Genomic DNA, 144,179 nt, shown 5'->3' on the forward strand with positions numbered 1-144,179 from the left:
AGTTTAAAAAGACAGAGTGATTACCTGGGCGAAGATGGAGATTCAGAAGAGAATGAAAAGTTCGAGTCAGAAAGATCCTCGGCTAGGCGACTGACTGGTTTCGAAGCTCTGTATTCTGAAGGCAAGGTTCTTGAAGTTCTTGACAAAGATGGTAAGAAAAAAATTTATAAAGAAGAAAAAGAAGGTATTTATGGGGACCGAAGTATGGTCAAAAAGTAGCAATCATTACTTTTAATTCTCGAAACGTGGGGAAGTGTATAAGCCGTCAAATTGCCTTTTTGAAAACTGGAAAAGCTTGATTAGACATAATTATGTCATGGCTTTCAAAAACGCACGGGGATCCTGACAGACATCGTGGGGATATGAACGGTTGTTTCCTTAAAGTTTCTTTATTGCTGGTCGCACTAAACAAACTTGGGGGACAAATGTTATCCAAAAAACAGGCATGAATGACATGGCAAACATTTAATACACATGGCTGACATCTGGCAGAATTCGTGCTCGACTATCGACCAGGAAGACATCTATTGTCGCAACGTTCGATCTCTTCATACGACCAGCCTGGTCGTACGCATGCTATAAGCAGAAAAGATCTTATGCAGTTATGATAGTATCCGAAATTATCTCCCATGTTTTCCTGAGTATCCTATTATTTAGGAAACAATATCTGTAATAAATTAATGTAAATCCTCATTGAGCCTATAAATAGAGAAAGAGAGCTCAAGGGAAAAGGATCTTCTTCTTCTTTTTCGCTTTCTGATCATTTGATATATTGTCTTGTTCTTCAGAGGTTGGTGAAACTCATTGAACCCTAGTTCTTTGATCACTCCTTTGAATTCTATATCAATAGCAATTCGAGTGGACGTAGGTTATTACCAGATTCTAGAGCCGAACCACTATAAAATCTTGTGTTCTTTATTATTTCGTCATCACATTCTTTCCAATGTGTTTGTCCGCATCAAGCAAATTTGACTCCGTGTCAGTTGGCTAAATTCTGGGTCAACATATATATATATATATGGTTAGTTATAAGTTGCATTACAGAAATTTTTTGTAAAATAAAAAATAAATATGTACATTACAAATATTGATAATCTCGTGATAGTTCAATTATTTATATTAAAAATTTATAAGTTATAATTTTTTTTTAATGAAAATCTCATTTAATTTATAAAACTATTAAATATGTTTAAAATATCATGAAAAATATATATATTTTTTTCAATCTCATATTTGGTATATTTATAAATTAAGTGGTCCAATAAGATTGATTCACAATTTTTTTATATTTTATTTATGTATTTTGAAAGAAAAAAGAAATAAAAATATCATTTAGGGACCTAAATGATATGATTTGAAAAGATTGAGGACCTAGTTGATACAAAATCAATTTTCGAGACTTAAGTGTTACCAAGTTTAAAGAATGAGTATAGTAGCTGAAAAAAAAACCTTTCCATAAATATATCATTTACCACACTCAACATTGTCTTTTTCATTTTCAAGTGTTAATAGATCCTATGAAGTTTGAAAAGCTACTTAGGCTCCATTTGCGACAACTTTTAAAAAAAATGTTAAAAACAACTTTATAAAAAAAGGTAAATACTATTTTGGATTTTGTGTATTGCAAAAATTATCAATCGGACATTCTGTTTTATTAAATGACAATTTAGATCCTATGTTTTGCAAAATAGAACAAAATGATATCCTGAACTTGATTTTGATCAAATAATTTTTCAATATGACTAAAATACCCCGAGTTTTATTTAATATTGAATTAATTAATAATTTAAAATATATTTTTAAATTAAATTGATTTGAATAGAAAATATATATTACTTAATTAAAAAAACATTAATATTTTTAATTTTTAAAATCACATTACGTAAAAAATTAAAACAACTAAAAACTAAAATTGATTTATAGTTTAGTATTAAAACTAAATGGATGAATCTGACCTGAATCAAATCAGTATTCATCTATTCTTGTTTTTTTTTATTTTTTTTTATTTCATTTTTCATCAATTCAATGCTGAAAATCAAAAACCAAAATCCAAATTATCAAACAACAAAATGTAAAAATTATCTCAACAATCAGTAGAGAACAAAGAACAAAAATCCCAAAGAAGAAAACTTAGATTCATAAATTATTCATATTCAAACTCTCAGATTAAAACACAAAGAACAATATGAACGAAATGAATGAACCAAACACCATAAAATAAGAACAATGAACAAAAACAAGATAATAGCAGATCTTAAAGCAATTAGTCTTTCAACAATATTGATTCTAACCCCGACCCCGACCCCGACCCCGACCCCAGCCCCAACCCCAACCTCTTCTCCATAGTCGGCATCCCTTAGGAGCAGTCGCATATCTAAATCTAAGATTTAAATGTCTAGGGTGTCGTCGTTGCCTTGAAGCCACACCTCCGATTGAACATTGTCAACGAGAAACAAGAGCTCAAAGACCTGGGCATCTGACCCTTAAGGTTGTTGTGAGCAATAGAATCTTATCTCAATGAACCACATTGTTGAAAAAAATCATACGGGATTGATCTGTCGATGACGACCCAACCAAAATCTTCGCAGCAAAAAAGAAAAAAAAACTCAGATCTGATTGGGAAAGAGGGTGTTCTATTCCCTTATCACCCTTCGAACGAAGATCTTCATTTGTGGTCGCCTCCATCCAGCAACGATGAGACGAAGATCTTCGTTGTGGTCGCCTCTGTCCATGAACGATGAGATATTCCCAACCCTTGGCCATTCATCGTTGTCTGCAATCCTGCCCCCGTCGATGAGATTTGCCCAACACCACCCTCGTGTGTCAATCTGCGATCGCCATTGCAAACTCCGACGACTACTTACGAACTTCAACAACCACCTGCAGATAGAGCTTGTGTTGAAGAAGAAGAAGACGAAGAAGAAGAGAGAAAAAATCAGATGAGAAATTGATTTATTTAGTTTTGTTTTTAGTAAAATATTTATGTTACTTTTTATTATTTAAAATAGTTTATAATATTTAAATTAATAAAATTTATTTTAAATATTTAATTAACTCTTAACTTAATGAAACTATAGGTATTTTAGTCATATTGAAAAATTATTTTACCAAAATCAGGCTTGGGGTATTATTTTGTTCAATTTTGTAAAACATATGATCCAAATTGTCATTTTATAAAATAGAGAGTCCGATCGGTAACTTTTGCAAAACATAGGATCCAAAATAGTATTTACTCGAAAAAAACTATACAACAATGTTGTTTGTTAAAGAGTCAAAAAAAAACAACTTGTTAAATAATTTATATGATAACTACAACTTGCAAAACCCAACTTTTAATTTTTTTTCTTTCTAAAAATAATTTTTTGAAAAAACTTTGCAATAAACTTATTCATTATATATTACTCAAAAAAATTATTTAAAATAAATTAATATTATAATAAAATAAGCAATATTTAATTCTTACTTATTTTTTTTGTTCAAAAAATATTTTTATAATTTATATTTATTAGATATTATTTTATTTTAGTAATTTTAAACTAACAATCCACTTTAATATATAATTTATTATACACTATAACATTATTTTGTATCTCATAATGTTGACCACAATTTTGGCCAACGACGAATAGACGTCAAAACTACTGTAAGTCTTGAATAGAAAATACGACACCAATAATTTTATAGTGGTTCAACCCCAATTTATTAGTAACAGCCTAATCCACTTGGAGTTGTGATATATAAAGCCTACACTTAAGATCAGATGGACCTAAGCCAACTGAGTTTCTCAAGTGTAAGTAGACAAATATAGAGTTTCTCTCTCTAGAGAATACAAGCTTTCTCTCTCTAAGCTCCGTCAGAAAATGCCCCAAGAACGCCCCAAGTAACAGTCCCAAAATCTCCAAAATTAGAGAGTCTTCAAGTCTCCCCAAAGATCACTCCCCCCAAATGATGCCATGAGCCATTTATTTATAGGCTTATGGATCGTACATGAGAAATATCCCGTTTTGACGGGGTCCTTGGTTGTTTCAACCGACTTTAATTAATAAATAATAAACAAATTTAAATTACAACAATATAGCTATTACTTCGGGATATCTGAGAAATTCTCGCGGTAGTTACGGATGACTCTAACTGAGTCTTTACCGAAACTTTGTTGAAGAGTCACTCGGTTGAGTTTCTGATCTGTTTGGTCGGCCAACTCCATTCTCTGAAGTGAGACTGGTCGGCTATATCACCCTTTTGGTTAGGCAAAACATCTTCATAAACTGACTGGCCGGATAAACCTAATTCCTAAAGTGACTGGTAGGCCACAACACTTAACTGGTCGGCCAAAACACATTATTGGTCGGCCAAAACACATGACTGGTCGGCCAAAACACTTTACTAGTCGGATAACACATTACTGAAGTGACTGGTCAGCCAAAACACATTACTAGTTGGCCAAAACATATTATTGGTCGGCCAAAACACATGACTGGTTAGCCAAAACACTTTACTGGTCAGATAACACATTACTGAAGTGACTGGTCGGCCAAAACACATTACTAGTCGGTCAAAAACCTTACTGGTCGGACAGAAACCTTACCTGATCGGTCAAATTACGTCATGACCAGATAAATCAATTTCGTGACCAGTAATATCACAACTCCGAAGATTAATTTCAAACCTTTGCCCTTCTTTAGTAAACACATTTATTGACTATTAATGTGTTATTTACTGACCATGCATTGCCACTTGTCCCATCCTATTGCCACGTCATCGAACGAAATTTTGGGATAACATTTGCTCCCCAAGTTTATTATATGATTTTCTCATATGATAAACTTTTTCTCTAAATGATAGTTATTCACGTCGTCCAAAAGCTTCCACCCGGTCAGTAACTTTCACTTTTGAGGTAAACCCATGATGAACATTTCTGTCCATAAAAATGGTAGTTATCAGTTTCCCATTTCCATTGCTCTTTCGGGTTAATGTGTATAGAATGATCATTGATGTTATCTTGAAACTTGTTGAACCCTTGAATTTTCCTTCTTGATCTTATTTGCACAGTCCAAGATTAAGAAAATATGCTTATACCTCACGCTATGGTCCATACCCTTTAGCCTATAAAACTTATTTCTTTTACCATTCCTAACTGATTAGATTTCTTTTGGCCCTCAGAACTCTTATGCCTCGGAACCCAAATAGCTCCTCGGTAATGCTACTCCTTGGACATGCCAGCCTCTCGGACATCACTCCTCAGGCATGCTACTCCTCGGACATGCCAACCTCTCGGACCACTCCTCGGATACCACTCCTCAGACACCACTCTGCATATACCCTCTCGAACATGCAGCCTCAGATGTACCATGCTCCTCGGGAATGCCCCATCCGCTCGGCATGCCTGGCCCCTCAGCACGCGGCTCCTTGGCTGCTTGGACACGGAGCTCCTCGGATGGTCAGCCGTTCGGATAGCCTCATCCAGCCGCTCGGACACGGAGCTCATTGGATGGCCAGCCTCGGACACGCATCCTCTCGGATGCACACCCCCCTCGCCGTGCCTGGCTCCTTCGGATGCGCATCCGCTCTCGGCGTGCCCCTCGGACATACGGACTGCTGCTCAGACATATGCATCCGCTCAAACACGCACCCTGCTCCTCGGACACGCACCTGACTGCTCGGGCTTGTACAAAAACTTTATGGTTCATGCATTTAGGCACCAAAATTTTCTGATTATTATTGTTGCTTTCATACATTTTTATCTGGGCAGTAAAATATTTTTACTGCTCAGAGAAAATATTTTATTGGGTAGAAAATATTTTTACTGCTCAGAGAAAATATTTTACTAGGTAGTAAATATTTTTTCTTTGCATTCATTTGTTCGTGTTTGTTTGGTTCACTCCAGGGACTCATCACTGTTAGTCATGCTCAACAACAAATTTTCCTACTCGACCAGTGATATATGCTCAGCCGACCAGGGAAGTTGTATCTGCTCTCCCAACCAGGAAAACTTTGCACCTGATTAGCTGAACTATGTACCTGGCTAGTAGTTTACTATTTTTTCTTATACTTTTGTGAAGACAATTGTTGCTTAGCAGCTTTGATATTTTTCTCGTACACCCGAGCTGTTGGCATTTATACTTTACTTTTCTTTGCTAACTTGAAATATTCTAAGTCTTTTTAGACTTAAAACATTATAAGTTTTTTGTGAATAGTAAAGTCACTCTGATGTATGCCTTATATTTTCGCATGAGTACTTAGTTTTCTAACTTAGAAATTCTAGACATTTCATAAGTCCCTACTAAGTATACTTTCTCACACTCTTATTGCTCTAACATTTTATGAGCATAATGTTTATTGTCACATGAATATCTGCTTCTAACTTGAAATTTTAAAAAATTCCAAGTTACTTAAGCTTTGTCAAACAAGTTAGCTTAATGGCCTTTTTTTGACTTCGAAAATTTACAAGTCAGCCTAAAAATAGATATCTTAACTCGTGCTCTTATTGCCTATGTTAAATTATAAACCAGTATAACCTATTTCCCCCCCAAGTGATCGAGGATTGAAAGATCCTTGGTCACTTGCTACTTGACCGAATCTGTTCGAGCAGTTAATTACTCGTGAAACACATAAAATATATGTAAAATATCCGAGCAGTTGAACACTGTTTGAACGTACCGACCAGTTGAACATTATTCGGATAATTAACACACATGTACATTTGTAGCAAGAATCGACCATGCTGCGCGTAGTCTCTTTTATTCCTCGTAAAAAAAAGGACAAAACGTGTCTAATAACGAGTCTTAAACAACAAAAATTGTTCAAAAATAGATGACTGGTCAGCAAATAACCAGCTCATAAAACAAATTTAAATAACTTGAAATTAAACTACCACTCTGAAAGCGGTATTTAGTGATAATATATCCTCAGATGCTCGCCATTCCAGTGGTTTCTGATCACGCTTCATTCACCAAATCTGATCCTAGCACTCCCGCTCACATCGAAGTGTCTGGGCATACCTCTCCCTTGCTTTGTTACTATCCTCATCCAACTAGTGTGGACCTACACATATAGTGTCTAAGGTAAAGTCCATAGGCCCGGGTTGCAAGGGTGGAGATCTCTGTCGTTGGAACCCAGAATTGTTGTTGCCTCCTTCTCCTTGGGGTGTCTCTGCCCGGTACTTTTTCAACTTGCTCGACCGGAGAAGAAATTCTATCTCGTCCTTGAGGTGATTGCATTCATTTGTGTTGTGACCATAATCTCCATGGAAATGAAAAAACTTATTAGTGTCTCTCTTACTCATCTCTTTCCTGATGGGTGGAGGTTTCTTGTAGGGAACCTCTTCATGACTAGCAAGATATATTTCCACTCGGCTAGTCGAGAGAGTGGTGTAATTAGTGAACTGAGGCTCATACTTGGTGGGATTTTCGTTTGAACTCGACTTAGCCTTCTTTTCTTCATGGTGATCAGACCCGTTATTCCCACGTTTATTTCCACCATTCTGACTGTTTCCACCATTCTTAGGAGGGTCAGCCAATCTGCCAGGATTGTTTATGCCATTCTCCTCTATCTCAATTGCATCATCCAACTTCATATACTTGTCCGCTCAGTCAAGAAATTGTTGAAGTGTTGAAATCAGATTTCTATGTATACTATCCCACAAAGGGCTTCGTTAAGTTATTCCAGAGGATATGGCAACCATCTTCCCCTCATCTCTTACAACATTTGATCGGTTGGCCTCTCTCATGAACCTCTGTATATAGTTCTTTAGAGACTCATCCTTTCCTTATTTGATATTTGCCAAGTGGTTGGCATAAACTGGTGGAGTTCGAGCAGCGCTGAACTGTCTATAAAACTCCTTCCTGAATGTTTCCCAAGAGGTAATGGAATTCGGCTTAAACTTCCAATACCATTCCTGGGCAGTATCTGACAATGTAGTTGGGAAAATTCTACACCGATAATCGTCACTTACCCCGAGAAATTCCATCTGGTCCTCAAATTTCCCAACATGTCTGATGGGATCCTCTTTTTCTGTATATACCGACAGTATTGGTGCTTTATATTTTGCCGGCGGCTGGGCTGCTCTGATCCGGGCACAAAATGGACTGCTAACCTTGTGGTCTACCGCACCCATATCGGAAGGTCGTTTTGACAAACCTTGCACTGCAGCCGTTAGCGCGTCAAGCTGGGCTTGGATGGCTGGTGCAACCGACGAGGCTCCAAGGTTTTGACCTCCTGGACAGGCATTTCCATCTGCAGCACCGTCGTCAAGTATTTCTATTTGACTGGTAGGGCAGGTCAGATCTTTCTGGGAAGCATGTTCTCCTAGTCGATCGAATACCGTACTCTTCGATTTTTCAGAGGGCTTACTACGCGGGACCTGCTTTCTCCCACTACGTTGCTGGGCGGGATGTAGTGGAGGCTTTTCAGTATGTCTCGAGCAGTTCTTTCCTCCTTGCTGTTCAGTGCATTCCTTTTCTTTTTCTTTTGACCGGTCAGTCTGATGACTGTCCCCCTCGTCTCGACCATGTCCATCTTTGTAGCTAGGAGTTTTTCTGATCATGCTTGGGTGGAGTCTTCTTATTGCTTGACCGGTGACTCCCTGATCTAGAAGTCTCTGATCGGTGGCTACTAGAGGGGGTTCTAGAGTTCTCCCTCTGTGTCGAGCCAGTTCTAGATCGGACTCCATCATCTTCCCGACCAGGGGGGTTACTCCTGTTTCTGTCTGGTCCCCGAGAATTGGCTCTGTCAGTGGTCCTCCGACCAGCATTATTATTTCTTGCTCCCTGGGTGGCTGCTTGTGCCGCGACTTGAGCATTGGCTTGGGCCAATTGGGTAGCCGCTTCTAGAGCAAGTGCTGCTTCACGATGTCTCCGGTAAACTTCCTCTTGTCGTTGTCTGATCTCTTCGCTTCTGGCCTCCATATCGCGCCTTCGTTGTTCTAATCCAGCTCTCTGCCTGGCCATCTCTTCAGCGAAAGACTCCTGCTGAGCATTGAATTGCATCATATCCTCTTGGAAAGCGCCTATTACTTCCTGGAGTTGTTCAACTTCTGGAGTGGTCTCCTCGAGAAAGACCCCGGGCTCAGTCTCAGGGTTCTGAGGTCCAGGACCTTCTTCTCTAGCAGGCTCTTTTGACGTTATTGGATTTTTGGAGGCCATATGGGTATTCTTGGGAGCCATATTGGTAGGGCAGTGTATTTCTTCTATTCAGGCTCTCAATGAAAGCACCAAAAATGTTGACCACAATTTTGGCCAACGACGAATAGACGTCAAAACTACAGTAAGCCTTGAATAGAAAATACGACACCAATAATTTTATAGTAGTTCAGCCCCAATTTATTGGTAATAGCCTAATCCACTTGGAGTTGTGATATATAAAGCCTACACTTAAGATTAGATGGACCTAAGCCAACTGAGTTTCTCAAGTGTAAGAAGAAAAATATAGAGTTTCTCTATCTAGAGAATACAAGCTTTCTCTCTCTAAGATCCCTCAGAAAATGCCCCAAGAACGCCCCAAGTAACAGTCCCAAAATCTCCAAAATTAGAGAGTCTTCAAGTCTCCCCAAAGATCACTCCCCCCAAATGATGCCATGAGCCATTTATTTATAGGCTCATGGATCATGCATGAGAAATATCCCGTTTTGACGGGGTCCTTGGTTGTTTCAACTGACTTTAATTAATAAATAATAAACAAATTTAAATTACAAAAATATAGCTATTACTTCGGGATATCTGAGAAATTCTCATGGTAGTTACGGATGACTCTAACTAAGTCGTTACCAAAACTTTGTTGAAGAGTCACTGGGTTGAGTTCTAGATCTCTCCGGTTGGCCAACTCCATTCCCTGAAGTGAGACTGGTCGGCTATATCACCCTTCTGGTTAGGCAAAACATCTTCATAAGCTGACTAGCTGGATAAACCTGATTCCTAAAGTGACTGGTCAGCCACAACACTTTACTGGTCGGCCAAAACACATTGCTGAAGTGACTGGTTGGCCAAAACACTTTACTGGTTGGATAACACATTATTGAAGTGACTGGTCGACCAAAACACATTATTGGTCGGCCAAAACACATTACTGGTCGGTCAAAAACCTTACTGGTCGGACAGAAACCTTACCTGATCGGTCAAATTACTTCCTGACCAGATAAATCAATTTCATGACCAGTAATATCACGACTCAGAAGATTAATTTCAAACCTTTGCCCTTCTTTAGTCAACACATTTATTGACTATTAATGTGTCATTTACTGACCATGCATTGCCACTTGTCCCATCATATTGCCACGTTATCAAACAAAATTTTGGGATAACACATAGTATTTTAAAATTATAATTTATCAAAAACATATCAATTTCATGTTTTAAGAAGAAAAAAAAATTAAAGACATAAAATTTAGAGTTTTAAGTTTTACATATTTGTGATTATATCATTAACTAGATTATAATGCCATGATCATTATAATTCGAATCTTAGCTACATTGACTAGTTACAATATATATACACAATAATATGTGTATATTATATAATGTAACACTTTTGTTTATGATCACTGTATTAGTGGGTTATCAAAAACATATTTAATTTAAACATGTGCATTTGTATTAATAAGATAAAATAAATATGATACAGTGGTACAACTTTTCCAACTCACAACACTTTAAAAGTTGTAATTTACCAAACACTTTGCAACTTTTCCTCATAACACAGCTACATCTGTTTTTTCCCACAGCTACACCTGCTTTTTCACACAACATAGCTGTACCAAACTGGCCCTTAGTGACATGGAGATGCAAATTTATCTAGGTTGTGCTAAATTTACACAATTATAAATTACTTAGTATATTTTGAAGTGGTACATTATGTTTCTTGATCTATTAATTACATTTAGAAGTTCGTAAGGAGATTGGTCTTATAATGATAAAGTTAATAATAATAAGTTTTTTCTCTCAAAAGGCAAGAAGTATCTTCCTCCTTTTTTATTTTCGTTTTCTTACTCTTGACTTTTGATTTGTTCTTAAATCTGCTAGTTTAGTGTTGTTGTTGCCATGTTTAGTTTTATTTTTTGATGTTTTCATTTGGTTTTGTTTGTTTGTTGCAGTTTTGAATTTTCTCTTGATTGGGATTTAGGGGTAAGTCTCCTTGGTTTATCTCTTTACCTATTATCTACAATAGTATGGTACTTACTAACAATTGTGACTATGAATGGCGTGTGCGCCTCGATATGTGGATCCCTTGGTCTACTGATTGCTCACCTTTTTGGGGAATGATTGACCATTTTGACTTATCCATGAGCTATTGTATTGTACTTGCACTACAATAAAAATGGGCTACATCTTCAGTTTTTAAGGTGGAATTACTTCAGTTTTCACATAAATTCACAACCGAAGTAGTTCGGGGCGAAGTAAAAGGGGGTGAAAAATTGAAGTGGAAAAAAGACTTTCTACTTCAGTTTTTATGTATAAACCGAAGTAGAAAGTCCCTTATTTTTCGACCAAATTTAATGAAATTGGACATTAATTCAGGTTTTTTTAAATGGCCTAATTATGAATTTATATATATATATATATTGCAATCGGAAATAATTGTGATTTTTTTAATGAAAATAGGCTAACTTTTATTAATTAAAATGTCATTCATAAGGATGGACATAAGTTTAGAAGAGGCATGAAAGCAGGAAACTCTAACATTTATACAATGTTATAAGTATTTAGGTACAATAAACATTTATACATTGATATAAGTATTTAAGTAAGATAGCATAAACATTAATACATTTACATAAAACTAAACTTAGAACTAAACGACCTTATAAAAAAATTTGACTTACTACTAACTTTGGCAAGATATCATCCCGACCCTTAGCGACAATTTGGATTTTACTAACTTTGTCTTTTAGTTCATTCTGTGAACAAACCAATGATCGATTAAATTAGTAACTTATAACAACACTTACAATTCTTTCTTACTTTGCTTTAAAACACTTCCAATTCTTTCTTCAATTTGTCTGTCCAAATCTGTGACAAGAGTCTTCTTCGTTTCTCACGCTCTTATCCAAATTTCATATCCCTCTACATCTTCCACTCCTAGTTCTTTTTTCTAAGACATATTACATAATAGAAGTTTTATTATTATATTCTCCTAAGTCTAACAAAATTTTGGCAACATAACAACTGCATTTTAACACTGTTACACCCAAATTTAAAAAATAAATAAACAACCTCAAAATGTAGGTTCATAAAGTGTAAGCTCGGGATTCACAAGTGTTAGCATTATACTTGTACAAATTGTCATGAAATTCCATATCTAAGTCATCAGCGCTTGAGCATGAGTTACAAGCTTTGAAGCATCAGTCTTCTCCAAGAGATGAGTTTGACAGACTGATCAAGCAAGGATGTGGCGATAACTAGAATGGTGAGCTCGAGGCTTTGAGTAATCTCGAAAACACATTGAAGCAGTAATAAAGCTCAAAGACGCATTACATACATACACGAAGAAGCTGTTTGGAAATCCCTATTTCTTTGGGATTGGTTAAAACCGTGTATTAAATCCCTATTTTTATGAGATCTTTATTTAAATAATTCCTTTTAGTTGTATTATTATTGTTATTATTATCATCATCATCATCATCATCATTATTTGTGATGTCCCTAAGGTTTTGTACATCCGCCACATAGTCGTAATACCAAGGTTTACGAGTATGTACACTTGACCAAACGAATTGAGTATAATGATATTATGAAATACAGAAAAATTTAAATTTTTATGTACTCTTATTAATAGAAACTATTACACATATGGATACTTTAAATTTAAATATAGTAATAGGAAAAACCCTAAACCACTATTGCATTGCTACTGAGTCCATACTCCACAAGTTGTCCAACATCTAAGGTCACACCTATAAAAATGTTGGAAAATAACATAATGAGCTAACACTCAGTAAGCAAATCTCATGCATACAATCCTTGTAGGGTTTGTTACACATATAATATAAATCCCATGGGTTCTTCTCCGGCTAGCCATCATTGCAGATGGACTCATCATATTACTCATTTCATTGTTGCCACAACTGCCATACTTATTACACATATAAATGGAGGAGAAAGACAGGAACATGACAAACATCTCTGAATGGTCAACTCTGATCTAGCCCACATTAGTGGGCTGCCACTATAAGCCTTATAGACCTCCGTCTTCTTTACTGAACTTACTTAATTGCTTCATCGAAATAGTGACACCATTTTTAACATCTTATTATCACATTGTTTAAGCCTTGTTGTCATTAGAATGTTTAACTTTTCAAGGCATTTCATAACTTTTCTCATATTCTTATGCATGGTCTTATATCACATTATAATGTATCACATAACTGTACATGTCATGCATACATGCTGATGCTGAAATGCCAATGTTCATGTTCATGTTCATGATTCATATTTGATGGTATTCAATCAAGGCAATGTATCACATCTCATATAACTAAAAACAACTTTAGCCATAATATATGAAGCTTTGGGTTGGTGGCGTTGTTATACCTTCACGTAGAGTTACGCCTCAAGTCTAAGGTTTCCAGCCAAAAAACTTAAAGGCTTCATATATCATAACAGGTAACAAAGTCATGAACATAGAAGGTAATCCACATATTCATCAACATGAGAACACATACTTGCACAAAAATCTGATCAAACTTAACCAAATAAGACAACTTTCACATATCACGAAATTCATCTATTATATGTCATACAATACATTATGATATTCATACCACACATAACTCATATAACCATTCATCACATACTCATCATATACATCATCATCCCATACTTAACATATCAGACATGCACAATCAATGTAGTCATGCATCTCACACTTAAGCACAAAATGTGAAATTTACTTACCTTAGGTCTTTAGCTTATTTTAAAACTGCTCACCAAAAGTCAATCAATCCAATCCACACAAATCCTATTAATGGTACATCATTTATTAAATTCTATCACAATCATAAATATACACTATTGATAATGTATATTAGCAATACCAGAAACAACATAAATGATAATAATAATTATTATCATTATAATGGTAATAACATTTCTACATCACTTCTATTATAACATTAATAACAAAATACCTCAATAACAATGTGTTTGTGAATGTAGATATTTTTAACATAAAATAATTTATTCAAATACTCATTTTATTAAAAGAACTACTATTTTTAACATAAAATTGTAATGATCAATATAATGATAATTGTTGACGCGATTTTTCACCAACAGTAGATTCAGAAATCAAATAACGAGATTAGTGCTAAATCGTATACCGTAATGAAATAATAAAAATTCTCTCGAACACACACAACTTTTACGTGGTTCAGTGGTTAAAATCCACCTAGTCCACGAGATAATGTTATTTCTTTTCTCTCTCAATTTTTGCAGAGTTTTAGTAATACAAAAATGACTGTCACCTTTCTAGTTAGGCTTTGTACTTCCTTACATGACCTGGGCGAAGACATTTCTAACACCGACCTGATTTTTTCCGGATTTTCCTCTATCCCCAGATCAGGTATTTTGCTTCCATGATAAACCCGCATTTAAGTAGGCGAGCTACTTCTTCTTCTAACGCTTCAGATCGTACTGCCCCCAAGAGCCTTCGTTTTTGGGACTTTGCAGGCACATTCTTGTCCAAGTTTAAAGTGTGAATTATTATACCCAGACTGATTCCCACCATATCCTCGTGCGACTAGGCAAAAACATCCAGGTTCTTTCTTAGAAACTCGACCAACCCCTTCTTCCTTTCGACTTCAAGATTTTTTCCAATTTTGACAACTCTTGAAGGTTCTTATGGGTTAATGTTTATTTCCTCGAGTTCTTCTATTGCTTTAAGCTTAGACCTGTCTTCGCCTACCCACGGATCAATGTCGTCCTATTGGGTGACTGTAATGACCCAACTACTCTAGACTTTGGACCATTAATGAAAACTATACATAGACCCTAATCCTTAATAGAACTTACAAGTGAAAAGATCATAACTTTATTAAAAACTTGAAAAAAAGTAAATGTTAAACTTACATAAAATTTAAAGTAGGATATGGGATCCCATTGTTTTAAAAGGAAAACATAACATATTTGTAATTAAAAGAGATTACATAAATAAGTGCGGAAAAATACACATAAAACCATAAGTAAAGACTTCATCCTCGAATCGAAACTCTCGGCTCTTTGAATCCATTCTGCCTCAATACACATTCCCCAAGCTTCCAAGAACCTTTCCCGCCACTAAAGCTATTTTCCTGCATATATAAACAAAAAGGAGTGAGCCTAGTGCCCAGCAAGGAAAATCTAACACATAAACCATGTACATAAATTTCATTAAGAAACATAAAACATATCATAACACTTATGTCACATACATACTATAATGGCCATTATTACTTGGGGTCCCATAAACTAAACAAGTCATATGCCCATTAGATTAGTGGGGCTTGCTAGCTAAGCAAGTCATATGCCCATAATTTATTGGGGCTTGTTAGTTGTATAGGTCATATGCCCAAGTCTACAAACATATTTAACATAGCATATTACATAACACAAAATCATAAGATAACATTTATCATAACATATAAATCATATAACACATAAATCCTATCCTATTTTCCTTACCAAAATTACCGGGATATGAGAACAGAGTTGAGACTTTGGAACACTCCTAAAAACCATAAATGGAAGGGTGAGTATACTAAAGAGAATGAGATGAAAAGAATGGAAGAACTATACCATTGAGAATATACTTACCAAAAACCTTATGTTCAAGAACTTAGATTTCCTAACCAAGAATAAGGAATAAGGTTAGAATACTGAGTAGAAGACTATAAGAACTTAAAGAAAATAATACGAAATGAAATAGAGTCTGGAATACCTTGAATGCTTCTATAGTCAATCTAAACCTTGAATTGAAATGCTATAAAACCTTACTTCCCAAGTGTTTGGTAAACTTATAGTGATCAAGCTTTATAATTCCCAACCCAAGTGTTTACACTCTCACAATAACCTAGCAACTAGCAGCCTCTGAACTTAGTTTGATGAATGAATAAATGGCTGGGTACTAGGTCCTATTTATAGAGTTTAGGAATGAAAAGATCTTCATTTAACTTGAATAAAAATAATGGCTTTTTAAGTGAAAAACATTTGAATTATCGTTCAGCAGAGGCTGAAGACTCGTTTAGAAAGATGCTGGACTTATCAAGAGGTTGAAGATTTGAATGGAGAACATTTTCAAAATGTTTCAAAATGCCCTGAAGGAGGCGATATATCGCCCCCTGTAGGCAATATATCGCCTGGGCCAGTATGCCCGAGGCAATTGTGCGATGTTTCGTGTTTTTCGTATCCCCGTACTGCGATATATCGCCCCTATAGCTGCGATATATCGGCATACGCTGAATAATTAAACACGAAATTACACAATTTTAGCTTAATTTGAATTGCGTAAACAGCCTTGACTAAGCCCTCTAACATTTTCAAAGCTGCTGACTGACCCTAGGATATTCAAATTTTAACCTTAATAAATTTATTCCTCAAAATACTTAATCATTATTAAACATACACATGACATGTACTATTATCTTATTGGGTCTTATCTAAACCTTATAATATAATAAATATTACCCTCAATATCAGTCATATTAATCAAACCTTAGGTTAAAATTAATATTCTTAAACTATAGATTAAACTTAGAAAATCTACAAGTGTTATTATGAGTGTCCAAATAAATCCCGGTCTGAACCAAAAATCCACAGTCATAACAATAATACCACTATTACTATTATACTACTATCTAACTAGCCAAGTAAAGTTCTTTGGACTCTACAGTGACCTCATTGCTTCCTTCTTGAGGTTCTTACGCCCTACGGGTAACTTTCATTTCATGAGACTCCTCATTTCCTTCACTTATAACCATTGCTTGCTGCCCGGGTTGTGATTTTCCCTACATAGCAATGTTGTAGCATTCTATGGCGGTGAGCTGGTCTCCTCTTACTATGCATATTACTGAGGTTGAGCGGAACTTCATTGCCAGGTGTCGGATCGAAGTGATGGATTGAAAAGCCATCAGCGCAGGTCGTCCCGAAATCGCGTTATATGCGGCTGGACAATCGATTCCCACGAACTCAAGTATTTTAGAGATGGTTTGTGACTCTTCTCCCAATGTCACCACAAGTCCGATCGTCCCTATGGCCACTGTTCCTTCACCTGAAAACCCGTACAGAGTCATTGAGGTCGCCCTCAAATCGGTTACAGACAGTCCCATCTTTTCTAAGGTGGACCTGAAAAGCACATTTACAAAAGTTCCATTATCCGCCAGTATTCTCCATACCCTTCGGTTAGCGAGCTGCACGGTTACCACCAGCGGGTCATTGTGTGGGAATTGAAAGTGGCTAGCATCCTCTTCTGTGAAAATGATTGGTTATTTTCCCAACAACTGCTCTCGGATAAACTCCACACCATCATGAGTTTTCAACTCATTAATATACCTCTTTTGGGCCCCGCTGCTCGTGCCCGCCAAATGAGGTCCTCTGACAATAGTATTTATATCTCCTCCTACTATCGGGGGAGGGTCGACCTGCTTCATCTGAGCTCCAAGCTGTCTTGTAATGGCTTCCTGAGCTAGTTGAGGATTCTGCCCGACCAGTTGGTTGGGGGCTACCTAATTTCGGCGTACTGAGCTAATGGTCCATCGCAAATGAGAGTCTTAATCTCATCCTTCAGTTATCGGCAATCATCAGTGTTATGACCGATGTCATTTTGGAATTGACAAAACTTTGAGGGGCCTTTATTCGCCCTCTGATGCCTTAAAGGCTTTGGCTTCTTCCATGAAGGCGATTAGAATTTTCCAGAAAGATATGTTCCCAGATGTCCATCAGGTCAGTGTTGGTGGCATAAACGGTCTTGAATTTCTCCACAGACTTGTTCTTCTTCGTGTCGTTATGGTTGCCCTCACGATTCCCCTTCCTCTTGTTGTTTCTCGCCATGTTATTCTAGGTAATAGTTTGAGCTGTAGCTGCAACATCTACCACCGCTCCAGCAGGTTGGATAGGGGCTGGCTAGTTCCTACGATAATAGATCACGCCTCTTCAAGGTTTATCCACTCCTGGGCTCGGGCCGAGAATTCATCTAAACTTTTAACTCCTTTTTGTTGGGGTTCTTTCCACAGGTCACCTCCCACCAGGATTCCTATCCTCATTGCCATGAGCTTGGAGCTATCATCAACATCCCTAGCTTGTGCTGTAACATTGGCGAATCTGCTCAGGTATGCCTTTAGTGACTCACGAGGTTGCTATTTTACATTGGCCAATGAGTCGTCCTCTACATGAGTTGCCTGTGAAGCTCAAAATGCTCTCTTAAACTAGGAAGAAAATTTCTTCCACGAGCTTATCGAATGTTTCTTGTATTATTTAAACCACTGTCTGGCAGGTCCGACTAGAGTCGTGGGGAACAAGATACACCTTAGGTCGAGCCCGACATTGTGGGCCATTATCATTGTGTTGTACATCCCAAGGTGATCAGATGGATCTGTATTTCCATCAAATGTCCCCATGTTCGGCATCCTAAAGCCAATAGGATACGTAGCTGCGGTAATGTTTGGAGTGAAAGTTTTGAGCTCTTCATCTGAGTTGCAATCATCCGCCCCCTTTCCAGATAAGAGCCTCTTCATATGCTTCTCCATCAAGGCCAGTCGCTCAAGGGTTAGATCCTTGTTCTCTAGGTTAGCTGGGGGATTTTCAATTGCTCCCATTCTATTGTACACGTTTGATGGGTTATTGTCCCTCCAATTCTGAGCTTGGTTAGATGGGACATTCCCATTGTCACGTACAATAGACGAACCTCTCACATGTAGAGTATAGTTAACATCCTCATTGCGAGCTAGATACCTTCTTTGTGAGTTCAAATGATCGCGTAGGTCGGGCTGTGGATCATACCGGAGAATTTGTGCTGAGCTTAGATGATTCCTCAGGTCACTTTCAGACCTGCCTCCACGCTGGCTCCCATTCCAGTAACTTCCATTTACAAAACTTACGGTCTGCGATTTAGATCAAGGACTTGGATTCTTAGCACATTCCCGTGGGGGGTAAGTATCTATCGATGGGGGAGGATTTCTCCTATTATTCACATGACCTGAAGCATCTCGTTGTGGGCGAGTTGGTGTAGGATGTCTAATCAGTGATGGTGGATGCCTTATTGGTGAGGCTATCCTCGTTCCATCAGGACTAACTAAATTAGCCAACCTTGGCTCTACTCCACTGTGCCGAGTTCTCTGTGCCTAGGGTTCTAATTGTGTAACAAGAGGATTCATTGGAGCATTTTCCTCCGTGAACTTTTCCCAGCCTGCCCTGGTAGGTTGTTGTGGGCACTCCTAGGAATCTATGAAGAAGGCACGAAGCTGGGGGTCGTAGTTTTAACCGACCGACTGATATGTTGGTGATGACCCCTGTGATGACTAGTGGGCTGAGCACTCTGGTGGTTTCACTATGAAGGCACAAAACTTGGAGTGGCGGTTCTAACAGAACGAATAGGTTTGGATCGGTTATTCCTATGGGACTTATAAGACCCACTTTGCCTCTTTTTGACATTAATGTCGGTTGCAAGAGGGGGTAACTAAGCCAAAACCTAGTCGTTCTATCAGAACCGCCACTCCTAGCTTTATGCCTTCAGAGCAAAACCACCGGAGTGCTTAGCCCACTGGTCATCACAGGGGTCATCACCAACATATCAGGGGAAACAAGTGTCTACCATTCTACAACTTGCTCAGGGGAAACAAGAAATTTGAATGGACCGAAGAATGCGAACAAACATTCCACAACCTGAAAACGCACCAAGCTGAACCCCCCATATTATCAAAATCGACGTTTAGAGAATGTTTGTTTCTTTACCTGGTTGTGACAGAAAATAGAGTTAGGTCGAGAATAAAACCGGGCACATAAACCCGTATATTATGTAAGTAAGAGGCTTATCAGAGCTGAATTACGGTACCCATCGATAGAGAAGCTTGCATTCAGTCTCATTTTGGCTTCAAGGAAGCTCAGGCCATAGTTCCAGTCCCATTCTATTCACGCCATAACCGACCAACCTTTAAAGCAGGTTTTGCAAAATCCTAAAATGTCAGGATGTCTATTAAATTGGGCCATCGAACTTAGCCAGTTCGAGATATAATATATGGCATGAACTGCAATCAAGAGCCAAGCCCTTGCTGATTTTGTTGTCGAGTGCATATGTTTTCAGGATGAGTTGATAAGGGAGCCGGTGCAAGGATTATGGAAAATCTCCGTTGATGGATCATCTAATGAAAATGGATCGGGAGCTAGGATAATCTTAATCTTACTTGAAGGACATCGGTTCCATACAACTTTCAGGTTTGAGTTTGAAGCATCCAACAACGAAACGGAGTATGAGGCCTTATTAGCAGGGCTAAGGGCGGCGAAAGAGTTGAAGGCAAAAGCCATTCAATGTTATAATGACTCTCAGCTTGTGGTGAATAAGATATTGGGGGAATACCAAGCTCGAGGCATTAAGATGGCGACCTACCTGGCTAAGATAAAGGGCGAGTTGTCTGAGTTCGAGTTTAGCTCCATTGAGCAAGTACCTCGCGAGCAGAATTCCAACGCTGATGCTTTGGCTCAACTCGCTACCACCAAAGAGGAAGATACATTGAATGTAGTTCTGGTGGAGTTCTTGGAAAGCCCGAGTATAATGGCAGAAATGGTGGAGGTTGAAATGATTGACATAAAATCGACCTGGATGACTCCCATAGTGGAGTACCTTACGACTAGAAGGCTACCTGATGATAGGAAGGACGCGAGAAAGCTGCTATATCAATCTCCGCGGTATGTTATTGTTGAGGGAATCCTATATCGGCGAGGGCATTCATTGCCCCTCCTGCGATGTGTTCTGCTTGAGGAAGCACATACTATTTTGCAAGAAATACACGAAGGCTTCTGCGGAGATCATGATGGGGGAAAACCTAGCCCTAAAGGTACTAAGACAGGGTTATTTTTGGCCCATTTTAACAAAGGACTCAATCTTGTATGTGCAAAAGTGTGACAAATGCCACCGCTTCGCCATAGTTGCCCGAGCTGCTCCAATCGAGCTAACCATGATCTCATCCCCTTGGCCATTTGCAGCATGGGGAATTGATTTAATTGGTTCCCTGCCAACAAGAAAAGGAGGAGTTCGTTATGCAGTAGTCACAATCGATTATTTCATGAAGTGGGTAGAGGCTGAACCTTTGGCAACCATCACCTTGAAGAGAGTCCTGGATTTTGTTGTGAAGAATATCATATATCGCTTTGGAGTTCCTAAAAAGATTGTGTAAGACAATGGAACTCAGTTCGATAGTGATTTCTTCACAAAATTTTGTGAAAAATATGGCATAACCAAGAGTTTCTCATTGGTAGCTTACCCACAAGCCAATGGGTAGGTCAAGGCCATAAATAAGACCCTGAAGGAAAATTTGAAGAAAAGACTAGATGAGGCCAAGGGATTGTGGCTCGAGCAGCTCCCACAAGTACTCTGGGCCTACCAGACCTCACATAGAACCTCCATGGGACATACCCCTTTTTCCCTAGCCATTGGAAGCGAGGCTATGCTCTCGATTGAGGCAATGGTAACAACTCACAAACAAAAGACATTTGACCAAGATCATAACCACGAGCTACTTAGTGCATCCCTTGATCTCATTGAAGATAAACGAGAGGCATCGCAATTACAACTCGCCCATTATCAGAAGAAGATAACTTGATTTTTCAATTCAAAAGTTAAGGGACGCAGACTTAGATTAGGCGATTTGGTTCTCTGAAGGATCTTTTTGGCAAATAAAGATCTCGAAGACGAGGTGTTAGGGCTGAACTGGGAAGGACCATATCAGATCGTGGAGGTCCTACGCGAGGGAACTTTTAAGCTAGCCCGACTAAGTGGGGAAGTTGTCCCACGGACCTGGAATGCCCAACACTTAAAAAAGTATTATCAATAGTTTTGTTGTCTTTAATGTTTTCAAAGTTACCATTTATGTAAGGCTTATTTATAAAAGCCATTTCAGTTTAGTAACAGTTGGATTATTAAATAACAAATTTTATCATATTTGTTATCACGAGCTCGCTTTGTAAAAGCAACCAAGAACGTTTATACGTTTTGGTTGCTTGGGGGGAACATAACCAAGGACAACTTTTAAGAGAGTTCATCTAATTCGGATAAGAATTATCAACTTAGAGTTTGGAGAAATCGATTATTCGAAGACTTTTTAAAGCTCGGATCGATAAACCTAACGCGAACTAAGTTTGAGAAATCACCAAAACCCTGGATATAACTAGGTCCGAGGCTTGATTCCTAATAAGTACAATGCTATTAAGCTTATATAAAAAAAAACCCTGGACATAACCAGGTCTGAGGCCTGATTCTTAACAGGTATGGCGCAAATAAGCGAGAAAAATCTTGGATACAAGTAAGATATCGATAAAATATATCTCGATCTAAAAGTCAACCCCTATGATTTCGAATGTACAAGAATCTAAGGATTCATAAACATGAGAAAATAATGGACTAAGGGAAACACAAATATATCATAAGTTAGATGTGTATTAAAAAATATATTGTCATCTAGAGGAAGAAAAACCTCGATCTAAGCCCAGAGGCAATTGTTTTGGTCCCAAGGGACTGTTACAAAAGCTTAAAACAATAATAATAAAAATGGCAAAAAATAAAATTCACTGAGGTCCGTCAGCTCGCTCCAGAGAGGTCACCTCCTCGGCATCTCCCTCAGCAGCTCCAGAAGCTTCGCCGGTCTCCGATGGTTCCTATGAGAACAAAATCTTGAACATAGCAAGATATGTGTCACACAGCTCGGGCTACATGAAAGAGAAGTTCCTATCTTGGTTGAAGGCCCAGCAATGGTAAAGCATCTCCTCCATTTGAGTTGATGACTATGTAGCTTCCTCCCTGGCCTTAGCCTCGACCTTGATCAGCTTCTTCTTGAGTTCTTCATTTTCGGCCTGAAGCTAATCCACGCTATGGCTCACCTCTACGACTTGATCTTGGGAGGTAGACATGGCAGCTTTTGCAGCACGCTCGCCCTCCTGAGAAGAAACCAGGGCGGCTTTGGCAGCTTGTTCACCCTCTTGAACGACACTCAGGGCAGCTTGGAGCTCCTCGTCCTTGGCATTAACTCGAGAAATTTCTCGAAACTGAGGAAGGATAGACTGCAAAAGAATGAAGCTAGTCAAGAATAGTTTATAAAAAAAAACTAAAGAGAAAGAAAAAGTTAGGAGAGTGAGAAAGACTCACAATGATGTGACAGTCAGTATCCCGTGATCCGTGGGGGGAAAGACCAGGTAAAGCTGTGCAATCCCACACCCGCCTGGGGAAGGTTAAGTGTGATAATTCTAAGACTATGTAGGTATGGGACTACACAGTTGAAGAGGGCTTAAATAGAGTGATGGGTACTACCTATATCAACAAGATGCATCTTCTTTTCGGTAGCCCATCACTTGAGAACTCCAAAGTTAAGCATGCTTGACCTGGAGTAATCTCAAGATGGGTGACCTCCTGGGAAGTTTTCCTAAGAAGCGTACGAGTGAAGACAAAGCACGCGGGAAAGACTCGTGCTGGTTTGTAGGGCCAGTCGTCATTCCAGAAAGCAGCCATAGTGACGTGGGGCGTTACAAATGAGGTTCATCCCAATGGCAGATTCGAGGACGTCCTCAGGTGTACGCTCCTCTATAGCCCATAAATCTCTGGCGTTGGCTCTATAGGCGTGGTCCACCACGTGGCTTGTTGTCTCGTACACAATACCTCAAAAACCTCGAGGATCTTGTCCAGGTCGTTTGGCTTGACTGGGATCTGAATGGTGGGAGCCTCACCTCGGATCACTTGAGGATTTGAGGGAGGTATGTGTCGAGGAGGAGGAGGATGAGCTTGTTGAGCTGGGGGAAGTTCCTTTTTTGGCTGTTCCCCGGTGTAGCTGGCACCCTTGTCCTTAGCTAGAGAATTGGTGGTACCCCCCGTCTTCGGAGCTGTTTTCTTTGTCACCCTGGGCCTCTTCACCACTAGATCATCTCCGGTCCTGCCAGCCTTAAAAGGCACCTAGCAGTGTTGAGTCTAATTTTTTTCATGTTTAGGTGGTATTTTAGGAAGTCTTTTATGGCATTTTCCTTTCATTTAGTGCGGGTTTATGCCTTTGTTTGTTTGTTTTGTAGTTTTTGTGAATAAAAAGGAAGATTTGAATACTTGGAGGAAATTGGTTCAAAAAGAGAAGAAATATCCAGAATTGCAGATCCTCAAGAATTTTTGACACAGGCCGCGGGATGGTGCAAGTAGAGCCACGGCTCGCCTCTCCTAAAAACGATTTTTTTTTAGGTTTTATAAAGAGGGGAAGACGAGGACAGAGGAAGCAGAGATAGATATAGTGAGAGAGTTTTGGCGTGGCTGAAGGAAGTTTGGAGAATTCTCAGCAACTTATTTTTCATTTATTTATTTATGTTACTTTTGAATTTCTTTGTGATTAGAATGACAATTATGAACTAAGTTTTCGTTTAGGATTTTTAATTGAATCACTTGAATCTCTATTATGAACTAATGCAATTTCAATTTCTTCTTCATCTCTTTTCAATTCCTTACAGCCTGTACTTATTGATTGGCCATCTATAGTCATTATCTATATGTTTTTGAATCAAAATCTGAGAAGTGCGATTTGAATTTGCTTTGGTTGTATTGGACACAATTCTAATTTGGAACTAGATTATCCAGATTAATTGTGTAACTATTTATTGAGTTGAAAAGATTAATGTTGTCTTTGTGATTAAATTTACCATAGAAATATAGGAAATTGTCACTTAGGTTTAGTTTATAATTCATAATATGATTATAAGCCGCTTTTGTCAACTCATTAATTGAAATAGGCAGAAAGAAGAAGAATTTAGTAAATTGTATTAGGGATTAATAGGGAGGATTTTTGATGAGATGAAATGTCTTAATTACTCTCTCATTGTTTAATTTCAAGGATTTCCCATTACTCATTGTTTTATTGAGCTTTTCACTATTGTTTAGGAACTTTATATTTTATTCTACCTTTTTACAAAAATCAAAAGTTTAATTGACCAAATAGAACAAAAAGATTAACTGACTGGTAATTGATGATTCAGTCCTTGAGGACGATACTTGGTTTTACCAAGATTATTACTAAATTGTGATACGTGCACTCGCGTAGCTATAATTTTCGCAACAAGTTTTTGGCGCCGTTGCCAGGGACTGAAAACTTTCAATATCAGTCTAATTAATTTTGTTTCTAATTTGGTTATTTTTTTGTCCTGTTTCTAATTTGTTTCAGCTGCGTTCCTCCTCGACTTCCTCATTGGCTGGCAAGGCCTCCTAAGGAGGAGGGAGCTCAGGGATGACATGAAGAGTAGCTCGGGTCCTGAGAGCTAGTGTTTGGCCCTTCCTGATTAGATTGCCAGCCACCATGGTGGCGTCATTCACAATCTAACGATAGTCTTTCTCCCTGGAGGAAGACTAGACAAGGTCTCGTACTAACCCCCAAGGGTCACAAACCGCTCTGTCCTCGCGAATATAGTTGCATAAAGAACGAAGTCAGTCAGAATCATTAAACAAAAAAAAAAAAAATTGCACAAGTGATAAAAAGTTCACATGCTGAATTCATAATGATAGAAGACTTATGAGGACGGTAGAAGTATCAATGGTCGCATTTCTTGAATCCATTTGACATAAAAAACAAATCTTTATAGTCATTTGGGTGGCTGGGGAGGTCGATGACAGAGGCAGAGTTGGGGAAACGAGTGAGGTAGTAAAAACCATCACCTCGCCCCTTCTGATTGGGACTGGCCTTGAGGCAGAAGAAGTACATGATGTCTTCTGGAGTGGGGACCTACCACTCGTGCCTCATAAACAGATATTCAAACCGATTTACCATTAGAATTTTCTTTGAAAAACCCCAAAAATTTGTCCAGTTTTATAAAAACCTTGCTTCTAAATAAGCCTAATATTGTTCATTTTAGCCTAAACCAAATCCTATCACCTATTTGCAAACAAACGTAACCAAAACGACATTGAGCAAAGGATGTTTTTCACAGTAAAAAAAACTCACTGGAAAGCATAGAGTTGAAAAATTCAAACCAGTTGAGGAAATACTTATAGCTGATATGATCGAATCAGAGAAAATGTCAATACCTCCACAGGAAACTCCCTGAAGGCTTTTGAGAATCCGAAAGGCGATGGAGGATTTTTGGGAGAAGTTGGAGAAGAAAAAGGGAAACTTTGTTTTTGAAATGGAAACTTTTTGAATGGAAAGGTTGTGAAGGTTCAGGTCTGATCACCCTATTTATACGTAAACTATGAGAATTAATTTGGGCCATCCGATTAAGTTAGCTCTGGATCCAAAGTCCAAGATTAAATGAACCATACGACGACAAAAAGTTACAAGACATTTGTCACAGTCCTCGAAACCCGAACGGACGCCAATTGCAGGCAGCCACGTGTCCAGTACTCGAGTAGTGGGCATGCATGATTTTACATGGCAGAAGCCTAAAAGCCTCTACTGTGCATGTCAGAAAGTGACGACATCAAGCACGAGTAGGATCTTGGGGGAAATTGTTGTACCCTAAAATTAGCACGAGTTCAATTACTCAGCTTGGGTACAGCTAACAGTAGAATATATGGAAAAATAGCCAAGTAGGATATCTGGTTAACAATTATGTAAGCAGCTCGAGACGCAATTCAGTTCGTACACGGTACATAGGTTATTATTAGACTGCAACTCAGGATAACAATCAAGTTCGAGACTGATAATGGTTAGATCCAACTTTGGGCGCTCTGAGCTTACTACGAGCTAAGGTTCAGATAGTCTTTGAACACGAGCTCGGGTGAGATATTTAGCTCGTGGAAACCTGGATAGAACGCATACTAAAGGATCCCAAGAGATTCGGAGGCTCCTTATACGTTCATTAATGCCCATGCTGTATCGCATATCTATCATTTATTATCTGAGATAGCAGGAGTATATTCTATTATGTTATCAAATCATATCCGAATATAAATGGGATTAATTCATATTAAATGTATACCTTATTTATTCACACGGTTACCTAAACATATCTTGGAAATTCCTTTATAAATATCAGGAATAATGGATAGGGAAGGGGACGACCTTTTTTGTATTACTAAAACTCTGCAGAATAGGAGAAAGAAAAGCAATAACATTGTCTCGTGGACTAGGTGAATTTTAACCACTGAACCACGTAAAAGTTGTGTGTGTTCGAGAGAATTTTTATTATTTCATTACGGTTTATGATTTAACACTAATCTCCATATTTGCTTTTTTAATCTACTGTTGGCGAAAAACTGTGTCAATAATAATAATATAAATATAAATATTTATATTACTATTAATTAGCCATAAACTCTCACATTGATAAAATAATTATAATTTCTCCAAAATTTAATGATCTTTCAGGTATCAATAATTGTACGAAAATAATATTTTATATTATCTTAGTATTCAAATATTAACCAAAATATTAATACATAATAATAAGTGTTAAATAATAGTTTTAATATAAATCACACTTTTCACACACACATATATATATTGTTGACGCGGTTCTTCGCCAATAGGTAATTAAGAGAAGAAGAGAAAGGGATTAGTGCTAATAATGAACCGAAACAGATATATGATCTTAGGAAATGGAATGGTGACTCAAGACATGGTTTTTAAGTGGTTCAAAGGTTAAAATCCTTCTACTCCACTAGTCAATATTATTTCTTTATTCTGGGTATATGATTACAGGATATTTCTTACACGAGATCATCCAACCCTTATCAACTCCCAGGGTCTCCATATTTATAGGAGAAGGCACCTGGGAGTTGGTAAGAAGGTCATCCTGTGACCTTCTTACCTATCATATCAACTCTGTGACATTCATGATTAATTCCTAAACCTGACACATAAGTGTGGTCAAATCAATAGGTAAGGAGATAATGGGCCGCACGACCCAACCCAGTCGTGGGTGTCTGAATACGCACATTCCTGCTGTGTGTCCGAGAAGTCAGGGGCATATCAGACACGTGCACTATGATATATGCACGTTTACCTTGCGTGTGTTGACTTTACAAAGGGGTCATAGCTCCATATCCAGCTCGTACTACGAGCTGGATACTTAACTCGACCTTCGGCCTCTTGAGTCCGGACTTAGGTCTTAGGCAATCTTGGCGAACCCTTGGGTTACCTCGAGCTAAGGAGGTACGACCTTATAACGGAAGCTCCGGTCTTGGGGATGTCCACGAGAAAATCATGATTAGGTCGCAGCTCAGCCCGTGGGAAAATCAGGGCGTACATATATATATCTAGAGCTGGGCATAAATGAGATTGGGCCGACCAAACCGGCCAACCCAACCTGGAAATGGGCTGACTAGGCCGAATAAGTGTAGGCCGAAGCCCATTCGGCCCTTGAAACATGCAGCCCGAATGTGATTGGGTCAGCCACAGCCCAATGTTTTCCTAAGCCAATCTACCCAACCCCAACCGACTTACCAGCCCAATAATAAACCCTAAAAATATTACATCACATAATAATATTACACTTACATACATATCTGCCTCTGCCTTCTCTTCTTCTCTACGACTGCTCATGGTCTCCTCCACTCCAGACCAGACCAGAGGCAAAGCTCACACAATGGCAAAGCTCCAGGCAAGTGGCACCTCGACTGCTCACGGTCCACTCCAGGCGGCTCCACTCCAAGCCCAGGCGGCACCATCTCGACTGCTCAATGCTCAGTGCTCACGGCTCACGCTCCACCTAAGGTATTATTTCAATCTCAATATATATATAACTATATATACATTTTTGAATAAGAATTTTGTTAGTATATATAAGTATATATATATTTGAATATGAATATAAGTATATATATATAACTAATAACAATATGTTACACCATGCACCTCGACTGCTCACGGTCTCCTCCACTCCAGACCATACCAAAGGCGAAGCTAACACGGCGGCGAAGCTCCAGGTAGGAGGCACCTCGACTGCTCCTGGTCCACTCCAGGCGGCTCCACTCCAGGCCCAGGCGGCACCTCCCCGACTGCTCAGCGCTCACGGCTCACGCTCCACCGAAGGTATTATTTGAATCTCAATATATATATATAAGTATATATATATATATTTGAATATGAATAAGTATATATATATAACTAATAACAATATGTAAATATATGTAACGGCCCAACTATTCTAGAGTTTGGACCATTAATAACTACTATACACAGACACTAATCTTAAGAAGACATACATATGAATTAACCATAATTTTATTAAAAACGGTAATGCAAAGGTTAAATACATAAAAATGCGGTTAGGGTATGGGATCCCATTGTTTGAAAATAAAATAGAACATAACTTAAATCTTAAAATTTGTTACAAAACAAAGTGCAGAAAATACATGTAAAGCATAATTTTAAATGACTAGAAACAACTTCATCCTCGAATCGTTCACGCAGTCCATCGATTCCATTCTCCCTCAATACACATTCCCAAGCTGCCAAGAGCCTTCCCACCAACATAACTATTTTCCTGCACATATAAAACATAAAGGAATGAGCCTAATGCCCAACAAGGAAAATCTACTACAAGCATGAAACATAATCATACACATAAAATATGAACATATATCATATACTATAACACATATATCATAATTCTAACCCATGTACATGGTAACTATTTGGGGTTTGCTAACTAAGCAACTATAAGCCTTAAACTACAATGAGATTAGCTAGTTAAGCAACTATAAGCCCCAAAAACGTAAAAATGTTGGGGTTTGCTATTTAACAACTATAAGCCTAAACCATAAAAATGTTAGGGTTTGTTATAAGACAATCGTTATTATCTTATTGGGTCTATCTAAACCTTATAGTATAATAAATATTATCTTCATAATCAATCATATTAATCAAACCTTAGGTTATAATTAATATTCCTAAACTATAGGTTAAACTTATAAAATCTACAAGTGTTGCTACGAGTGTCCAACTAAGTCCTAACTTGAACCAAAATCCACAGTAATAAACATACTATAACTACTACTAGCTATTACTATTACTACTACTATCTAACTAGCTAAATAAAGTTCTCAGACTCTACAATTCTCCCCTACTAAAAAGAATTTCATCCTCGAAATTTACTTACCAAATAATTCCGGATACCGGCCTTGCATGTCCTCCTCCAACTCCCATGTTGCCTCTCGTTCAGAACTATTACTCTATATGACTTTGACTATCGGTATATTCTTGGACCGTAACTGCTTCATCCCTCTATCTAGGATGCAAACCGGTCGTTCCTTGTAACTCAAGTCTTTCGGGAGTGCTATTGTATCATACTTGAGGACGTGAGATGGGTCTGACACATACTTGCATAGCATTGAGATGTGGAACACGTTGTGGCTATCTGCTAGGGCTGGCGGTAGGGCTAGTTTATATGCAACTGCTCCCAGTTTGTCAAATATCTCAAAAGGACCTATAAATCAGGGACTAAGGTTGCCTTTCTTCCCAAACCGCTTCACACCTTTCATAGGAGATATCTTCAGGAAGACTTGATCTCCGACTTTGAATTCCACATCACGTCGCTTGGAATCCGCATAGATTTTCTGACGGCTTTGAGCAACAAGCATACTCTGTCTAATTAGTGCTATTGCTTCTTGAGCTTTTCTAACAGCTTCAGGACTGAGAAGCTGCCTTTCTCCTACTTCGTCCCAATGAAGCGGTGATCGACACCTTCTTCCATAAAGAAACTCATAAGGTGCCATGCCGATCGTTGACTGGTAGCTATTGTTGTCAGAGAACTCTATCAGCGACAAGTACTTATTCCATGATCCTCCGAAATCAAGTACACAAGCGCGTAGCACATCCTCTAAAATCTGTATCATACGCTCGGACTGACCGTCTGTCTAAGGATGAAAAGTTGTACTAAGACTTAACTTAGTACCCATGGCTTGTTGTAAACTTCCCCAAAATCTCGATGTAAACACCGATCCTCTATCCGACACTATTGTTTTGGGGATTCCATGCAACCGTACTATCTCTTGGACATATATGTTTGCGTACTGATCTGCTGTGTATGAAGTCTTAACAGGCAGAAAAAGAGCCGACTTGGTTAGTCTATCTATTACTACCCAAGCTGAATCATGCTGCCTGCTTTTTTGTGGCGAACCCATCACGAAGTCCATAGCTATATCGTCCCATTTCCATTCTGGTATGCTAAGCGGTTGCAATAAGCCTGCAGGCCACTGATGTTCTGCTTTCACTTGCTGGCATACTAGACACTTAAACACAAATTCCGCTATGTCCTTCTTCATCCCTGGCCACCAATAGATTGCCTTGATGTCGTGTGTCATCTTGGTCGACCCTAGGTGAACTAAGTACGGGTACTGTGTGCTTCTTCTAGAATCGCCATCTTAATCCCTTGATTATCTGGCACGCATACTCGATCCTTATATCTCAATAATCCTCGACCTGATATTGAGAAGTTTGTGGCCTTGCCTTCTCTGACTGATTTTCCTTCTCAATAATCCATGTGTGCCACTAGTGTGTCGTCTTGCCTTTGCCCAATTCGTATATCTTCTAGCTTATTTGACTGAATGGTCAAGTTAGCCAGCTTTCCAACAACTACTTCTGTTCCGGCATTTATCAGCTCCTGCAGCAGCGGCACTTCTATTCTGGCTAGTGATGCTAAACTTCCATAATTCTTCCTACTTAGCGCTTCGAAAACTACGTTTGCCTTTCCCAGGTGGTATAGGATTTCGAAGTCGTAATCCTTTACTAACTCTAACCACCTACGCTGCCTCATGTTGAGCTCCTTCTGGGTAAAGAAGTACTTTAAACTTTTGTAGTCCGTATAAATCTCCCACCGTTCTCCGTAAAGATAATGGCGCCAGATTTTTAATGCAAAGACCACCGCTGCCAACTCCATATCATGAGTTGGGCAACGTTTCTCGTACTCCTTCAGCTGTCGTGAGGCGTAGGCTATCACCTTGTCATTCTGCATCAGCACAAAACCCAACCCTTGCTTTGACGCATCGCAGTAAACTACAAACTTTTAATTGGGTGTCGGTACATAGAGTATTGGTGCTGAGCACAATTTGTTCTTAAGCAACTGGAAGCTTTCTTCACATCTATCATTCCAGTTGAATCTTTGCTGTTTCTGGGTAAGGTTGGTGAGCGGAGTGGCTATCTTAGAAAATCCCTCTACGAACCTCCTATAATAACTTGCTAATCCCAGAAAGCTTCTTACTTTGGATGCGTTCTTCAGTCTTGGCCAATCCTTCACGGCCTCTACCTTTGATGGATCTACTGCAACTCCATCCTTGGATATAATGTGTCCGAGGAACGCCACTGGCGAAAGCCGAAACTCGCATTTCTTGAACTTGGCGTAGAGTTGATGCTTCTTTAGTCATGACAAAATCAACCTCAAATGTTCCTCGTGCTCGACTTCATCCTTGGAGTTTACTAAGATGTCATCGATGAGCACTACGGTGAATTTATCTAAGTAGTCCTTGAAGACCCTATTCATCAAGTCCATAAATGCAGCTGGTGCGTTGGTAAGACCAAAAGACATAACTAAGAACTCGTAATTCCCATAACGAGTTCTAAAAGCTGTCTTAGGAATATCCTTTTCCCGCACCTTGAGCTGATTGTACTCGGACCATAAATCAATCTTTGAAAATACGGTCGCACCGCAGAGTTGATCAAACAAGTCATCAATTCGGGGTAGCTGGTACTTATTCTTAATCGTTTCTTTATTCATCTTGCGGTAGTCTATGCACATCTGCATACTTCTGTCCTTCTTCTTCACAAATAGAATCGGTGCTCCCCATTGCGAATGGCTTGATCTAATGAAGCCCAAGACTAGGAGTTCTTGCAGCTGTGTCTTTAACTCCTTGAGTTCCGTAGATGCCATCCGGTATGGTGCCTTGGAGATAGGCTCAGTGTCCGGTACTAATTCTATCGTGAAGCCAATTTCCCGAGTCGGCGGCAACCCTAGTAAGTCATCGGGAAATACTTATGGGAATTCTTGTACAATGCGGACGTCTCCAACCTTAAGCGGTGTTTCTTTTACTACGTCTGTGATGCTGGCTAAGAATGCTTGACACCCTTTTTCTATCATCCTTTGAGCTTTGAGAGATGATATTAGCGGTGTAGATAGTCCGGAAACTTGTCCCATGAAGCATAATTTCTGGCCGTCAGGAGTCTCGAACATCACCTTCTTGCGTTTGCAGTCGATGGTTGCGCCATGCCGTGCTAGCCAGTCCATGCCTAGTATCACGTCAAAGTCCTTGATCTCTAGTTCTATCAAGTCTCCTTCTAGTTCTACGTCCTCAATCTTGACCGGTACACCTCGTACTATCCGTGATGATAGAACTACTTTGCCCGAAGGAAACTCGGTTACAAACCTAGTTCTAAATCTTTCTCAAGGATTGTCTAGTTTTTCTAACATTCCTAACGAGATATACAAATGAGTGGCTCTCGAATCAAATAATACAGAACATATATTATTGAGGATAGAAACCTGACCCTTGACCACCTTATTGCTAGCATCAGCCTCTCCTTGGGTTAAGGCAAAAACCCTGGCAGGAACAATCTTATCTTCCTTTTTCCCCTCTGACTTGAGCTGAGGACATTCTTTCTTTTGGTGTCCCTCTTGACCACAGTTGTAACGTCCTTTGGTGGTTGCCCGAAATTCCCCAGGATGTTTCCTTTGGCACTTAGCACATGGTGGGTATTCTACATAACCTGGCCTACTACCTCAATTATTTGTCCGTGCCCTTGTATCATTGTCGGACTGCTTATTGTCAGGATGCCTTCTTTTCTGATCGTTGTTGTTGTTGTTGCTGGACTGATTGCTGTTGTTCCAACATGTCTGAGATTGACCCTGCTGTCTAGGCTCAGGCTTACTAGCTTCTTCTTTACTAACGTTAGCCTGCAACCTTTCTACTTCTATTGCCGTCTCTAGAACGTCGACATAAGTAGTATTTCCTGGGTTTGCTAACTTAACCCCTAGCTCGACCTTCGGTCGAAGTCCTCTAATGAACTTAGAAACCTTCAGATAGTCAGTTGGAACTCCTCAGGCCAGCGAACTCCTCAACTCTACCACTGATAAATTCCCTTACTTCAGGCTAGCGAACTCCTCAACTCTTGAAGCGAGTACAGCCGAAGTATAGTACTTTTTGTGGAATAGCTCCACAAATCGGGTCCAAGTCATGGTGGTAACATCATGCGTCTGCTGGACTAAGTCCCACCATATCCTGGCATCTTTCTTGAGTAAGGACGAAACGCAGGATATGCGGTCTACATTGCTGAGGTTCATGTGCGTCAGGATTTGCTCACTGATTCTTAGCCACTCTTCTGCCTTGAAGGGTTCTGTAGTCCCTTCAAAGTTCGGAGCGTGTTTCTTATGGAACCGCTCATAAACTGGCTCCATGTGCTGTACTGGATACGGCGCATAGTTCACCACTGGCCATCCCCCATATGGACCAACTTTTTTGTGGTGTTGAGGCCATTTGCTATGACTGTGGCTGCGGCGGAGGCGGAGGCGGAGGCGGAGGCTGAGTCTGGGGCTGAGCTTGTTGTTGTTGTTGCTGCAATAGTTCCTCGACTTGTTGTCGCAGTCTGGCGATCTCTGCAGTGTTGTCAGCTGGCGGCGGTGGCGCGTTACGGCTGGCAGTAGCACGCACTCCCCTTCTACAAACTGGAGGGTCTTCATTGTTCACCGGAGCAGCGTTGGAGGCATTTCCGTTGGTGCGAGCAGATCTTTGAAGCGACATCGTAGCAGAGTTCTAACAGTTGAGAGAAACATGTCAGAACTTTTAACCTAATAGGCTCTAAGGCAAAAACTAAATCTAAACAAACATAACTCGGACCTATTAATTATGACTTCTTATGAAAATTATATAAGCCTTCTTTATTATTAGAGTGGGTTTCTATACATAGAAAAATAAGCCATCTTTATTATTTTCTAAGCCTGTTTCTAATCGTCCTATATGACTTAATTCTCAGGCTCGAAACTTATCCTTGTTCCAAAGTTAACCATATTGAGGGAGGGCTGGGATCAGTAAAATCGTTCCCACTACTATGGCCCCCTAACTCTCAATATAGAAACTTGGTTCATTGATTTGTATCCACCCTCACCGAACTTAGTCATTATTTATTTTATTTAATATTTATTATGATTGCAAAAGAAAAATCAAACTCATACATGATAACAAAATAACCATGATATTAATTTGGAAAATAAATTTTTCACTATTTACAACCATAAAAGAAAACAAACAATAAATTAAAACAAACAATGAAACTAATTATTCTAAAAATCAGGATCTTGTATATCCAATCCTTCATCTAGCATATCATCATTTAACTCCTCATAGTCCCCATTATCATGTGCCTCAAAATGCCCTCGAGGAAGGTTCGTAAAAATTCTATGCTTTTGCTCATTTGTAAACTGAAATTCCATTTTTGAAGTGAACCTAATTAAGAGAAAATAATATCTCATTACTACCGGTAGTTCATCTTCATCATCCATTGTTTCCCATATTTCCTCTAAGGCTGCAATTACAGTATGATAATCTCTAAATAGTCTAATTACTAAAACGTATTGCTCCGTTGCTCTCATCATGATTTGCTTAGATTCTTGGAGGTGACCGATTTCTCCGTGGAACAAAAGCAGCCTCCGAGTGATTCTTTCTAGCACTCCTATGGTGTTTCTCGGTTCTCTAATTCTTTTTAAAGCCTTAATGGCTCCGATATCCTCATAAGTTAATGCTCCGTTCATTCTTAACTAAAACATAAAGGCTAAAATTGTTAGCTATACATATAAACATAATAACTATAACTTAAACACTTACTTGGCGGTCAGATTCAGAGCTTTGAGTGTGTGTATCAAGGAGAACTTTATGCGAATGAACCGTTGCTCTGATACCAACTGTAACGACCCAACTATTCTAGACTTTGGACCATTAATAACTACTATACACAGACACTAATCTTAAGAAGACATACATGTGACTTAACCATAACTTTATTAAAAACTGTAATGCAAAGGTTAAATACATAAAAATGCGGTTAGGGTATGGGATCCCATTGTTTGAAAATAAAATAGAACATAACTTAAATCTTAAAAATTTGTTACAAACAAAGTGCAGAAAATACATGTAAAGCATAATTTTAAATGACTAAAAACAACTTCATCCTTGAATCGTTCACGCAGTCCACCGATTTCATTCTCCCTCAATACACATTCCCAAGCTGCCAAGAATCTTCCCGCCGCCATAACTATTTTCCTGCACATATAAAACATAAAGGAATGAGCCTAATGCCCAACAAGGAAAATCTACTACAAGCATGAAACATAATCATACACATAAACTACGAACATATATCATATTCTATAGCACATATATCATAATTCTAACCCATGTACATGGTAACTATTTGGGGTTTGCTAACTAAGCAACTATAAGCCTCAAACTATAATGAGGTTTGCTAGTTAAGCAACTATAAGCCCCAAAAATGTAAAAATGTTGGGGTTTGCTATTTAACAACTATAAGCCCAAACCATAAAAATGTTAGGGTTTGTTATATAACAACCATAAGCCCCAAAACATGCATATATCATAACACATAAAATCATACTATAACACTTTTATATAAACATAGCACATATCACATAAGAACTATCCTATTTTCCTTACCAAAATACTGGGATGATGAGAACAAGGTCGGGATTTTGGAACACTCCTAAAAACCATTAAGAGAGAGGTGAGTATTCTAAAAGAAAAGAGATGAAAAGAATGAACTAAACCATTGAGAAGATACTTACCAACAAGATCCTCATGTTCAAAGAACTTAGATGCCTAACCTAGAATAAAGAATATCGAGTTAAGATTTGAGTAGAGAAAAACTATAAAACTAATGGAACAATACCGGAAGGAACTAAGAATAAGAATACCTTTGATTGCTTTATAATCGAACTATACCTCAAAAATGATAAACACACCATGAACCTTACTTCCCAAGTGTTTGATAAGCTTATAATGATAAAGCTTATAACCCAAACCCAAGTGTATAACACTCTAAAGTAATCCTAGCAGCTTGTAGGCTCTGAACTCAACTTGAAGAATGAAGAAATGGTTGGGTACTAGGTCCTATTTATAGAGTTCAAGAATGAAAAGATCTTCATTTAGCTTGAATAAAATAATGGCTTTTTAAATGAAAAACATTTGAATAATCGTTTAGCAGAGGCTGAAGACTCGGTCAAATAGATTCTGGACTTATCAAGAGGTTAAGGATTAAAATGAGCTTGGTTTCAAAATCATTTGAAAATGCAGCACTAGAGGCGATATATCGCCTGGGCTCATATTCTCGAGGCTCGTCGAGGTGGTCGGGCGAAGTTACGTGTTTTTCGTATCCCCGTGTGGCAATATATCGCCCCCTAGAGCTGCGATATATCGGCATACGCTGAAATATTATACACGTAATTACACTTTTTCAGCCTAATCTGAATTGAGTAAACAACCTTGACTAAGTCCTTTAACGATTTCAAAGCTGTTGGCAGACTCTAGGATTTTCAAATATTATTCTTAATAAACTATTCCTCAAAAATACTTAATTTCTCATTAAACATACATATGACAAGTGTTATTATCTTATTGGATCTATCTAAACCTTATAGTATGTAATGACCCAACTATTCTAGACTTTGGACCATTAACGAAAACTATACATAGACCCTAATCCTTAATAGAACTTACAAGTGAAAAGATCATAACTTTATTAAAAACTTGTAAGAATAAAGGTTAAACTTACATAAAATTTAAGTTAGGATATGGGATCCCATTGTTTTAAAATCAAAACATAACATACTTGTAATTAAAAGAGATTACATAAATAAGTGCGGAAAAATATACATAAACCATAAATAAAGACTTCATCCTCGAATCAAAACTCTCAGCTCTTTGAATCCATTCCGCCTCAATACACATCCCCAAAGCTTCCAAGAACCTTTACCGCCACCAAAGTTACTTTCCTGCACATATAAACATAAAAGGAGTGAGCCTAATGCCCAGCAAGGAAAATCTAACATATAACCATATACGTAAAATTCATAATGTAACATAAAACATATCATAACACTTATGTCACATACATACTATAATGGCCATTATTACTTGGGGTCCCATAAACTAAACAAGTCATATGCCCATTAGATTAGTGGGGCTTGCTAGCTAAGCAAGTCATATGCCCATAATCTAATTGGGGCTTGTTAGTTGTATAGGTCATATGCCCAAGTCTACAAGCATACTTACCATAACATTTTACATAACACATATTCATAAGATAACATATAAAATCATATAACACATAAATCCTATCCTATTTTCCTTACCAAAATTACCGGGATATGAGAACAGGTTTGGGACCTTGGAACACTCCTAAAAACCATTTATAACAGGGTGAGTATATTGAAGAAAAGGGATGGAAGTGATGAAGGAACTATACCATCAAAATACACTTACCAAGAATCTTATGCTCAAGAACTTAGATTTCCTAACAAAGAATAAAGAATAAGGTTAGAATACTGAGTAGAAGACTATGAGAACTTAAAGAAAATAATACCAATTGAAATAGAGTTTGGAAATACCTTGAAGACTTATATGACCAATCTAAACCTTGAACCGAAATGTGAATAAACCTTACTTCCCAAGTGTTTGGTAAGCTTATAGTGATCAAGCTTATAATTCCCAACCCAAGTGTTTACACTCTCACACTAACCTAGCAATTTGCAGCCTCTGAACTTAGCTTAATAGATGAATAAATGGTTGGGCACTAGGTCCTATTTATAAAGTTTAGGAATGAAAAGATTTTCTTTTAACTTGAATAAAAATAATGGCTTTTAAAATGAAAATCATTTGAATTATCGTTCAGTAGAGGCTGAAGACTCGTTCAGAAAGATGCTGGACTTATCAAGAGGTTAAGGATTTGAATGAGAACGTTTTTGAAAACTTTCAAAAACACATTGAAGGAGGCGATATATCGCCCCCTGTAGGCGATATATCGCCTGGGCCATTATGCCCGAGGCAATCGTGCAACGTTTCGTGTTTTTCGTATCTTCGTATTGCGATATATTTCCCCCTATAGCTGCGATATATCGGCATATGCTGAATATTTAAACACGAAATTACACATTTTTAGCTTAATTTGAATTGAGTAAACAACCTTGACTAAGCCCTCTAACGTTTTCAAAGCTGCTGACTGACTCTAGGTTATTCAAATTTTAACCTTAATAAATTTATTCCCCAAAATACTTAAGCATTATTAAACCTATACATGACATGTGCTATTATCTTATTGGGTCTTATCTAAACCTTATAGTATAATAAATATTATCCTCAATAACAGTCATATTAATAAAACCTTAGGTTAAAATTAATATTCCTAAACTATGGGTTAAACTTAGAAAATCTACAAGTACTACTATGAGTGTCCAAATAAATCCCGGTCTGAACCAAAAATCCACAGTCATAAAGATAATACTATTATTACTATTATACTAATATCTAACTAGCTAAGTAAAGTTCTTGGACTCTACAAAGTATAATAAATATTATCTTCATAATCAGTCATATTAATCAAACCTTAGGTTATAATTAATATTCCTAAACTATAGGTTAAACTTATAAAATCTATAAGTGTTGCTACGAGTGTCCAACTAAGTCGTGACTTGAACCAAAATCCACAGTAATAAACATACTATAACTACTACTAGCTATTACTATTACTACTACTATCTAACTAGCTAAATAAAGTTCTCGGACTCTACAATTCTCCCCTTCTAAAAAGAATTTCGTCCTCGAAATTTACTTACCAAATAATTCCAGATACCGACCTTGCATGTCCTCCTCCAACTCCCACATTGCCTCTCGTTCAGAACTATTACTCTATATGACTTTGACTATCGGTATATTCTTGGATCGTAACTGCTTCATCCCTCTATCTAGGATGCAAACCGGTCGTTCCTCGTAACTCAAGTCTTTCTGGAGTGCTATTGTATCGTACTTGAGGACGTGAGATGGGTCTGACACATACTTGCATAGCATTGAGATGTGGAACACGTTGTGGCTATCTGCTAGGGCTGGCGGTAGGGCTAGTTTATATGAAACTGCTCCCAGTTTGTCCAATATCTCAAAAGAACCTATAAATCAGGGACTAAGGTTGCCTTTCTTCCCAAACCGCTTCACACCTTTCATATTGCGTTGCATTGCTTGGCATCCGCATAGCTTTTCTGATGGCTTTGAGCAGCAAGCATACGCTGTCTAATTAGTGCTACTGCTTCTTGAGTTTTTCTAACAGCTTCGAGACCGAGAAGCTGCCTTTCTCCTACTTCGTCCCAATGAAGCGGCGAACGACGCCTTCTTCCATAAAGCAACTCATAAGGTGCCATGCCGATCATTTACTGGTAGCTATTATTGTAGGAGAACTCTATCAGCGGCAAGTACTTATTCCATGATCCTCCGAAATCAAGTACACAAGCGCGTAGCATATCCTCTAAAATTTGTATCGTACGCTCGGACTGACCGTCTGTCTGAGGATGAAAAGCTATACTAAGACTTAACTTAGTATCCATGGCTTGCTATAAACTTCCCCAAAATCTCGATGTAAACACCGATCCTCTATCCGACACTATTGTTTTGGGGATTCCATGCAACCGTACTATCTCTTGGACATATATGTCTGCGTACTAATCCGCTGTGTATGAAGTCTTAACAGGCAAGAAATGAGCCACCTTGGTTAGTCTATCTATTACTACCCAAGCTAAATCATGCTGCCTGTTTGTCCGTGGCGAACCCGTCACGAAGTCCATAGCTATATTGTCCCATTTCAATTCTGGTACGCTAAGCGGTTGCAATAAGCCTGTAGGCCGCTGATGTTCTGCTTTCACTTGCTGTCATACTAGACACTTAGACACAAATTCCGCGATTTCCTTCTTCATCCCTGGCCACCAATAGATTGCCTTGGTGTCGTGTGTCATCTTGGTCGACCCTGGGTGAACTAAGTACGGGGTACTGTGTGCTTCTTCTAGAATTGCCATCTTAATCCCTTGATTATCTGGCACGCATACTCGATCCTTATATCTCAATAATCCTCGACTTGATATTGAGAAATATGTGGCCTTGCCTTCTCTGGCTGCATCCATGTGTGCCACTAGTGTGTCGTCTTGCCTTTGCCCAATCCATATATCTTCTAGCTGATTTGAATGAATGGTCAAGTTAGCCAGCTTGCCAACAACTACTTCTATTCCGGCATTTATCATCTCCTACTACAGTGGCTCTTCTATTCTTGCTAGTGATGCTAAACTTCCATAATTCTTCCTACTTAGCGCATCGGCAACTAAATTTGCCTTTCCCGGATGGTATAGGATTTTGCAGTCGTAATCCTTTACTTACTCTAACCACCTACGCTGCCTCATGTTGAGCTCCTTCTAGGTAAAGAAGTACTTTAAACTTCTGTAGGCCGTATAAATCTCGCATCGTTCTCCGTAAAGATAATGGTACCAGATTTTTAATGCAAAGACCACCGCTGCCAACTCCATATCGTGAGTTGGGTAATGTTTCTCATACTCCTTCAGCTGTCGTGAGGTGTGGGCTATCACCTTGTCATTCTGCATCAGCACACAACCCAACCCTTGCTTTGACACATCGTAGTAAACTACAAACTTGTCATTGGGTGTCGGTACACAGAGTACTGGTGCTGAGCACAGTTTCTCCTTAAGCAACTGGAAACTTTCTTCACATCTATCATTCCAGTTGAATCTTTGCTGTTTCCGGGTCAGGTTGGTGAGCAGAGTGACTATCTTAGAAAAGCCCTCTACGAACCTCCTATAATAACCTTCTAATCCCAGAAAGCTTCTTACTTTGGATGCGTTCTTCGGTCTTGGCCAATCCTTCATGGCCTCTACCTTTGATGGATCTACTGCAACTCCGTCCTTGGATATAATGTGCCCGAGGAATGCCACTTGTGAAAGCCAAAACTCGCATTTCTTGAACTTGGCGTAGAGTTGATGCTTCTTTAGTCGTGACAAAATCAACCTCTCGTGCTTGACTTCATCCTTGGAGTATACTAAGATGTCGTCGATGAACACTACGATGAATTTATCTAAGTAGTCCTTGAAGACCCTATTCATCAAGTCCATAAATGCAGCTGGTGTGTTGGTAAGACCAAAAGACATAACTAAGAACTTGTAATGCCCATAACGAGTTCTAAAAGCTATCTTCGGAATAACCTCTTCCCGCACCTTGAGCTGATGGTACCCGGACCGTAAATCAATCTTTGAAAATACGGTCGCACCTCAGAGTTGATCAAACAAGTCATCAATTTGGGGTAGCGGGTACTTATTCTTAATCGTTACTTTATTCAACTCGCGGTAGTCTATGCACATCCGCATGCTTTCGTCCTTCTTCTTCACAAATAGAACCGGTGCTCCCCATGGCGAATGGCTCGATCTAATGAAGCCCAAGTCTAGGAGTTCTTGTAGTCGTGCCTTTAACTCCTTGAGTTCCGTAGGTGCCATCCGGTATGGTGCCTTGGAGATAGGCTCGGTGCCCGGTACTAATTCTATCGTGAAGTTAATTTCCCGAGTCAGCAGCAACCCTGGTAAGTCATCGGGAAATACTTTTGAGAATTCTTGTACAATGCGGACATCTCCAACCTTAAACGGTGTTTCTTTTGTTATGTCTGTGATGCTGGCTAAGAATGCTTGACACCCTTTTTCTATCATCCTTTGAGCTTTGAGAGATGATATTAGCGGTGTACTATGTCCAGAAACTTGTCCCATGAAGCATAATTTCTGGCTGTCAGGAGTCTTGAACATCACCTTCCTGCATTTGCAGTCGATGGTTGCGCCATGCCGTGCTAGCCAGTCCATGCTTAGTATCACGTCAAAGTCCTTGATCTCCAGTTCTATCAAGTCTCCTTCTAGTTCTACATCCTCAATCTTGATCGGTACACCTCGTACTATCTGTGATGATAGAACTACTTTGCCCGAAGGCAACTCGGTTACAAACCTAGTTCTAAATCTTTCAGAAGGTTTGTCCAGTTTTTCTATCATTCCTAACAAGATAGACGAATGAGTGGCTCCGAATAAAATAATACAGAACATATATTATTGAGGATAAAAACCTGACCTGTGACCACCTTATTGCTAGCATCAGCCTCTCCTTGGGTTAAGGCAAAAACCCTGGCAGGAACCATCTTATCTTCCTTTTTCCCCTCTAACTTGAGCTGCGGACATATATTATTAAGGAAGATGACAAATTTGTGAGTTTCTTAATGGAAAATGAACATGGGAAGAAGAGGGTTGGGCCGCCAACTTCTAGTGATTGAGAGAGTGATACTATATTTGTCAAATTTCTTTCAACTTTTTATGAAGTTACTCTAAAGTTTAGTGGGTCATTGCATGTAACATCCAACAATTTTTATCATGAGATTTGTGAGATTCATACATAATTGAGTGACTTGGCTAGTAGTAGTGATCCTTTGCTATCCACCATGGCTACTAGTATGAAAAGGAAATATGACAAATATTGGGGCAGTGCAGAGAACATCAATCCCATGTTGTTTTTGGCTGTTGTGCTTGATCCAAGATACAAGTTGAAGTATTGTTTTGAGACTGTTTATGATGCTGAAACTGTTGCCAAGATTGTTGTCAAGGTGGAACAAATCCTTCAACGGCTATACAATTCTTATAATGTTGAGGGTGAGAGCAATGGTGACAAGGTTAGTTGCTGGTTTTTTAGTTATTATTATTTGTTTATATATGTTATTGTATTCTAACCCTAACTTTGTATTTTTTTATATGTTTAGGTAAGTAAAAGTGATTCACCACCAAAGGGTGGTGTCAACGAAACTATTAGGAGGAGATTATTGGAAAATTATTTGCAACAACAACAGATGTTTGTGACTGAGAAAATGAATGATGTTGATAAGTACTTGGCTGAAGAAACTATCAATCCAATGACTTCCTCATTTGATATCCTACTTTGGTGGAAGGATAATTCTCAAGGGTTTAAGATTCTATCTATGATTGCTAAAGATGTTCTTGCTATACCTGTGTCTACTGTGGCTTCTGAATCTGTCTTTAGGACTAGTGGACGTATTTTAGACTCATTTAGGAGTTTTTTGAGCCCAAAAATGGTGGAGGCACTAGTTTGTACTCAAAATTTGTTGAAGGGGAGTCATGAAGGGATTCAAACAAGGGAGTATTTGGATGATATACAAGCTTATGAGTTTCTTGAAGACGGTAAACAAAATGACTTCTTAAATAATAATGTCCTTACTTTATTATTTTTTATTTTCAATAAGTGTTTAATTTTGGTTTTTGAATTGTAGACAACAAACTTAAGGAAAAAGCGACAACAAAAGAGAAGACCAATGCACCCATTGCCATTGTTCAATGATGGATTCAAGCTTTTTTTTACTCTATTTAAATTTCTATGAACTATCTACTTATTTTTATGGATGATTGTAATGATTTTAAGACTTGTGTTTCGAATTTGGATGACTGTAATCTTTGAGTTGTTAAGTACTAACTAGTAGTAGAAACTACTAAGACATTATTTTCTTCATTTTTGATTTTAATTTGATAAACTTTTCTACATTATTGTTTAGATTTTGAATAGATTTTTTTAAATGGGTTATAACCGAACCCAACCCAACCGAACCCAACCGAACCCAACCCTTAATGTAATTAGTAGGGTTGGGTTATATATTAAAAATGTTTTAAATGGGTTAGAATTTTCTAGGCCAAAGTAATTGGGTTGGCTCATTCAAACACCCTCAACTCGGCCAACCCAACCCATGCCCAACCCTATATATATATATATCTACCTATATTCTTGATTTACTTATGAAATAATAAAAATAAATAAAATTAATTATTCATAATAATTTTCATATTAATAAAAAATCAATTAAATATGTCATTTTACAATTTATTTAATGTCTAATATTTTCTGAAAATTGGATAGCACAACAGCTATAAAATGGACAATCCCAAAATCAAAATATGTATAAAAAATGCATATAATCCCAGACAACTAGTATAATTATAGAAAAATATTCATTGAATCAAGAATATATAATTATTTACTGTAGGTACACATAATATCAATTACTATAATCAATCACAATATATTGGTAAAGGAAATTATACCACAATGATGAGGGTTTCAAAATGAGTTAAATGATGATTTCTGAAGCTCAAAACAAACTCTAGAACCTCGAAACCAAGTTTTGACCGTCGGTCTACAGTGGATCGCGGTGGCTCGTGGTGGGCCCGCCACCCAATTATGGTAAAAGTTGGAACAATATATTGGGTTTGAAGTCCATAACACGAGGAACATGATGGTGGTGACAGATCAACTAACATATGCTCAAGGTGGTTGAATCGCAACTTTGAAGTTGAGTGGTGGCCAAACTTAAATCGACTGATTGAGGTGCTTAATCGGTGACTGAGTTCTTGTAGTACCTCATAATTTTACTTAGATAGTAGTATCTTATGCTGTAGTATTTTAATTTTTGTGATATTGGTTCAAGCCGGGAATTATTTGGAAACTCATAGAGCTAGTTATGAAATTTATAAGTTTAGCTTATAGTTTAGAAATATTAGTTTTATCATTAGGTTTAATTAATATAGATGGTCCTAGAAATATTATTTATTATAACCTAAGATTTAAATAGAATAACTAAGAATGTGACATTTGTCACATGTATGTTTATTAAGGATTTTAGATGAATAAAAATAATCAAGGATAAACCTAGGAAGTTTAGAACCTTCCTTCAGATGTTAGGATCTTGTATTACTCAATCAAAGTAGTTTAAACAACTTAAAGTGTGCTTAAAATGTTCAAAAACGTTGTTTAGTACATCAGCGTAGGCCGATATATCGCAACTATATGAGCAAATATATCGCCTATACTAATACAGAAAAACACGTTGACTTTGCATGAATGATACCACAGACCCTCGAGAAAATTGGGGAGGCGATATATCACCTATGGGGGGCGATATATCGGCTCCAGTAGCCATTTTTGAAAGTATGTGGAATTCAAAGCTAGAAACAACTCTCAACAACTTGAACTTATTCTTGAACGATTTTGACCGAGTTCTGGGCATTTGTTGAGTGGAAAATGTCATTTCTATTAATTTATTTATTCATTTTAATGGGAGTTAGTTTCACTCATTGAACTCTATAAATATGACCATTCACTCAACCATTTTCATCATCTTTCAAACACTTCTCAGAGCCTCCAAGCTGTCAATTTCGTTCTAGAGAGAAACACTAGGGTTTTAGGGTTAAAGGCTTTCAAATCTAAGATTTTCTAAACACTTGGGAAGTAAGCTATAATGTGATTTTGGTGTTTGAGGTATAGATCAAAGCTCTAGCTATCTAAGGTACTCTTAATCCTCAAATCCATTCTACATTTATTCTTCTTATTCTTTTCTTTCAGTTCAAATCCTAATTTTTTATAATAGCTTTTGGTTAGGTACTCGGTATCTTTGAAACTTAAGATTTCGGCCAGTCTTTATTTCGATGGTTTAGATCTTCTTTTCATCTTCTTTTCTCTAGGAAACTTATGGTTTTAATGTTTGGTTTTAGGAGTTTCTGATCCTGCACTTGTCTCCAATATTTTGAATTTGGTAAGGAAAATAAGTTAGATTTTATGTGCTGTGTTTGTATGTTATTTTTATGTCTTTAGTCACTTGGGAAATATGGTTGCTTAGATAGAAAATCCCAAGATTTTTATCATTTTCATAGACTATAGTTGTGTCTAAACCTACCTATAAATTAGTAGTTAAAAAGACTATAGCGATTTTTATCACATACTATGATAATGATTTAATGGCCATTAATATTGTAGTCCATTTTATGTTTTATGTCTTATATTTTATATTTTATGTTTTAGTAGTTTTTCCTTACTAGGCATTAGGCTCATTCCTTTTATTTAGATTGTGCAGGTAAATGAACATGGAAGGCGGGACGGATCCGAGGTGGCTTTGGCATGTGTATTGGGCGAGGAACTAAATTAATGAATCGATTGGATCGATCAAGGATGACATTGATATTTTGAGTCTTTTAATTATGTCTTTATGATTTCCACACTTAGTACTTTGAACATTTAAATAAGGGGTTTGTTCTCTTTATTATGTTTATGTATAAACAATGGGATCCCGTACTTTTGGATATTCTATAATAAAGTTATTATTTTATGTATGTATCCAAAAGATAGTATTATGTCTTAGTAGTTTTAAAGGTTCGAGGTCTTTAGATTAGTCGGGTCTTTACATTTCTAGATTCCCTCATGGTTGATAGTTCGGAGGATTCTGTGCATTTTGGTAAGTCACATGTCTATAAGTGGCGGCGGGAAAGTGGTCGTTTGTCGTAGACAACAGTAGCACACAAAGAGGAAAAAGAGAGAAAGAAAGAGGAAGAGAAGGACAGAGAAATAATTTTTTTTAGGAGAGAGAGGCTACGGGAAAATATGGCTGAAGCCTTTTTTTTTCAAATTACATTTGGAACCAAAATATTAAAATTCTTTTGAAATAAGCCCTTTGGCAAAACTTTCGTAATTTTTAAAATATCCACAATTAAAATTATATGAAATTTGGGTCCAATACTTGACTACTCAAGTCTTTCTCTCTTTAATCTCGTTAATAACATAAAATCATGCTTTAAATACTATTTTTCCATTACTATTTCTTAAATTTGTATACTTTTATATTTTATGTATTGAAAACTCTGATTTATATCAACATTGTATTATGAAAATGTTGGGTGTCACAATCCTTCCCCGTTAAAATAATTTCGTCCTCGAAATTTTAAAATATTCTAGATAGTTGAAGAAGAAAAACTATCATTACTAATAAGTAGAACAACATCACACTTCACAAGATCTTACACACAACACTTACATTCACCCCGTAGAAACCAAATTTCATTCTTGGCTCATAATCCTTATCATACATAAAAAGATAAGGTTGTATAAACACCTCACATATGAATTATAATATGAAAAGAAAAGAAAAGAAAAGAGCTATAAAAAGAGTATACATTATAATGAATGTATATGAAAATACAAAGGAATATTCATCGTCTATACTTATACACACATACCAAAAAACATAAGAAAAGAAAACGACAATGGTCATGAAAACTTCCATGGGATTCATCTTTTACAGTCAATGTTAAAGTAGATGTAATTGACTGGTTATACTTTGAGGATAGAGGCTAAATTGAACAACACGTTTGTTCAATATGTAGTTTATCGGCATTAAAAAAATTGGATAAATAGAAAACAATTGTATAGCCAATGAAGATTAGTCTTTAAAACTAAGTCTCTGTAAAAACCTTCCGTTGTCAGAACCGACTTCTTGCTCTAAATGAGAAACAGTGAGATAAGCATGACTCTCATTATTTCTTTAAGAAAGCATTTAAAATAAAAATCATTTCCAAAATGTATAAAAAAATAATAAGGGGCGTGTAACGACCCAAATTCGCTAATAAGGCTTAAGGGCCTTGATTAGTGTGCCAGGAGGGCATTAATGGAGTAATTGTGATTTATTGAGTAATTATATGTTTAGTAATGGTTATATGATAACTGATTATATTATGTGGTAATATGATATGTGATATATGTGAGAACCACATTATTATGTGGACAGGTTTGCTGAGCACGACTCAAGACGATTCTAGGTCCAGATAGTGGGAAAAGTCACAATGAGGGTTTAAGATATGACTTTGGAGAAGTCGGGGATACTTTTAGATAGCGGATAGTGATTTGGGTTATCGGGACATAGAAATAAATATATGGAGATATATTTGAGGTTAGGATGTCTAGGCGGGAATATTGGGGGATTTTACCATTTTGGCCTCGGGGACGATCCCGGCACCCCGAGCCTCGGGATTAACTCAATATGTGAGATAGACTTAAGGAAGTCTTTAGAAGAAAAATAAACCGACTAAACACTTAGGCTTAGCTCTCTCTCTCTCTCACGCTTAAGGAAACACAGAGGAAACCAAGGGAAACGAGCTGGGATTTCTGGGTTTGGTGGTGAGAATTTGGAGATTTAGCTCAGGGAAAATCAAGGAACTGAAGCAGGGATTAAGGTAAGCATTTAAATCTGTTTTCTGTGGTTGAATTATGAGTTTTAGCTGAGTTTTAGTTAAGTGCTGAAACAAGTTTAGTTGTGATGTTCTAAGGCAGAATTAAGAGGGGAAACTTGGGAGCTTAGCTTGGTCACAACTTGGAGAGGTGATACTACAGCAAAGGTAAGTTTCAACTCCTGGTTAGAGGCTTTAAATTGAGTTTGATGGCTGGTTTGTGTGCTTTTAGCACTTGGGTTTCAGAAATTGAAAGGAAGAGATTGGAGTGTGTTAGGCTGTGTTTTCTTGAGGGTTATGTTGTTTAGATCATGCTAAAAAGGTGGGGAATTAATTGGTTAAGAGTTGGGAAGTTTTGGGATGGTTTAAGGTAAGGTTTTGAGCTTTAAAATGGTGTAAAATCTAGGTTCGAAGGGGAGGGCCGCGGCTCTGTTCTAGAGCGCTGCGGCCCTAGCATGCAAGGAAGCTAAGGGGGCTCGACCAAGGGGGCGCGCCGCGGCGCCCAAGGCAAGGGCCGCGGCGCGTCTGTGGTTCAGTGAGGGAGTAGGCTCTGTTTTGGGGAAGGGCCGTGGCTAGGCTTTGGGGGCCACAGCCCTTGGTTGCACACTTGAGATTTTGAGGGTTTTAAGCATGGGAGAGTGGTCTTGTGTGCTCGGGTTTGGTTTCGCCACTATGCTTGGTGGAATTTGATATCCCGGGAGTTAGTTTTATAACTGGAACCTATATCTGAATATTTATGAAGCCCTATACTTTGGTTGTGGCTAGGTGATAAAGGCTTAGGCTCGAGAACAAATCGTGCTTGAGGGGCATTGCTCGTAATTCTATAATGGCACAGACTAAAGGTAAGAAAGCTGCACCTGATTATGTGGCTAGGTTAGGACTAAGTGTTCCCTATGTTTGCATGCATTGTTATGTGAATGTGAATAACCATGTGGACACGATGGGACTAAGAGCTCCCTACATTTGTATATCATGTCATGAGATGGTATTATTATGCCATGGGACACGCGTTAACTGGCCTAAGAGTGTCGGAAACAATATTTGCACACAGGGCGCGACTCGGCCACTGGTAGCTGAGGCAGCTTATTTATCATTGAGCTCGGTTAAGCTGGCCGGAGTCAGTGAGTATTACACTGGGGGCGGCCCAAGAGAGCTGAAGACAGTGTGTTAAACAGAGGGTGCGACTAAGGGCGCTGACCCTGAATATCATTTGATGATGTGATAAACTGTTGGTTATGAGCGTGAATATTGTGTTATGAACGTGATTTGTTGGTTGTTTGGATGACAAACTGTTAATCTGTTGTGTGTTATCACTGATTGGATAAATGTTATGAAACGCTGAATTCCTGGTTGTGCATTGTGAAATATTTAACAAATGATGTTGATCTTGCTATGTTATCATGCTTTCTTGCTGGGCCTCGGCTCACGGGTGCTACGTGGTGCAGGTAAAGGCAAGGGTAGGCTGAATCAACCATGAGTTGGAGAGCTCTGGGGGCGAGGTGTACATTGTCAGCTGCTCAGCCGCTACGGTCGAGGAATTGTACAGGGACAGAAACCTAAAATGTATATTTTGCCATTAGAGTGGCTTGAATTATTTGTAACTCTTGGAATTTGTTGTAACTAAGACGTCTAAATCCTGTTTTGAGTTTCCATGTATTAAACTGTCATTTTTAATGAAAATAGCCTGTTTGTGACCAAAATATTTTATTCCTACTCTGGTGATGATATTGAATTCACACTTTGTTTAAATGACTTGATTAGCAAGTCTTGCACTATTTTAAACACGCAGTGTAACGATCTTGGTTATCCAGGGCGTTACAGGGCGTATTGATTCTTTGCTAGTATGCAAATAATCATGGCCACTAGAAAATTCACATACTTAGCTCCGTATCCTATCATTGAATAAAATATGGGATAAGTATTTATTGAATTATCCACCACCCCATTCACACAAAATATTTTCCACATGTCTAACAAGATAGACATGTCACATTTCAACACTTATGCCAATAATACTCATTCATCACTTCACAAATGAAATGCATTAACTTACTTTCAGAATAATGTTGATAAACGCTATAATTTAAACACCGAAAGTAATTCACACCACAGATGTAAGGTCCCAAATTACCTAATAAGGCTTAGGCCTTGATTAGAGGGTCATGATGGAAATTTATGAGAATTATAGTTATATGTGATATATATGTGTATGATTACGTGAGTTGTATTATGCTTACCCAAAAAAGGACTATCTGATGACGTGGCAGAATTAGCCTACACGTGGGATACACGTGATTATTTAAGTGAGTATGATTTGTTCGACTATCGACCAGAAGAGAATCCACTCAGCATACATCATATTTTATGGGCGGCCAGTCTGGTCGCAACATTTCATTTATTTCCTTCACATATGTAATTTTGCATTTTTGTAATAATTATAATTTCCATTATATTTTAAATACGCCTGTATTAAATGTAATTAAGTCCCATCGACCCATGTAAAACCCCTTGGGCCTATCAATAAGAATCAAAGGGCTCAAGAGAGGAGACTTTTTGGAGACTTTCTAAAATTCGGAATTCTAAGAGAGGAATATAGTGTTTTTATCCACCATAATTGTATTCATCTGGAAGCTTGCAAAACTCGTGAACCCTAGTTCATTGATCACAATTCTTGGAATTCTACATCAATAAGAACACTAAGTGGACGTAGGTTGTTACCATTACTGGGGCCGAAACACTATAAATCTTTTGTGTTGTTTATCTTTTCGTCTTGATTTCATCTCATTTATGATGTTTTACTTGACTTCGTGTCGTTGACCAATTCGAGGGTCAACATTTTGGTGCTTTCATTGAGAGTTGAACTCAAGACCTTCAAAAAAATCAAATGGCGAAAACGGCTAGAAAGGCTGGACAAACCTCTGGTGCCGCACCAACCCAACCTCCTTCGCAAAATGTGGCTGAGGATGAGCCACAAGTGGAGTTTGAACAGGAGGAAATGGATTCTGAAACCTTGAGGATGACACTGATTATGTTGCAAGAGGAATTAGCCAATCTAAGGGCTAATCAGGAAAATGTGGCAGAACTGATGGCATTGCAGCAGAGAGAAATTGATAGGCAACGCCAAGAATTGAATGAGCGGCAGGCCGATATGGACCGTTGGCAGCGAGACGCCACCGCCGCTCTGGAGGTAGCCATTCAGTTGGCCTGAGGACGGCCTACACCAGCCTCCCAACTGGATCAGCCACCCAGTGTACCACCACAACACGGTCCACATTCAGGTCATCCACAACATCACCACATTCCGCCTCAAACAGCAAGTCCTCAAGGGATAGATCAACCCCCTGCTACTCAACAGGATATTCCATTTTAGGTACCTGAGCAGCAGCCACCTTCTCGTGCTAGTTGAGGCAATCCCCAACAGCAAAGGCAGAATAGGGCTGGGCAGCCTCCCCAAAGCCCTAGACGCTAGACTGCTGAGGAGCCAAACCCACCGAGTAAGGGACAATGTCCTTCTGCTAGCAGAAGGCAGGTTGAATCAGCCTCTGTGGTCAGGGCCCCCCCATCACATAATAACTCCTGTGGACATACCGACCAATGCAGTTCTCCACCTGACGGTAGAGACATGCCAGCAAGAGGACGTGGAAATAGTGCGATCACCAGGTCGCACCATAGTCGGTCACACTTTAGGGATGGCCATGACTACAATGAGTCGGGTTCTGGCAGAGGAAATGTTGGTTGAAGGCAAGGAGATAGGGGTGGAGAGCGAAACCCCCCACCAAGAGAGAACTAGTCGACGAGCCAAAATGCTGGGGGGGGGGGGCAGCCTAGGCAACCTAACATCTTTGATTGATTGGGCGCTAGCGAACAAAGGTGTAGAGATTAGGATTTGAGAGATGTTCTCAATGACAGATGAGAAAGACATGACGAGTATGACCCTACAGCATCGGTCACCCAAACAATACCAGATGTTGTACAGGCCTAGCTCGATGCATTGAATCAGGCCGTCCAACAGCTAGTGGGGAGCCGGACATCCCACATTGAATACGACCGGAGAAGAGGCACTCTATTTGTACAAAGAATATCAATGGTCGAGACTCCAAGCAAATTTAAGATGTCAGTCTTGCCCAACTTCACCGGATTAGAAGACCCAGCATCTCATGTAAATAAATTCGAGATACAAATGGACATCCAGAAGGTGTCAGATGACGATCAATGCAGAATCTTCCTAGCCACCTTGTCCGATACTGCTCAGGAGTGGTTTTTCAAATTCCCTCCTGCTAGCATAGTGTCTTGGGAAATGTTCGTGAAGGAATTTTATAGACAGTGTTACGTTGGTCGTGTACATCCTACTGAGGCTAACCAATTGGTTGAGATACGTCAGAAGGAAGGAGAAACCCTGAAGGGGTATGTCCATCATTTTATGCAAGCCGCTGCCGGGGCTAAGATAGTTGGTGAGAAGGGAAGATGATGGCACTTACTGCTGGAGTGCGACGCCATTCATCCCTCTGGAATAGTTTGCAGAAGAATGGGGGTAAAGAGAACCCAAGAATTTCTGGACCGAGCAGACCGATACATCAAGCTCGAAGAGACCATTGCCAATGAAGGGAAAGCGCTCGTAGATGACCAGGGTCCGAAAGATGATCCCACCAAAGTTTCCAGTGGGTCTGGGAAATCCAATGGCAATGACAAAAATAATTGGAAAAACAGAGGAAAAGGGCGAACCATGAGCTGTCAACATCTGAGAACAAGCGCCCTAAAAGTAACAGATACAAGCCGAGGTTCACCAATTACATGACCCTAGTCGATAGCAAAGCAGAAGTGTACCAGGCCACTAACACCACTGTTCCCTTCAGGCGACCAGCCCCAATTAGAAAAGATGTCTCCAAGAGAGATACAATCAAGTTCTGTCATTTTCATAACGACTATGGTCATGATACCAAAAAATGCAACCAGCTTAAAGATGTTATTGCGTTCCTTATCAGAAAAGGACACTTGAGATGATATGTACGAGCCCCTGGAGGATCTCAATGAGAGCCTCAAGGAGGCAATGTGTAAGCACCTGTACGTCAACGCTCACCTCCTTTACAGCCAGGTCCAGTTGCTAGTACATTGCTAACCATCTGCGGTGGCCCATACCTAGTAGGAGATAGTGGGAAGGCAAGGGAAAGATATGCCCGAACTGTTGGATTAGCTTATACAGGATCTTTATTTATTTTCATGTATATCTAATATTAAACAAATTAATACGAGATAGCCTAAAACAAGTTTTTAAAATTGAATTCAAAGAGAAACAAATAATATAATACTTACAGTATACGCAGCGGAATTAAGAGTCCTTCCTTCAGTTTCTCTAACTCTTGTATCCTTTCTGTCGCAGAGTATTATCAAGAAACTGAACCGATCTTCTATTTTCTTCACGATCTTCCAATGTATCCTTAGAACCACCTAGACTAGTGTGGGCAATTCTCAACACATGAGATAGATATAGAGAGAAGAAGAGAAAATAACAAAGTGGCTTAGAAAAGGACTTGTGTTTAGAGAGAATATAAAACTATCAGAAAATCTGACTTGTGACTTATTTGTCGTCTCTGAAATCTTATTTCTAAGCACTCCTTTTATAGACTCAATTAGGACATTTAATTTAATTAAAAAATCAATAAAATAACAGCCATTTTGAAGCCCTAGGTCGAAATTACATGGGCTATAGGCCCGTGAAATTTCTCATTTGATTATAAGCCCATTGGTCTTAAAATCAAGGCCTGTATTATTTTCTATTGATTTAATAAATTAAATAATTATTTAAATCCTTTATCAAATTAATTATTTATAATTTGAACCTTGATTTAAATTTATTTATTAATTTAGATACCAATTTATCTTAATTAAAAAATCTGCCATAATTTCTCTTTTCTTCTCAAAATTACACAACTCTGTGAAACTATCCAAAATTGACCTGGTCAACTTTGATAATTCTAATTGATGATTAAATCAATTAATTGAGACTATCTAGATAATTTTATTCATGGTACAATGGGGACCATGGGCCTATGAAATCATGCTCCAATAATTTATCATAAATCTAACAAATAAATTTACTAACTTATTAATTCCTCGTGACTCCACTATAGACTTGGAATTGCACTCTTGAATTCATAGAACGCTCTATAACAAATATAGATACACTATTAATTATCCATTGTTACAACCATAATTGTCACTCAATCCTCTATAGACGGTCTACAATGAGATAGGACTAAAATATCATTTTACCCCTCATTGTATTTTATCCTTAAAACACTTAGTTCCTTGTAAATGATATTTCAGTAAACTAATTTAATTACTGAAATGAGATCTCTATCATTTAACACCTTGAACCAGACTAAAAGGAAACCATCGTTTCACTTCTTCATCAGAAGCTATAGATGTTCATATCTATGATTAACACTCCCACTCAATTATACTACCGAGTTCCCAAGATGTAAGTATGGGCTAGTCCATAGGGTAAGCTGGTAACGAACAAGTCAAAGAACTCAAATAATACAATCAGTTAGAATACTAACCACTCAGAATTGAGATTGAATTGACCTATGGTCAACTATATGATATGACTAGAATAGATAATAACGGTATGTTTACTTATCTTATCAACTGTCAATATCGGTACTGTCCGATGTAACAAATACATCCGATCTTATCTACTTTGCTAATGTTCTGGAAGGAACATAACACTGTAATGTGTAAGTAGATCATATCGTAGATTGGCAAGTCAGTGTAAATCTGGTGCACCGACTAATCTTAGGAGTAACTTATTTTGAACATATAATCATATTTATATTCCACTGTGATTACGTCACTATAAATAAGATTAGCTATATGCTCGGGATTTAATAGAAGTTTATATTAAACAAATAATCATGAAAATAAAACATGTGAGCAAAGTGATTGACCAAGTCAAAAAATGATTTCTATTCTTTTATTGATAATAAAATGAGATTACAAAGAATTTGGGTTTTAATTAGGGCATAAAACCCCAACAAACTCCCACTTGCACTAATTGAAACTAATGCCTTAATTCTACTAATCCCATCTCCTTGATATGCTTATCAAATGTAGCTTCTGGTAGTGTCTTTGTAAACGGATCTGCAAGATTGTCTTCAGTTGTAATCTTCATAACCTTCACATCTCCCCTGGCCACATATTCTTGAATAATGTGATACTTTCTTTCTATATGCTTACTCCTCTTGTGACTTCAAGGTTCTTTCGAGTTGGCTATCGCTCCTGTTGTAGAGTCCAAGAACTTTACTTAGCTAGTTAGATAGTAGTATTATAGTATTTATAGCATTATCTTTGTAACTGTGGATTTTTGGTTCAGACTGGGAATTATTTGGACACTCATAGTAGTACTTATAGATTTTCTAAGTTTAACCTATAGTTTAAGAATATTAATGTTAACCTAAGGTTTGATTATATGACTGATATTAAGGATAATATTTATTATACTATAAGGTTTAGATAAGGACCAATAGGATTTTAAGCACATGTTATGTATGGATGATTAAGGATTAAGTATTTTGAGGATTAAATTTAATAAGGGTAAAAGTTTGAATGCTATAAGGTCAGTCAGCAGCTTTGAATACGTTGAGGGCTTAGTCAAGGCTGTTTACTCCATTCAAACTTAGCTAAAAATGTGTAATTTTGTGTTTAATTAATCAGCGTGTGCCGATATATCACAGCTATAGGGGGCGATATATCGCAGCACGTAGATACGGAAAACACGAGACGATGCACGACAGCCTCGGGCATACTGGCCCAGGCGATATATCGCCTACAGGGGGCGATATATCGCCTCCTTCAGTATATTTCAAAAGTTTTTGAATTATTTTTCCTTTCAGCCATTCAACCTCTTGATAAGTCCAGCATCTTTTTGAACGAGTCTTCAGCCTCTGCTGAACGATTATTCAAATTATTTTCACCTAAAAAGCTATTATTTTTATTCAAGTTAAATCAAGATCCTTTCATTCCTAAACTCTATAAATAGGACCTAGTACCCATCCATTATTCATCTTTTGCTCTAGGTTCAGGGGCTGCAAATTGCTAGGTGAGTGTGAGAGTGTAAACACTTGGGTGGGGAAATCATAAGCTTAATCATCATAAGCTTATCAAACACTTGGGGAAGTAAGGTTACATAGTATTTCGGTTCGAGGTTTAGATTGGTCTTACAAGTCTTCAAGGTAACCCAAAACTCTAGTTCATTTGTTTTATGTTATTTTCTTTCTCATAGCCTTCTACTCAGTCTCCTAACCTCATTCTTATTTTGGTTAGGAAATCTAAGTTCTTGAGCACATAAGTTTCGGTAAGCATGTTTCTCAATGGTTTAGTCTTTCCATTCCTTTTCATCTCTTTTTCTTCATTAGACTCACTCTTTTTCATAATGGTTATTAGGAGTGTTCCAAAGTCCCAACGCTGTCCACATATCCCGGTAACTTTGGTAAGGAAAATAGGATAGCATCTATATGTTTTATGCTTGTGTTATCTTATGTGATATGTTATGAAATATGTTATAAATATGTTATGAAATGTGTATGTTTGTAGGCTTGGGCATATGACCCATATGACTAGCAAGACCCCAAATAGATTATGGGCATATGACCTACTTAGCTAGTAGGACCCCACTAATCTCATGGGCATATGACTTGTTTAGTCTATGGGACCCCAAGTAATAATGGCCATTATAGTATGTGTATGTAATAAGTGTTATGTTATGTCTTTACATTTCTTATGAAATTTATGTTTATGACTATGTGTTAGATTTTCCTTGCTGGGCATTAGGCTCATTCCTTTTTGTTTTATGTGCAGGAAAATAGCTTTAGAGGCGGTAAGATTCGTGGACACTTAGAGAATGTGTATCAATGATGAACAGATTCAAGGAGTCGAGAGTTCGATTTCAAGGATGTAGTTGTATACTTATGGTCTTTATATGTATTTTCCGCACTTACTATGTAACCCCTTTATTTTTTTTCTTAAATCATGTTATGTTTTTGTTTTTCAAACAATGGGATCCCATATCCTTCTTGATATTTTGTAAGTAACTCTTATTTTTACAAGTTACTTAATAAAATTATGGTATTTTCGCAAATGTAAGTTCTATTAAGGTTTTGTATGTATAGTTTCGTTAATGGTCCAAAAGTCTAGATTAGTGGATCATTACACCTGTATTGTCACAAAACAACACAAGCGGTTTATCCATTTCTGGAATAACACCAAGATCTTAATAGAACTTCTTTAGCCAGACTATTTCCTTAGCTGCTTCTGACGCAGCTATGTACTCAGCCTCCATGGTGGAATCTAAGATTGCAGACTGCTTTACGCTTCTCCAAATCACAGCTCCACCCCCAAGAGTATGCTTTTGACGCAGCTATGTACTCAGCCTCCATGGTGGAATCTGAGATTGCAGATTGCTTTACGCTTCTCCAAATCACAGCTCCACCCCCAAGAGTAAGCACCATTCCAGAAGTAGACTTTCTGTCATCGACATCAGTCTGAAAATCTGAATCGGTGTAGCCTACAGGGTTCAGAACACCACCCTTGTAGACTAAAATATAATCCCTAGTTCGTCTCAAATACTTCAGGATATGCTTAACTGCTATCCAATGTTCCAGTCCTTGGTTTGACTGATACCTGCTCACTACTCCCACTGCATAGCAGATATCTGGTCTAGTACACAACATGGCATACATCAGACTTCCAATTGCAGATGCGTAAGGAACTTTTCTCATTGCATCTTCCTCTTCAGGAGTCTGGGGAGACTGTTTCTTTGAAAGATGAATTCCATGGCGGGACGGTAGACGCCCTTTCTTGGAATTTGTCATTGAGAAACGTTCAAGAACTTTATCAATGTAAGCTGCTTGAGATAAAGCTAAAAGTTTGTTCTTTCTATCCCTGATGATTTGGATACCTAGAACATAACTTGCTTCACCCAAATCCTTCATCTGGAATTGAGTGCTCAACCAATTCTTCACATCTGATAATTTCTTAACATTGTTTCCAATGAGTAAGATATCATCTACATAAAGAACCAGGAATACCACTATTTGATTTGCCTTCAGTTGGTAAACACAGGGCTCATCAATATTTTGTTCAAAGCCATAGGTTTTGATTATTTCATCAAACCTAAGATTCTAGGAACGAGAAGCTTGCTTAAGTCCATAGATGGACCTATTTAACTTACAAACTTTTCCTTCCTGTCCAGATACTTTAAATCCTTCTGGCTGATCCATATAAATGACCTCATCAAGCTTTCCATTAAGAAAAGCTGTCTTGACGTCCATTTGCCAAATCTCATAGTTGAGAGCGGCTGCTATGGATAGGAGGATGCGAATGGATTTAAGCATGGCTACCGGACTAAAAGTTTCCTCATAGTCCACGCCTTCTCTTTGGGTATAACCCTTTGCCACTAATCTAGCTTTATAAGTCTCAATATTTCCATCAACACCTCGTTTCTTCTTGTAGATCCACTTGCACCCAATGGCCCTAAAGTCACTAGGTGCTTCCACAAGATCCTAGACGGAATTTGAGTACATAGACTCCATTTCCTGTTTCATGGCTTCGAGCCGTAGTTCCTTTTCAGGGCTTGCCATTGCCTGTTTGAAAGACAACGGATCATCATCACTAGTGTCACCAACAACCATATTGGTTTCACCATCCAAACCATAGCGACCTAGGTTCTTCGAAACCCTCCCACTACCACGAGGCTCCGTGACTGTTTGCTCAGGAACAGTGGTTCTTTCTTCATTTAAATCGACCTGCGTCGGTTGTACATGAAGAGTGGGGATTTCATCATCAACTCGCGTTGATGACGATGGAACATTGGTTGGAGTCAATTCTTTAACCATCTCCTCTAAAACTACTTTGCTGCGAGGTTTAAAGTTTTGGACATAGTCATTTTCCAGAAAAGTAGCATTTGTAGAAGTAAACACTTTCTTTTCTGAATGACTATAGAAAAGTCCACCCCGAGTACCTTTAGGATAGCCAACAAACATGCAAACTTCAGTTCGCAGTTCTAGCTTTCCCTCCTTTTTCCTCAGGACGTGAGCAGGACACCCCCAGATTCTATAATGGCGTAAACTAGGTTCACGACCATTCCAGTGTTCTAAAGGTGTTTTGGGGATTGATTTTTACGGCAAGACATTGAGAATGTCATTTGCGGTTTCAATTGCATGTCCCCAGAACGAAGTTGGTAGAGTTGAGTAACTAAGCATGCATCTAACCATTTCCAATAAAGTTCTGTTTCGGCGTTCCGCTACACCATTTTTTTGTGGAGTACCTGGGGTAGTAAGTTGTGATAAAATCCCAAGTTCAGTTAAATGATCTTGGAACTGCATATCCAAATATTCTCCACCCCTATCAGATCACAAGATCTTTAACCTTTTACCTAATTGGTTATGGGCCATTGCTAGGAATTCCTGAAACTTTGAAAATGTTTCTGATTTCCTATGCATTAGGTAAAGACATGAGTATCTAGAGTAATCGTCAATGAAAGTGACGAAATACTCAAAACCACCCCTGGCTTGTACATTCAAAGGTCCACAAACATCTGAATGCACAAGACCAAGTGGTTCTTTGGCCCTATTACCCTTTGCAGAGAATGGACGCTTGGTCAGTTTGCCTTCTAGACAAGATTCACAGACAGGTAATTCACCTAAGGCGAGTTCCCTCAAAGGTCCGTCCTTTATAAGTCTTTGAATCCTATCATAGCCAATGTGACCTAGTCTCAAGTGCCATAAATACGTCATATTATTGTTATCGGTGTTTTGACGTTTATTGGTCCTAGGTTTAGCTACTTTGAATAAATCATTGTTAAGAGCGAGGGGTTCGTTAGGTCGCAGAATATAAAGCCCGTTTTCCAAACATGCAATACACAATTGTGATCCATTGAAAGAAATAGATATATTAAAACTTGTGAAAGTCATAACAAATCGTTCTAATTGCAACATGGAAACTGAAATTAAATTTCTACTAAAATCCGGAATAAAAAATACATCTTTTAAAATTAAAAATTTATTTCCGAACTTCAGACGAGCTCTTCCTCTAGCTTGGACCGCAACAAACGCTCCGTTCCCAACTCTAAGCTTTAAGCTGCCTTCGTTCACTTCCTCCCACGATTCAAGAAGCTGTAAAGAGTTACAAACATGGTTAGTAGATCCAGAATCAATAATCCAAACAGAGTTATCATTCTCTAAAACACATGTTTCTAAGATAAATGAACTATAATCATTACCTTTGTTTTTATCTGCTAGAAACTTGGGGCAATCTTGTTTCCAATGCCCTTTTTCTTTGCAGTGAAAACATTTACCTTTACCTTTCTTGTTTTTCTTGTTCTTCCCCTTAGGCGTCTGTGCACTTGGTTGTGCACTCGTCTTTGCAACCTTGGGGTTGTTTATTTGTCCACATTTCCTCTTGTTTCCAGCTTTCGAAGACAAAGCTTGGTTAGCTTCAGCCTTAGCTAGATGTTCAGCAACATCAGTAGTCTTATTTTCACCTCCTTTACTAGGTCCACCCATGACAGGTTCAATAATTTGAAGCTCGTTCATGAGCTGCGTCAGACCATAGTTGAGTTGAGCACGAACGTGCAGACATGATGCCATCCGAGAACTCACGGTGCCATCATGTACGTGTGGAGACGGTGTTATCCAAGCATTTACGGTGCTATCAAGAACGTGCAGAGACGATGCTCGTTCTGGGGATTCCTCAATCATGACGAACTCGGAGTTGTCACCAATCAACTTTATGTTGGTATTCTGCTTCCAATTAAGGAAGTTTTTTCTAGTGAGTTTCTCCATCGAAAGTTGAGAAGGGATGGGAGTAGACACAAACACTACTTAGCTTAAAACTACAAATTATTAATAAAATAGAAATCAATCACATTTGCTCAATAAAACTTCAATTCACACAAATTTCAAGAAATAGCACAGCATATACCAAAAATATGTAAGATATGAGAAAAAAATACCAAAAACAATCATATCTCTATTTCTTTAGGTTTTTAACTAATCTATGATATCCTTGTCCCGGTTGGCGAGAATAAAAAATACCACTAGTTAAATAGAGTTGTAAACTCATTTAATAATGGACACCATTATTAACAACCTACTATTCGATCAAAATAAGAAAACAAAATCTCTTATTTTATGAGCTAGACCCACGATTTCAATAATCATAGATTTAGTCCTAGTAGTCACCGTAGGGGTGAGTCTAGTAGAATTTGACCTATAATTATCTATCTTTCGAAATCTAACCTTGTCAAAATAACTAATGAACACCTTCCGTAGGGGGACGAATCAAAGCGCCTCGAGGCCCTATTAAGCTATTGACTATGTTAAACCAACGGTGGAGATTGAATATAATTGTTAAAATAAGCTCATTATAAAATTAAAATTAGTATTTTTATTATTTATTTTTAGAAAATTAATGACTATGGTTTTCCAAAAAAATTAAAGAGATTAAAATTTTTAAAACCAAAGTCCTATAATTTCTTATTAATTCTAAAGTGTCACATTGAAACAAATTCAATTAATTTAGAATTAATTTGTTGCTAATCAATATTTAGGTTTAACTAATATAATGAACCTATACAATTAAGTCCAACTCAGGTAAATGGGCCTTAACAATTGGGCTTGTATGGAGGAGGGCTGGGTCTAGTATGTCGTTCCCACTACAAAGGCCCCCTATCTTCCATACAAGGTCCAAAAGACAGGAATTTAAACATTCGTTTTATTAATTGATTAGGCCCACTATAGTCATGCAAAGCAAATGGGCCTTCACAAGTGGAATCACCCACAAGAGAGGAATTTAAACTTTACATTTTCTAATGGGCCCAAATAAAACCTATCATTTTATGAATATTTTATTTGGCAAAAAAACATATATCTAACAAACATATGGGCCACTATATGCATCTAAGCCCAATTGCAAAAATACCACATATAGTGCAAACAGACATGTTATAATTGGATGGGCCTAATCATGTTACTATATGAGCAATTCTATGAATTTATGCAAAAATACCACAATTTATTTCATTTGGAAAAATACCACAATTAATTATCTAGAATTTATCAAAAAAAAAATTCAAATTAATTAAATTTTTACAAAAAATAAGTCAATTTAAATGAAATTTATCAACAATTAAAAATAGTTAATTTAAATTTCATTTATCAACAATTAACTTAGTTTTAGGTTAATTTAAAAAATATATTAATTTAATTTAAATAGGATTTATCAAAAATTAACCAAAGTTAATTTAAATCCCATTTATAAAAAAAATATATTTTATTAATTGGCTGAAAAAAATGATATTTTTCAAAATTTAACCAATTTTAAATTTTAAAATCAATATCTAAACTATTTTCCAAAAATATATTGTGTTGTTATAACTATTATCTAATATTTTAACATTTAAAAATAATAAAATACAAATAGTTATAACAACACTAAAATATCTCAAATAGTTAAACAAATTCAAATATCTATAAAAATATCTAACTAACAATATTCAAATTTCAAATAATTTAAATATTAAAAAACTATAGAACAAAAAGATATTTATATTTTCAAATAAAGATTCAATTAGAATATGAAGAATTTAAATGAAAATATCTTAAATATCTGATATCATAATTATAATATTTTAATATATTAAAAGATTTAAAATTAAGTTGTTAGTTTATTTTTAAATTTGAATTTTAATCTTTATAGAAAATATCTAATTATTTAAATCTCAACTAACAAAAATATCTTTTTTTTTAAAAAAAAACAATTTTAAATGATAAAACAAAAAAAAGATAATTTTAGTTTTGATTATAAATAATTTATTTCTACAAATTTTAATTTTCTTAAAATAAAAAAAGCGCAATGAACAGTACCGTCCGTACGGTACTGTTCACTGCTGGCTGGGCGGGGCGCGCGCGTGTGTGCGCGCGCGCATGGGAGCCAGGCCAAATTTTTTCCAAATTTTTTTTTTTGAGCAATTTTTCAAACCAAAACCATTTTCTAATTAATTTTTACCATGTTTTACACAAAATAAATCATATATAAAAATTAATAGAATAGAAAACACAACAAAAATAACCTAAAAATTGCTAAAATTCACATAAAATCAATATGTTCATATAAACATGAAAAACCATCCAATTATTCAAACATATCATATAATCCAATTTTAAACATGTTCATGCATGAAAATAAAGATTACCAACGGCTTTGATACCAGTTGTTGGATTAGCTTATACAGGATCTTTATTTATTTTCATGTATATCTAATATTAAACAAATTAATACAAGATAGCCTAAAACATGTATCTAAAACCTTACGTCACGACCAGGACATTGAAATGTTGAACATAGAGGAGCGAATTCCCAAAAAAGCTCGAACAGAGGAAGACCCGATAACTTTCTCTGAGCTTGACGCTTAGCATGTTCAATTCCCCCATTTGGATCCTTTGGCCGTGGATGTCTAGATCGGTAATATAATGGTTAAACGAGTATTGGTGGATATAGGGAGCTCAGTGAACATTCTGTACAAATATTCACTGGAAATAATGAAGTTATCAATGCAAGATTTGGAGCCATGCAACCAAACCATTTATGGTTTTTTCGGCGAAGGACTCGCGCCAACAGGGTCGATTAGGCTTCCAGTCACAGCATGAACTGCACCAGCGAACAAGACATTACTCACTACTTTTATAGTAGTTGATTGTCCTTCTGCATATAATGCTATGATTGGGAGGCCAATTCTAGTCGACCTGCGAGCCGTTACCTCAGTCTCGCACTTAACCATGAAGTTCCCAACCAACGTAGGGGTAGGATGCATGTTGGGAAACCAAAGAGAAGCAGATGAATGTTACAATTCCTCGATCACCAAGGAAAAAAAGGGCGGATCGGGGGAAAAAGTCGAGAAAAGGTTGTTGTTGGTAAACGAAGCGCAAGCCCAATCAGGTGAACAGGTCACCAAATACGGTATTGCCCAAAGCAAGGATAGAGATTTAGATACTCACTTTGGGGATTTTGAAGAAGATGTAGGACCAGTGGAGGACCTCGTGAAGGTCGAACTTGATGAGGCATATTCGATCATGGTTATGAAAGTCGATAAAAACTTAGAGACAACAACAAAGCAAAAATTGGTGGAATTTTTAAAGGAGAACCAAGAGGTGTTTGCCTAGTCGCATAAAGATATGGTTGGGATTGACCCAGCAGTTATTAGCCATGTCTTCAATATAGATAAAAAATTTCCCCCAGTACAACAAAAAAGGAGGCTGCTCGACAAAGATAGATCAAAGGTGTTAAAAGAAGAAGTCGAGAAGCTAAAGGACAATGGATTCATTAGGGTAGCGTTTTATCCATCTTGGGTCTCTAATCCTGTACTGGTTCCCAAGCCAAATGGAAAGTGAAGGACGTGCGTGGATTTCACAGACCTCAATAAAGTCTGCCTGAAGGATTATTTCCCACTCCCAAGGCTTGACCTGTTGGTCGATGCCACATCAGGGCATTAGATCTTATCATTCATGGATGCATACTCTGGATACAATCAAATCAGTATGAACCCACTTGATAAGGATCACACTTGCTTTTCAAACTGATACAGGGCTTTACTATTACAAAGTAATGCCTTTCGGTTTGAAAAATGCTGGTGCAACTTACCAGCGATTGGTTAACCACATGTTCAAAGAGCTGATCGGTGTTAACATGGAGGTATATGTCGATGACATGCTGGTTAAGTCGAAGAAGGTAGGAGAGCACATCGGGGACCTGCAAAAATGCTTCAACGTCTTGAACAAATATCAGGTGAAGCTAAATCCCCTCAAGTGTTCATTCGGTGTTGGATCGGAAATTTTTTGGGATTCATAGTAAACTCATGAGGTATCAAAGCTAATCCCGAAAAAATCAAGGCCCTGATCGAGAAGAAGTCACTTGCAAAAATTAAAGATGTTCAAAGGCTAATTGGAATGATTGCCGCTTTGAGTAGATTCATTTCTAAGTCAACAGATAAGTGCATTCCATTTTTTAATCTAATCAGGGGCAACAAGAAGTTTGAGTGGATGGAAGAGTGCAAACAAGCTTTTCAAGCGATAAAGTCTCATATGTCGCAACCATCGATCTTATCCAAGCCGATCGAAAAAGAAACTTTGTTCATTTACTTGGCAGTCACCTAGTATGCTGTTAGCGCTGTCCTGATCAGATAGGAGGAACATGTTCAAAAAGTTGTGTATTATATAAGTAAGAGGCTAATAGGGGCAGAGTTGCGGTATCTGCCCATTGAGAAATAGCTCATTGCTTGATTTTGGCCTCCAGAAAGTTGTGACCATACTTCCAAGCTCATCCCATCATGGTACTCACCGACCAGCCACTATGGAAAGTCCTGCAGAAACCAGAAGCCGCCGGTTGATTATTGAAATTGGCAGTCGAACTTAGGCAGTTCGATATTTCCTATTCACACGAGCAGCTGCGAAGGGACAAGCTCTAGCAGACTTTGTCGCGGAATTTACTGGAATCCAGGATATCGATCCGATAGAAGGGCCTGAGCTACAAAGTCAATCTCCTTCCTAGAAGTTGTTCATAGATGGCTCTTCCAACGAGCACAATGCCAGAGCAGGTTTGATCTTAGTCATACCCAAAGGGCATCGATTCCACTGTGCAATCAGAGTTGACTTCACAACGTCCAATAACGAAGGTGAATACGAAGCTTTGCTCGCAGGACTAAAGTTAGCCAAGGACATGGATATTAAGTCGCTTGAAATCTACAGTGACTCCCAGTTAGTGGTTAATTAAATTATTGGAGAATATCAAGCCCAGGGTCTTAAGATGGTTGCTTATTTGAACAAAGCAAAGGAATTATTGGCACAGTTCGAAAAATATACTCTTCAGCAAGTACCTCGCGACTAGAACTCGAATGCTGATGCTTTGGCTAAGTTAGCAAGCACGAAAGATGCTGACACCTTAAACATAGTACCAGTTGAGAATTTGTCCACACCAAGCATTCAAGCAGAAGAGTCTTCCTTGGTAATTCAAGCAACAGACATATGGATGACACCCTTCATTGAATACCTAGAGCAAGGAGTGATGCCAGCGGACAGAAACAAAGCAAGAGCTCTCCAGAGGCAGTCGGTTTGATTCATTCTGGTCGATGGAGTTTTGTACAGGAGAGGATAATCAATGCCACTTCTAAGGTGTGTTTCAAAGGAAAAGGAGAATGAACTAATGCGAGAAGTCCATGAAGGTTTCTGCGGGGATCATGCTGGGGGCAGAGTTTATCGAAAAAGATCCTAAGGCAAGGATACTTCTGGCCTACCATGAATGAGGACTTTGTGGATTTTGATCAGAAATGTGACAAGTGCCAAAGGTTCCCCAAAATATAATGAGCAGCCTCTAATGAGCTCAAGCAGATGCAAAGCCCATGGCCATTCGCAGTGTGAGAGATAGATTTGATCGGATCTTTACCCACAGGAAAAGGCAATGTCAAGTATGTAGTAGTTGCTGTGGACTACTTTACAAAGTGGGCCAAAGCTGAACCACTTGCAACAATAACGACCAAGAAAGTGCTAGATTTTGTGGTAAAAAATATCGTGTGTCGGTATGGGTTGCCAAGAAAGATTGTCTCAAATAATGGCACACAATTTGATAGTGATCTGTTCACAGATTTTTGCGAAAGGCACGGGATTATCAAGAGTTTTTCTTCAGTAGCTCATCCACAAGCAAACAGACAGGTTTAAGCTATCAACAAAACATTGAAGGATACCCTGAAGAAAAGGCTTGAAGAAGCGAAGGGGGCATGGACAGAATAGTAACCAGAAGTCCTTTGGTCATATAGAATGTCCCATCTAACAGGAACGAGCCATACTCCATTTTCTTTGGCCTATGGATATGAAGCCATGTTGTCTGTTTAATTAGACCCACCATCACATAGAAGGATGGCATACGATCAGAGTGTTAATAGTCAGTTATTGATGGAATCTTTGGATTTGGTCGATGAAAGGCTCGAGCAAGCTCAACTTCGAGTAGCAGCTTACCAGCAAAAGGTCGCTTGATATTTCAACTCTAAAGTACGTGAAAGAAAATTTTACGTGGGAGATTTGGTACATAGAAATTTTTTTCTTAACACCCGCGATCAAGCTGCCAGAGTGTTTGGACCTAACTGGAAAGGTCCGTATCAAATTGAAGAAGTCCTCCAACCAGACACGTATAAAATTGCTCGCTTGAATGGAGATTTCATTCCCCGCTATTGGAATGGAGAACACCTGTGCAAGTATTATCAATAAATAGTTCTTTTTAAAGAACTGGCTTGTCTTAATTTCACTTTTTACAAGTTTATGAACAAGGGTTAGTCAGTCATATGACTAGTCTCTTATAAGTGTAAGATCAATTTTCGATCACTCGTACATACACGATTGTCCATTTATTACGAGAAATAAAAGGAATTGTGCGCAGCCAGTTATTCTTGCCAATTATTGTATTTATGACAAGTATTTGCTTATTACGTGTGTTGTTTTGCTATATTATCAAGTTTATAAGTATTTATTACGAGCAACAATGTTCGAACAGGTCTTGGTCATGGCAAGTGACTGAGGACCTTGAACTCCTTAATCACTTGGGGGGCATATAAGGTACTAGGCAAGCAAAGCATATCAATAGGCATATGTAAACACACAAGCAAAATAAGGGATAGCGTAATACGGTACTTAGAGTATTTTTCAAAATTTTGTCTTAATTTTTTCAAATCAAAACAAAGTACTATGCTAAGTTCGGTCATGCGAACAGATGTTATAATAAATTGCAAATATTATAATATCAAAGTAAAATGTTTTACACCACGAGCAGTTGCTGCTCAGATGTAAGTACTAATTAAAAGAAAAGCTGCCCTATGCAGCAAAAAATTGTCTTGACATTACGAACCATGGTTCGTATGTCTTAGTTACAAATAAATAAACAAAGTAAAGAAAGTTATTGAGTGGCATGAGTAGATGGTGGATCTTGCATGGGCTGCTGGTCGACTGTGGTCTCAGCATCCTCTTCGATGCCTTCAATACCTGTTGCTAAAGAGATCTCAGGGGATCCCTAAGGCTTCTCCTCTTCCTCCAAGTGAGCTATGCACTTAGCCAGCTCAGCCTGCTTCATATGTTCTGGAAAATAATCAACGTTCACCTCAAGATTGCTTTTCCAAAACATATAAAAGCAGTTTAATGCCGCTCCCTTGAACCTCTCAAGGTCACTAACGTTGCTTTCTTCGAGCAATGTGACTCGCTCTTCATGCTCAGCAGTTTCTTTCCTGTTGATCGCCAGTTCATCTTGGAGTTTGGAGGCCTCTTTGATATTAATCACCGAAGCCTCCTTGTACCTCTCTTTGGACTCAGTGAGTTTGACCAAGGGATCCTTGTGTTGCTTCAGCTCCTTGCCCAGTTTAGCAATTTTTTCCTCAGCCACCTTGAGTTGTTCAGCGTGTCTAGCCTCGGCCGGCTTATCTCTTCAGCATACTGGGCAGACATCTCCTCCGAGTGACGCCAACTGGTACTTAGGGTCAAAACTCCCTGCAATCAGAGAAAAAAGTAAAGCTGTTAGTATGAATAAAAGGGCAAGATAGATAACTAAAGAACAAAAAAAATGGGAACTTACACTGAGTACTTCGCTCAACGTGTGGTTGAGAATTTGTTCGACCTTCACGGAGGAGACGTTGCTAAAGGCTTCTGGACTGCGCCAGTGTTTCGACAGTTTCCTCAGCCTGTCGTTGGTTGAGTTGCAAGCTGTGCTCATGATAGCCTCGGTCTGAGTCTTCCCTAGCTGAGCAGTAGGACTTGGGTTGTAAGGAGTTGGAGGAGTCAGGCCGATGGGAGCTGGTGGAGTCGAGTCGACAAGAACTGGAGGAGGAGTCGTGTCCTTGAAAGGTGTTGGTACGGGAGGCTCCTCAGTCCGAGCCCTTTTCTTAGAAGGGTCGCTACTGCTTTCACCAGGGTATCGCCTGCTCACTTTCTTCCTGCTCGCAGGAGCCGTGGCATTAAGTCAAATGGTTCTCCAGAAGTCATGATTGCAGGATGGAAACAAAAGATCACACAATATAAATTAAGTTACTTAAAAAAAAGCAAGCGAATAAGAGCAAGAAAAATTCTAAGTAATATACCCAAGTTATTATTACTGGTTGATACATTATTTATGGTACTACTACTACACTCACTCTCTACCTCAAAGAAGTTTGAATTTAAACTATTGCTCGCATATTGAAAGTTGTCGTCCCCGTCGAATAAATGATAGGGAATGGGGAAATTTTCTAAAAGTGAGAAGTCAGTACCGTTCTCATCAGAAGACTCGAGTATGGGCTCGGGGTATTCTGGAAGTTTCTGCTTGCCCTTCCCATGTTGGGTAAGAGCAGCAGCTGCTCGTGGGATGCTGGAGGGTTCCCTGATGGTCACTTCTATTGCCCGCCTTCTCGGGGGCTGTGACAAATCCTAATTCTGCTCGGGGATCTCTCCTCTATCCTCTAGTAGCACTCCCTACTGTAGAGTCTCTCACATCTTAGTGAGGTGCCAGAAGGGCGACCAGCCTTAAGTTGCTCTCAGTAACTAGCTCTTTGACACTCTTCTCGATGTTCGTCATGCTGGCCAAGGCTGCTGCCCTTATCTCCATTTCAGGAGTAGGGTTTGGTCGGTACCATGGACCTAAACAACATTAAATTTCTAAAGACGGTATAGAAAAGCTAGAAGAAATTAAACGACTAGTGAGTAAAATATTTACCCCCTCGGGTGAAGGCCAAGTTATCAGCGATCAGGTTCGTTGTAAGAAAGTGCTCCTGGAAGTACGTCCCTACATTGGATTTGTACGTGATGTCGCTCAGGAAGGTACGAGCGGACTCTTGATGGTAGAAGTAGAAGAACCTCGTGTTGTTGTGGTTGGGGTTGGATTTGAGATCGAATAGGTAGTTGATCTCGTGTGGTGTAGGTATAGGCCACTTCTTATAATTATAAAGGATATAGAGTGCAAATAGTACTCTATATCCATTGGGGGTAATTTGAAAGGGGGCGACCTCAAAATAATTGGCCACCCCTTGAAAAAATTTGTGCAGAGGCAAGATAGCTCCTACCTCTATATGGTACCTCGACCAGGTGTTGAAGGCGCCCCTAGGCACATTTGCCCTCTGGTCAGGTGAAGGTTTGATTAGGGTTATCCCAGGAAGACCGTACTTCTTGAGATAGTTGTTCACCATCCTCGCTGATATGATGCTAGGAGGCGCTATGTACCATTCGACCTCTGGCCTAAGGCCGTCGCGAGGTCGGGCTTTAGGTTGGATTTCTGGTGGTGCAATATTTACAGGCTAGGGGTTTGTAGAAGGGTCTTCCATGCGAGGGGTAGGCTAGTTAGAAGAAGGGTTGGCTATTTTCTTCTTTCTACGAGCAGTATACTTCATGCGACCGATGTTCGGTTGGTTGGTCGGAGGTCTAGTCGCTGGGTTTTGCTGAGAAAATGGAAATTCTAGAAACAACAGTAACGGTTGTTCTTGATCCTCAAACAGTAGCGCGAGCAGATCGTTGCCGATTGGCCTCTCACCTCCCCAAGGACCGTGCATGAATATCTGGGAACAGAAAATGGGACATGAGAATCTACGGCCAGCAGATAGAAGAAGTGGAAACTTTGGGATAACGTTGCTCCTGTATAAAAGTTAAGCTTTTATACGACTAGCAACATTCTAACATAAACATTAAAAATATGTGAACAGTTTGGAAAAATAGATTAAAAAGCGAAAGTGAAAAGTTTTTTCAGGGAAACTTTTCGACTCTGAAAATAGGCGGGAAAACCCAGATTTTTCCAAAAGCATAAAAATTGAATTTTTACTTCGATTTTGCGCCCTAAATCAGTATTCCTACTTCCCACACAAAGTTCTAAGCCTCACTTAGTGTTTTTGCTAATTAAAACTCCTATCCAATCATGTTACTACCTACGAGCCTAGTTACCCCGAAATCGTTTTTCCCCAAGAGCATTCAAAAACTCAAAGCCCAAATATCAGAAAACTAAAGAAATAAATGTTGCATGGTATAGAATAGAGGAATCGGTCAAGAAACTTACTTGAATGGAAGATTACAGCAAAGTCACGAGCATTGATGCTTGTGGCTAGACAGACACACCTTGAATCACCAAATTTTTCTGAGTTCTTGCTTTTTTCTTCCGTGTTCTTGAGAAAAAGAAGAGTGGTAAAAGGTAAAATTTGAGAAGTGTGGGTTATTTATATGGATCATGGCACAGTTAAAAAGGTAATGATGGGGGTGAGTTTTCGATACGTGGGGAATTGTGTTAATCGTCAAAACACTTTTGGGAAACTGAAATGACCATAATTAGCTACTTTTTCGACAAGGTGGTGATAGATGTGACATGTCATACGTACGGTCGGTTGAGTAAGTTTATTATATGCTGGTCACAGTAAAATAAACTTGGGGGCAAATGTTTACTCAAAAAAGGACTATTTGATGATGTGGCAGAACTATTTCATTTATTTCTTTCAGAAATGTAATTTTGCAGTTTTGTAATAATTGCAATTTCCATTATTATTTAGATACACATGTATTAAATTTAATTAAGGCCCATCGTCCCATGTAAAACTCCTTGGGCCTATAAATAAGAGTCAAAGAGCTCAAGAGAGGGGACTTTTTGGAGACTTTCTAAACTTTAGAATTCTAAGAGAGAAATATAGTGTTTTTATCCACCATAATTATATTCATCTAAAAGCTAGTGAAACTCGTGAACCCTAGTTCATTGACCACAATTCTTGGAATTCTACATCAATAAGAACACTAAGTGGACGTAGGTTGTTACCATTTATTGGGGCTGAACCACTATAAATCTTTTGTGTCGTTTATCTTTTCTTCTTGATTTATTTTTATTTCTGTTGTTTTACTTGACTTTGTGTCATTAACCAAGTCGAGGGTCAACATATTATAATATAACTAGATATGCATGTTTAGATGTAGGGATAGCTTGTGGCTAGGGGATCGTCATTCATAGCTGACGTAATGCTTTAATCCCGTTCCAATTGAATTTTTGTCATTTTTTCCTTAAGCTTTGAGGTGTTCTTGATCTTGTGGCTCAAGTATGAGATTTTGGATTTTGGTGGGTCTTCAATCTAGTTTTTAGTTGGGTTTTGTTGATGGGAAGATATTAAAGTTGTTATGGGGATTAAATTGTGGTTTTAGAATTGAATTGGGATGGTTTTGATTGAGTTGACTGAAAAAAAACCAAATAAATTCCGGGTTTGTAGGGGCAGGCTGTGTCCCTGTTCTTGGGGTGCCATGACCTTCTTGAACCCAGGGGCCAAAGAGGTTTTCTAACGTGAAGGCGCGCTGCTACGCCACGGCGCGTGTCCAGTGAGAAGGGAGGTTGAGGTCTCTAACTTGGGCGGTCCATGGCGCAGGTCCCTGGGGCCGTGTCACTTAAGGGTTTTCAAGCCCCAGGAGGGTTTTTGAGTGTGGGAACTCAACCCTAAGGGCTCAGGATCGATTTTACTACCCGGTTTAGTAGAATTCGAGGTCCCAAAGGCTAGGACTCGGTCCGTAAGCCTTTATTTGCTCGTTATTGATGGGATCATATATTATGGTTGTGACTAGGTTACCGCTAGGGGGCCCAGAACTGGGATCGTGCTCGTGGATCGTTCTTTTTACGAAACTGTACCCAATACATGATATATGTGATTAGGGCTTGGCCCGATTGTTAATAATAGTTATGAATAGGGCATGGGTCCCTGGGAATGATTATGTTTAAGTTATCATTTCGTTTATTGATTAAACATACTTAAATAGTCTTTACTTGATTAAGTGTTACATGACTAATCGTATGGTTTGCGTAGCTAGGGCTAGGCCCCGTTAAGGAGCATGGTTATTACTATGTTTGTGATTTCTTAATGATATATTATGATTAATATGTATGCATGCTTGTATTGTTAAAGTATGCCTATCTGTATCTGTATCCGAATACCTGGTTTAGGGTTTGACTTATTAGTCAAGGACGACAATAGCGCGCTACGCGCTGATGAAAAGACTTAGGCCCAAATCAGCAATGTACTATTACGTTGGTCGACCCAATGGTCGATGGACAACAAAAGTGTTTGGCTAGCTCTATGGCTAGTTACCTAGAGCTAATGGCGAGGACCCCATGTGACTCTATGGTCACATAGCTAGGGCATAGGGTTGACTCTATGGTAAACTACTCAGGGCAGCGACCCTAGATTGCTCCAATGACCATTTATTTGTAATTGTATGCCTCTATGAGTAGATTTTTACCTCTGGACATACTAGATAAGTACTCGAAAATATGTATTCTTTGTTCATGCAGATGTTTTAGTTTTCCTACTAAGCCTTGGCTCACGGGTGCTTCGTGGTGTAGGTAAGGGAAAAGTAAAGATTGACCAGCCATGAGTTGGAGAGCTTCGGTGGCGGCGTGCACATATGCGGCTGCTCGTCCACCATGGTAGAGGATATCTCAGTGGAACTAGGGTTGTAGCCCTGATTTTTCCGCTTAGGTCGGCTGGCTGTAATTTTGATGTATATACACCCTTTTAAATGTTTGTTTGTAATATTTTGGGATCCCATGTACATATGAAACGTTTTAAATAAATGTCAACAATTCGTTTGACCAAAATTTTTAACCCTAACCCTTGACGTTAACCTTAGTTACACATTTATAACCAAACAACTAGATTAACAAGTCTAACACAATTTAAAATACATGCTGTAACAATCCTTGATTAGGACGGCGTTACAGCTTGGTAACAGAGCTGCCAAGGTTTAAGGGTTTCTGAAGACTGGCCGGGCATGTACACTCGCAACTAAAGACAAGCTCGACTCAAGGTTCAGTAAATATTTATGTGTTTAACTAGTTAAATGTGATATAAATGCCTTATTAGTGTGACTCTCTAGGAAGCATGAGATTATCTGATAGGGCCTGACCCTTGACTATTGCATGAATGATAAATAATGCTTATTAGCATTGTTATACGTGTGTAAATGCCTTGATATGTTTATGTGCATCGTTAATTGGTTATGAATGCCAGAAATGTTTATTAGCATTGTTATTTGCTGATGAATATCAGGAAGTGCTTATTAGCACCATGATGAGTATATTATGTGTTGGCATGCTTATTAGCATCATATCTGTTTGTTTATCTGTTTGATCTTGGACCGTCAGGTGGCAAGAGGTATGATTATTACTTTCCTAATGGCCGATTTGATCATTGACAGTGGTTTGAATATTAGTATGAATCCTTGAAGGTCAGGGAGTTCGGCTGGCCAAAAGTTATAGGCCAAGGAAAGGAATGACCAAGGCCAGGCCCCACTGCCAGCTCCAAAAAACTGGCAACAGGTGCTTGCTGGCATGCAAGCAAGATTAGAGAGGCAGGAAGAAGAGATTCACCTCTTGAGATAGAAACAGGTTCCACCAGGGAACTCACAGCCCACAGTACCGACAGTGATACAGCAGAGGTACCAGTTGTAGTGCAGCCCCAGTCAAGGGGAAATAGATGGGAACCCCTGTATGAGAGGTTCAAGAAACAACGCCCTCCAATTTCTTAGGGCAGCTCAGATTCACTGAAAGTTGAACAGTGGATGACCATGATAACCACCATTATGGACTTTATGAGGGTATGTGGTAATGAGAGAGTGGCCTGAGCCACTTACATGTTTCGAGAGGATGCCCGAATATGGTGGGAGGTGGTATCCCAGACCACAGTAGTAAACACCATGGAGTGGCACTACAAGAAATTTGGCCTTTATCTACCAATTTTATTTATGGGTAAAAATAGTGCATTGGTAGGTAAATCTCTTTACCTACCAATTTTGACCAATAACCTATTTCTAGGTAATAGTTAGTCGAGAAAGGTATTATTACCTATGATTAATATATTGGTAGGTAAAAATCGTGTGGGCCCCACAAAAAATGAGTCAGCGTCATTGACCTAGTGTTCGACGTGGCATTATACGTGACAAGTGATGTGGCACTCCATGTGACACATGACGTGGAAATTATGTATTAGGAAAGATGATATGGAAAATGATGTGTCTTCCACCGTGGCAGGTAACATGGCAGATAATGTGGCACGTGACAGTAGCTTATTGGGTCACGTGGCAGTGTATCAGGTTCGGACATTTACCTACACTTAAATATGTGTAGGCAATAATTTAATTTATTAGTAGGTATTACATAAGGCAGTAGCTTATTTGGCCACGAGGCTGTGTATTAGGTTCTCACATTTACCTACACTTAAATATGTGTAGGTAATAGTATAATTTATTGGTAGGTAGTATTGAACTATTATTTTGGAAAATATTTAAAATTAATTATTTACAGATGATAAATTAATTTAATTAATTAAAAAACAAACAAATTTTTATAAAATTAAATAAACATATATTATGAAATGTTTAAACAAACAAACATAAAAGATAAAATGTCCATAATAATTTATCTTTAAAGTTTTGAATTAAAAGCATAAAAAAAAACTACGAATCATCTTGTTCCTCTAGCATTGAAGGGACGGGAGAATTTCCGACATTTTCATCAGAACATTGATCTGACGGAGGCGGTGGCATCATATTGTTTTTCCTTAGTAATTCTACAACAATACTTAGTTTTTCATTTGAAGAATCAAGTCGGTTGTTTGCTTCATCAAGGCGTTGGGCTAGCTCATCATATGTTGGCTTATTTGACTCAGTTGGATTGTGTTGGGAAGTAGAAGTTGTACTTGAAAAAGATCGACCCCAACCTTTCAAGTGTGAGAAGAGTATCCAAGAATACGCTCTATAATGTCTTTATCAGGCATTTCTTCTGGAGTGTGTTGAGCCCTTAACGCCATCATTTTATCCTATATACTCATTTTATTTTCTAATTAGTAATGATAATTATAAATAAGTTACAAAATAAAAAATTAAAATTTATACTTACATATATTTCTGCTAAATCTGGTCCAGTCCATATTCCTTTTTTCTCATCATAATGTTTTAGATGCCAAGTCTCGATTTGGCCAGTGGAAGAAGGTAACACCATTCTATTCTAATGTGATGTCGCGGTGTTGAAACTGATCCATTTCTAGACTCCCACTTTCTCTTTGAACAATTAGCAGTATTCTTCAACACCTTTTCTCTTTAAAAAATTACCGTTTTGAAGTTACATTTTAAAATCAAATGAGTTGATCATTGAGAAAAAATTAAAAATTATAAAACATTAATGATTTATTTGATTACTTTATGAAGGCTTTTTTTAATAGAAAAAATTATGAGTACATTAAGTTTATCACCTGTTGGAAAAAAAATTCATTGATAAGATAAACTTGAGGAACATGAGACAATTAAAGATAAACTTACTAATTATTCAATAATAAGCTTAAGATAATATACAAACTTTTGTACAATCTGAATATTTATACTTCTCATTCTTCAAAACTTAATACAATATTACATCATTATAGTAAGTTAATACAAATAAAATATCCCCACTTTGATCATCACAAAGATTTCAGAAATTTATATAATATGAATTATTAAGGGCATTTACGTGACTTGGTATACCAACATATATATATATGGGCACAAGAAGCCACATAATCACCAAACATAACAATCATAATTATTTTTAAACATCATTGGCAAAAAAAAATTAAAACAAGAAAGATAAAAAAAATATATAAATTAAGACACATCCAAAAAAAGATGCAAAATTTGAACATAGCAAACAAGGCAAATAGATTTCCAATTTAATCTCCAATTTTTTTTTATAAGAATAAAAAAACTAGCAAAATGAATAACTAAGTACCTAAAAAATTACTAACTAAATAGACAAAGATACAAAATTTATACATGTATAAATAAATGTTCAAAATTTTATTCAGAAACAGAAAACTGGATTTATATACACAAAGTAAGGTAAAAAATATTTCTGGAAAACAAATAATTGTTGCAAGTGACAGTTCATAACTCTCTGAGCATAAAAAAAACCCCAACACAAATAACAGTTCAAAGACTAAGGACAATTAAAAAAAATGAACCAGAATATAACAATGAAAACTTAAACCAGATTACAACAATGACACATAACTGAAAAACTCTAAATAAAATCACAGCTAAATAACAGTGAAACAACTCAGACCTGAAACACAGTAATCATCAAAACATAATTTTCTCAAAGCATAACAATGAAAACATAAACCAGATTACAACAATGACACATAACTAAAAACCTCTAAACAAAATAACAACTAAATAACAGTGAAACAACTCAGACCCGAAACACACCCGAAACACAGTAATCATCAAAACAGAATTTTCTCAAAGCATAACATTCACAAAGCCTCAGAACAACAATAACAAAGCCTCACAACAAAAATAACAAAGCCTCAGAAAAATGAATCACCATTAATCTTTCAGATCAGTGGCGATTTAATAAAAAAAATCATAGATTTATACCTCAAAGCCACCAAGCCAATTTGTTCGAAACTCAAAGCCACCAACAACCAAACTTCCAAAAATTTTACAGCCACCAATCCAACGTAAAAGCCACCAGATAAATCTCAAAGCCAGGCTAATCAACCCAATTCTTACACAAATTTTAAAATGTAAAACTACCCAAAGAGAACTGACCAACAAAGATGGAGGCGCCTTAGAGAACTCAACAATGATGGAGGCAACTTAGATAACTCAACAACAATGGCAGTGACTCAGAGAAATGAACAACGATGGTGGCGGCTCAGGGGTTCGAAGGATGAGTGTGGCGGCTCGGAGATTCGAAGAAAAATGGCAGCGACTCAGAGTAAGCGTTGATGACCACGGATAGAGGTCGGAAAATGCCAGTCGACCTCGGAGAGTGGTTTGAAAATGGGAGAGAGATGTTGAGAGGGAGTATGAAAATGGAGAAGAGGTCGTCAGTAAGGGAGGCTGCATATTAGAGATCTGGTGAGAGGGAGTCAAAAATGGAGGGAGTTAAAAATGGAGAAAATTATCATGAGTGAGGGAGGCGGCAGATGAGAGAGTGAGAGTTAGATAAGTTAAGGTTGGATAGATTTTAGGTTTATATAAAAAATATATTAAATTAAAAATTATATTAATTAAATTTTAATTTATATAATTTTATAATTTATTTTTTAAAATATATATATATATATTAGTGCCACGTGTCACGTAGTGATACGCCCACATGTATTCATCGGGTGACAAGTCACCATATTCATCACATGTCAGCAGACACATCACCTTTTTTTTATTGTGTAAAAATGGGAGAGAAAAATAAGCGGGAATCGTTAAAACATTTCCCTCCAAAAATAATCGTAGGTAAATCTAATACCTACCAATACTAATGGTAGGTAATAATAAATTTTATAGCCCCACACGTTTTCTTAAGGAATCCCCTACCAAGAGTCGCTATGAAAATATAATTGTAGGTAAAAGAATTCTTTAGCTATCAATAAATATATGTAGGTAAAAAATTGGTAGGTAAATGCCAAATTTCATGCAGTGTGGGAGGAGTTCAAAACCTTGTTTAATGAGAAGTACTACAATGACGCAGTTAATGCTGCGAAGGTTGAGGAGTTCAACAAGTTTCTTCAGGGTAACATGACAGTGACTGATTATGCCCTGACGTTTGATAGATTGGCAAGTTTTTCGAGGATCTGGTGCCCACTGATGGGACTAGTAAAGAGAGGTTTCTCTAGGGACTACAACTTATGATAGCCGGGGATGTTCGTATTACTACTATTGCAAGATTGAACACCTATGCACGGGCTGTGGAGAAGGCGCCCACAACTAAGAGCGCAGAAAATAAGATCTTGCGTGAGAATGCTACCGGAAGAGATTCTAGGAGGTTGAGACCTCCATTTATTTGTTTTTGTAGGGGCGGAGTCCCCAGTGACCAAAAGATAAAGACTCCAGATACAATTTCAGCTCCAGGGCTAGATAGGAGGCCATGGGGCATGTAGATGGGCCGCCAGGGTGGTTGTGAGACATGGAGAGCATTCTTAGAGTGTACCCAGTGCCGGAGGCGCCATATTGGGGAATATCAGGCAAAGGCCTGCTTTGTTTGTGGTAGTGTGGGGCATCTGAAGAAGAACTGCCCGAAAGCTAGAAAGGAAGAGCCCTAGAAGATGGACAGCTTGAAGCCAGCTCAGGTGTTCACCTTGACCCAGGCAGAGGCCGAGGCTAGTCCCTTGGTAGTTACAAGTCAGCTTTCTAGTGCTGGAACCTCCTATACTGTTTTGATTAATTTGGGTGCTACGCACTCTTTTGTTGCTAGTAGGATTATAGATGGATTGTGTAGACCATGGGACTTTTATCCCGTGGGGTTTGGTACTATGTTGCCTTCTGGGGAGCTAGTGGTTTCCAGGAGATGGGCTAGATCACTACCAATTATAGTGGATACCGGGAATTATCAGTTGACTTGGTGGAATTGGTGATGATTTGATTTTTATATAATTCATGGTATGGATTGGCTAGAGAAGTATGGGTCAATGATAGAATGCAAGAAAAAGATGGTAACCTTTGAGCCTGAGGCTGGGGACCGCTTTGTATTCATTGGCACTATGCATGGACCTCGTATTCCTATGATATATGTACTTAGAGCTAGAGACCTATTGGAGGGGGGATGCATAGGGTTCTTAGCTAGCATGGTGGATACCACTCAGGTCATGCCAGTGGGACTAGGACAGACCCGACTAGTCTGTGAGTTTCCGGACCTATTTCCAGAGGATTTGCCAGGGTTACCTCCACACAGGGAGATTGAGTTCATGATTGAATTTTCGCCAGGGACAGAGCCAGTATCTAGGGCACCTTACAGGATTGCTCCAGCTGAGCGGAAGGAACTAAAGGTTCAACTACAGGAGTTATTAGACTTGAGTTTTATCAGGCCTAGTTTCTCGCCACGGGGCGCACCAGTTCTCTTTGTGAAGAAGAAATATGGTTCTCTAAGGATGTGTATTGATTATAGGTAACGGAACAAGTTGACTATCAAGAACAGATATCCTTTGCCAAGGATTGATGACCTGTTTGATCAGTTGCAGGGTAGGATGGTATTCTCCAAGATAGATCTTCGATCTGGTTATCACTAGCTGAGGATCAGGGATAAGGATATACCGAAGACAACTTTTCGCACCATGTACGAGCATTATGAGTTTTTGGTGATGTCATTTGGACTGACTAATGCCCCAGCAACATTTATGGATCTGATGAATAGAGTGTTTAGAGATTACCTGGAACAGATTGTGATCGCCTTTATCGATGATATACTGATATACTCTCAGTCAGAGACAGAACACGAGTAGCTCCTCAGATTGGTACTACAGAGGTTGAGAGAGCACAAGCTGTATGCAAAATTCAAGAAATGTGAGTTTTGGTTGCCACATGTGACTTTCTAAGGTCACATAGTCAGTAAGGATGGGATTATGGTGGATCCAATGAAAATTGAGATAGTCAGAGTGTAACGCCCCGGATAACCAAGACCGTTACACTGTGTGTTTAAAATAGTGCAAGACTTGCTAATCAAGTCATTTAAACAAAATGTGAATTCAACGTCATCAACGGATTAGGAATAAAAGATTTTGGTCACAAACAGGCTATTTTCATTAAAATTGACAGTTTAATACATGGAAACTCAAAACAGGGTTTAGATGACTTAGTTACAGCAAATTCCACGAGTCACAAATAATTCAAGCCACTCTAATGGCAAAATATACATTTTAGGTTTCTGTCCCTGTACAATTCCTCGACCGTGGCGGCTGACAGCTGACAATGTACACTTTGCCCCCAGAGCTCTCTAACTCATGGTTGATCCAGCTTACCCTTGCCTTTACCTGCACCATGTAGCACCCGTGAGCCGAGGCCCAGCAAGAAAGCATGATATCATAGCAAGATCAACATCATCAATCAAATATTCCACAATGCACAACCAGGAATTCAGCAACTCAAAACATTTATCCAATCAGTGATAACACTCAGCAGATTAAAAATTTATCATCCAGACTGTCAACCAATCATATCCATAACACAATATTCACGTTCGTAATCAACAGTTTATCACACCTATCAAATGATATTCAGGGTCGGCGCCCTTAGGTCGCACCCTCTATTTAACACACTGTCTTCAGCTCACTTGGGCCGCCCCCAGTGTAATACTCACTAACTCCGGCCAGCTTAACCGAGCTCAGTGATAAATAAGCTGCCTCAGCTACCAGTGGCCGAGCCGCGCCCTGTGCGAAAATATTGATTCCGACACCCTTAGGCCGGTTATCGCATGTCCCATGGCATAATAATACCATCTCATGACATGATATACAAATGTAAGGAGCTCTTAGTCCCATCGTGCTCACATGGTTAATCACATTCATATAACAAAGCACACAAACATAGGGAACACTTAGTCCCATCCTAACCACATAATCAGGTGCAGCTTTCTTACCTTTCGATTCGCTAGCTTTGATCACTTGACTCCTTGAGCACGATCCCTCCCGAGCCCTAGCGCTCACCTAATCACAACCATAGGTCAAAGTCATCACCAAACTTCAAGTCCAAAACCTAGCCTCGGGACCAATCCCGAGACCCCGGGAAGTCCTAGTTCCACCAAACAAGGTGGTGGAATCGAACCCCGAACCCTTGGTCAGAAACCCTTGTAAATAACCCTAAAATCCCTTTCTGGAAACAAGGCAGCGCTATAGCACTCTTAGGAGGGCGCTACAGCGCTACAAGCAGAAGCAAAATCCCCCAGGAAGCTTGGCCTAGCGCTACAGCGCCCAAAGGCTAGCACTGTAGCGCTAGTCATAGACAGGCAGCCTCCCAATTTTCCCTCCTGCGATTTCCTCGAACCAAACTCAACCAAACTTCTCCAAACCTTCACCAAACTCAAGAACAACCTTATCAACACACTGCACTCATCCCAAGCACCCCAAATACCCAAAACTCAAACACATGCATCCGTAATCTCAAAATTCTCCATAGCCACTTCTAGACATCAAAACTCAGCAGAAACCAGTTAAACATCAAAGTCAAAAGCTTAGAATTTCATACCTTTAATGGGAATTCGGTTTCAAGACAACCTCGACACCTCCTTAGCTTTCTCTTCCTCAACCTTTTGGCTTGATTTCCCTAAAGTTCCCACCAAGTCCAGCTTATACACCATAGGTCAAAAACTAAAACCAGAAACTGAAGAAGCTACAAAGTCTTACCTTAAGTGATGGTGTATTCTTGCTAAACCCCTGCCAATTCTTTAAGCCTAGCTTAGGATTCTTGATGCTCAGCCTAACCTAGCTCTCCTCTGAGCTTTGCTCCAAGAAAACCCAAGACAAGTGGTGAGAGAACCACAAACCGACCATAGAGAAAACCAGCTCTGTTTTCCTCTCCTTTCTCTTTTCTTTCTTTTCCTTCTTCAGACTTCTGTAGTATTCTACCACTTCCACTAACATAAAGCCTCAGTAATACCCATATTTAAAGAGCCAAATGACCTTTATGCCCTCATTTTTATTTCTAACCCTTTAATCCACTTAAGGGCATTTTAGTCATTTCAACCCAATTCCCGCTAACTCCTCAAGTGTCTCTAATATTTTCCGCTTACCTCCCGATACCTAATTAATCACCAATTATATTCCTCGATGTCAAAATAGACTAAAATATACTCACTATGTTCCCATTTATACCCCCAGGCTCACCCTGAGCCGGGTATAAATCCCCGCCATGACTTTTCCACTAAACCGCTCACTGGGATCGTCTCAGGTCACAGATCACAGATATATCCACATAATAATGTGGTCTCAACGTTAGCCTACCAATATACACACAAGTATGCAATTACGCTCTCAACGAGCCAAATTACCAAAATACCCTCACAGCAGATTATATAGTCCCATGCATGCCTTTATCATCATATAATAATATGACCCACATAATCATGCATATAATCATATAATAACACAATAAATAAATTATGGCCCTCTCAGCCTCCTAATCAAGGTCCTAAACCTTATTAGGAAATTTGGGTCGTTACAACTATCCCCTCCTTATAGAAATTTCGTCCTCAAAATTTTATCTGAACTGCCCGGAATATAAATTCCGCACAACTGATTCCAGTTACCTCGGTCATTCCTTGACCCTACTATTTCTAGAGCGTTACCTTAACTCAAGGTACAATCCTGTTCCTCGAAACCTTATTCTTTCTATCTCATAATTGAACTGGTCACTCCACATGAAATAACTCCATCTTAACTGCAGATTCCTATCTGTCAACACATGAGTTTCTCCAATCCATGTCCTCAACATGGAGTACAAAATACACTGCGTACAGCTAACAGTGCCCAAAACTGTGATCAACTTAAAAACAATCTCACTGATCCTTTCCCAGATCTAAACAGCCTTAATACTCTGGGGTCCAACTAGCTCTTCACCCCCCTTTATCACTGATGACATCCTAAGGAAGATACCATCTTCCACTTGATACTCCATACTCTTATTTCTCAATTCAGTAAAGCTTTTCCATTTACTTTGAAAAGTGAGTTTCCATGCTCTAACCTTTTAGTAATCCCAATGATCCCCTGAACTACCTCAGGATCCAAATACAACATTTCACTTATCACATTCCAACAAATGGGTGATATGCAATCCTTATTATATTCCATCTTATTAAGTGTTCTTCCAACAACTGGACAACTCCTTTTCTCCCTGATTTACCATCAGTTTGAAAATAATAAAATTCATCAGATTCCAATTATCTATTCATCGCCTTCCTTAATCCTCCCAAGACCTGCGAATAAAATAAAGTCCTCATTCAATCAAATTAACCCCGAATCCCATGGAGGCTTACCATCCATCTTGTTTAGAGTTCTGAATACTGGTCAGGTGTATAAATTATCCTTACTAATAAAAGCAAGTTCTCCCCAGATGCTGGTCCACAATGACCCAACCGTCTTGGCAGGCTCTCTGCGATACCTATCACGATATTTCCTTATTCCCATTATATTCCTCTCCCCCTAGGCCTCCAATACCAAACCTTTAAATTATGGTACCTTTTCCCTGATGTCTGGATGAAAAGACCAAAAGAGTAGTACGAGATTCATCCAGAGTTTCCATGTAATTTCGGTGCCCATCAGAGTCCAGATTTGATCCTTATATCACGATAAGCTTATACATAACACTGTAAAATCCTTAGATAATTCAATTAAGACTTGCCTTTAATTCCTTTCATCAGGGATTTCCTTAACTGTCTTTCTTGATCCTTCATAAGATAATAATTCCAAGTATCAACTGGCTATCAAGCCCACTAGAAACTCCACTCTAGTTTTAGTCGGATCTTTTAACCAACATCATGCATAGACCATCACTTTCCTCCTGTCTTGGAGTGTCATAACAACTCAGAAATTGATTCCAATATGTAAAAAGACGCAGAACTCAACCCAAATACATGTACCACTTTGTTTGCCTAAGGAAACTCTTACCTCCAAGGCATTCTTTAACCTTGACAAAGTTCCAACAAGAATACATTACTATGCCGTCGATCAAGATAATCACAAATCTAATTTAGATAATCCTTGAATACTCTTTTTACCTATTTAACAAAAACCATTTGGCATTGACCAAACCCTTAACACATGACTCAGCATCCTCAGTGCCCTTATATAATATAATAGCGATTTCCTGCCTATCCTCTTCCCTGATCTCCAGCTAGTAATAACCAGATCAAAGATCCCTAACCGTCCCTGGTCTCTAGCTGGTAATAACCAGATCAAAGACCCTTAACCATTCCTGATCTCTAGGTGGTAATAACCAGATCAAAGATCCTTCCTGAAAAATATCATCCTATTCAACAATTGAGACTTTAATTCTCACAGCCTTGTTAAACCGTTCAATACAGCGTCTTAGATCTGATTCCATCACTGACATCAATCTTATCCCCATTCCATCTCTTTACGCAGACGTACTCCTTGACAAACTTCTTGGATACTTATCTGGAATCTCACAAACTAATCCAGTCTGTCTTGTCCCACTGATACAACTCAGGTAGTGTCCATCACACTAGCTAAGGTTCTAATCATTCCCCCGCAATAGATCTCCCACTATAGGTACAAATGCTAACCACTGCAAGGATTTCCCCTTTTATAGTCAAGAGTTACTGCTCCTTTCTTACAACCCATCACTGTTCCCCATACCGGACCAACTCTTCATACTCAAAATCTTTACGTTGTTACTGTCTTCGAGGATACTTCAAGTAATAGATGATATGTTCATTGGTCTTAGTGTGCTTCCGATCAAACCTCTTCGTACTTGATCTCTTCTCTTCCTGTAGCTCAACCTTGAATACCTTTGAAGAATGAAGTTAATACCTTCTGAAATCTTACCTCTGACCCTGTTGCTTCAGTCGTGATATCATCAGTATAGTAGTCGTTCACGTTCCACTTCTAGCTGGAGAGTAGTACAACCCGTCGCTGGTGAACCTGAATGTAACCCATCCACGTCATTTCCCTATTCTCTGCTTGTCTAACTTACCCATGTCGTTGAAGTATAGAATGATTAGAAATCCTTACTATTAATACATCACACCCCTCTCGGTACAAGTAATACTTTCTGAGATGTCTCTCTCCTTGATCCTTATCTAGTAATAACCAGATCAATGATCAACTCCTGAAGACATCGTCCTGTCTTGTAACGAGGCATTTAAACTCTTCATCCCTAGTAGGCAATATCCACGAGTCCCATGATACAATATTCTGCCCAATTCACCTATAAATCGCATACTTTTCAGGTGATCCAATAATTCCTTGAGCTAAACTAATATCATTCCTCATTGCGTCCCTGATACCAAATCCTTCCATACTCAAGCTTCGAACTATACCCAAAAGCTTCTAGCATACTCATCTGCATCCTTATTGACTAATTTAATTTCCATTCAGTCTAATCAATGTACTTCAAGAGATGCTCATAACTGTCCAGGGTTGTCCCTTATGTAACACATTAACTTCCCTCAACAAATACTCATTTGAATCCTTCCTAATAGACACATAGCACCTAGTCCTTCCAGTTTTTTTTTCCTAACCAGAGCGGAAGCTATCCAATCCACTGGTCACTTCTGAGGAACTAACCCTGGGCTCTAAATGAGTAAAATATTCCAGTCTTGCTGACCAACTTGTAAACTGAACCCCCTTCCTATCCAAACCAGGAGCCATAAAACCACCAGAGGTTCTCATTCTGCCGATCACTGAGTAGCCACACTTACTAAGTTTTCACGAACGAAAATATCATCACCTGTATTCCTTTCATCTTAGATAATGAGGCCCTCTCTCTACTACCCAAGCACAGACAACCATCTTAGAGTTTAACTCACAAATGACTTATCATCTCCGGCTTCATCCATTTGTACCATAACCCAAAGTGGATCGATCAATCCACCAAACTTGATGATATATACTACCGCTATCTTACTACCTTCGACATCCTTTTGCCACAAATGCCTAATACGACTACTCTGTCCCAATTTATCCTTCTCATATCCAGCATGGTAGCGAATGCCTTAAGTCAGAAGGGTCCGAGACAATTATATAGTGCCAGGAAAATATCAAGGGAGTTACCTGACGATATGGTTAGAGCAGGAATTGAGTTAGTAGTGGGCCAGTTAGCCAACATCACCCTACACTCTACTCTTTTGGAGAGGATTAAGGAAAAGCAGTTAGATGACCCACAGTTGGGGCAGATTAGAGGGGACGTCCCAGCTGGGATACCTAATGACTATACGATGTCAAGCATGGGCTTGTTGAGATCAGATGGGAGATTTTTTATGAATCTCATACTACCCCTTATTCTCTACATCCAGGCACCACGAAGATGTACCAGGACCTGAAAGCCTTATATTGGCAGCCTGGGATGAAGAGGGACGTGACTGAGTATGTGGCAAGGGGCCTGACCTGTCAGTAGGTCAAGGTAGAGCATCAGAGACCAACATGGTTGTTTCAGCCTCTAGATATCCTGGAGTGGAAGTGGGAGGACATCACAATGGATTTCGTGGTCGGATTTCCCAGGACATTGGGCTAGCATGATTTGATTTGGGTCATCGTGGATCGGTATACGAAATTAACGCATTTTCCACCAGCGAAGATGAATTACATAGTTGACCAGTATGCATATCTATATGTGAGAGACATAGTTCCCCTTCATGGGACTTCAAGGTCTATCGTGTCTGATAGGGAGCATATCTTTACTTCCAAGTTTTGGGGAAGTTTACAGAGGGTGATGGGTACATAGCTAAAGTTTAGTACAGGTTATCATCTTCAGAACGATGGTCAGTCTGAGAGGACTATCCAGATATTTGAGGACATGTTGAGAGCATATGTATTGGACTTTGAAGTGTCCTAAAGTAAATACCTGCATTTGATATAGTTTTCTTATAAAAACAGCTACCAATCTACTATTCGAGTGGCACCTTATGAGATGTTGTCTGGTAGGAAGTGCAGATCGCCCATTCACATAATTATGTTTAGTGCATAGAAAATATTTTTCTTCTCAAATAAGTCCTTTTGCCTATTTTTGTATTTATCTTTGTCAGTGTTTGTTTGAACCATTTCGGGGACCATGGACCTATAACATTAAGCTCCAATAAATTGAAACTAAATAACTAAACTCTTTAATTATAATAGTTAATTTATTAATTCTGATATTTCTCCACTATAAATTTAGAATTGAATTCTTTATGTTATAGATATACTGTTATCCAAAAAATTGGCATTGATGACGTGGCAAGTGATCCCTGGACACGTGGCTGACATCTGGAGGAACGCTGCTAGTCTATCGACCAGAAGGTACATTATAGGCAGGAGGCGGCCCAGTCTTTCCTGCGACCAGTCTGGTCGATGGTTCTGTATACAACATAATGTTAAAATAAAGATCTTTGTAAATCCCGAAATGAACTCACACAATCTCCTGAGTATCCGATTATTCAGGAGAGAATATCTGTAACAATCTCATGTAATCCCCCTTGAGCCTATAAATAGAGAAAGATAGCTCAAGGAAGGGACTTTTGGCTTTTGAATTATTTGAGACTAGAGTAATCCTATCCGAAATATTGTATTGTTCTTCAGAGGTTAGTGAAACTCATTGAACCCTTGTTCTTTGATCACTCCTTTGATTCTCACATCAATAACAATCTAAGTGGACGTAGGTTATTACCAGATCCTGGGGCCGAACCACTATAAAACATCGTGTTCTTATTATTTTTGTCATTCGATTCTTTTCAACGCATTCATTCACATCAAGCATATTCTGACTCCGTGTCAGTTGACCAAAATCAGGGTCAACATATACTTTTACAGAAATCTTATTCTAAGCTGTCCATTGATATAACCATCTTACAATAGTTCAACCCTCTAATTAATTAGTTCATAAATTAGAATGGAATATTACCATTTTACCTTTCTAATTTAGTTCTTATTCCTTAAGTACCATTAATTCACTAGTGAATAATTAATCTATAATCTAATTATAGATTTGAGCTCAAAATCATTCAGTTCCAGAATTTACCCTTAAGGAACTAATATACGATCTGTTAGGAAAGATTAGATTCCGTATTGTTGATACATGTTCCCAGCAATTCATGATATTAAATCTCCAAAACAAAAGTCATTAGCCTCATTCTATGAAGAGACCTTAACAAATGAATCAAAAGATTTAATAAACATGATTAGGAGTTCATGAACACTCAGGATTTAAGGTTGATCTATAAATGATCATCAGTTATGATATGACTTACAAGTCTTTATTATTAAATGGTTTTTGGATAAAGACTTTTATTCATATCGGTCCATGTCATATATAATCATATTATATAAAGAACCTTTACCGAGATGTCTTACCACATCAATAATCCGAATCTAGATTATTTGTATCAACATGATACTCAGCAAACCGTACTTACAACCCCAATTAAAGAATTCCATAACTTCAATTTGTTGTTGTTGACTATTTTTATTCATTCACGTGATCTTAATTCTCTCGTACGAATACAAGATCACATCCTCAATAATGAATATGGAATTTTTCTGATATTTACAAAATTATTCAAACAATAATTTAATAATCTAAATATAGCAATAATAAACCATTGTCTTTATTTATTCATCGATATAATAAATGTCTTTTACATGCTTTTAGGACATACTCCTAACAATCTCCCACTTGTATTTAAAGAAAGTAGGGCATTTCTCTCAATCCCATATTACGTACATGGCCCTCGAATTGCTTTGCAGGAAGCGTCTTCATAAACGGGTCTACCAGGTTGTGTTCTGATGCGATTTTCAGAATGGATACATCTCCTCTATGTACTATTTCTCTGACTAAGTGGTATTTGCGCTCTATATGCTTTCCTCTCTGTTGGCTTCTTGGTTCTTTAGAATTAGCCACTGCTCCAACGTTGTCACAGTAAAGAACAAGTGGTTTTTGCACTTCCAAAACCACTTCCAGATCCGTGTAGAACTTTTTCAGCCAAACTGCTTCTTTAGCTGCTTCACAAGCTGCTATGTATTCAACTTCCATGGTTGAATCAGCTATATTGGATTGCTTAATGCTTCTCCAGAAAATTGCTCCACCACCAAGAGTGAATACTGACCCAGAAGTAGACTTTCTACTATCCTTGTCAGATTGAATTTCTGAGTCAGTGTATCGAGTAGGTTCAAGGTCACTACCCGAATATACTAGCCTATAGTTCCTCGTTCTCCTGAGATACTTGAGAATATGTTTCACCGCAATCCTGTGTTCCAAACCTGGATTTGACTGATAACGACTGACAATCCCTACTGCATAACATATGTCAGGTCTAATACATAACATTGCATACATTAGGCTCCCTATAGATGATGCATATGGATACTTTCTCATGTCTTCTTGCTCTTGTGGTGTCTTTGGACACTGATTTTTGCAAAGAGTAATTCCATGTCTGGTCGGCAATTGACCCTTTTTGGAATTTTTGATAGAGAATCTTCAAGCACTTTATCAATATAATTTGCTTGTGAAAGTGCCAAGAGCTTGTTCTTTCTATCTCTTAGAATTTTAATGCCCAGAACATAGCTCGCTTCTCCCAAATCTTTCATTTGGAATTTTTCAGCCAACCATTTCTTTACATTTGATAATGTCTCTACATCATTCCCAATGAGAAGGATATCATCAACGTAAAGAACTAAGAAAACCACAACTTTCCCTTTGATGTATTTATAAACACATGCTTTGTCAACATTTTGTTCGAAGCCATATGTTTTGATAGTTTCATCAAATGTTAAGTTCCAAGATCTTGATGCTTGTTTCAATCCATAAATGGATTGCAACAACTCGCATACCTTTTGATCTTGATTCTTCTTAATAAACCCTTCTGGTTGTTCCATATATATGGTTTCATCAAGTTGGCCATTCACAAAGGCTGTCTTGACGTTCATTTGCCAGATCTCGTAATCATAGATGACAACTATGGATAAAAGTATGCGAATGGACTTAAGCATGGCCAAAGGAGAAAATGTTTCTTCATAGTCTACATCTTCTCTGTGTGTGTAGCCTTTGGCCACAAGCCTTGCTTTATAAGTCTCTACCTTTCCATCTGCACCCCTTTTCTTCTTGTAGATCCATTTACATCCAATGGCATTAACATTGTTAGGAAGATCTACAAGTTCCCAGACTTACTTGGAATACATTGATTCCATTTCTTGATTCATGGCAGCTTGCCACTTATCAACATTAGGGTCTTCCATTGCTTCTTTAAAAGTCAATGGATCGTCCTTTTCAGTATTTGATACAAGAACGTGTGCCTCATGTTCGTAGTGAATAGGTTGTCTCACAATCCTCCCACTACGACGTTGCACTAGTTTTTCCTTTTCAGGAATTGTGGTTTCTTTGGTTGTTTTATCATTAACTAATGAAGAAGATGGAGATGAAATTTTATCTATCATTAGTTCCTCTAAAACTACTTTGCTCCGAGGTTTGAAATCATTCATATAGTCGTGTTCTAAAAAGGTTGCATTCGTCGAAACAAATATCTTTTGATCACTTGGACTATAGAAATATCCACCTCTTGTTTCTGGAGCATAGCCCACAAATATACACACTTCAGACCTTGTATCCAGTTTTCCAGATTTAGGTCTTAGCACATGAGCAGGACAACCCCAAATACAAAAATGTCATAAACTAGGTTTATTTCCATTCCATAATTCTAGTGGTGTCTTTGTCACAGCTTTGGATGAAACTACATTCAAAATGTAATTAGCTGTTTGAAGTGCATATCCCCAAAACGATAAGGGAAGTGAAGTGAAGAGTAGCTTAACATAGGCCTGACCATGTCCAACAAGGTCCGGTTTCTCCTCTCTGAAACTCCATTTTGTTATGGTGTTCCAGGTGTTGTGAGTTGGGATAGAATACCATGCTCCAGCTAGAAATCTTTGAATTCAAAATCCAAATATTTACCGCCACGATCAGATCAGAGTGTCTTTAAAGATTTACCTAATTGCTTCTCAGCTAAGGCTTTGAAGTCTTTAAACCTTTCAAAAGTTTCTAAATTTTTAAACATTAGGTAAACATGACCGTATCTAGAATAGTCGTCAGTAAATGTGACAAAATATTCATAACCACCTCGAGCTTGAATGTTAATTGGACCACATACATCACTATGTATAAGCTCTAGTGGTTCTTTGGCTCTATTTCCCTTTTAAGTAAAAGGACGTTTAGTCAATTTTCCTTCTAAACAGGATTCACAAACCGGTAGGGTTCCAAATGTTAGTTCCGTCAAAGGTCCATCTTTAGTTAACCGGTTTATCCTATCTAGACTAATATGACCTAATCTTAAGTGCCAAAGATACGTGTCATTTTCTTTAGAAACCTTTTTTCTTTTGTTACTTTGTGGAATAGCTACTTTAAATAATTCACAATTATTGAGCAATTTTTAATTGGTTTAAGCATGTATAGTCCGCCCTTTTGTTTTTCATGACAAATATTATTCCCATTCCTTGAAATAAAAATCATATTATTATTAAAAGAAATGCCAAAATTTTGTTGATGTAATAAAGATAAAGAAATAATGTTTCTAGTAATTTCAGGAATAAATAAAACATTATTCAAAACTAGAAAATTGTTCTTAACATTTAAACAGACGGTTCCACATGCTTTAGCTGAAACAAGTGCTCCACTTCCCACTCTCATAGTCATCTCTCCTTGCTCCAACTGCTTTGTGGACTTAAGCATTTGCAAACAAGAACAAACATGGTTAGTGGAACCAGAATCAACTATCCATGATAATTTATCATGTTCCACCATACAAGCTTCGAGTACAAGTAAATCTAATTTACCTTTCTTTTTCTCTTTCAGCTCAGCAAGATACTTTGGACAGTTTCTCTTCCAATGACCATTGACATTACAATGGAAACACTTTCCTTTGGGTGCCTTTTGTTTGGGGTCATTGTTCTTTTTGTTCTCGGGTGCCTTGGATGACTTCTTTACCTTTTTCGAATTGTCCTTTTCAGGTTTGCAGTCATTGCTATTGCGTTTCCTTTTCTTCTTAGAAGAAGATGGTTTTGTTTCAGCCTGACTCGAGATCTTCTTGTTCAGAGACTCAAAAGTTTGTAATTTATTCAGAAATTGTGTCATGTTAAATTCTAATTTTTTTATGACATAATTTGTTGTGAATGTTGAAAAAGCAGGAGTTAAAGACTCAAGTATAATGCTTAGTTCTGTCTTTTCATCCATGACTGCTCTGTGCATCTCAGCTTCATGGAGTACACTGATCATGTTCAAGACATGCTCATGCACATATTGACCTTTCTTCTTCTTAGCATTCATGTAGGTTCTAGCAGCCTCATGACGTCTTTGATCAGATGGGCGCCCAAACATTTCCTTAAGAGATTCTAGTATCTCAAATGCAGTTTCCATGGATTCATGCTTTGTTCATAAGACATCACTCATGGTTACAATCATATAACACTTAGCTTTGTTATTGGATTGAATCCATGCATCAAATTTTTCCCGAACATGTTTCGGGGCATTGGCGCCAGGTTCTTCAGGACATTCCTCATTTAGGACAAACTTGTTGTTTTCGCTATCCAATAATAGATTCATATTTGATATCCATTTTATGAAGTTATCACCAGTTAATTTTTCTTGTGTGATTAAAGCAGTGATTGGATTACCAGAGATAGACATATTCTGAATAAAACAATACAAATATTATTATTATATTTAGAAAAATAAATATCAAAGTTTCAGAAATTAAACGTGATGCATGAGCACAATTAAAACACATAAAATAAAGTTTAATTTCCACGATAAAACTTCCTAATAATTAAAGTGCCGCCTTAGGGTCGGTCAAATTAATCTTAGAGAATTTATAAGACGTTCTTGTCTTTATTGTTTAAAACTTAAAATAACTCATTATTTTCTCTTTTAAACATTAAAGTACTGCTTAGTTTAGTCAAGTTATGATTATCCATTGCAAAAGCTTAATCATAACTTTGTGAGTGTAACCCATTATTTCAGAGTTCATGACTTAACTTAGGACATGCCGCCTTAGGGTCGGTCAAACCTAAAATACATCATTAGTTCCTATCTTTGTAAGAAATATAACCTTGCTATTGACATGTCTAGACACCTTCCTTAGGCGGACGAAAACAAAGCCGTCGAGAAGTGCTATTCACATCTCACGGTGTTAAATTATTAATGGAGACCACGAGTTATGTTTGAGAAATCAACCCTCTCCCACTCACTATTTTGAAATAAGTGTTTTTAACCTAATTAATTCCAAATTAATTATAGATTCTTTAAACCTTATGAACATAATTAAAATTGGAAAGAAAGCGAGTTTCTAGGTCCATATCAAATTTTAAATTACCAATTATGTTCATCTAAACTTTACTAAAAAACAATTTTAAAATAAAGTTGGTTTAAAGAAATTAAGTCATAAAGACTTAAAACCGGTGTGAGATTTTACCAAGTTTTCAAAGAATAAAACTAAGTAATTTATATGCAATTGGTTTCGCAAAACAAATCATATAAACATATAGGAAAATCTTAATAATCATGTTTCTACCAATGAGATGCATGATAATGACTGTGTGGCTTTTTATGTATGGCACAAAATGCATGAATAGTTATCAATCACATGAAAACAATTATTTAAATAAATAAATAAACAATAAATGTTGAAGCGGGTGCTTTTGGGTATTTCTAATTTTACAACCTCTTTATAAAATTAAAATAAAATAAAATAAAACCGCATTGATCTCCATCGTGCTTCTTTACTTTACTTTCGGTAGGATATGTGTCGTTGGTCAAGAATAATAATAAGAAAATAATTTTCTATTTTTCTTGATTAATTAAAACAAAAATTTTAAATAATCATTATTTTATTTTCCTTTTTAATTAAAACAACTTTTAATTAAAAACTAAAATAAATTTAATTAAAATTTGTTATTTAGAAAAATAAATTTTTAAATAATATATTCAAAAAAGTTTTTTAGGATAACAAAATTACATCATTATTTAAATATCAAATTTCTAATAAATATGATATTTAAAAAAAATAACAGATTAATTTCAGAAAAATAAAAAAAATTCTGGAGCAGTAAGACAGGGACACGTGGCATCAAAAAATGCGGTCGGGGCCCATTTGTACGTAACCGTACAGTTCGTACGACGTCCCCGGCAGTGGCTCGGACGGTGGCCTTAGAGGAACAGTGGTTGAATTCTGAATCCCGAGCTCTGTTTTGACTTTGTGTGATCGGAAATACAATTTTATGGTGTCAAAAACCAAATAAAATTACATAAATCCTATGCCCCTTTATGGCTTACACAATGATCTAATCATAAACAAATCCTAACCCAAAAACACCATACAATTAACGATTCAACATTCCTATGCATTCAATCATATTAAGCCATCCATTCATTCATCAAAAATAAATAAATGCATAAAACTAAACCCACACAAATTCAACATATATATATATATATGTGAAGATGGCTCTGGTACCATTTGTTGGTTTTTATAGATCAAATCAGAGATTATACGCAGCGGAACAACAATCAAAATTGTTAATTTAATCCCACAAGATTTATAGATCTACTTCTTCACATACACATATATATATATATTGAATCAAAGATACGAATAGAAAATTACCTCAAGTCCTTCCTTGCTGCTATCTTTTTGTACGGCAAAAATCCTTGAGAACTCACACCAAGATCTTCCAAAATGTTCTCAACACTCAAAGAACGAGTGTGGGCTCGCTATACAAAATAATAGGCAAAATCTATTTATCAGATGTTCTCAACACATGAGATCTGATAATTTTTGGACCTAAGTTTGTGAAAAACAGTGACCTATGCTTGTATCACTGTTCTGTTTCTCTCAAGGAGATTTCACGATATATTTTCTATCACTGAAAAGTATAGCTCTGAAAAAAATGATCTCCTATATTTAATATGTCCAATATATTAAAAATAAAATATTAGTTATTTTAAACAATTTGAAAATAACTAATCAGTTATCAGATTTTGTTTAAATAATAATATTTTAATCATATTACAATATCTCATTATTTATTTAATAATTAAATAACTAAAATTGTGGAACAAAGAAACTTTCAGAAGATAGTGCTACTGTGCTACACGTGTACCACATGCCAAGGAAGGCATGTGATTTTCCCAATTTTTCTTATTATTTAAATATCAAAAATCCAAAAAATAAATTAATTCTCAATTAATTAATTATACATTATTATAAAATAATTATGATTAGTGCATAGAAAAATATTTTACTTATCAAATAAGTCCTTTTGCCCATTTCTTTATTTATCTTTGTCAGTGTTTGTTTGAGCCATTTCGGGGATCATGGACCTATAACATTAAGTTCCAATAAATTGAAACTAAATAATTAAACTCTTTAATTATAAAAGTTAATCTATTAATTCTGATATTTCTCCACTATAAATTTAGAATTGAACTCTTTATGTTATAGATATACTTTTACAGAAATCTTATTCTAAGCTGTCCATTGATATAACCATCTTACAATAGTTTAACCCTCTAATTAATTAGTTCCTAAATTATAATGGAATATTACCATTTCACCTTTCTAATTTAGTTATTATTCCTTAAGTACCATTAATTCACTAGTGAATAATTAATCTATAATCTAATTATAGATTTGAGCTCAAAATCATTCAGTTCCAGAATTAACCCTTAAGGGAACTAATATACGATTCGTTAGGAAAGATTAGATTCCGTATTGTTGATACATATTCCCAGCCATCCATGACATTAAATCTCCAAAACAAAAGTCATTAGCCTCATTCTATGAAGAGACCTTAACGAATGAATAAAAGATTTAATAAACATGAACAAGAGTTCATGAACACTCAGGATTTAGGTTGATCTATAAATGATCATCAATTATGATATGAATTACAAGTCTTTATTATTAAATGGTTTTTGGATAAAGACTTTTATTCATATCGATCCATGTCATATATAATCATATTATATAAAGTACATTTACCGAGATGTCTTACCACATCAATAATCTGAATCTAGATTATTTGTATCAACATGATATTCAACAAACCGTACTTATAACCTCAATTAAAGAATTCCATAACTTCAATTTGTTGTTGTTGACTATTTTTATTCATTCATATGATCTTGATTCTCTCGTACTAATACAAGATCACATCCTCAATAATGAATATGAAAATTTTCTGATATTTACAAAATTATTCAAAAAATAATTTAATAATCTAAATATAACAATAATAAACCATTGTATTTATTTATTCATCGAAATAATAAATGTATTTTACATGCTTTTAGGACATACTCCTATCTCCCTGCACTTTCTAATGTGAATAATGTATTCCATATTTCCATGCTGAGGAAGTATGTGTCAGATGAGACTCATATATTGAGTTATGAAGATATGGAACTGAAGACAGACTTGACCTATGATGACATTGATATTTTGAGTCTTTTAAGTATGTCTTTTTAATTTCCACACTTAGTACTTTGAACATTTAAATAAAGGTTTTGTTCTCTTTATTATTTTTATGTATAAATAGTTTGATCCCGTACTTTTGAATTTTCTATAATACAGATTATTATTTTACCTATGTATCCAAAAGATAGTAGTATGTCTTAGTAGTATTAAAGGTTTAGTCGGGTCTTTACAGTTCTAGATTCCCTCATGGTCGATAGTTCGGAGGATTCTGCACATTTTGGTAAGTCGCGTGTCTATAAGTGGTGGCCGGAAAGTGGTCATTTGTCATCGGCAATAGTAGCACACAAAGAGGAAAAAGAGAGAAAGATAGAGGAAGAGAAGGACAGAGAAAGATTTTTTTTTGAGGAGAGAGAGAGAGGCTATGGGAAAATAAGGCTGAAGCCTTTTTTCAAATTACATTTGGACCTAAAATATTAAAATTCTTTTCAAATAAGCCTTTTGGCAAAACTTTCTTAATTTTAAAAAAATCCCCAATTAAAATTATATAGAATTTGGGTCTAATCCTTGACTACTCTAGTATTTCTCTCTTTAATCTCCTTAATAACATAAAATTATGCTTTTAACTCTATTTTTCCATTACTATTTCTTAAATTTGTATACGTGTACATTTTACGTATTGAAACATTGATTTATATAAAAAATGTATTATGAAAATGTAGGGTGTTACAATCCTTCCTTGTTAAAATAGTTTCGGCCTAGAAATTTTAAAATATTATACATAGTCGGAGAAGAAAAACTACCATTACTAATAAGCAGAACAACATCACACTGCACAAGATCTTACACAGAACACTTACATTCACCTTGCAGAAACCAAAATTCATTCTTGGCTCATAATCCTTATAATACGTAAAAAGATAAGGGTGTATAAACACCTCAAACATGAATTATAATATGAAAAGAAACGAAAAGAGCTATAAAAAGAGTATAGATTACAATGAATGTATATGAAAATACAAAGGAATAATCATCGTCTATACTTCTACACACATACAAAAATACATAAGAAAAGAAAACGAAAAATCATCATGAAAACTTTAATGGGATTCATCTTTTACAGTCAATTTTAAAGCAGATGTAATTGATTAGTTATACTTTGAGGATAAAGGCGAAATTGAACAACAAGTTTGTTCAATGAATAGTTTATCGACATTAAAAAATTGGATAAATAGAAAACAATTGTATAGCCAATGGAGATTAGTCAATAAAACTAAGTCTCTGTAAAAACCTTCCGTTGTCGAAACCGACTTCTTGCTCTGAATGATAAATAGTGAGATAAGCCTGACACTCATTAGTTATTTAAAAAAGCATTTAAAATAAAAATCATTTCCAAAATGTATAAAAAAAACAAGGGGCGTATTGATTCTATGCTAGAATGCAAATAATGGTGGCAACTAGGAAATTCACATACTTAGCTCAGTATCCTATCATTGAATAAAGTATGGGATAAGTCTTAATTGAAATATCCACCACCCCATTCACGCAAAGTATTTTCCACATGTTTAACAAGAAAGGAATGTCACATTTGAACACTTATACAAATAATACTCAGTCATCACTTGACACAAGATATGCATTAACTTACTTTCAGAATAATGTTGATAAATGCTATAATTTAATCACTGAAAGTAATTCACACTATAGATGTAACGTCCCAACTTACCTAATAAGGCTTAGGGCCATGATTAGGGGGCCAGGATGGCAATATGTGGAATTCTATGTTTATATGATATATTTGTGTATGATTATGTGATTATGTGAGTTATGTGACAATATAAGTAGATATGCTTGTTTAGGTGTATTAAATATGCATGTGGCCCGTTTCTTATTAGAAGGGCAATTTTCGTAATTTGGCCTGTTGCGGGCATAATTGTATCTATGTGAATATATGTGATATTTTGAGAGACCACATTATTATATGGGTTACTCGGCATGAGATGATCCTAGGGAGCAAGTTAGCGGGAAAGTCACAACAGGACCCAATACCCGACTCGGGTATTTAGGTATTTAGTATAGTATCGGGTTATCGGGTAATGGGAATGAATAATCGAGGATATATTTGGAATTAGTGAGATTAGGAGGGAATATCGAGGATTTTGACCATTTTACCCTCGGGGACGTTTTTGGTACCCTGAACCTTGAGATTAGCTTAAGATTACTTAAGCCTTAAGAAACAAACATAAACACACACACACAAAAAAAAGACTTCTTCACCCAACCGACTCTCCCTCTCTCTCTTTCTCTCTCAGCTTCCTAAGTAAGTTCTTGAAGAATTAAGAAGATTTTGGATGGACACCAAGAAATTGAAGGCTTGGGTTAGGATTTGGGATAGCTTGTGGCTAGGGGATCATCATTCATAGCAGAGGTAATGCTTTAATGCCTATTTCAGTTGAATTTCTGTCATGTTTCCCTTAAGCTTTGAGGTGTTCTTGTGCTTGTGGCTCAAATATGAGATTTTGGATTTTGGTGGGTCTTTAACTTTAGTTGGGTTTGGTTGCTGGGAAGATATTAAAGTTGTTATGTGGATTAAATTGTGGTTTTAGAATTGAATTGGGATGGTTTCGATTGAGTTTGCTGAAGAAAAACAAGAGAAATTCTGGGTTTGTGGGGGCGGGTCGTGGCAATGCTCTTGGGGTGCCGCAGCCATCTTGAACCCAGGGGCCAAGGAGGGTGTCTAACGCGAAGGCGCGTTGCGGCCCCAGTTAAGCTGCACCGCAGTGCATGTCCAGTGAAAAGGGAGGCTGAGGCCTCTGACTTGGGTGGGCCACGGCATAGGTCCTTGGGCCTCGATGCTTAAGGGGTTTCGAGCCCCGGGAGGGTTTTTGAGTGTGGGAACTCAACCCTAAGGGCTCGGGATCGATTCTACTACCCAGTTTAGTAGAAATCAAGGTCTCGAAGGCTAGGCCTCGATCTAGAAGCCTTTATTTGCTCGTTATTGATGGGATCCTATATTATGATTGTGACTAGGTTACCGCTAAAGGGCTCAGAACCGGGATCGTGCTCGAGGGGCATTCTTATTTACGTTGTACTTGGACCTGAGGTAAGAAAACTGCACCCAATACGTGATATATGTGATTAGGGCTTGGCCCGACTGTTAATAAAAGTTATGAATAGGGCTTAGGCCCATGGGATTGATTATGTTTAAGTTATCATTTCGTTTATTGATTAAACATACTTGAGTGGTCTTTACCTGACTAAGTGTTAGATGACTGATCGCATCTCTTTTTTCTTCTAATTTTCCTTCATTCTCTCGTTCTTTCTCTCATTATCCCTTGTGTTTTGTAGGTTTTTATTCCTCCCAATATTCAACTAACTTAACTACTTTTATTTCAGCTTCCTAACCATTACTCTAGGTCATCATTATTTGTTGATATATATATGTTTCACTGGGGCTGGTTACACATACGGATCATAAAACAGAGGAAGAGTGAGAAGCTCCAAGATTGAGATAGAGATAAGATCAAGAAAGTGAGAGAAGAGAGTTGAGAAAGAGTGTGGGGTTTTGGGCTACTGTATTGAGCAATTCACTACTGTTGTGACAGTGAATTGCTCGGGTGAGAGAGTGAGTGTTTCACTGAGTTTTGAGTGATTGTTGGACAACCACACTTGACTGTATATTTTCTCCATTGATGATCAATAAAAGCCTCCATGATGATGTTCCAAAACTGGATGTAGAAGACTAGGAAACTAGTCTTTGAACCAGTATAATCCTACTGTGTATTGGTCCATTTTTAGTCTTTGATTCAGATCTTTCTGTTGTGCATAGTTGTATTAGTTACACACTATTAGAATCTGTCTATCTAACTTGTGTTTTGTGATCTTGAGAGTAAGAATTTCAACAAATTAGAGCCAGGTTCTACGGTCTAAGTTTCAGACTCAAGATCAAAGAAGATTTCCGCTGCAAGATTGATCAAGAAAGCTCCAACAACTCATGACAACTATGGCAAAGTTTGAGTTAGAAAAGTTTGATGGAACAGGGGACTTTTCCTTGTGGAGAGAGAGCCTCAAGGGCATACTTGTGCACTAGAAAGTAGCTAAGGTTCTTGGAGAAGAAAAGTTGTTGTCCGAGAAGAAACCAGAGGAGATTGCAGAAATGGAAGAAATGGCCTACTACACTATCATTCTGCATCTATCTAACAATGTTAGGAGAAAGTTGACCAAAGTGACTAAAGCAAAAGAAGTATGGGATAAGTTGGAAGAGCTGTACTTGAAGCCTTCAATATCAAGCAAGATTAATTTTCTTGAAAGGTTATATGGTTTTCGAATGAACCCTTCTTTTTCTTTAAATGATAACATTGACAAGTTTAATGAGATTATAGTAGGTTTGGCAAACATAAATCACAAAGTGGATGAGGAAAGCCAAGCCATCATACTGCTAAGATCACTTCCGATTGCATATCAAGAGGTCAAAGCTGCTATTAAATATGGAAGAGATGTAATTTCCTTGGAAGATGTTCTTGGTGCTCTAAAATCTAAGGATTTTGAGCTACAATTGGAAAAAGAGTCTAGAAAGGAAGAAGTGTATTTGGCCCGAGGAAGAACATCCAGGAGAAGCACATCAAGAAATAATCATTCGCATTCAAGATCCAAGTCTCGTTGAAGGGATACTAGAAAATGTTTTTTTTGTGGTAAGCTAGGACATATACAAAGATTTTGCTACAAATTTAAGGAGCAACAAGGCCATTCCAAACTGCACCAAGACCAGAAATCAGAACACAAGTACAACAACCACAATAATGAGCTGAAATCCATCAAGAGAGATGCAGCTGCCATTGCCAAAAGAAGTGAAGAATACTCATTTGATGGAGAACTCTTTTCCATCTCAGAAACCTCATTAAACAGGGAGTGGATTCTAGATTCTGGATGCACTTATCACATGTGTCCAAATTAAGAGTCATTTTTTGATTATAAATCTATTGATGGTGGAAAAGTATTAATGGGAAATGACTTTTCTTGCAGGGTTGTGGGCATTGGCAAAGTGGCTGTCAAGCAATTCAATGGAGAGATCAAAGTCCTATCCAATGTAAGGCACATTCCAGATCTTAGACGAAATCTAATCTCCCTTAGGACACTCGAAGATGAAGGCTATGGCTACAAATCTAGTGAGGGAATCTTGAAGATTATAAGAGGCTCATTGACAGTCATGAAAGGCAAGAAAATAAATGGTCTTTATGTGTTGGATGGAGAGACAGTTTCAGTTGCTAAAGCAGAAATGGTGAGAAGTTAAGAAAATGACATGAAAGTCTGGCACCAAAGGCTTGGACACATCAGTGAACAAGGTATAAAGGAACTGCACAACCAGGGCATAATCGAGAAACTAAAGGTGCGTGCCTTACCATTTTGTGAAGCCTGCATCTTGGGAAAGCAGCACAAGATTAAGTTCACAGACGCAAATCACAACACAAAGAGGATACTTAAGTATGTTCATGCTAATTTATGGGGGCCATACAAAGTGCCTACACACTCGGGTAAACAATATTTTCTTTTTATTGTTGATGACTTTAGTAGATGTGTTTGGACTTACCTATTGAAAACTAAAGATGAATGTTTAGATCAATTTAAAGCATGGAAAACTCAAGTAGAGAACCAAACTGATCTGAAAGTTAGTACACTTAGGACTGATAATGGTTTACAGTTTGTAAATAATGAGTTTGATGCTTTGTGTAAAGATTGTGGCATAACTAGGCATAGAACTGTTGTTAACACTCCTGAACAAAATGGAATTGTAGAAAGAATGAATAGAACCTTGTTAAATAAAGTGAGATGTTTATTGGTTAGTTCTGGTCTAGGCAAACCATTTTGGGGAGAAGCACTAGCTACAGCCTGTTACTTGATAAACAGAAGCCCGAATAGGTCTATAGATTTAAAAACTCCTTTTGAAAAGTGGTATGGTAGGTTGCCTAATCTTAAACATCTCAAAGTGTTTGGTTGTACAGCCTATGTACATCAATCCAAAGATAAATTAGGGCCTATATTAGTAAAAGGTATTTTTCTTGGTTATGCTATTGGCACTAAGGGATATAGAATATGTATTGACCAAAATGGAAAACTTAAGATTGTCATAGCAAGAAATGTGATATTTAATGAACATGATTTTCCTCATTTAATCCCTGAGAAGGGTAGTTTTCTGAATGACATTGTAGGTAACTCATCAAGCAAATAAATGACAAAGACAGAAATCGAAAAATCTGTTGCAAACTCGAATAAAAATGATGTTGGGAATGAGGAAATAGAAGAGGAAACAGAGGTTTCAAATGACCAAGAAGATCTCTCTAACTATCAACTTGCTAGAGATAGAGCTAGAAGAGACATATAACCTCCAACCCGATATGCAGAAGTGGACTTAATAGCATATGCTCTAGCTGCTGTCCAAACAGAAATAGGCGAACCAGTAAGCTATGAGGAAGCTGTAAATGGGATACACAAAGACAAATGGACTGCAGCTATGAGAGAAGAGATGGAATCACTTGACAAGAACAAAACTTGGGAACTTGTTGCTAATCCTCCAAACTAGAAAGTAATTGAATGTAAGTGGATATACAAGGTGAAAGAAGGAATGACAGAGGCTGAACCACTGAGATTTAAAGCCAGACTTGTAGCCAAAGGCTTCACTCAGGTGGAAGGCACGGATTACATAGAAATTTTCTCTCCCGTTGTTAAGTACAAGACAATAAGGCTGCTTTTATCCATTGCAACACATCAAGACATGGAAGTGGAACAACTTGATGTCAAAACAGCCTTTCTAAATGGTTATTTGGAAGAAGAGATATACATGAAACAACCACCTGGTTTTCAGGTTGAAAGCAACAAGTCAAAACTAGTTTCCAAGCTCAAGAAATCATTATATGCCTTGAAACAATCCCCAAGACAGTGGAATAAAAGGTTCAACTCTTATATGCAAACAATCGGGTTCACAAGGTTAGCTTTTGATCATTACCTTAATTTTAAAAATCTGAATCTATCTACAGCAGTATACTTGTTGCTTTATGTGGATGATATGCTCTTCTTGAGCAAAGATAAGGCAATAATTAAAGGGCTAAAAACTAAACTCAAACAAGAGTTTGAAATGAAGGAACTTGGTCATGTTCAGAAAATTCTTTGCATAGAAGTTACAAGAAACAGAAGAGATTGAAGATTGTATCTGAAACAATCGAATTACATTTAGAAAGTGGTCCAGAAGTTCAATCTACAAGATGCAAAGAGTACCTTAGTACCTTTAGGAGGTCATTTTGTACTGTCCAAAGAACAGTGTCCTGTCAACTAAGAAGAAATCGAAGAAATGAGCAAAGTTCCATATGCAATGGCTCTAGGTTGCCTAATGTATATAATGGTTAGTACTAGACCAGATATTGCACATGCACTTAGTGTTCTTAGTAGGTTCATTTCAAATCCCAGATTAGAACATTGGCAAGCTCTCAAATGTCTTCTACGATACTTAAAGGGAACTTAGGATTATGATTTGGTGCACAAAAGAGCTGAAAATGAACTTGAACTAACAGGTTATGTGGATGCTGATTATGCTTCAAACAGGGACACTCGAAGATCCACTACTGCTTACATCTTCATGACAAATGGGAACTGTGTGTGTTGGAAAGCTCAGCTGCAATCCGTTGTGGCTTTATCTACCACAGAGGCAGAATTCATGGCTACTACTGAGGTATTTAAGGAAGCTATTTGGTTGCAAGGCATTTTACAAGAATTAAAGTTGCTGAATGGTAAAGCAAAGGTGTACTCGGACAGCCAATCTTCAATTTATCTATGCAAGAACCCTATCTATCATGAGAAGAGTAAACACATTGATATAAGGCTCTTTTGGATAAGGGAGAAAATTAAGGATGAAACTATTTACTTGGATAAAGTAAAAACAGAAGATAACCCAGCTGATGTTGGCACTAAAATCTTTACAGTGAGTAAGTTTAGACATTGCCTAAACTTTCTTAGTCTTGGGAACTAATAGTACATTTAAGGATCACCATCATGGAGAAGAGAATTTCAATCTTTTCAGTTGAATTTTCGGAAGGAATAAGGTAGAATTTGTAGGTTTTTATTCCTCCCAATATTCAACTAACTTAACTACTTTTATTTCAGCTTCCTAACCATTACTCTAGGTCATCATTATTTGTTGATATATATATATATATGTTTCACTGGGGCTGGTTACACATACGGATCATAAAACAGAGGAAGAGTGAGAAGCTCCAAGATTGAGATAAAGATAAGATCAAGAAAGTGAGAGAAGAGATTTGAGAAAGAGTGTGGGGTTTTGGGCTACTGTATTGAGCAATTCACTACTGTTGTGACAGTGAATTGCTCGGGTGAGAGAGTGAGTGTTTCACTAAGTTTTGAGTGATTGTTGGACAGCCACACTTGACTGTATATTTTCTCCATTGATGATCAATAAAAGCCTCCATGATGATGTTCCAAAACTGGATGTAGAAGACTAGGAAACTAGTCTTTGAACCAGTATAATCTTACTGTGTATTGGTCCATTTTTAGTCTTTGATTCAGATCTTTCTATTGTGCATAGTTTTATTAGTTATACATTTTTATAACCAGTCTATCTAACTTGTGTTTTGTGATCTTGAGAGTAAGAATTTCAACATGTTTTTACTAAACAACTCAAAATTAAAAACAATTTTTTTTGCTGTATTTTTTCTTCTTCCTGGAAGTTCATTTCTATCCTCATATACTATTATTCATATACTGGTATTTGGGCACATTCATTTATGGGTTTTGCAAACCCAGATTTAACAAACAAGAAAATACGTATAATTGTTTAGACCTAACAAAAATTAAAATACTAACAATAATCACACCACCAACAATCAGTATGTTCATCACGACACCACACATCTCCATCGCTGCGAGCATCGAGTGAGCTCTATTCGTCTCCGTCGCAACTTCAAGTGCCACCCTTGCTCGCCTGTCCGACAAGAAACCCAGCAGCCCTGATCGTCTCAACCAATTATGTCGTCTTACTCTATCCACTGAAAAAGCTCGCCCCTCCGTCGCCTTCTACCTTCAGCACTAGCTTATGGAATTGACAGGCAATGAGGTGAAGAAGAATGAGAGTATCAGAAACAAGAAGAAGAAGAAGAAAATGAATAGGAATACATCGGGAAGAGAGAAAGAAATAGGAAATAGAAAAAATAAAAATCAATTTTTTAATTTTTATTAATTAAAATATATTTTTAATTAGTTTTTTTTTATTTTAAAATCAATTTGTTTTTAATACGATTACTTTTTATTAAGAGATTTTTTTATGATTTAATTTATTACTATTTATATATATATTATAAATCGTATTTTTATTATTTAAATATTTAGAAGTAAGGGTATTTGAGGTATTATGAAAAAATTATTGACCGAATTAGGCTTTAAGGTGCCATTTTTGAATAATTTTATAAATAGATGGTACTTAATAAGCATTTTTTGTATTAGAGGGTACCAAATTTGTATTTCAATGAAATAGAGGGTACCAACTAAGTATATTCCCTATTTATATTAAGGTATTTATTTAAAATTAATATTTTAAGATAAAATTAATTTTTAATTAACTAATATTTATTTTTGGATTAATATATTATCTGAAATATTAATTGTTGTCCGTGTTTTGATCATCCGACACGTGGAAATTGAAAGTAATTAGCGACAGGCCATGGAGTCCTCGAGATGCGAGTTCCTTGATGTAGTCCAGTTCGGTCAAATCGAGGATGTCTCCAAGATAGGCTATGTCTCGAGATCTTCTCTTAGTCGAGGGTGTCTTCCAGGGAGACCACATTTCAGGCCAATCTCCGAAGCATGAATACCCACAGGTGAGGCCATGACCCGAGGTCTTCCCTCGGGGAGAGGATTTCTCCAAGTGGGATCACACCCCGAGGGCCCCTTCACACTTGGCCATTCTCCAAGTCTAGAACTCTGGTCCTCGGACTTAGGAGTAATGCCAGGTGTCAATCATTACAGGTGTGGGCCTCGAAAGAATCACATGATAACTTTTGCTGACCGTTGATTAGTGGCGTCGAGTTCGTACACTCGACAATCGACATTTCCCACAACGCTGCTTGACATGGGCAAATGTGCGCCGCACCCTGACATTCACAGATATGTTCCCCATAAAGTTGGTGTGTGACTTTCTGTAGTGGGGCCCGTAGAATCCATGTGGGCCATAATGTTTATTTTAACACAACCCTTTGTGTATTAGCTTAACATTAATACCCTGATATTACCCTAGCCTCTATAAATAGGGCTAGGATATCTCCTTGTAAAGGGTTCATTTCTTTAGAGAGAGAAACTCGGTACATAGTGCAATATATACACTAGATGAGAATCACCATTGAAACTTGCTACCTCAATCTTCAAGCTAAATAATAGAGACTCGTGGGCTAGGGTTCTTTTATAACCTGAACCACGCAAAACCTTGTGTCTTTCCTTGTTTATCCTTTAATGTCTCAAATTAAGTTGGCAGCGAAAAAGGCAATCAACATTAATTAAACAAACAAATGAGAAAATCAGGGAAAAAGAGATAGTGGCTCACGCCACACTTAGTGCACAGTTGTAACTGATCAGTTTTATTTTAAATAAAATAAATATTGATTACATTAATTAAATATCTTTATAAACCTGAAAGATAAGATACTTTTAATATATAAGTTTAAGAAGTTGTATTGACTATCAGACTTTCTCAAGAAAGAAATGATAAAATTTTCTAAACTTGAAATTCTAGAAATTTCTATAGCCTCCCTATACTCAATTGTCTCTATATCTCACGTGTTGAGTACATCTAGAGAGTCTAAATCAACATTTTAATCCTACGTGTCCACATACGTCCTTGTGTGTCTGAGGATTGACTTGGAATGCTAAGGTGTGAGCTTTCAGAAATGATAGGAAGATTGTTGATTTATATGAAAAGAGATTCAAGGACACTTGTTAGGCTACGAGAGGTAATCTCTATTCCTTTTATGTGTAATTCAATATGTCCATATATGTATGGTATTGACTGGTATTAATAATTTTTTAAAAGATCTTATTCCACTGCGTATTCTTATTTTTCTAATTTAATACCAACACATCACTCATTTCATCATGATCAAATTTCCTATAATTCCAGACATCATTAATCCTAGGAGGGCCCAGAGTAATATGAAGCTCTTCACCATGCCAATACCATATTTTATTACTTTTGTCTATGTCGTGGAAATATAAGTACTCTTTTATCATTGTAACAATCATCTTTTTCATATTTCCACAATTATTACAAGGACACCAAATGTAGTTTGGATATTTGGCATGATCCAAACTAAATTTCAGAAACGGATCGACCCTTTTTATATATTCTACGGACAACCTATCTGCTGACATCCATTCATTTTCCATATTGTGACTATTTGTTTTAATAAAAAATACAAATTAAGAAAATAAAATAAACATACAAAACAAAACTTAGTATAAAATAATATACATAAAATCGGACATCATATCTCCTAATTTACTACCCTAGCCATCTATCACTATCAACACAAACAATTCAAACAAATCAAACAACACACACATTTTCAACCATATATCACCACATCACACAATATTCTTAAAACTTTTACTTCAATAAGACATGTTAGTTTCCAACCTTCCTTTATCGTTGCAACACAAAAAATCCCCACAACCTACTTCACTATAGATGAATATCTAAGATATTCAAACTCCACTAAAGTTATACAGTTTTTATTCAAAATAGCAAAAGATTGAAAAAATTTTTTTAAAAAAAATCAAATACAACATACATCTTGCAATTAGCTACCAATCCAATGCTTTAAGACCAGTAGAAATATAAACCTAAACATTATTATCAACATTATAAAAAAATAAAAATGTTAGATGTTGACATTTAATTTTAAAATGTGCATTAAATATAATTTAAATAGTAAATAATGATGATTCCTAGAGATCTTATACCATGTGTTTCAAACCACTAATTTATTTGTTTTTAAAAGGAATCACTAATTTTTTTTATAAATCATAAACATATTATTCTATAATTATTAAAGGGAAATTTGAGTTTTAATGCAATAAGTGACACTACATTTGAAAAATACCCTATCCCTATAAGACTCTTGTTTTGGTGCTACTAATGACGTTACTACCCAAAATACCCCTGGCATAATTTTCTCAAACTCTCCGTATTCTCTCCCAAAATACCCGAACCAAGCAAACTTTTGAATCGATAGGCCTCGATTGAATCCGTAGAACCCAACCTTCATTGTCTTCCACGACCACGAACAAGGGCTCCAAAAGGGTTGGACTTGACGATCGGAGAAGGGGAGGGAGAAAACGTCGAGCAAGCCGACCAAACTTTTAGGAAACAACCTCAAAGAAAGCGAAGGTGAGGGATTTCGTTTTTAATCTGCAATATGTGTATGTGCTTGGTTTTTTTTGTTGATTTTTGTTCATAGGATAGATCAGGGCTGGGAATGAAGAAATCTGGGTTTTTTTTGATATTTTTCATGAAACTCGATAGAAATCGATAGGAATCGATAGGACTCGATAGTATAGGATAGGGACTGGATTAGATTGTGCCTCGATAGGCCTCGATAGGAATCGATAGGACTCGATGATACAAGGCTTTGGGAATTTTTAGAACCTACCTCGATAGGAATCGATAAGACTCGATGATACACGACTTTGGGAATTTTTAGAACCTACCTCGATAGGAATCGATAGGACTTGATGATACACGACTTTGGGATTTTTAGGACCCACCTCGATAGGAATCGATAGGCCTCGATAGGCCTCGATATTACTAGACTTTGGTTTTTTTTGGCCTTACCTCGATAGGCCTCGGTAAGACTCGATAGTAACCCAATGATATTATTCTTTGTGATTTTGGAACCCACCTCGATAGGCATCGATAAGACTCGATAGAACTCGATAGTTTCTGCCTCGATGGGACTCGATAGGCCTCGATAGTAACTGCCTTACCAGATTGTTTTACATTTTTAACATTTTTTTTTGTTTTTTTTTTTCCAAAGGCGTGACCTTATTGTGCCGTTGGAGAAACACTTTCCTGGCCGTGTCACTTATAGGGGTAGTGCCTACTTGGATACCCTTATAGAGCAGTTTAAGAGGCATGGTCTTATTGAAAAGGCACAGGCATGCCCGTTGGGACAGTTCTTTAAGGCGAAGCCGTTTAGTTTTTCTGGGGTTCTGCTGCATCAGCTAATGTTGCGTAAGGTAGAAAGTAAGAAGCCTGAAGAGGGTTAGTTCTACCTGGGCAACACTCTGTGTAGATTTGGTATTGCAGAGTTTGCCTTAGTTACCGGGCTAAATTTTGGGAAATCACCGTCCCCAGATGAATTGAAAGAGCATATTTCAAGTGATCGAATCATCCAGGAATATTTTAATGGTGATTCGAAGGTTAGTTTTGGTCAGTTGGAAGATGCATTGAAGGCCTCCACAAACCCAGAAGATGCATTTAAGTTGGGTTTGTGCTATTTGATAGAGGGGGTACTGAATGCCCAGAGAAGACAACAACGATATAGGGAGATTCCCTGAGGATGGTTGAGGATATTGATTACTTTTTCAAGTATCCTTGGGGGAAGTTGTCATTTACGAAGGTTAGCAAAGGAGTTCAAAAGGACATGAAGAAGCAATTGAAACACTACGAGGGGTCAAGCAAAAAACAGAAGGAGGCGAAGTATAGTTTTAATTGCTATGCACCCGCGCTTCTTTACTGGGCTTTTGAGGCCATGCCTTCTCTCGGGAGCAAGTTCGGTGAGAACAGTGGGAATCAGATTCCGAGGATGCTTAGCTGGGCTACGAAGACTGATATCACTATTTCGACAGCTCTGTTGGTTCCTATATTCGCCAATCGTCGAGTAAGTTCCATTTTATCTTGTTAAATGTCACAAATTAATTGATTAACGATTTATTTTATTAAAGTTTTTCTGACACATGTTATTCAACCATGTAGTTAGTGGCATTTTCCATGCTGAACCCACGTCCCAGTGAGGTAGTCTACTACAATAGCCTCCCAGAAGTTGATTCCAGGTTATTCCCTGAGTTGGAATCAACTGTGGGGGAGGCTGGGACTGCAGTGGATGAAGTAGTGGTACCTGATAAGGAGGCAGAGAAGCTAGCAAAAGTTGCAAAGGAAGCCTCCATTTTTTATGAGGATGTCCCGAGGGTTGAAGAGGGCACTTCACAAGCCTGTGCAGCTTCATCTAGTCAGGTTGCCCAGCCTAATTACGTGCAATTGATGCAGAGGCTCAAGAGGGTTGAGGAGGGCCAGGCAATCTTACTACAGAATCAGACCACGATCATGGCTCAGTTGGCGTAGCTGCTTTCACTGGTCTCAGGTCGATCCACCGACGTAAAATTAGATACAGAGTCTGATATCTTGCCTACAGACTACGAGCGCGGTGATCAACCCTCCACTCCACAGGCCCAAACATCTGTAGCTGCCAGTGATGCTAATAGTCCCAGTGTACGAGTACTGCAGCCCGAGGAGGTAGATGGCCTTGAAGTTGTGAGGAAGAAACGCAGGCCCAAGCGTTTTGATGACTTCATCGACCCAAGAAAGAAGATCAGACTAGATAAACAGGGGCTAGTTGTTGAACCACTGAGGAAGTGTAACCCACAGCAGGAGAAGAGCTTCCATAAGTGGATCATCGGGAAGATCGACAATAAGAGAGACCGGAACGTTTATCCTGGGACACATGGTGTGGCATGTTTCTTACAGTTGCACACAGGCCAGACTTGGCTTTGGGATTCGGTATGTAAATTACATTCATGTTTTCAATTCAATCTTAAAATATATTGATGGTACTAACGAATTTTTATGTTTTTTAGCATATTGATGCCGCTTTGCACATGCTACGCCGTCGACGCCACTTTTACCATGCTGCCTTTTGGCAGGATGCTGTGATCATGAACACCACCTTCCCCCAGGTGTGCCTAGGTCATTGGAATCATTTCAGAGAGACCGGCACTAAGTATACATGGGACGACGATGTGTTGAGAATGTTGAACAGCGATGATAATCAATTCCTTGTATCATGGAAAAATGTGAGTGAAGTATATTTTGCCTTGCACGTCGAGAAAGCCGCACATTGGATTGCCATTGAAGTCTCCATTCCAACATGGTGCATCAACATTTATGATTCCAGCCATAGCGTGCCCAGTCCCACTCTGATGGAGGAAGCGATCAAGCCTTGGTGCTTATTGTTGCCTTCGTTGTTATGGTGTTCTGGCATGTTTGACGACCATGAGGACCTCCAGGTGTATCCTAAGCAGAATGCAAAGATTTTTTCATATTGTCGTATTCCTCCAGAGGAGTGTCCTCAGACTAAGACAAGGTATTCCCCTATTTAATTAGTGTATTTTGAAATCTGAAAATTAAAGTTATTTTTATCTTCTATTGACACAAAATCGATTATATGTAGTGGGGATTGTGGTATGTTTGCCATCAAACATATCGAGCATCTGGTTGCCAGGCTACCACTCGATACTGTTATCGATGAGAACATCCAGCATTTCAGGACCAAGTGGTGTGTGGACCTATTCTATCATAATTTGGCCCCGTGATGCTCTTTACATTTTTGTCTTACACATCTTGTATAGTATAGCATATAGTTAGTTTTGTATATTATTTTTTATCAAACAATATTTTTTGAAAAAGTTATTAAATAAAAAAGTACTAAATTCACATAATGTGTCTGCCTCGACATCCAAACCAACAAAGTATTAGGAGAAGTATTCCATATAATAAATGCAGCAAAATCAATTAAATAATTACATAACAATATTTTAAATCCTAGCCTTACATGACTTCCTATTGTGCCCACTACCACCACATCTGTTACACTTACGTGGCTTGACAATCTTTTCCCCGCGTGAAGCATAGCGATTTGTCTTTCGCCTACCCACTTTCTGTTTCCTGGGCCTTCCTACAGGGGTTTTCTCAACGGGGACGTCGACAACCGTATCTCTGATGTGATCAAGGATTACCCATTCATCCTCGTTCCCAACAGGGTAAATAGTATCTTTATAAGTGTCCTTCAATGCCTCGATTCTATAGTAAGGGGAACACAATGAGTAAATGTTCATGCTTCTTTTTCTGGCTGCAGCAAAAGCATGTACACAGGGTATCCCAATGGTTTGGAACATGCCACAAGAGCATGATTTTGTGGCCAAGTTCACCTCACCATCACCATTACCATTGACCACAAGAAATTCGTGATGACCAAGGACTTGGCCATCTAAAAAAATTGCTTTATCACCTATTTGCTTCAAATCCTTTTCCATCTCAGGTGATAACACAGTTGTTGCTTTTGCAGCTCTTTCACGTCTATCTGCAAACCAAGACTCAAGAGTGAATCTTATGAATTCAAGAAAAGTGGCGACTGGAAAGCTCCTTGCCTCCTTGGTCTTATTGTTAAAGCTTTCTGCGTAGTTACTCGTCATGATATTGTATCGGTTACCAGGAAAATAAGCGCTACTCCACCTTTCAAAGCCAATTCCCTCTAGATATTGAGCAATGAGCGGATCAATTACCTTAATCTTTTCAAAGAACTTGTGAAATTTCATTCTTCGAAATGCGTACGCTGCACACCCCATGATGTCTTGCACGTGGTCAGTTTTGAATTTTTCCACAACATTAATACAGATATGATGGTAACATGCACCGTGATACGCATCTGGGAACACAAGCTCCAAAGCATGATTAATGCCTTTATGCCTGTTCGATACAAAAGCAAGGTTCTCAACGTCCCCTATGGCTTCCTTCAATTTTCTCATGAAATAAGTCCAAGAGTTATGGTTCTCACTGTCCACCAATGCAAACGCAATTGGAAACAACTGGTTGTTTGCATCCAACGCAACAGCACAGAGCATGTGGCCACCATACTTATTCTTCAAGAATGTGCCATCCACACAAATTACAGGACGACAGTACTGGAAAACATGCCTAGAAACACCGAGGGAAAAGAAGCAATACAAGAAACGACCATCTTCTGCTACAAAATCAGTAATTGTACTTGGGTTCTTATGCTCCAACTGACACAGGTATCCAGGTAACTTGGAGTATGATTCCTCAGGTGTCCCTCTGACATACATAAGAGCCTTTTCTCTGCATCTCCACGCCTTCTCATAGCTCATTTCGACCCCAAAATGGTGCTTCATGCCCTTCCTTATGTTGTTTTCCATGTACCGAGTACCATCTGTAGAAAATTTCCTCTTGATTAGGTGCCCAACAACCCACGGTGATGCTTGACGGTGGTCCTTATCTCGAATTTCTTGTGAGCAAGTGTGTACTTCGTTGTTTACAGTAATCTCGAACATTTCAGATCACAAATTTTTCTTACCCCTCAATCTCCAACCACAATCAGGATCCTTGCAGGTAATGTACCACACATCAGTCCCATATTTCTTCACCATAAACTCAAAATTATTCTTCATCGCAAATATGGATGCTTTGGTTTTCAATTCAAGCTTGTTCTGAAAGAACTTCCCAAGGTGCAATTCTCCTGAAGCTTTGTTGGTTGAGGAATGATGTTGATGTGAGGCCTCTATATCCTCTTTGGTGAACATGGGAGCACTCCATATTCTACGATCTTCACCTAAGTCCAATGGAGAACTCCATCTAAAACTATCATCGGTTCTACTTGGACCTGGACGACTACTGCTGGTCCCAGGTGTTTGCCAGTCTTCTATTTTGCACTCCTGATCTACCATAACATCTGAACTCTGTGTTGGAAAATCTTCCCTAACATCTGGCCCACCAAGATCTGTTGCATCAGCAACAGGATCGTCATTGACATAAGGTTCGTAGCCATAGGGATCGTACTCCGCCGTGGCATGCACATATGACGGATCTCTAACCGGGAAATCATCATGGACTATGACATCTAGATTTTTCTCGGGAACACATGTTCCAACGTCACCTTGAGTTCTTTTGAAACCATGACATGGAGGAGAAATGTTCTCTTCAAATTGAACTTCTTTATTAACGCTGGTAGAAGTCGATGCATTTATTACACCTCCCTTCTTAATCAATGTCACAAATAGAGGAATGAGCTTCTCTACAGATTTCGATGCTAACCCAATGAATGCACGCACATGGCTATCATTTTTTATAATGGTAGGTTTGACGAATTGTGATAGGCATGTGTACGGGACCTCAATTTTCAAGTCATGCACACATTTATCCACTTCAAGCTCATTGTACAGAATGTCAAGCAGTTGCTCATATGTCACACCTTTATCCACGGGCAGAACTTGATTTTCAGCATCTCTGAAAATCCAATCCCTATTTTCGAGTTCCCAAACACCATTGAATGCAACAAATACGAAAACAGTCGAATCTGCAACAACAAAAAAAAGGTCAAAAAGTTAAACTACAACATAAAACAGAAAATATCGATTTCTATCGATATATGTCGAGTCCTATGGAGGTCACACATATCAAGTTTTATCGAGTACAGTCGAGGACTATCAAGGTAAACAATCCAATAAAATTCTTATACACCTATCAAGTTTTATCGAGTACAATCAAGGACTATCGAGGCAAAAAATCCAATTAAACTCTTATACACCTATTGAGTTTTCGCGAGTATATTCGAGCTATTAAATTCAATTAAACTCTTATACACCTATCGATTTTTATCGAGTACAATTGAGGACCATCGAGGTATTAACATCCTAACACTATCGAGGCATGTCGAGGTCCATCGAGGACCATCGAGCCAGCATGCATGCAACACATCGAGTCCTATTGAGTTTCATCGAAACTCATCAAGGCAGGAAAACAATCTAGAAAAAAACGCACGAAGTATCCAAAATTCATTCCGACAGTGAAAAATTGCAATAAAACATGAAGGCATACACAGATCTGTTTGAAATAAGACAAGTAATGTAACCAGACAAGTTTCCTCACTACATATAACAAATATATACTTACCCATATGATTTTTTCCCCTAGATCCGAAATCCAAAATGAAGTTTCTTGACTTGAAAGGACTCACAACTTGCCCCTAGATCCGAAATGCAAATTAATGGTGGCTGGCGTTTTTTGTGTGTACGGGAGTTTGAGAGATAGAGAGGGAAAACATAAGAGATAGAGAGTGAAGACTATGAGAAAAAGAGAGGGAAAATTATGCCAAGGGTATTTTGGGTAGTAACGTCATTAGTAGTACCAAAACGAGAGTTATATAGTGATAGGGTATTTTTTAAATGTAGTGTCACTTATTGCATTAAAACTCAAATTTCCCTTATTAAATAATTAGTAATAAAAAGAATAATATTGATGAATGTTTCTAGAATATTTTACGAGAACTACTCTTCACACTTGTTGTTATCTCTAATCTTTTCTTTGACCTGATTCCATTGAACCTAATTACTTTTTCTCAACTATTTATTCTTTGACCCTTTTTCATCACCCCAACAATGAAATTTCTAGTTAGGAAACTACAAGTGTGTGTTTTGATGACAACTTTTCAAAAAAGCTAGCTAGCACTTTCATTTTTTTGTTAACTAGTGCCATTGTTTAATGAGAAAACAAAACTAAAAACAAACACTTTTTTTCAATAAAAAGATATTCTTCAATAGTATCCAAAAATAAAAGGAGAATAAAATATGAAGAATTATCATATCATATATTATTAGAATTAAACCAACCGCAAAAAAAAAAAAAACTCATAATACAACAATAAAAATTGTAATTAGTTGAAAAAAATAAAGAAATATATTCAATCAATTACTATCTACTATAAAAATAAAGATTTAAAGAATGTGTTTCATACATAACTATCTATTATATACAATTTGTGTAATTTTTGGATTTTTAGTAATGAGAACTAAAAAATTTACCAAAAAATTAATTTAACATAAATATATTCAAATAAAATACTTACCCACTCAATATTAGAAAACAAGAGACTTCAATCTGAAATTGGGGATTTCAAATTTATTCAAATCCTAAACACATACACTAACTAAAATTAAAGACAATAAACATATTTTAGAGAGAGACTTTAAATACTAAATGAATGTAAAACATTATTAATAAAAAAATGAAAAATAAGGAGAAAATATTTGTTGTCCTTGCTGCCGCTGCTGGTTACCTCCACTGCCGCCGCCACCGTGGGCGAGAAACGCAGTTGTAAAGAATGTCGTGGGCAAGATCGCCTAGCCCCAGAACCCCTGTAGAGCCGCTGCCGTGGCCAAGAAACACTGGTGCTGTTAACTTGACCAGTGCAATTGCCATGGCTGAGAAACCCTGGCATCGTTTCCTTGTGCCGCCGATGAGAAACTCTGCCAAGAATATCGCGGCCGAGTGACCCTTGAGTCATTTTCTCTCTTCTATTCTTTGTGTGCTGATGAGAAAAATGATGAATCCCTAATCTCTACCTAAAAGCCCCAATTCGAAAATAATAATAATTTTTTTATCCTTTTTACTTAATTTTTGTTCACTTTGGGCACTCTTAATACTCTTTTAGGACACTCAAAGTGTGCCCTTAAAAGTTACAATTCAAAATTCCTTACTCTAGTCATTTTAGGACCCACATGTTTATTTAGGACACTCATTGCGTGTCCTAAAATGTGGTTTTTATGGAATCATAATGAGTGTACTAAAAACTCCATAAACTTTTTCAAGGGCCTACATTTAGGTGTGTGTCTTAAAAATATAACCTGTAAAGCACACAATAAAATCACGACAAGATTATTTGTATAATAATCATTTTAATGTACCCATTAGAATAATTAATAGCTGGAGGGGAAATAGTATCGAGGTGCAATATCCTCCAATGGACTGTCGTCAGTGTAAAGAGAAAGATGGAACCGTCAACCCTTAGTCTCGTCAAGGGGCTAAATGCCACCTGATCCCCCAATCGCCCCCTCTATTTATTTAAAAAGGTTACAAATTTTTCTTTTTGATTTTTTTTCCAGTATGCTGCTCCACGAGCAAGGATTTGAACCAATTTGTATCTATTTAGTGAACAGTCTACTAGTTTCTTTGATCCCACAAGGTATTCCTTTTCCATTTTCTTCCAATAGTTCAACCTATCTATACATGATCAACTCCTATATTTATTAAATAATAATTCAGACCATGTGTTTTAAAAAATAGATAAAAATAGTACCCTAGTCCCGATTTCGGTAAAAAAAAACTTTCAAATATAATCTTCCCTTCTAAACTCGTCGACTAGATTCTCTGTTTTTTGATCCCATTGCATCACCAATGACCCAAGAATTGATCTTATAATTGAAAATATTTTTACTAAATCGGGTCTAGGGTACTATTTTGATTCATTTTGTAAACACACATGCCCTGAATTGTCATTTAACAAAACACAGAGGTTGATTGCACATTCAAAAAAAGCACAGGTGCCAAAATAGTATTTTCCATACATTATATATAGGTGTCGTGTGTACACAGAGTTTGACTGTTTAACTATATTAGAAATTATAATAACATCCATCTTCTATCAATACCAAAAGAATGCCATTTCGCGTCAGTTTAGAATCGATGCTATTTCTTTTCTCGTTGGTTTTGAAACCGTGCTTATTTTGGCAACATGTTTGGTATAGGGAGACGCGATAGTTTAAAATCAGTACTATTAAGATCAATTGCGTCAGTTTTGCTTTGTTGCTAAATATATATAAACAATAAACCCATCAATTGCCATCAATAGTAGAAATAATACGAACATCGCAAGAGTATAAACCTAGAAATTTCCATCTATAACATAAATAATACAAACGATAACAACAACGACCCAAAATAGATGATATACATAGGAACTTAAGAACAAAAACAAAACATTAATACAACAACACAGAAAAACAAGTTTTCCTCCACCGCGAGCTCACCACGAACCACCACCACCAACAAAACAACAACACAGAACAAAAACATAAAAGAAAAACTAGATCTGAGCCCACCACAAACCCTCGACCTGACAATCCCTGTCCCATAGCCCCCCGACCTGACCATCGTGAAGCCCGAGCCTCGCACATACCTAGAGCCTTGCACGCCATCCCCAACCCTAAGCCTCACATTGCCTGTCGACCTGCAGAGCAGAAAAAAAAGAGAGTAAGATGGGGTTTCAAATTCTTCACTAAATACAAAACTCCCAAATTAGATTTACTCCACCACTGTGATAGAGAAGGACAACTTACCCTAAAAACCCACTACCACCACCGCCTCGAACCACCACAACCGACACAGAAACACAGAAAGAAAGAAATACTAAACTTGAGAGAGAGTTAGAGAATTAGAGAAAAGTGAAGTTAGAAAAAGAGAAAGAGAGAGAGAGAGAGAGAGAAGAAATAAAGAATGAAAATGAGAGAAAGTTTGAGAGATTGAGAGAGAGAAGAGGGGGCGGCGAGCATAGCATAAGAGAGAGGGAGAAATAGTGATAGAGGGAGAGAAAGAGTTTTGAGTGTTAATGGGCTTCGACCAATGTTTTTTTTTATTTTGTAAATTTATGCTCATTAGCGTCATTGTATAATTGACACTAATGGGCCTTCTCTTTAGCAACAGTGTGTACCAATGCTACTAGTCAAAATTAGAGACGGTTATAAACCGACGCTAATGGTAAAAATTAATCAACAATGTTGGTGCCAGTGCAAAACCTGTGCCAAAAAGTGATGCTAAATCTCATTTTTATTGTAGTGTATCTAGAATAAACTTACTTTTTCTCCAATCACTCAAATGTGATTTGAAAAGTATCATGACCGAAAATTTTGTACATTGATTAGAGGTAAGTAGAGTTGTTTGTTATTTAATAATTTATTATATTATTTATTTTTTAAAAAACTATAGACAATGTTGGGTAATTTTTTTTAATATGTTTTTGTCTTTTTTTTAATAATATATGACATAATTTATTTATTTAAAGTTTATATGACAATTAAAAAAATATAAATTAATATATGTTGTGCATTGCACGTTTTTTTCAACAATTATATAATATATTTGTAAAAGTATATTTTAGCGATATTTCTTTAGAGTTAGTTTTTTTAATCATATTTACTATATTGAAAAAAATATTTCAAAAATATGACTAGGATTTGATACTAAATATTTACTATATACCATAAATATTTACCACAACGTAAATATGACGAAAAAAATCATAAAAATATATATTTTATATAAAAAAAATTATAATAGGTGTAGATTTCTATAAATTTTACTTTGAATACTCATTATTTTAATTATTATGTATAATACAATCATCTGTAGTTCCTAATTAAGGATGAGTGAAATTATTATTTTGCCCCACATATTTCCTATTTATCATCAAGTTCTATTATAGCATTTTGCACATTTAGTATCGTATTTTTTACAAAATATAACTTGGGATACTTTGTTATCAATTATTTTCACTTTGAAATTAGTTAAAAATGTTCCTTCCACTCGAATTTAGTATATATATATTTTTTTATAATAACTAGTTTTAATGAATTATAATTTTTATAAATTTTGCCCAAGAGTTTTAATGAATTAAGTTATTTCTAATATTTTAAAACTAAAAAAAAATATTTCAAAAATACATTGATACGTGGCGTGTTCTATTTTCTTTTAAAATTCATTGTTATTTTTCTTTCTTTATATTTTCTTCTTCCGCACCTCGCCCTACATGAATTGTTCAATTTTCTACACTAAATTTAACTAAAAATAAATTGTTCACTCCAATACTAAATTTTACTAAAAATAAGCTATTCAATCCCCTTGGATATACCAATCTATTTAGAACTTAGGCTCATCCAAAATTAACTTTAGTAACCTAAAACACAGAGCGAACCCATATTCTCAATTGAAGTTGCCGTGTTCGTGAGTCTTTATGAAGTCGAGATTCAAATACATTGTTGGTATTGATTGTGTAAATCATAGTGTGCAGCGGAAGAGTGGTAATAAAATTTTTACCAATACCAAAGTCAAGATCACATACATACCCCTACATTAAATCAAGATTCATAAAATATAAAATCATACATCTCGTAGCCTATCAAGAATCATTGCTATCTTTTCGTCAAACAATAACGATCATCCAATCCAATGAGAAAACTTTTAGATTCACACCAAAATATTTCAATCCATGAGGATATTATAGACATGTAGGATATTATGGACAAAATTTAGGCTCTCTTGATATACTCAACACATGAGATCAATAGAGGTTTGGAGAAGACAAAGGCTCTAGAGAGTATTGTAGTTTTTGAGGTTGTGAGAAGACACAGGCTCTAAGCATGTGACACAAATGTGCTTATCCGATTTTATCTCATTTATTTATTTAATTAAAAAGACATTATATTTATGCATTAAAATAATATAATATTTCATAAATACATAAATATAAATTAATTCAAAATTAACTTTTTATCTTATAATTTAAATAATTTATTATCATAGAGTAAATTAATATTTTTCTCTCTAGTTAATTAATATTTAATACAACTTGTATATAATTTTTAAATGAAACGTATTAGTTTATTTGATTAATTAATTAGTAATTAGTTGATTACTTATAATTATCACATAATTACTACTTTGCCCTGAAAAATTAATTCATTGACAATTAAGTCATTTTTTCCTTTTAATTTGTCAACTATATTCACACCCTTGACTCTGTGTAGTATAGAGGTGACTAGGAGACCGTGGACCTATAATACTAAGTTTTAATAAACCAGATTATTAATTAAACTTTTTAATTAAATATTCATATTTATTAATTCCATTAGGGTATATAACCATTTGGTATGCTGTGTTTATAATAATATTCATTTGGTATCTTGCATTTTGAAATCATACATATTTGATACCTTGTATTTTGAGATCATATATATTTAGTACCCTAAACACAAATTTAATTCTAATTATGTTTGTTTATTATTTTTAATTTTTAATTTGAGAGTAATTTAATCATAGTATAAAATTTGTTGACTAAATTTGAGCTTAGAGTTCCATTTATACTGATTTATAAAAACAAAGTACTCGATATTATTCTATAAGGTACCAAACCTATACTTTACATTCTATTATTCACTTGTAAACAATAAATTAATAAACTAGTTACACGTTAGTCTGCAAAAGGAAACGAGCTTCCAACTTCCAATAGAAAAGGTTGGAGTCTCTATCTATAGAACATACACGACTAACTATATCAATGAGCCTCCAAGACAAGTATTGTGCTTAATTATTTTGAGAATATACTGTTATAAATTAGAAGGTCCTATTCACATAAACAAGAGTCTATGGTTTCTCAAGAGTAAGGTTTATATGCATATGATTAGCTTGTGACGTGGCTTGCATTCTTATTGGTAACAACATATGATTTAAGAATGCAATCATCTTGTCCAGTTCTATATAATAATATCACATGAAGTACCTAAGCCTCAATGTCACTATATTAGTTATCCAGATTAATATCACTATATTCTTGGTAACATTCCGGAAAATATGAGAGTACAACTGAACTACATGAATTTATTTAAACTCATTGTCAAATTAGAGATAAACAAATTCATTCTCAACTTCAAACAAATCTTGTTACATCTGTGAAACAACATGGAGCAAACTAGATAAAATAAAACTACTATTTTTGTTACATGATTGTACTACATAATTTTATATTCATAGAGCAAACTAGATAATATAAAACTACTACTTTTGTTACATAAGTGCATCACATGATTGTACTACATAATTTTTTTTTTAATTCTTCAAACTATTTAGGACTATTCTATTTGGAGTCTCTCATAATACTGTACTTTAAATAAATGCATGTTAGGATTATCGATGAACATTATTTATTCTTATTATTTTTGTTCTTTTAGTAAAATAATTTGTTGATCAAGAAAAAATCTTCATTATTCTCCATCAAGCCTTTCTTGTTCTTGAGCAAATTGTTAGAATATTTGGTCTGCATTAAACATCAGAACACATCAGCAAAGTTACATTTTTTCTTCTAGTCATGTCTACCGTTTCGCCAGGTGAGTCTGCGTTTATTTCTTGTATTTTTTAAGTTTGATGAAAGTTGTAAAACCCTCTATAAATATGTCTTATTATCTCAGTTGTTTAATAGTGAGAAGAGAACAAATTTCATTTGTATATAATAGGAGCTATTTCAGAGAGAAAGAGAGAGAGAGCTTGAGAGAGAAACACTTGGGTCTTGGGTGAGAGATTTCTTTGTACATGATCAAGTGTACTTGGGGTTTTGCTTGGGTTCAAGGCATTGTAATCCCTCAAGTGTAGAAGTTCTCAAGTGGTGACAAGTTGTAATCTCCATTGCTGTTTCATAGTGCAGAGAAGAACATCACAAGGGGAGTTCAAAGAGGATGTAGGCTCGAGTTTATTTGGGCTGAACCTCTATAATTCTTGTTGTTGATTTTATTGTTTTTCTTGCTGATTTTTCTATTGAATTTGTGCATGTTGTGTCTACTGGTTTGTTGATTTTGTGTTTGTAGATGAAGCTGGTCTGAGGAAGGTGAATTTCCTAACTGTGGTATCAAGAGCAAGGTCAATTGGCAAAGTTCAGCTTCAAGGTCAAAGGTGACAAAGAATGGAAGAACTGGTTGAATCAAGTTCTTCATCAGAAAGTGACACATAAAAAGTTTCAGTCAAGAAAGAAGACCAAGAATCAAGTTCGAAGGTTCAAGAATCTGTTCAAAGTCTCTTAGACTGGAGTTGTTGAAACAATATGAGTAATATGAAGCTTTAAATAGAGATGTTTGATGGTAATGGAGATTTTAGAATTTGGAGAAGGAAGATTAAATGAATGTTGACTTCTCAAAGGTTATTGCGTGTTTTTGAAGATCCAATTTCATGGCCTGAAGGTACTACAAAAGATCAAAAAGAAGAAATTGTCGAATCAGCCATTGGGATTATGATTTTTCATTTCTCGGACTCCATCATTAGAATGGTTGATAAAGAAAACACTCCATCCAAGATTTGGAAGAAATTAGATGAGTTATTTCGGCAAAAGACTCTCACCAACAAAATCTTTCCTAAGAAAGAATCTTTTGATTTAAGATGAGTCGTAGCAAGAGTTTGGAGCAGAATTTGGATGAGTTCCTAAGGATGAACATTAAGTTGGCTAACTCAGGAGAAGGAGAAGCTTTAAGTGATGAAAACCAAGTAAGTATGGTCGTTTAAGGAGGTCAAAAGTGCTATCAAGTATGGTCGTACATCAATTACTTTAGAAGAAGTAATTTTGGCATTGAAGTCAATGGATTTAGAGTTAAAATCAGAAAAATATTCTTCATCAAACCTTGGAGAAAGCTACTACGCAAGGGGTCGATCACCACACAAAAACTCAAATGGCTATCATGGTAAAAGGCACAGCAAGAACAGAGGAAAATCTGGTTCTAGGGGTCCAAACAATTCAAGGGCATGTTTTCATTGTGGCAAGCTTGGTCACATGAAGAGAGATTGTTATCTCTGGCTTAGAAAACAAAAGGGCAGGAGTTTCGTCTATGAAAACGCTAGATCCATCTATGAGGGAAAATCTTAACATATGGATTTAGCAAATATTGGAGAAGCTTACAATGATGTTGAAGCTTTAATTGCAGCAATAGGAGAAAATGAAAAAGATTGGATCTTGGACTCTGGGTGTTCATACCATATGATTTTCAATAAGGAGTGGCTTCAAGATTTCAGAGAGTTGAATGGTGGTAAGGTTATTGTGGGGAATAATCAATCTTACCAAGTAATTGGAATAGGCTCAATCAACATCAAAATGTTTGATGGTGTCATTCGAACATTGAAGAATGTCAGGTATGTTCCTAATTTGTCTAGAAATTTGGTGTCACTAAGCGTGCTTGATGATGCAGATTATACAGTAAAAATAGAGCGTAGAACCATGAAGATTTGTAGAGGTTCAATGGTAGTTCTTAAGGGAATTAAGAAGGACTCTTTATACTACCTAATTGGTGAAACAGTAATTGGCAGCAACACTTTAGCTGAGGCACCAGAAGATCACAAGGAAATCCTATGGCATAGGAGGCTTGGTCATATAAGTGATAAAGGCTTCCAAGTGTTAAAGCCACAAAGCTTACATGGAAAGGATAAGGTGAGCAAGGTAGATTTTTGTGAGATTTGTGTCTTGGGAAAACATCATAGATTGGCTTTCAAAGTTGGGCAACACAATTCAAGGGGCTTACTTGAATAGCTACAGGCATACTTATGGGGTCCAGAAAAAATTCCAAAAATTGGAGGTAATAATTACTTTCTTCTATTGTAGATGATTTTTCTAGAAAAGTATGGGTGCATTTATTGAAACATAAAAATGATGCTTTTGAGGCTTTTAAAAATTGGAAAGTTCTTATGGAAAATCAAACAAATAGGAATATTAAAATATTGATCACCGATAATGGATTAGAATTTTGCAATGAGATTTTTTATTCATATTGTAGAGAGAATGGTATTCAAAGACATAAGACTATGAGATTAACACCTCAACAAAATGGGGTGGCTGAGAGAATGAACCGAACACTACTTGATAAAACTAGATGTATGATGATTAGTTTAGGTATACCCAAGGGATTTTGGGGGGAAGCTATAATGACAGCTACATATCTAGTAAATTGATGTCCTCATATAGCTGTAGAGTTTAAGACACCTGAAGAAAATGGTCCAATGAACCATCAAACTTGTCACACTTAAGAGTATTTGGGTGTGTTGCTTATGCACATCAAAGAGAGGGTAAATTAGATTCTAGAGCAGTTAAGAGTGTATTTTTGGGTTACCCACAGGGAACTAACGGTCACAAATTATGGGTTAAAGAAAACAAAGGTTACAAACTTATAATCAGTCGTGATGTTATATTTAAAGAAGATTGTTTTCTTTGTTTATCTCAAACTAACATTCCTGTAGGTCAAGAACAAAATAGTACTAACAATGCAGGTACAGTAGAGACTTTAGTTCAGATGGAGACAAGAGCACCCAACACAAATCGGGTGGAAGAAAATAAGTTTCACCCCAACTCGAACTCCAGCTGGAATGCAACCAGAACAAAGTGTAGATGCATCTGAAATACATGCAGATCTGACTGCGTCATATCAGCTTGCAAGAGACAGAGTTAGGAGAGAACCAAAACTAGTCCAGAAGCTTACACTTACAGTTTGGGATGACATGATAGCCTATGCATTTATGTATACACTTGAGTTAGATAATTCAGAACCCAACTCATTAAAAGGTTCAGATTCAAAGCATTGGATTGATGTTATGAATGAGGAAATGAGGTATTTGTACAAGAATGATACTTGGACGCTAGTTAATAAACCCAAAGACAAGAATGTATTAGCATGTAGATGGTTGTTCAAAGTAAAAGAATGTATGAATGATCAAGAACCAGTGAGATACAAAGCAAGGTTGGTTGCTAAGGGCTTCACTAAAAAGGAAGGAGTGGATTTTACAGAGATTTTCTCACCAGTCATTAAATATAAAATCATAAGAATCATTTTATATTTGGTTGCCCAGTTCAATCTGGAACTTGACCAGATGGATGTAAAAACTTCATTTAGAAGAGACTATTTACATGGGGCAACCAATTGGGTTTGAGATGTTCAAAGGCCAAGATAATGTTTGTTTGCTCAAGAGATCGTTGTATGGCCTCAAGCAATCACCTCGGCAATGGTATAAACATTTTGATGGGTTCATGATAAAGCATTGTTTTAAAAGAAGCTACTATGATCCTTGCCTCTACTTCAAAGGAAAACAATTCAAAGATGTTGAGTATCTATTATTGTATGTGGATGATATGTTGCTGATTAGTGACAAAAGGGACAAGTTGAATAAGTTGAAGGCTCTTCTCAAAACAGAATTTGAAATGAAGGGTTTGGGCATGGCTAAAAATATTTTAGGTATGGAGATCAAGAGAAATAGGGAACAACATACCATCTTCATCACTCGAAAGTCTTATGTTGAAAAGGTTCTAAAAAGGTTTTCTATGAAGGGTGCTAAAGCTTTCAAACAGCCATTGACAAGTCAATATCAACTTACAAATGTTGATTGTCCTAAAACTGAGTTTGAAAGGGAAGATATGGCCAAGGTACCTTACTCTAATGATGTTGGAGCTATAATGTATCTAATGATTTGCACTAGGCCTGATTTAACACACTCGATTAGTGCTCTAAGTAGATACATTGCAAATCCCAGAAGAATTCATTGGGATGCTATGAAGTGGTTGCTGCGTTATTTGATAAATACTACTAGACATGGGTTGGTGTACAAGCGGCACCATAATCAGGTGGAAATCAGTGGGTTTGTAGACTCAGATTATGATGGAGATCGAGACACTAGAAAGTTTACTACAACCTATTACTTTTTAGTATGTGGGAATTGTTTGAGTTTGAAGTCTCAACTAGAATCTGTAGTTGCACTTTCAACTACTGAAGCGGAGTACATGGCTGCTACTGAAGCAATCAAAGAAGTTATTTGGATTCAAGGTCTTCTAAAAGAGACAAGTGCTCAAAGGAAATGCTACATTTTTTTTCAGATAGTCAAAGTGCCATACATTTGTGTAAGAATCCAGTATTTCATGACCAGACTAATAATGTGGAGATCAAGTATCACTTTATTCGTGACAATGTCACTGAAGGTATGATCAACTTCGAAAAAGTCCCCATAGAAGAGCACCCCACTGATGTTGGAACTAAGATATTGCCATTGAGCAAGTTTAACTACTGCCTAAGCTTGCTTGGAATTGATCATGGATGATAGTTGATGGTTGACTGTGATCCTTGGGAAGTTATGTTTATCTCTGCAATCCATGTTTAATGAAGACAAAGGTGGAAATTTGTTATATTATTTGGTCTGCATTAAACATCAGAACACATCAGCAAAGTTACATTTTTTCTTCTAGTCTTGTCTACCATTTCGCCAGATGAGTTTGCGTTTATTTATGGTATTTTTTAAGTTTGATGATAGTTGTAAAACCCTCTATAAATATGTCTTATTGTCTAAGTTGTTTAATAGTGAGAAGAGAACAGATTTCATTTGTATATAATAGGAGCTATTTTAGAGAGAGAAAGAGAGAGAGCTTGAGAGAGAAACACTTAGGTCTTGGGTGAGAGATTTCTTTGTACATGGTCAAGTGTACCTGGGGTTTTGCTTGGGTTCAAGGCATTGTAATCCATCAAGTGTAGAAGTTCTCAAGTGGTGACAAGTTGTAATCTCCATTGCTGTTTCATAGTGCAGAGAAGAACATCACAAGGGGAGTTCAAAGAGGATGTAGGCTCGAGTTTATTTGGGCTGAACCTCTATAATTCTTGTTGTTGATTTTATTGTTTTTCTTGTTGATTTTTCTATTGAATTTGTGCATGTTGTGTCTACTGGTTTGTTGATTTTGTGTTTGTAGATGAAGCTGGTCTGAGGAAGGTGAATTTCCCAACATAAATGTTTTTCCTAGAGTTCTATCTTTTTATCCATTTATCTTCTTTCTTCACAAAATTTCATTTAAAGTAATGTTGTAGATGTCATTTGATTTATTTTTCTTTTTCTAACTAAATTTTTGACACCTTTCTTCCAATTGGTTGATCATAGTAAATATATGAACCATTTCCCAATGCATCTTCATCTTATAAATAAAAGATTATGAGGCAGATGAAGATGTGGCTAAACAAGAATTCTTTGTAGTTTTTTACTTCTTTTTCTAGCCATCGGACATCTATTTTTAATGGTTCTTTGGCTCTTACCAACAATGTAAAATCTAAAATGTTTGATCTTGAAATTGTTGGTGTTATCCCAAAATTTGAAAAGGATGATGTGGCAGTAAAATTGACACGTGGCATGGATTAATTGGGTGATCTGGCTTAGCAGTAGCCCAATGCATCAGTGAAAAACTTGGACTGCTTGAGAGATGCCATAGTCAAACCAAATACACCCGAGGAGAATACTTGGGCTAAAGGGTGCTTGGCTCGAACCCTTGTCCGAGAAGCTCAAGTGTTTGGTTCAAACTCAAGTCTAAGGAGCTTAAAGGATGGGTTTGGACTTTGACTCGAGGGACAGAAGCAGCAGGTCCGATCAGACCTTAAGCTTGAAGAGCCTCTAGAAGCTTGGCTCGAACCTATCCGAGGTGAGCTTCAAGGAGGTTGGCTCGAAGCTATCCAAGGTAAGCTTCCAAATTCCTTGGCTCGGACCTATCCGAGGTGAGATGCCAAGTAAGTTGCCTCGGACCTATCCGAGGTGAGATGCCAAGAAGAGTGGCTCGGACCATCTTGGTCCGAGGAGAAGGCAAGAGGAGATTGGCTCGGACCACCTTGGTCCGAGGAGAAGCCAAGGAGATTGGCTCGGACCACCTTGGTCCGAGGAGAGGCCAAGGAGATTGGCTCGGACCACCTTGGTCCGAGGAGAGCCATGCATGCATAACCTTGAGCCAAGGAGAGCCTAGAGGAGTATATCTGACCAATACTTGCATGTAACCAACATGCATGTGTTCGACCAGGAGACTACGTCAAAAACCCCGGAACGACTTCAGCAAGAATCGATCTAGGCACCCGGGAATCTCTCATTCCTCACTCAAATTGAGGAATCTGTTGTATTTTAAATATTTCTTGTAATTTAAATATAATATGAATAATAAAATATCCCTATCTAAAGGGGATATCAGTTGAGGATCCCAAGCCTATAAATAGAGGGTTGATGGGATCGTAAATGGACTTTTTGGAAAATTGAGAATTAGTCTATGTTCTAGAGAGAGAAATTGTGTTTTTCTGGAGAGAACCCTTTTTTTTGTATTCTTGAATATTTACGCTTAAGAAACTCAGTTGACACTGGTTCATCTGATCTTGAGTGTGAATAGAGCAATAAAATCTCTAAGTGGATTAGGCTATTACCGACTATCGGGGCTGAACCACTATAAAATCTCCTGTTATTTACTTTTATTGATTAAACTGTCTGTTGTCGTTTACATTCTCTGGAAGCTTGTCGTTATTGACGTTCTCACGTCGTTGGCTAAAAACACAGTCAACATTTTGGTGCTTTCATTGAGAGCCTGAAGAGAAAACAGACAGTCCCTGAAGCTATATGGCGCCTAAGAACACTAATGCGGCCTCCAAGAGGGCAAGCACCTCTAAGGAGCATGCTAGATCAGAGGGTCCCAGCGTTCAAGATTGTGAGACTGAGCCTAGAGTTGTGCTCGAGGATGTAGCTCCAGAAGTTGAAGAGCTCCAGGAGACCATGAGTGCATTCCAGGAGGAGCTGGCTTAGTTCAATGCTAGGCAGGAGGCCTTTGCTGAGGAAATGACCAGGCAGAAATGGGAGATGGACGCTAGGAGCGAGGAGATCCATCAACAGTAGGAGGAGGCCGACAGGCGACATCGCGAAGCTGTACTTGCTCTAGAGGCAGCTACGCAACTGACCAGAGCCAATGCTCAGGCTGCGCCTAGGGTGACACCCACCCCAGAGGCAAGGACCATAGAAGCTGGTCGTAAGAAAACTAATAGACTAGGCAGGGGTGGTGATAACCCACCTGGTCATGAAGAGGAGGGAGTCCGATCGCGCACTGCCTCAACCCAAAGGGGGAACTCTAAGACCCCCTCAAGAAGCCATCGATCAGAGACTTCCAGGTCAGGGAGTCATAGGTCAGGCAGTAAGAAAACACCCTCTGAGCAGGAGCACAATAGAGCTCCTCGAGGCAAGGAGACTTCCCACTTCAAAAATGGGCATGGGCGTGATGAAGCTGACAGTCACCACACCAACCAGTCGAAGGAGAAGAATAATAACCAACGAGGAGGAGAGGATCGACCAGCTCAAACAGGAAAGCCACCACGGCATCCCAACCAGCGTAATGGGAAGGAGCACGCTCCACCTAGCAGACCTTCCGAGAAGACTCGGAGTACGGTGTTCGATCGGTTGGGAAAGAACACTGCTCAGAAGGACCTGAGGGACGTCATTGATGATAGAAGGAGGATCGTCCCGGTCGAAGGGCAGGAGCCAATCTGTCCTACCAGTCGAGTAGAAATACTCGATGGTGGTGTGCCGGATAGGAGTGCCCGACCAGGCGGTCCCGAGAATGAGACTCCAGCAGTGGCCCCAGGCATCCAAGCCCAGCTTGATGCTTTGACTGCGGAAGTCCAAGGTTTGTCAAAACAACCAGTTATTGATCCGGTAGACCACAGGAGTGGTAGCCCTTTCTGTGCTAGAATTAGAGCAGCTCAATACCAAGGAAATACAAAGCACCGGTATTTCCATTTTATACAGAAAAGGTAGACCCGGTAAGACACGTTGGAAAGTTTGAAGATTAGATGGAGCTGCTTGGGGTGAGTGATGACTACCGCTGCAGAGTCTTCCCCACCACATTGTCAGACACTGCCCAGGAGTGGTACTAGAAGTTCAAACCAGACTCCATCACCTCTTGGGAGAGCTTTAGGAAGGAGTTCTGCAGGTAGTTCAGTACTGCCCGAACCCCTCCTGTTTATGCCAACCACTTGGTGGATATTAGGCAGGGTAAAGATGAGTCTCTCAAGAACTACATTCAAAGGTTTATGAGAGAAGCTAATCGAGCTACCGCGGTTGGAGATGAAGGGAAAATGGTGGCAATCTCCTTCGGTATTATCTATCGTAGTCCTTTATGGGACAGCATCCACCGCCATCCAATTTCAACTTTACAGCAGTTTTTGGACTGGGCAGATAAGTACATGAAGTTGGATGATGCTATTGAGAAAGGAGAGAATGGGTTGAACAATCCAAGTGGATCAGGTGATACTCCGAAGGATAGCGGAAAAGATTAAGGTGGTAGTAAGAAACGTGGGAATAACGGGTCTGACCGCCGCAATGAGAAAAAGGCTAAGTCGGGATCAAACGACAAGCCAACGAAGTATGAACCTCGATTCACCAACTACACCACTCTTTTTGCGACCCAGACGGAGATCTATCAAGCCAGTCATCAGGAGGTCCCTTACCAGAAACCCCACCAATCAAGAAGGAGATGAGTAAAAGGGATATGAACAAGTTCTGTCATTTCCATGGAGACTATGGACACGACACGAATGAGTGTAATCACCTTAAAGATGAGATAGAGTTTATCCTCTGGTCGGGGAAGCTAAAAAAGTACAAAGCAGAGAAGACCCAGGGAGAGGGGAGCAACAATAATCCTGGGTTCAAGCGGCAACGGTCCCCACCTTTGCAACCTGAACCTGTGGACTTCACATTAGATACTATATGTGGAGGACCACATCTTGATGGGGATAGCAACAAGGCGAGAGAGAGGTATGCTCGCACCCTTCGTCATGAGTTGGGTGCGGCATCCACTTCCGAGGTTATGACGGTGGAGGAGCGACCATCAAAGAACCCAAGGTATGAAAGTGAGTCCCTCACTTTCAATGAGGAAGATGCTAAACACTTGAGGTATCGTCACAATGACCCTCTTGTTGTGACAGTCCAAATTGCTAATATGAAGGTGAAGAGATGTTTGGTCGATACAGGAAGCTCTGTAAACATCATTTATAAGTCCTCCTTTGAGAAGATGAAGCTATCTATCAATGACTTGAAGCCATTCTCTCACGTCATTTATGGGTTTACTGGAGAAGGATTGTCACCAGCTAGGACAATCAAGTTACCAGTCACGACGGGGGAAGCCCCCAAGCATGAAACCGTGATGACTGAGTTTTTGATTGTTGACTGCCCGTCCGCCTACAATGTGGTTATTGGTCGACCACTACTCACCAACTTGCATGCGGTAGTTTCAATTTGGCTCTTATCCATGAAGTTCTCGACCAGCGCTGGCATAGGCTGTGTCCAAGGAGACCAAAGGGAGGCTAGGGAGTGCTATAATGCCTCGATAGCTAAGGCGAAGAAAGGTGCCAAGGAGAACAACATGATTGTGTGTGTTGAGAAAGAGGAGGTGGATGAGATGGATGTAGACCAGAGTCTTGTAGTAGTGAACGATGAAGAGATGTTAGAGGAGTGTAGCCAGGAGAGCACTCCTAGTTTAAAAGAGCAGAAGACCCCATCCGGTGATGAAGCCACCAAATAGGGCGTTGCCCAAAGCGAGGGAAGAGATTTTGATCCTCGCTTTGGGGATTATGAGAGTGATGTGGGACCGTCCGAGGAGTTAGAGGAGGTCCCTCTAGATGAGAAGGACCCGACGAGAGGGGTCAAGATTGGAAAGAAGTTGAAAGCTGAGGTGAGAGTACAGCTGATAGAATTCTTGCGAAGGAATCAAGATGTCTTCGCCTGGTCTCACAAGGATATGGTGGGTATCTCACCAACTGTGATCAGCCACGTGCTCAACGTGGATGAAAGATATCCAGCAGTACAGCAGAAGAGGAGATTGCTTGACAAGGATCGAGCAAAGGCTCTTAAGGAGGAGGTAGAGTGATTGAAGGAGAATGGGTTTATCAGAGAGGCATACTACCCAGCTTGGGTTTCAAACCCAGTGTTGGTGCCCAAACCCAATGGAAAGTGGAGGACCTGTGTAGATTTTACTGATATGAATAAAGCATGCCCAAAGGATTGCTTTCCTTTACCGAGAATAGACCAGTTGGTAGATGCAACCTCTGGTCACGAGACCTTGTCCTTCATGGATGCGTATTCAGGGTACAACCAGATCAGCATGCATCCTCCTGATGAAGAGCATACCAGCTTCCGAACAGATATAGGGCTATACTGCTATAAGGTCATGCCCTTCGGATTAAAGAATGCAGGAGCTACCTATCAGCGTTTGGTGAATGGTATGTTTCGAGACTTAATCGGCAAGAGCATGGAAGTATACGTAGATGATATGCTGGTGAAGTCAAAGGAAGCTGGGGGGCATGTGCGAGACTTAGAGGAGTGATTTGCAATATTGAGGAAGTATAACATGAAGTTAAACCCCCTCAAGTGTTCATTTGGAGTGGGTTCTGGAAAATTCCTTGGGTTTATTGTGAACTCCCGAGGAATAGAGGCTAACCCAGAAAAGATCAAAGCTCTCATAGAAATGAAGTCTCCAACAAGGATAAAGGATGTGCAAAGCTTGACTGGGCGGATTGCAGCTCTAAGCAGGTTCGTTTCGAAATCAACGGACAAGTGCGTCCCGTTTTTTAACCTGCTCAAAGGAGGCAAGAAGTTTGAGTGGACCGCAGAGTGTGAACAAGCTTTCCAGGCGATAAAGGAGAATTTGGCCCAACCTCCTGTTCTGTCCAAACCAGTTGATGGAGAAGACCTATTTATGTACCTAGCAGTCACGGAGCACGCTGTTAGTGCTGCCTTAGTACGTGAGGAGGATAAGGTGCAGCACCCGGTATATTATGTTAGCAAGCGATTGATAGGAGCGGAGTCCCGGTATCCCATGATCGAGAAGTTGGCTTACTGCTTGGTACTTGCGTCATGAAAGTTGCGGCCATACTTCCAGGCACACCCCATCAAGGTCCTTACTGACCAGCCTCTACGCCAAGTTTTACAGAAGCCGGAGTCGTCTGGTCGGCTACTTAAATGGGCAGTTGAGCTAGGCCAATTTGAAATCAAGTACCAACCGAGGACTGCTATTAAAGGTCAAGCTTTGGCAGATTTCATCGCTGAATGTACCAGAATCGCTGAGGTCCCCGACCAGCAAGAAAGTGTTACTGGGCAGAAAGATGAAATTCCTACCTGGCAACTTTTTGTTGATGGGTCGTCAAATGAGCACCATTCAGGAGCTGGGATTATACTAGTCACACCAGAGAAGCACCGAATTCATTGTGCACTAAGGTTCAGATTTAATGCTTCTAACAATGAGACGGAGTATGAGGCCCTTTTAGCAGGCTTGCGACTGGCTAGAGATGTACGTGCCTGATCGGTGGAGATAAACAGTGATTCCCAATTGGTGGTCTATCAAGTATTGGGGGAATACCAGGCAAGGGGCCTACGCATGGTGGCATACTTAAACAAAACCAAAGATTTGCTAGCCCAGTTCGAGGAGTATACCATCAAGCTAGTACCACGGGAGCAGAATTCCAATGCAGATGCTTTAGCAAAGCTTGGTAGTGCAAAAGATGCCGAAACTCTGAATATAGTACCGATAGAATGCTTGTCGGAGCTGAACATTGATAAACAAGAAGCCATGCCGATCATGATAGCCGATACTTGGATGACTCCCATCATTGCTTACCTTGAGCAAGGGACCCTCTCAGATGGTCGTAATGAAGCAAGGAAGGTTATGAGGCAAGCTGCTAGATACACCATGGTAGATGGAGTGTTGTATAGGAGAGGGTATTCCCTACCTCTACTCAGGTGCATAACACCCGACCAGTCAAAGAGCTTACTAGCTGAGGTGCATGAGGGGTTTTGTGGAGATCATGCTGGGGGGCAGAGTCTATCTAAAAAGATCTTGAGGCAAGGATTTTTTTGGCCTACCATGAACGAGGACTCTATGGAATACGTGAGGAGGTGTGACAAATGCCAAAGATTTTCTAAAGTACCCAGAGCGCCCCCAAATGTCTTGAAGCAAATGCAAATTCCGTGGCCTTTTGCAGTGTGGGGTATTGATTTTATCGGGAAATTGCCCAAAGGAAAAGGAGGAGAGCAGTTTGCAGTGGTCGCGGTAGATTATTTTACTAATTGGACTGAGGCCGAGCCATTAGCCACGATCACATCGAAGAAAGTATTGGACTTTGTGGTTAAGAACATAATATGTCGCTATGGTCTGCCTAAGAAGATAGTGTCTGACAATGGCACTCAATTCGACAGTGACATATTTACCTATTTTTTCACTCGGCATGGCATCACCAAAAGTTTCTCCTCGGTAGCCCATCCTTAAGCCAATGGGCAGGTTGAAGCGGTAAACAAAACATTGAAGGACACTCTAAAAAAGCGCCTGGAGCAAGCTAAGGGTGCTTAGGCAGAAGAGTTACCAGAGATCCTTTGGTCATATAGGACTACGGCTCGGACGGCAACTGGTCATACCCCATTCTCTTTGTCATATGGGTATGAGGCCATGTTACCTGTGGAGATAGACCCACCATCTCATAGAAGGACCATGTACGGCCAAGAGGAGAACCATCAGTTGTTAGCAGAATCATTGGACTTCCTCGAGGAGAGAAGAGAAGAGGCAAGCCTCAGAGTTGCTGCTCATCAGCAAAAAGTGGCGCGCTACTTCAATTCCAGAGTGCGAGATCGAAAGTTCCAGGTCGGAGATTTGGTCCTCAGAAAGATGTTTGTGAGAGACCCAGCAGCTGGTGTGCTAGGACCAAACTGGGAAGGACCGTATCAAATTGAGCAAGTCTTGCCACCAGGCACCTACAAGCTTGCTCGGTTGAATGGAGAGCTGATCAGGAACTACTGGAATGGCGAGCACTTGAGGAAATATTATCAATAAATACTGCTTGCAGAGTAGTAGCTTTGTATCAAGTGCTTAACTTGTTATTTGAGTTTTTGTTTGTGAACTGGTTATTTGCTACCCAGTCACAGTATTTTGAACAATGTTATTTTGTTTGGAACTCGTTGTTAGACACGTTTTGTCACTTATTATTATGAGTAATAAAAGAGACCACGCGCAGCGTGGTCGAATCTTGCTACAAATTTTGCATATGTGTTGATTATTCTTGCTTGACAGTGTTCAACTGTCATAATGATTTAAACAAAACAGGTCTTCTAAAAACTAAGTGTAAATATATACCAGGTAGTGTTCAACTGGTCGGTATCATGATATGAAAGACCAACGTTTAAATAATGTTTTTGTAGTGGTCAACTACTGAAATATGTTCATATATTTTATGTGTTTCACGAGTAGTGACTACTCGGACAAATTCGATCAAGTAGCAAGTGATCAAGGATTTATCAACCCTCAATCACTTGGGGGGCACATAGGGTATATTGGTTTGTACTTCAACACAGGCAATAGGAGCACGAGCAAATATATCTGTTTTTGGGCTGACTTGTAAGTTTGGAAGTCTAAAAAGGCCATTAAGCTAACTTGTTTAACAAAGCTTAAGTAACTTAGAATTTTTAAAATTTTAAGTTAGAAACAGATATTCGTGTAATGGTAAAATTTATGCTCATAAAAGGTTAGAGCAATAAGAGCATGAGGAAGCATATTTAGTATGGACTTATGGAATGGTTAGAATTTCTAAGTTAGAAAACTAAATACTCATGTGAAATTTAAGGCATCTAGGAACTTTACTATTCACAATGAAGACTTAAAAGTTTAGAGTTAGTCAAAAAAGAAAAAAGTAAAGTGCTAAGTGTCAAAATAGCTCACTAATCCGAGCAAGAATATACAAAGTAAAGCAAACTATGATAAACTATGATAAGGAGTCACTGGCGTGCTTCTCTGGTGGGTTGATCAACCCCCTCCTCGGCTTCAGCTGCTCCTCTCGCTCGGAATGATAAGGTAGAGGAGGCGGGTGCAGGTGCAGGAGGATTGGCAGCTTCTTCAGCAGGCCTTGCTTCGCATCTGGAATGCTCCTCTGCCTGAACCTCCTTGGAGAAAAAATCGAGATTGAGAGGTTTATTCAGCTTCCAGACCTGATAAAAGCAGTCGAAGCTGGCCTCCTCAAAGCGAATTAAATCAAACTCCTTTTCTTGTTTCAACTCTTCATTTTTCGCTGATCAGTTTCTCATTATCCCGAGCTAACTCCTTGTTCTCGAGGGACAACTTCTCCAATTGGGCTGTCAAGGAATTGTTGTTCTGAACCTGTTGCTGATTCTCATCAGAAAGTTTCCTGAGAGACTCATCCCGTTCAGCTACGGTTTTCTCTGCCTGCTCCAACTTGGATTTAGAGTCTTTTTCTGAACCCGTTAAAGTCTCTACCATAGCCTGGGCCTCCACCAGTTGATCGTTTAGCACCTTGATAAACTCCTTGTAATCTACCGCTCGGAGCTGAGCATGACTGATGGTGACAAGTGACTGCATGAGAGACAAAAGATTATTACAAGCAAAAATATTAATAACAAATTGTCTTAAAACAAAATACCTACCTTCATCAGTTGAGCAAGCCCTCTTCTCAGGACGACTTCAACGCTAAGCCGAGGGAAGGATTCGAAGCTTTAGAGCATTGAAGCGTCATGGTCGATCTCCTCAAGAAGTCCTTTTCCTAGGTCACTAGCAGCACGAAGGACCTCACTCGAGCTACCCAGGCGGGTAGGAGTTAAGCTCGCAGAGGGAGGAAGCGAAGAGGGAGTCAGTGGTGGGAGTGTAGTCGGTCCCTCAGGTTGTCTCCCTTGGATGGGTGGTACTACCTTCGGAATCTTCCTCGGGGGCATGGAGCCACTTCCATCACCAGCTTTCCTCTTTGGAGCAGAAGCAACGCACTGTCTGAACATATCTGGATCTGCAAAAGAGGAAAACACAAAGTTGTTAGAGATATAAACATAATAAAATGTACATGAATATATACTACAGTTTTGTTACTCTCGAATCACCAAGTTATCAAAAATATTCCTATGTTCACTAGACATGTGTTACCTGCGTTGAGGATCTGATCGAGGAACTCATCCTCATCGTCCGAGGATGAGCTAAGTTCCCCCTCAATCTGGATAGCCTTTCCTTTCCCGAGCTGAGCAGGAATGGCAAATCTGCGCTGAGACTCAGGCTCCCTAATGACAAGGTCACCAGGTCTACGAGAGCGGAGAAGGTCCGGGAGAAAGCTGATCAGTCACTAGTTCAGTGCCCGAGTTGGACTGGTCAGTCGTGTGGTTCTCCCCGGTGGTACTTTCCACCGCCATATCTTGGTCACACGGCACCAGGCCCACCATCTGAAGGAGGTCCACAGTGACCAATTTTTTCACATCCTTCTCCCCAGGACTCATGCTAGCCAACTTCTCTGCTCGCTCAAACATCCCCTTGGTAGGCAATGGTCGCTCGAATGGACCCGCGCGTGTAAAGGCCAAGTTGTTGGCCTTAATATCCGATGTAAGGAAGTATTCTTTGTGATACTTCCCGGGGTTCAATTTGTGAGAAATACCGTTGAGGTATGTAGTCCCTCTTTGCCTGTGGTAGAAGTGAAGAAGCCCGTGTTGTTGTGGGAAGGATTAGTCCTAAGGTCAAATAAGTAGTGCACCTCGTGAGGGGTGGGCTCGTCCCAACCATGCAGGAAGTAGAGAATGTACAACGCAAAGAGTGCCTGGATCCCATTCGGTGCGATCTGGAATAGGGAGATATTAAAGTAATCCGCTACAGACCAGAAATAAGGGTGAAGCGGGAGTGTCGCTCCGACGTGCACATGATGCCTGGACCAGGCGCAGTATGTTCCATCAGGCCTATTGGCTCTTTGATGAGAGCCCGGACATATCACGTTTGCCTCGCTTAAGCCCAAAGCTTCAATGTGTTTTTGGAACAAAGCGGGAATAAGCCTTGAAGCTTCGGCAATGAACCAGGAAGGTTCTTCTTCTCCCACCTTACGTGGCCTTTGAACAGCCAAGTCCTGGATCACGGTAGCAAATTTTTGAGAAGGTTCTTCTGAAGGAGTGACAGTGCGAGCGTGACTGCGCTTTACCACCTTCTGCACCGCTCTGCGGGCAACCTGTGGATCACGTTCCCGAGGAAGTCTGTTGGATTGTTTCACCCTCATCGTCGACTGAGAAACTTGTTGAAGGAACTGTTCCTCGTGGAGGAGATACAAGGCTGAGCGAGGGAGGATTGCTTGAAGCGACGAAGGCGGTCCTCTGGAGTACAACCGGTGGATGAGTTTGGTGAGGAATCGCTATTTAGAGGAGTCTCGATTGATTGCGGAATGGATGTATCAGAGTCTGTATGGTTGTCACCTCCCCTATAGTCAGAACGATTCATCTACAAAAATGAATAAAACATGGGGAGGTGAGTAACCATACAGAAGAAATTCACCAAGAATAAAATTTATTTTTATACTTAGAAAAATTTATCTAAGTTATAAAAATATAGTTCATAAGAAAATAAAATGATCTTAGTGCCTAAAAGTGCCTATAAAGTACTTGAGGTATTTAAGGTCACTAAAATCTATATAAATGGAAAATTTTGGGGTTTTCCTATGAGGCTAGATTCCCTATGCATGTGAGTGTGCATGCCAAAGGATTGGGTATGCATTTAAAAGAAAAGAAAGATGGCCGAAGCCTAGGAGAGTGGTTGTGGTTCGATCGGACCACATTTTTTTATCCTAAGAGGTGGCCTTGCCTAGTGCGTCCGATCGGATGCCTAGACACACTAGTGCGCACGACCGAAGAGACGTTCAGCAGCCATGGGAAACCAAAGAAATTGCTTCCGTGTGAGCCCAGCGCCAAGTCCCCCCAAGAGACCCGATTGGACGTAGCACACCCGAGGAGAGGCGAGCCGCACGGTCCGAGCGGTGGCATTCGAGCGTCCGAGCCCAACGTGTCCGATCGGACATGGGCAGTCAAGGATGGTAAGTGTGGTCCGATCGGACCACATACTTGCCCAGAATTTTCAATGGCCAATTGGCCACTTTCCATAACTACACACTTTTCATACCCCAAACCGTACAAGCAAAGTCTTAAAATCCCTATCTTAAACACATTTCTTCATTTCACACATACAAAAACAAGATCAAAGCATGGAAATGAAAAGTTTTTCTTATGTTCTTGAAAACCCATTATACTATCAAAAACCCCAAAACCCATACTCATGATTCATGTCAAATTAGCCCATTTTTCTTGAAATTCCTATGAAATTAAAGGTAATGTTGGGTTACCCATACCACAAACATCATCAAAACCACAAGCTAACACATTGTACAAAGCATTCATAAGAACTTCAAGAACAAACTCAACTATCAAGAAGTTTCGGCCATGGCATGGATTTCCATAGAAATATTTTGAAAAATTATAACAATGTAAAGGCATGGAAAAGAAGACTTACTCAAGGTGAGAACCTTTGGCTTGCTTGAAGATTGCTTGAAGAAGGAGAGCTTCCCTTGAAGTTCTTGGAGATTCGGCAAGAGGGAGAAAAGTCTTGGGGGTTTTCGGCCAAAAGAGAAGGAAGAAGATGAGAGGTTTTTGAAAAATGTGATTTTTTCTTGTGTGAAGAAAAGTGTGTAAAGTTGGGTTATTTAAAGGGAAAAAAGTAGGGTTTATTGTTTATTTTTAGACCCTTGGCATTCCGGGACTATTTTTTCTCTCCACGATCATGGGCAGGTTTTTGCAGTGATCGTGGGTCTGCTGCATGGAGATGAACAATTATTATTTTTTATAATGACGTCAACTGGAGAAAAAGTTTATTATGTGAATGTATCATATAATAAACTTGGGGGGAAAATGTTATCCCAAATTTTGAAAAGGATGATGTGGCAGTAAAATTGACACGTGGCATGGATTAGTTGGGTGATCTGGCTTAGCAGTAGCCCAATGCATCAGTGAAAAACTTGGACTGCCTGAGAGATGCCATAGTCAAACCAAATACACCCGAGGAGAATACTTGGGCTAAAGGGTGCTTGGCTCGGACCCTTGTCCGAGAAGCCCAAGTGTTTGGTTCAAACTCAAGTCTAAGGAGCTTAAAGGATGGGTTTGGACTTTGGCTCGAGGGACAAAAGCAGCAGGTCCGATCGGACCTTAAGCTTGAAGAGCCTCTAGAAGCTTGGCTCGAACCTATCCAAGGTGAGCTTCAAGGAGGTTGGCTCGAAGCTATCCGGGGTAAGCTTCCAAATTCCTTGGCTCGGACCTATCCGAGGTGAGAAGTCCAAGGAGATTGCCTCGGACCTATCCGAGGTGAGAAGACCAAGGAGATTGCCTCGGACCTATCCGAGGTGAGAAGTCCAAGGAGATGCCAAGGAGATTGCCTCGGACCTATCCGAGGTGAGATGCCAAGGAAGTTGCCTCGGACCTATCTGAGGTGAGATGCCAAGAAGAGTGGCTCGGACCATCTTGGTCCGAGGAGAAGGAAAGAGGAGATTGGCTCGGACCACCTTGGTCCGAGGAGAGGCCAAGGAGATTGGCTCGAACCACCTTGGTCCGAGGAGAGCCATGCATGCATAACCTTGAGCCAAGGAAAGCCTAGAGGAGTATATCTGACCAATACTTGCATGTAACCAACATGCATGTGTTCGACCTGGAGACTACGTCAAAATCCCCGGAACGACTTCAGCAAGAATCGGTCTAGGCACCCAGGAATCTCTCATTCTTCACTCAAATTGAGGAATCTGTTGTATTTTAAATATTTCTTGTAATTTAAATATAATATGAATAATAAAATATCCCTATCTAAAGGGGATATCAGTTGAGGATCCCAAGCCTATAAATAGAGGGTTGATGGGATCGTAAAAGGACTTTTGGGAAAATTGAGAATTAGTCTATGTTCTAGAGAGAGAAAGTGTGTTTTTCTGGAGAGAACCCCTTTTTTGTATTCTTGAATATTTACGCTTAAGAAACTCAGTTGACACTGGTTCATCTGATCTTGAGTGTGAATAGAGAAATAAAATCTCTAAGTGGATTAGGCTATTACCGACTATCAGGGATGAACCACTATAAAATCTCGTGTTATTTACTTTTATTGATTAAACTATCTGTTGTCGTTACATTCTCTTGAAGGCTTGTCGTTATTGACGTTCTCACTTCGTTGGCTAAAAACACAGTCAACAGTTGGTATAATTTTTTTTTCTTGAAAAATTTAGAAAATAATACAACAAAAATGAAATTATTATCACACAAAAATATTAATTAATAGAAATATAAATTTATGGAATTTTCATAACATTAATACCTTATTGTTGACATGATTTTTCGCCAATAGTAAATTAAGAAATTCGAGGTTGAAATTAGGCTTTGGTTAAATCGTATAAAGTAAACACTAAGTACCTTACGTGGTTCAGTGATTAAAATTCATCTAGTCTACGAGTCTATATTCTTGCTTGTTTATCTCATAGGAAATTGTTTATGACAACTTCTTCAAAGTTTTGACATACAAAACTTTTTTCCCTTTTTCTATCCATTGCCTATCTATTTATGGTGGTTCCATGGACATATTTGGGTAGTCATTTTACATTGTGTAATATATGAGCTTGGGTAACTTCTCA

Source organism: Humulus lupulus, chromosome 6 (genome assembly GCF_963169125.1).
Source record: "Humulus lupulus chromosome 6, drHumLupu1.1, whole genome shotgun sequence".
Classification (NCBI taxonomy): domain Eukaryota; kingdom Viridiplantae; phylum Streptophyta; class Magnoliopsida; order Rosales; family Cannabaceae; genus Humulus; species Humulus lupulus.